We start from the raw sequence: 107,681 nt of genomic DNA on the forward strand, positions 1-107,681 counted from the left end.
GCACTGGGGTGAGCGGCGCATTTTCGTGCTGCCTAGAAGCGCAGGCAATTCACTCTTCCACTACCTCCTCGGTTGTTTTGTTTTTGTTCGCTATTTAAGTTTTTTACCAGCGCACCGTGTGCAAGGGAGGGATGCCGCAATAGTCACGAACGAGTATACCCTCGGGGACAAAGCCCCTACCCCAGTTCCCTGAGGCATGACCTACGATTAGCTGATCCCGGAACTCACGGACGGATCAACGTTCGCTTGGGGCAACGCGGTCTACTAATACCGGTTCAATGCACACTACCCGACCAGGGTCCCGAAGGGACTGGTGTCTGCAATTGTTGGTTTTACTGGTTAGACCGTTGTTTTTGGCGAGGTAGGGTATCCGTTTCCAAATTAAGCAAGGGTTTGTACTACTCGCATGTTTGTTTTTGAAGCTCCGTCGGTAGTCCTTATCAAGTGGATACGCGAGTGAAGCTCCTCCGTTTAAGATGGGCGTGTTGATGATTTCACCCGCTTGAACTTCCTTCGTCTGAGATCCTCCCATTTTTCCGGTATATACTAGATAAGATTAAGCCAAATTAACCAACCAGAGTGGGCCAGTTTTATTTTAAGGGGCGGTATTTATGCGATATTAGAATGCTTTTAGCCGATTTATTTGGATGGTTGCGCAGGCTTCTATTGTAATTTAGAATAATGAGGGATGCCAAGTCCACATCCACTTGATGTTAGACCAGACCACATGAAGAGCAACTTACTCTCACGTTTTTTGGTCCACGGACCTCTCGTTTGGGGCATAACACCCAAGCATTCAAAAATAGGGACTAACGTTTCGTCCAGGCTCAAATTATTAGCGGTTTAACTTAGATATAATTCACACGCTCGTGTTCCTGCGAATAGATAAGGGAGCGTTTTTCACGTGTTACCACTTTCGGTCAAGCTGTCTCCCATAGGACCAAATTGGCTTCGGCAGTGCTTTATATAAAAGGATTTTTGGGTTTAGGTTCAGTTGAGACCTTCAGTTTAACAGCCAATAAAGTTTACTGAAAGCAAGTTCGACTTGGTCCCTTTTCTTCTGAATATAGGTCTTCCAATTCAACTTCCTATCCAGGTGTATTCCTAGGTACCTCACTACTTTCACTTGCTTTACTGCTTTATTATTGATGCTAATTGGTCTACAATTGTCCTTCTTTAGAGTCAATGCAATTTGCTCTGTTCTACCCTTGTTGATATTCCATCTGGTGAACCAATCCATGACCTTGTTAACATGTCCTTGGAGCTCCCTTACAGCTGTTGTGGGGTTGACGTGTGAATAGAGTAATGCTGTATCGTCAGCAAAAGTTGTGCTCCTAGAATTACCTTATCTAGCAGGAGCCTTTCGGGGATCTTGGAAAGGACTGCGAGGAGACTAATTGGTCTGTTTGATACCACTTTTGTTCTTCTTGCCCTGGTTTCGATTATGAAGTCATGCCCGGGGGCTTATTTGGTGTTCACTTCTTCAAGCTTCCTGTTCAGAGAGGCGAAGGTATATTGTCTGTAGGTAGTAGTTCTAAGTTTGTGACTTTTTTTTACGTTGGAGTGAAGGCTTCGGCAAGATGCTGAAGAAAAACCTCGGCTTTGTCCTCATTCCTCATAACCCACTTACCTTTAGCGTCCTTGATAGGTGTGTCAACCAGGCTCCGCATAGGTGACCGCAGGGGCATCGCTCAGAGTTATTATTGTTGGTGAGTAGTCCGATAAGAGATCGTGGTTTTTACAACTTTGATTAGGTATGAGTTGAGGTTTTTTTGTAACTTCAAAGTCGATGATATCCGGGATTTTGTTGGGGTCAGAAGGCCAGTAGGTGGGCGAGCCCCCTTTTATGCAATGTTTTCGTGTGTCCGAATTTTTGGCGATTATGGTATTGGAGTGGCGTTGATCTTTTGGAGGGCTCTTCAACCGTAATTTTCGGTGGAGAATATAGCGCATGTTGTATATTGGATGAACTTCACCCTTAGGTGCTTTGCTAGATTCCGGGGTCAACTCCACCTTAAACATAGCCTGCAGAACCTTTGCCCTATTGACAATATTGTGGACTTAATGTTAACATAACATAAGAAACGACAAGTTCTGATATTCAAGACAATTGATTTCAATTTTGCCTTCCTTTATTCTGAGGAATATTTGGATGTCATTTCGTCCGTTTGGAATTAAATAGGACGCACACCTTTTTTATTCAAATTACCAAAACTTTTACATTATCTTTTTTTTTGCTACACAAACATACAACTAAAATACTTTTAACTTAATCTACTCGTCATCAATCATCTCTTCGTCGTCCTCCCACATCCAGCTTACATCCTTCTCGGCTTCATCAAAGTCCTTGAAAAATCAGACAAGATACCAATAGAAATTATGCCCAACCCCTATTTAAACATTACAAAACTTACATAATCCATACTAGTTGCACTCATAATAGAACAGCTCGTACAAGTCATATAAGCGACTCCTGTGTTATGTCCTGTACATTCACAAGTTTGACACTGAGCAGGAAGCGCTGTTTTTGCCACACGTCTAGCGAAGATTGTAGCGAATTTCTTGATAGGATTACGCTTTTCTGGTCGCAGTTTGTTCGCTGTGAAGACTGATCCATTTGTCTCGATGGCTAGAGGCGTACAAAATCCGAGAATTTCCTTGGGAACGCGTACCTGCTTTCTAAGTTCAACATCCCCTCTGAAGTCTTTGAAGTCCCTTTTTGAATAGGCGAAGTCACGATCCATTCCAAAGAAAATGCGGCTCAGGCGAGATTTATCGAAGGCGAACTCCTTGTCCATAAGAATATGCAAGTTGATACCTTCCTCAAGCATTAGTTGAAGTAGCGAGGAATAGTCGAACTGAAATTTTGAGAAACACGAAAAAATAGAGTCTGTTTAGGTAGTTGACCTGTGCTATGTGTTTGATGAAGGATCCTTTTGGCAGCCGTATGATATTTTCAAATCTAATTAACACAAATATTCTCCCCCTCGGACACCACCTTGTCGTGGTGGGGGAGCCTGTAGTAGTTTACTACTACACTAAGGGTGTCCAAAAATATGAATATGGAAATGATGGATTTAAAACTCTCCAAGTGGTAGGAAGTCAGAGACTTCGAATCCACCCGCGACCATGAGCAATCATGTCGCGGCCGAGGCACGGATTTTGGAGGCCTCACCACTTTCGTACTCGCCTACAGATCAATCTGTAGAAGCCATGCTTTCCAGTTCAGTGGAAAGTTTGCACTTGGTGCCTACGGCGAAGTTAGCCAGAAAGGAAAGTACGGAAACTCTCAAATTGGGAGAAACTGGAACGGTACTGCAGCCCAAATCTACCCGCAAGCGGAAGAGGAAGGTCCGGCGGAAGGGAACTTCGGCCACTAAGGAGGGGGGACTACAGGCTAAATCCTGCCTGTCAGAACCTTCTCCTTCATCCATACCGGGAAGAGCGGAAGAACGGGAAGCTGATGACGTGGACGCTACTGGTTTAACGCCGGTGTGTGGAAATGGATCCAAGCGGTCCGGACACCGTGAACCTGGAAAGGCCCTAAGCCGACGGCAGAAGAGAGCACTGCGAAGGAAGATGAAGCACCTTGGGAATGAGGACATAGACGTGGCTGTACCACTAGGCGCGGTAACGCCCAGAGAAATCGGACGCAAGGAAGCGGAATCTCCGGCGGAAGGTGGGGATAAACTGGACACCCCGATAAGATCCACACTGGACGCACCAGAGTCTTTTGTCAGCGGTAATGCGCGCAAGAAGCGTAAGACCAACACATCTGCTGTGGCCAACGCTTTATTGTGCTCCGCACCAGGGCTTATATCCACGCGCCTCGCGGGGATTAGGACCGGTGTACCCCCCGTATGGGGGCTCGCACTGGGGAAGGGACTACAAAGTGAATCCTACCTGCTTGTAACTTCTCCTACACCTTCCAAGGAACAGGCGGAAGGAAGGGAAGCCAGAGACGTGAACGGAACTGACTTGATGCCAGTTCGAGTGATCGAATCTATGCAACCCGGACACCGCAAACCAATTAAGGTGCTAAGTGGCAAACAGACGAATGCTCTGCGGGATGAGATGAGATCTTTTGTGGATGGGAACATGGGAATTGTGATACTTCCAAGTACGGCTTTTATCAGAGAAATCAATCACAAGGGGATCGAGTCTCTGGCGGTATGATGTGGGGGAAACCCCGTCATACGCGGACTGCCGCATACGCTTTTAACTGTTTTCCATAAGACAATAGACTAAGTTTATGTCGCAAAACATAAAGACTGGTCAAATCAACCTGCAGCATACCAAAGCTCCCTCCTACCTGTTGGCAGCGAGAATGACAAAGCTACAGGATTTCCCCTATATCTTTTTGGTGCAAGAACCGTGGGTTCGATTTAACAGAATCTGTGGCATTGGATCAGTAAAGGGGGCTAGGATCTTCTACGACGAAAGATCCATAAGACCGAGAGCTTGCGTCCTGATGTCAAGACGGTCAGAGGCAACTATGCTGAGACAATATTGTTCCCAGGACTTAGCTACGGTCATCATACAATTCCAGATAAATGGCGAGAGGAAAAACATCATAGTTGCCTCCGCTTATTTACCCTATGATTCTTTGTATCCTCCACCGACGCAAGAACTTAGGGATCTGGTGGCGTATGCAGAATCAAGTGGTCTCGAACTCTTAATAGGTTGCGATGCGAATGCTCAACATATTTGTTGGGGCAGTAGCAAATGCAATCCAAGAGGAGAGAAGCTATTTGGTTTCATCACTTCAGCTGGTCTTATGACTGCAAACGCAGGGTGCGCCCCTACGTTCGTGGGACTGAGAAGAAGCGAAGTAATTGACCTAACAATCTGTACCCCAAAATTGCTAGAGTTGATTACACACGGGCGAGTGCTAGACGGAGTCCCTTAGTAAGGCAGGCCTAGACCGGATACCAGTTGTTGCGCCGTTGATGATGATGATGATGATGAGTGCTAGACGAGGTCTCACTGTCACATCACCGATATCTAGAATTCAATCTGACTATTGCGGGCGAACAGTCTGCAGTACAAAGACGGAACCCTAGGAAAACGGATTGGGCAAAGTTCAATGAACTTCTTGGCAATAAAGTACAGTTCCCTAGGCGACTAAGGACTCCTTTGGTGCTGGAAGATGAATTGAAAACTCTGAACTACACACTATTAGAGTGTTATGAAGAGGCTTATCCTATTTCCCGAGGCCAAAGCGGTAAAACGGTTCCTTGGTGGAACCGAAAACTGCAAAACTCAGAAAATCACCCAAGCGACTTCTAAATCGTGTTTGCGTACGAAGACTGGTTAAATTTCAGGAACTCACAACGTGAATATAAGGGGCTCGTGAAGTGCTCGAAACGAGACTCCTTTAGAGCGTACTGTGAAGAACTGGAAGGCGAAAGGGAGACTTCAAGGCTGTGCAGAGTCCTCAAAAGGGATGAGTCGGCCAAGTTGGATTCTCTTAGAAAACCCGACGGTACTTTCACGAGCTCCAGACTGGACTCAGTACAGACCCTCCTGGAAGTACACCACCCGTGAGAACGGGTGAGAGAAGTGGTAGGGGGAGAGTTGGCGGTTCTTGCAACCCCTTCAACATGCAAGTGTTGCAAGGGGAACTGGAACACTGCGAAAGCGGTTGTTACCCATGAAAAGGTGAGAGCTGACATACTGTCCTTTGAACATTTCAAAGCACCTGGCATGGATGGCATCTATCTGGCAATGCTAAAGGAGGGTATGGAGCATTTAGAGCGACCTCTTAGAAATATTTTTCGAGGATGTCTTGCTCTGGGCTACGTGCCTTCTTCTTGGCAACAGGTTAAGGTAGTTTTCATACCGAAACCTGGGAAAGATGACTATTCTAATCCAAAGAACTTCAGACAGATCAGCTTAACTTCATTCTTGCTGAAAGGTTTGGAGAGACTGGAGGAGCGTCACATTCGTGGAAACGCACTTAGGTCACACCCACTTAGTGAAAACCAACATGCTAACCAACGTGGGAAGTCCTGTGAGTCTGCTCTTCATTCTTTGGTCACAAAGATAGAGGATGCAACTTTGAATGGTGAGTACGCGATGGGGGTGTTCAAGGACATTGAAGGGGCTTTTGACTGTGCGCCTTTTCAAAAACTTTGTGATACCGCCAGAGCGCATGGTGTTGATGATGCTTTAATTAAGTGGATCCATGCTATGCTAACGCAAAGATTGTTGTGCGCTGAGGTAGGTGTCGATCGCTACCTGACTACGGAGGCAACGAAGGGCTGCCCGCAAGGAGGTATGCTTTCGCCGCTTCTGTGGAGCATGCTGATCGACTCACTACTATGCAAACTGCAAAATTTGCCAATACACGCTCAAGCTTATGCTGATGACGTAGCTGTACTTGCTGTTGATCGGAATCTTGGAACGGTGTGTAGGAATATACAGCGTGCCGTTGATTTGATAGACAGCTGGTGCCTTAGACATGGTTTGTCAGTTAATCCAAATGAAACCACAATGGTTTTATTCACAAAAGGGAGAAAACTGGATGGACTTTGTCTCCCTGAGATGAGGGGTACTACCCTTCAACTTTCCGAAGAAGTGAAATATCTGGGGGTCACTCTAGATAAAAAACTTCTTTGGAACAAACATGTAGAGGTAAAGATGAAACGAGCTCTCACAGCTTATGGGCTGTGCAGACGGACCTTTGCCCCGACATGGGGACTCAGGCCTCATGTGGTAATGTGGATATACGTTGCCATCATTAGGCCGATGTTCGTATATGCATCCGTAGTGTGGTGGGTTAAGGTGAGACAAAAAGGTTTTCACCGTAAACTAGACGCACTGCAAATAACTGTTTGTCTGGGTATCACTGGTGCCATGAGCACGACATCCGGCGCAGCTCTGAATGCACTACTCAATTTGCAGCCTTGGATATATTTATTCAAAGCACTGCAATGAGAGCAGCTCATAGGCTAATTGGATTAGATCTATGGGAAAACAACGGAGGTGGGGGGCACAGAGCATTGGAAGAGTTACTGGGAGGACTAAATCCAGTTCTTACAATGCCTTCCGATTCTCGTGTCCCCATACATCTATTTGGTAGAAGATATGAAGTTACCCTCAAGCGAGAGGACTGGGAAGACCCAGAAGAATGCGTGGCGGCATATACGGAAGTCTTCTACACCGATGGCTCAAAAACAGAAGAGGGTTCTGGAGCCGAAGTCTACCTCTCGAATAAAAGCGAGAAGTCGGCTTTTCCTTTGGGACAATATGGAACGGTTTTTCAAGCCGAAGTTTATGCGATCCTAAGGGTGGCAAACTGGATGAGCGGTTGAAGGGCAGGCGCATCGCAATCTGCAGTGACAGTCAAGCTGCATTGAGGGCATTGGGCAGTCCTTTGATCACCTCGAAAATCGTTCAGGAATGCAGAAACCGTTTCAACTCTATGTCTAGATTCAATACGGTGGAACTACTCTGGGTACCTGGTCACTGTGGCATAGAGAGAAATGAAATCTCGGACGCTTTAGCGAAAGAGGGGTCAATCTCCCCTATGCCGGGACCGGAGCCTGCACTTGGGGTATCAGTAGCATTGGCTAAATCTGTTTTCAAAAACTGGGAACAAGTTTCCCATAACGACAGGTGGCAGAGCTTAAATGCTGCTCGACACACCAAACTTTTCCTGCCAGAACCCAACATACGTACCGCAAAGTTTATCCTGTCGAAAAGCAGGATGACTTGCAGGTGTATTGTGGGCATTCTGACAGGCCATAATTCACTAGCTGGGCAGATGTTCAGAATAGGAATTACCGAAGATGATACGTGTCCCTCCTGTAATGAGGAAGCGAAATCCACGGAGCGCCTATGGGCGCATCAGGCATCAGATCTTTGGTGCCGATGTCCTCCAATTGCGACGGGTTGCATCACATCCACTGACGGAAATCCTGCGATACATTAACGAATACGGAATATTCCGTTAGACGGGGGAGGCGAGTACAATGGGCCAACACGGCCTGAGTGCTCAGAAGCTGTAGCTTCTCCCCCACCATACACACAGATACACACACAACACAAATATTTGTGATAACCTTTTTCCAGAGTACAGAATTCAGCATACTAGAGGATGCCAGCCTCTGAACACTTAAACTCTAGTGACCCATTGTACTCGCTAAAGCATCCGAAATTTCATTTCCCTCTACACCAAAATGGCCGGCTACCCAAAGCAGCTCTACTTCTTAATTTTATTCAAGAGATAGACCCCTGTTGTGTGCACAAAACGTCAGTATAATCTAATACCCATTTTTCTGATCCCTCCCAGCTTTCTCTTCAATTCAAGAAAACTTCAGAACTTCTACCAAAAAAATGGGTTTCCGAGAATCAGAAGGCATTGCGAAAACTGGATCCAGTTCTCCCAAAAACTCGTCCAATGCTCTGTGCCCCTGACGTTCACTGTTTCTCCATTGTCTAATCTGTCAAGAATAATTCCCAGATATATCACTCACAGCTTTTCCCACACTGGTAAGCATGTTGGTTTTCATTTAGTGGCTGCGACCTTAGCGTCCTCCCGCGAGGATGACGCTCAACCCAGACATTTCAGCGAAAATAATGTTAAGCCGATTTCTTTGAAGTTCACCTTTCCCAGGCTTAGATATGAAGACTACTTTCACCTTCTGTCAAGAGGAAGGCGCATAACCCAGAGCAAGACATCCTCGAAAAATATTTCTTAGAAGTTGCTCTAAGTGCTCTATATCCTTTTTTAGTATGGCTGGGAAGATGCCAGCCATGCCAGGTGCTTTGAAGTGTTCAAATGGTGGTGTGCCAGTTTTCGCCTGTTCATCGCTCCCGCAGTGTCCCAATTCCCTTGCAGCACCTCCATGTTGAAAGGTTCTCCTCCTCCCAGTACTGAGACCTGTTCTCCTGGATGAAGTACTTCCAAGTCTGTATAGACTCAACTCTGTAGTTCGTGAAAGTACCAACCGGGTTTCTAAGCGAGTCCAACCTGGCCGACTCATCCTTATTAAGGACTCTCCACAGTCTGGAAATCTCCCTTTCAACTTCCATTTTTTCACAGTATGCTCTAAAAGAGTCTCGTTTCGAACGTTTTACGAGCGTTGTGAGTTCCGGAAGTTTTTCCTTATTGCTATTACAAGCACGATTTAGAAGTCATCAGGTTGATTTCCTGAATCTTTGCAGCTCTCGGTTCCACCAAAGGAAGCGTTCTACCACGTTGGCTTTGGGAATTGAGCCAAGTCTCTTCGAAGCACTCTAAAGTGCTCGATTCTGAGTTTCCTAATGATCTTCTACAGCCAAAGGAGTCCTTAGTCACCTAGGGAGCTCCACCTTTGTAGTCAAGAAGTTCATTGGACTTTGTCCAATCCGTTTTCCTAGGATTCCGTCTTTGTACTATAGAGTAGTCGCCTGCAATAGTCAGACTAAATTCTTAGTAACGGTGATTACTTCACCCAACACTCGTCAATTAGGTCATATACTTCACTTCATCTTGGCCGCACGAACGTTGGGGTGCACCCTATGCTCACGGTTATCAGACCAGCTAAAGTAATGAAATCAAAAAGCTTCTCTCTTCTAGGGTTTGCTGCTGCCCCAACAAATTTGCTGAACGTTCGTATGACAACCAATTAAGAGTTCAAGATCACTTGATTCTGCGTACACTACCAGATGCCTTAATTCTTTCATCAGCGGAGCACACAAAAAATCATAGCGTATGTAAGCAGAAGCAACTATGACGTTTCTCCTCTTACCATTAACCTTGTGTTATAAGTTAACCACAACAAGGTCCTGGGAACAGAATTGTCTCAGCATGGTTGCCTCTATCAATTTTGACATCAGTCTCGAGGATTTCTCATCGAATGCTACCGACAATGCTGGTGGGTCAGTTTCAAGTTGCTCAGTCGTGGTAAGTTGTGCTGCGCTACTTCGGTATGGAGCTCAGGGGAATCTCCGCTTAGCGACTCTACATTCCAGCGTCTCCATACCACCCCACGCACAACCGCTCCTGGGGTTCAGCGACAAAAGCTCACTCCTGACCCCCCAGTTTTAGGGACGCAGATCGAATTTCACGCGCCACGCACCTTTCTTCACCGAGACCTTGACATCAGGGAAAAAAGGTTTTTGCCTGGACGTTCTTGACCCTGCCGTCGACGTCAACCCTAAAGAAGTGCTTCCCTCTGTTAAATACTTTATATAGGCCCTCATATGGTGGTTGCAGGGGCTTCCGCGAAGATATCCAGGTCCTTGGGGGCGTTTGCCTTCGTTGAAGGATGACGGCATGACGGGGTGAGTTTAGTTTGGCCACGGCTCCCCGGAGCAAATGCAAAAGCCCAGTGGTGGAAAGGCCTGACCTGGTATCGAACACAGGATTGCTAGGGAGTCCCAAATTCTCCCCGTATACTAGCTCGGCGGAGCTGGCAACAAACTCACCACGATGGGCTGTACGTAAGTCAAGTACGTGTGCGATTATAATGGCTTTCGGTGTCCTACGCCAGCGTTCCAGCCTCCCATTAAACTGCGGGTGGTATGCTATCGTCCGATGACATTTGAAGCCCTGGAATTTGCCTAGGTCCGAGAACAGGGTAGACTCGAACTGTATTCCCTAGTGAGTAATGACTTCTGCTGGAACTCCAAAATGTAGGATCCATTCTTGGCAAAAGGCCTCGGCGCACGATTTTGCAGAAATGTTGGCCAGAGGTATTGCCCATATCCCATATATCCTTTCTGGATGACGGCGCCGTTAACACTGGGTGCAAGCTTTCCACTGAAGTGGAGAGCCTGTCTCCCAGAAGTTTCTTCGTGGCAGAATATGAATTTTGGAGAGGCCTCAAAAATCTTGCTTTGTACCACTTGCTTCTGGGACAGCTTACTCATCGGGCAATCTAGGATGGTGGACTTCATTGCAATGGAGTTGTCGTCTTTGCTTAAGCTGCTACCTAACCACTACCACTTCCACCTTCTAATCAACATAGCGCCGATACCCGGCCATATGCCGACGTAGTTTTCATTCGGGAGTTTGCTGGACTAAAGAATACCAAAGAACGGTGTGTTAACGAAACATTGGGACTTCCAAGTGGACGCTACTTTCCATGTGGAACACAGAGCGAATGTTGGCGTGGAATACAGGCAACTTGATGTTGGAAAATTGTCCACTTTCAATCCGTTGGATTGCATCAGTTCATTGGCACCCTCGATGGAAAAAATCCTATATAGATATATAGTGTTCAACACCCTCGATATTCTCACTAATAATGTAGGTAGAAAGAGAGCGAGTCAGATTGAGAACCTGAGGTATAGTCTCGGCAAAAAGCTTGAGCTTAAGAGGTCGCGGTTCTTCACCCATACATTGCAAGTTAAATCATACTCCATCTATTACTGGCTCTGTGTTCAAACGAGGAGGCGGCCCCAGAAAACTTCGAACCTCCCACCATTGTCACTACGGTCCCCAAGATCGTACTTCCTCATCAAATATCCGAGCAAAATATTATCGGAGTCTACCTTGGTAATCAGATTACCAGGCAAAGTCACCTTTAAGAAGGCTCCCTGAAGCTCTCCCTCCTTTGGATCGAAAGTCTACTTACACTGTACTATCAGAGTGGTCCTTATTCTGGATTGGAATATCGTAGTCAATATTCTATCTAATACTGGTTCCCCAGGTTGCTTCTTCCCGTTGCTTCTACCACACTATATGCAATTCATCAGAGGACCGTGATCTGTTGCTAGACGATATCGCAAATATTTTACCGACGGGCCAAAGATGGTCTACTCTTGGATGCCCACAGTATAGCCAAGTCCTGTGGACTTCTAGGATGTGCCCCAATTGGCCGTCTACTCAGGTCCTGATCATAGGTAGAGAGAACTGCGTAAACCAGCGGACTGGCGGCGCGGCTCCGATCGTAAAAGTCTATCAGTGGACGCACTCTGTGTTCCGTTGGTAATTATGAAGGATGCAGTGTACTCGAGCTAAGAGCTAAGTCAGACCCGCGAAAATCCATACAGGATTGCGGCAACGCAAGGTATAACCTACAATGCCATTCACCAAAAGATCGAGCCTGGTAATAAGTAGAATACAAGTATAGCGTGGCCTTCCCACGTTCTGCGTATACCTTGACAGGGCCATATTTACCGTGGATGCCTTGTCACAAGAATATTGCACGTGTCGTTTGAAACTAAGCTTCGCATCTCCCAAGTATTTGATGATCGGCTTGGGAGTGATAATGCGATTGCCGACTCTAATTCGGGCGTAATTTCCCTGCCGGCGCTTTTTGATGAGGACCGCTTCCATTTTTTCCTCTACGAGCGCCAGTCCAGCGCTCTCTAACCAAGCCTTAACAGCACTGATTGCTTTGCATCCTCTAGATGCTTTGCGACTACAACCAATGTAAGGCTTTCGCGGCCTTTGACAATCGGCAATAATTTGTTGTGAATTATCCACTTCAACATTTTCCTCATAGCGTCTAGAAGACCTATGGGTTTACAGGAGGTTGGTTTACCTGGGGGTTTACCAGCCTTAGGCAGCTGTATCAACTTCATGCGGTAGGGAGTATCCCCTTAGACATGCAGGCTTTGAATAATTCAGCGAACATGTCCGGTCGGGATTTTACGGCCTGCTTAAAGGTTCTGTTGGGTATGCCATCCAGGCTCGGAGCTTTGTTGTCACCTATTCTGCCGCAATTCTCCAAAAGCTCGTCCATGGTTACTGCAGGAATTGTGGTCACATTGAGGGGTCTTTGAAATGTGTCAATGCCCCTGTTTTGCTGGAGGAATAACCCCTGGATGATTTTCAACAATAGAGAAGGGCACGTGATCAATGAGGATGACCGGACTCTCAAACGCCGCATCACAATTCTATAGGCCCTATCGCACGGATTTACATCCGCTTCCACGCATAGCTCCTTAAAACATTCCCTCTTGCTTCGATGCTTGCGGCTTTTGTAGGCTACCTTGCAAAAATGCTCCTTTTGTCCCTGATCACTCCTACATACCGCCCTCTGAGCCGTTCGTCTGGCTTGATGGCTAGATCGAAGGCTGGCCAGTTCACTATTCCACCAGTAGTTGGGTTATCTACTGGGAAATGAGCACCTACTAGGAATGGACGCCTCACATGCCTTGGCGATGGACATGGAGAGTTCTCTCTGTGAGAACACCCGCCTTAGTAGGTTGGCCTATCCCCATTTCCAAGAACTTTCTCTCGTCCAGTGCTTTTGCAGACCATTCTGATGCCTTTCTCGGCTATAGGTATCCTGTTTTTTTGAACTACGGCTCCTTCTTCAGTTCAAAGACAATCGCCCGATGATCGCGGTTGGTGTGGTCTTGGATATCGTGCCAGGACATACTACGCATCAGTGGAAAGGTCAGGTCTACAATCGAGGAAGACCGCTTTTGTGAAAGGTGATTGCTGCACCTTCATCGGCCGAAACTAAATTCAACTAGTCAAAAGCCTCAAATAAACTTCTGCTCTTTATGCTACCCTCCCTGCTTTCCCACTTGAGAGGTGAAGTCACCGACAAACATATTTCGACTTCGTCCCCTTGCATCGAGAACAAGCTTGTTTACTATGTCTTCAAATTGAGACAATGTGAGACTGAGTGGGGCGTTGCAGTTGTACACGTGTACACCCATTATTTTCGCCCAAGGGCCGACTGACTCATGAAGCTTCGAGTACAGTGGGCCAACACGGCCTGAGTGCTCAGAAGCTCTAGCTTCTCCCCCAACATACACACACGACTTACGAAGCATTGGATAGTTTGGTGACCGTACGCCCATATCGCCGCTCCACCAGTCAAGTCTGTCTCGTGAGGAGGGAGAGAAAATCTGGCATTTGCTTTACAGCCTTCCAGTTCAAATTAGAGAAGGGGTGCAGACATTGGATACCGAATTCTTTGGTGATATGAGCGGGTTAAATTTTTCTCCACTTTTCCTACTTATAAGGTTACGGCACCAAAACGAAGCATCACAGTACTGAATGGGGTACCTAATAGCGACCACTGACACCTGCAATCAAGTGTACAAATATAAGAGAGAATGCAAAAAGGGACTAATATGTACAAGACTAACGACAAACCGTTGCTATGAAGTAATCCTTAAATTATGGTCCTGTAGAATTGGAAAGATCGACCGTCTTTTTAGGCTGTCAAGGAGCAGTGATACAGTTTCCAAAAACCTAAACACTTTAATGCCTGGTTTCAAATAAGAACCTACATCTGCCTGGACAAAATGACATAGAAGATGGACATAACAATGAGCAGGTCCTAGGTTCTAAAAAAACCATTCGGCGAATTTTGAAGTAGAGGTCAAAGTCAAGAATTGGCAACAGTAATAGGCAACCAAATTAGGGCCTGTTGGTCAGACCCTAACCAGAAATTTAGAATTGGTTTATAGATGTAAGAAAATATCTAAGATCCAAATTTGTCAATATCAATATCATGAACTTACCCTCATAAACGTCAGTTGACACTCCGAACACGGTAGAAGTATAAATATCTTAGAAACACCAGGTCTAAAAATCAGTTTAGATGCTGCACTAATGGCTTGGAAAGTGTCATTACTCAATCCTTCATTTGTTTCAATATGATCGAAGTAGTGTCTAAGGTTCTGGTAATCTGTGAAAACCTTGTTATTGTAAACGACGCTGCGTGGTTTGTCAAATGGTGCCCTTCCACCAAAAGTCAAAACTGAGTACCTGAAATAACGTCGAGTCATTACTGGGTACGGAATTATTCGGCAAATTTATTTGTCTTACCTATTGTTTGTCATGTTCATATTGACTAATTCCTTCTGGATAGCACTTGATACCGCCAGGATACTCTTTGAATGTGTTATGTTTGCATTGCAGTTTTTAGCTTCTACAATGAAGACAACATCAGCAGAACGGGGAACGTCGTGGTCTTTTAGTTCGACAAATGTTCCTTCAGCAACGTATGATCCATTGATAAGGTCACAACTGATCGAGAGAATTTAAGAGATTATATCCTTTGATTAAAATTGGCCGAGCTAAGGTTCCAGAGTAAAACTTACTGAACACATTTATCGGGGATACGTAATGGGATTTTCTTCGCAGCGCATGCTTCAATATATCCAAGAGCCGCAGTACAAGCTCCCTTCTGAGCCGGGTGATTATCCTTCAAAACTGTCGATATTGAATTATGACCCATATCTAAGCACATATCATAGAATGGTTTCGGATCTAAGTTGGAGAAGCAAGACGAAAAGTAAGGGGTTTCAAAGAACTCCGTGCACAGGGTCAGCAACTCAGTAGAATAATTCTCAGGTTTCTTATGAAGGCTCTTGCCGCAACCCTTAAAACTCCACGATTTCACAAACTCATCCTCATTTTGTGTTACTTCACCATTGGCTGCTGTCATATCGTCGAAAGGTTCATTGTTAGTGGTACCTAACAGACCTGCTGTTTGTCCGTAGTAGTAGCCGCCCAACTCGAACCAGCATAAGTCGAATTGCAGGTTGCAACTCAAAATGTAGTCTTCCCGTGATTCGATTGTTAGGACATCTGAATCACGCGAGATGAGAACTGATCCAACTTCGACAGGGAGCAGGTTTACCGTCTTCTTGTTGACAGCTAAAGTATCTCCTGAGACATCCATCTCTAAAATGTCGGTATCGGTGACGAGGACTAATTTCTTTGAGGAGATCAGATTGCTGTTTTGACGAATTATCTGTAGGAAATACAAGGAGCATGCCATAAATATATCAGAATAAGCAAAGCAAAAGGATTTGACGTACCGAAGGTTCCAGGAATAGACTGAAGTTCCTTTGGAAGAAGTCATGAGTCAACAAATAGGAACATTGATCCAACTTGCTTCTCCCGGCTAACACAGTATACTTTGAGTCCAGGGCGACAAACTGATTATCAAATGTCATATAATGACGTGACCCAATCAACAGTGAGTGTGATTTAAACGGTGGAAGCCACATACTGGGGTCAATATGAGGTCTCAAACCATAAATGTAATTCATAAGCGAGAAGTTTGATCCCGAAAAGAACGTCTGGATATCGTTCATCATTTTATATTCAGGAACTTCCTCAAACTTGGGAGTCTCATTGAAAGCATGCCAGGACATCGGTAGCTTCTGTTCAAACTCTATAAGACCCACATCAGGATCAAAAATGAACTTAGTTTTGGCTTCACGATATCGGTCGTCCGCTTGGAGAGCAGTTTGTGTATAGCTTGCAATCTTGTTTCGGATCAAGTGCCAGAGTTGATGGAGCCTCTTGTCGAGCTGGAATTCGTCAGCCAACCATTCTGCCTTCAGTTTGATTTCGTTGACTCGTTGTACAAAGAATTGTACAGTTTCCAGTTTTTCCAGGGTTTTAAGCTCCTCCCATAGTTCATTGAGGACGTCATTCAATTCTTTTCCGAATGGAACTAATTTGAAATATTTTTCTTTGACAAAGTTCCAAGCGATTACAGAGTATTTTCTGAAGTTGGTTATGGCATCGTTGGCACTCAAATCCTTGTAGAGGCGGTCCATGTCGTGGGTGAAACTGGAAACTTGGTTGAAGTAAGGGGACTCGGCCAATTCGTTGGTTCGTTCGTAGATGAAGTCTATGAGAAGTAGTTAAATCAATGTTAGTATCTGTGGCTTCCTGACCAAGATATAAATTGCCAACCAGTAGGAGACATGTAACTGCTTCCTACTAATTTGAGATACGTTAGACTTACCAAAAATTTCCTTGCTTATATTCCAAAGAGCGGTTTCAATGTAGTGCAAGAACTTGATGATATGTGGTTCTAGCTTTCTCAGCGTGGTCTTCCAGTAATTCTCCAGCACAATTGCGAACTTGTTCCACAAATTCTCCACATACTTTATCAAGGACAAATGGAGGTCCTTTACAAACTTGTCATACTTTTCCACAGCTTTCCCCATGAATCCTGACAGATGTTCCAAAGCTTCACCATGCAAGAATTTGCTGATCATTTCCAGCCCCTTCTGATAAGACGTTTTGATGGTTTCAAAAAGCCACAACAAGTTCTTCCTCAAGGCCTTCCCAGAGTCACCCATGATATGCCATAATTCGGTTATGATTTTCGGAAGCGATTCAATATGGTCACGAATTGCCAGCTCGTCTACAACCGTGAGAGTGAAATTTACAACTGTCTTTATGTAGAAATCATTAGCCTCGTATGATCGATTAACAAATTTCCGTAGCTCCTCAAGGTCCTCCTCCAAGACGGTCAGACCACTGCGAATAAAATGATTTAGTACAGACTGGAGTCATTAGCTAATGTCTCCGATGCATACCTTAAATCATCCAAGAACTCTTGCGTATACGGCTTCGCGTTATTCCATATATCATTGATAGTATCTACAGTTTCGACGTAGAGCGTTTTAATCCAGAAATCAATACCGTCTGACGCCGATTGGTAGAACGATGTAGCAATATCTCTGAATTTGTTCTGCAGAACACACAACGTTAGCCAACACAGTCCTTTAATTGAAACCTATCTCACAATCAATACCTTAATATCTGATTTCAGTTTGGGCCGCCACGAAAGCTGACTCGTAATGAGACGGGAATGATTCATACGTAAATAGTATGCAATATCGATAACTCGGATTTCATCGTAGTTCCTCCATAAATCAAAATAGGCACTCCTGGCATCGGGGACCAATCCAACCATTTGGACATTGTGTGATGCGTCCGACGTTAGGTTCAGCTCCATGCGAGTGTACTTCTTGTTCAAATCGACGTAGACGTATCCAGTAGAGTTCAGATCAGGTGAATCCCATAGGCTTAGATTCATTCCATAGAGTGGGTATGATCCGAACGGTTGGGTCCATAGACGGACTGTTTTGTATGGTGTCATTCTCTGCAAATGAAGGAGTAAAAATGTGAATATTATTTCCAAGTAAATATGGTACGACATCCAGATTAAAAGCTTTATTCCTTTCGTGTGATGTAAAAATTAAACAGAGAGAAAGGATCAGCACATAACACTACTGGAAAGCAGAAGCTAAACTCGACTAAGGACTCCGTAATATTTCGTTCTCCAATGCCTTATTCGAACCACCTGAAGGGTCAGAAAGTCGGTTTGTTTCTGAAATAGTCTGAACTATCTTAAGTGACGGGACCAAAAATAGATGGAAAGTAAATCATATGCCATAAGGGGTAGTTAAAGGGTCGTATGTCAGGCAGGCTTTGCAGACGTTTAAACACAGACAACTTGGCCACCGATGCATCTAAAACTACAAGTGTTTTAGATTTGGAGAAGGAGGTGTTCAAACGAAGCACAACTCTGCCAAGAACACCAATTACAAAGGCAAAGAATGATGGGCTAAAAGGAGATAGCTGGCAAAAAAGGGCGATTTCGACACCCATCGGATTAGATCAAGAGGTACTCCAGCAGCAGCAAATAGATCCATTCAGGAGAAGCTCATCAATTTTAAGATCGTCTCCAATACCAAAGTCGGCAAAAGAGAAAGTACAAGGGAGCTCAGCAATTGAAAAAGTGGAAGGAGTCAGTAAAAGGAGTAATCTGGCCAAGACTCACCGAGAACAGAGCCTTGACCCAGAAGAACTACCTTTTATGCAGCGTGGGACTAAAATAGTTGAGCTGTCCAAATTCATCAAGGACAAACACAACGTGCACCAAGCCATTAAGAGCATGGTGAGAGTAATCAGGGTGCTTTACAATCGGTCCCAGGAAGAAGTAAGAAAGCCTAAGGAAAAGCCGGACATCCCAGCCCCAACAGTGTCACAGGCGACCCAAGTGACACCAAAGCACAAGGTCATCGATCTTCGATCAAGTAAGCGAGTGCAAGACAAAGAGGCTAAAGCTTTGGGGAATCAATAGGTACCAAAAAGGAAAAAAGGAGTCTCGACCACTCCAGCAAATCGAACTAAAAGTTCAGAAGGGCCCAAAGTGTCCAAAGTAGGAACGTCGGCTAGCGAAGCGAAACCGAATGAAAATAATAGCGGTGGTTGGACTAATGATGCGAATTCGTCCAGCACCTCCAGCAGAGGACATCAAACGTATGCGGAGATACTGAAGAAGGTGAAATCTGACCCTGACCTAAAAGACCTAGGCGGAAATGTCAGCAAAATCCGGAGGACCCAGAAAGGGGATCCCATGTTTGAGCTGAAAAAATCCAGCGTAGGGAAAACTGATGGCTTTGGTAATCAAGTTTTAAACTCACTTGGGGAGAATGTCGCGGTTCGTTCCCAAAAACATGAGATCTATATCCAGTGCAAGGATCTCGATGAGGTAACATCCAGAGAAAAGATCTGTCCTGCCTTGAAGCAATAATTCAAGTTGGAGGAATTCAGCGAAGGATCTATCGTGAGCCTAAGAAAAGCGTATTGCGCCCACAATGCGACTGCCAGTGGAGTCAGCGCAGAAGTTGTTGGCCGTGGGGAAGGTTCGAATGGGATGGGTTGTTTGCCGGCTAAGGCAACAGATCTCTTTAAAGAGGTGTTTCAAATGCCTAATGTTTGGACACTTCGCGAAGGCATGCACTAGCGGCATCGACCGGTCCGACCGATGTCGAAGGCGTGGGGAGAAAGGGCATATTGCAAAGGAGTGCAATAGAGAATCCAAATGCATTTTGTGTGAACGAAAGGAGGGACGGGATAACCGGCATATTGCCGGAAGTGGTAAATGCCCGGAATTTAGGAGGGCATTAACTGCAGTGAAAAAATAAGGTTAATACAAATAAACCTTAATCATTGCAGGGTCGCACAAGATTTGCTTGCGCAGACCACTTACGAGTCCCCGATGGAGGTTGCTATCATTAGTGAACCGTACAGAAATCTCTACGGGGGTGTATGCGTCACAGATTCGACTGGTGGAGCGACGATATGGGCGTGCGGTCATCAAGCCATACAATATAGCATGCGTCAGGCGACTAGTGGCGGTATATTCGTATATAGCTGCTACGCTCCACCGAGCTTCACACTTGCTGAATTTGAAGAACTGTTAGACGATCTTGTTCATGACGCAATGAGACGAGGTCCAAAGGTGATAACCGGTAACTTTAAAGCGTGGGCTATCGAGTGGGGCAGCAAACAGACTAATGCAAGGGGGCGGTGCTTATTAGAAGCATTTGTCCAGTTAGATGTAGTTCTGGCCAAAGATGGCTATGTAAACACTTATCGGAAAGGGGGACTGGTTCAATTGTAGATCTGACTTTTGTCAGCCCTGCGCTGGCACGTGACATGTCCTGGCAAGTTGGCGAGGACTTCACGTACAGCGACCACCAGGCTATCACCTTTGAACTAAGGATGGAGCTACAAGGCAGGATACCCGCACCCAGGAAACCGAAATCCAAAAGAACACCAGGATGGTCTGCAAAAGCGATGGATGAACAAACATTCATGGAAGTGTAGCTAAACCTGCCTAGCAAAGCAGGCACCTCCACGGCATGTGACGCATCGATGCCTAGGAGATGTTAATTCCCCACTAGAAGACCTAATTAACTGGAATAATGAACTTGCCAGCTTTCGATCGATTTGCCACAGAGCCAGACGAACGGCTCAGAGGGCAATAGGCACATGCCTATAGGGAAGCTCGCAAGACCCTCCAGCTCGCCATTCAGTGGAGTAAGAGGTAATGTTTTAAGGAGCTCTGTTAGGAAACGGACATAAATCCATGGGGTAACGCCTATAAAATCGTGACAGAAAGATTCAGGGGCCGATCATCTCCGCAGATCACGTGCCCTATACTTTTGTTGAAAATAATCCAGGGGTTATTTTCCCAACAAGAGGCGGGTGTTGACACCATCCAGCGCCACCTGAACGTGACGCCGATTCCACCAGTCACCAGGGACGAGCTGATGGAGATCTACAGTCGAATAGGCGACAGTAAAGCCTCAGGTCTGGACGGCATACCCAATAAGGCCCTCAAACTTGCCGTCAAATGTAGGCCGGATATGTTCGTGGAGCTGTTCGAAACGTCCGAGGGTATCTTTCCTTCACAGTGGAAGAAGCACCGGCAGAAGCTGGTGGTGCTGCATAAGGCTGGCAAACGGCCAGGAGAATCGTCCTCCTATAGACCCATATGTTTTCTAGACACTGTGGGGAAAGTGTTGGAGCGGGTTATTTATAATAGACTACTCCCAGTCGTCGAGAGCCAAGAGGGGGCCTTTTAGATAAGCAGTATGGGTTCCGTAAAGCCAGATCAACCATTGATGCCATCAAAATAGTTACTGATTTGCCCGAAAATTCAATTCACGGAAGGGGTTGTACCAGCAAATATTGTGTGGTGGTCACCCTGGATATGAGCAATGCATTCAACTCGGACAATTGGAACCTAATACGAAAGTTCCCACCTACTTCGCCGCTATTATAGATAGCTATTTGCGTGAGCGAACACTCTGGTATAATACTGTTGATGGACCCAAGGAGTACGTTGTCTCCGCGAGTGTCCCACAGGGCCCACTACTGTGGAACATCATGTATAATGATGTGCTTAACCTTCCGGTTCCGGAGGAGGCCACGGTAGTGGGTTACGCCGATGATATAGCACTAGTTGTGGTCGCAAAGCATCTCGAGGATGCTGAGTTGTACTCAAGCGAAACAATCAGTGTTGTTAAGGCTTGGTTAGAGAGTGCTGGAGTGGCACTCGTGGAGGAAAAGACGGAAGCGGTCCTCATCACTAAGTGCCGCAAAAGAAATTACGCCTGCATTAGAATCGGGAATCGTATCATCAGTTTCAAGCCGGCCATCGAATACTTGGAGATGATGGTAGACGGAAAACTCAATTTTAAGCAGCACATAGAGCATACTTGCAAAAAAGCATCCACCACGCGTATGGCTCTCGCAAGGATAATGCCAAACGTAGGAGGACCGCGGCATACTTGCAGGCTGCTCATAGCCAGTTTGGGGAAACGCGCTGCAGGTTTTAGGCAATGCATTTAGACTGAGTATGGTTTACAGAAGAACAGTCTTATGGGTGTGTTCTGCCTTCAGGACCGTCTCAGATAAAGCAGCGTTCGTCATCTCGGGAATGATGCCGATTGACATCCTGGCAACGGAAACGATGAACACTTACAACACCAGGTCCATCTCTTCCTTATCGCAGGTGAAAAAAGCTGAAAGAGAGAGATCCATAAGCAGATGACAGCAGTGATGGGACCAGTCAGAAAAGGGTCGTTGGACTTACAGGTTGATCCCTTCCATCAGGGAGTGGCTGGAGAGAAAGAATGGGGAGATTAATTATAATCTCACTCAGTTTCTCACCGGCCATGGAGGATGCCATCAATACCTGTACAGGTTTAAATTGGACATCTCACCTAATTATCCAAACTGCGACGGGATCCCAGAGGACCCAACGCACGTATTCTTCCAATGTCCTAGGTTCGTGGAAGAAAGGAGGAACCTAGAGGAAACTCTAGATGAAGTGCTATTACCGGAAAATTTTGTCCGGAGAATGGTAGCTTGCCAGGAAAACTGGGATGCGATTAATTCCATGATCGCAGAAATCCAGGAGAAACTGCGAAAAGCAGAAGAAGTGAGGAAAGCGCGGTTACGAACCCCGTGGGAAGACGGAAGGAGACCTAGCTAAAGTAAGCTAACTCTGCTCCGTGATGTAATACCTAAAGTTGGTTCCACGGGGTAGGGGGGAGTCGGGGGTGGTTTTAGTGGGTAAAAATCCTACACTCTAGCGTGCCCAGGCCAGAGTCTTTTAAAGATTTCCACAACCTTGAAAAAACAAAAAAAACACCTTCCTGCCATCAGGGAACTAGCCTGGAACGGTGTAACGCATTACTTTAGGCCAACTCTCTCGCTCTCTCGGCTTAGGAAGCCATCAAGTCAGGTCATTCCTTTCACCAGCAAGAGGGGAGAGTTGGATGGAAGTTTTAAGTTCAGCGAGCCCCTTGCCATCCGGTCTCTCCGTGGATCGGGTTCAATCTTCTACCCAACAAGACCAGGCCAAACATAATGCACAACAGGACTCCATCTGTCAGTGCTCCTCAGCAACTCTCTAACAATGTTGTCGGGACAGAGCTCTTCGGTGTCTGCGTAAAGCGGCTGACGAAAGCCATCCCACTTTTTGCAAGAGAAAAAGGTGTGTTCAGTATCATCCGCCACTCTATTGCAGAAAACACAATCAAGAGATCGTGTCTTCCCAATCTTGTCCTGGTGTGACTAAAAATCTCTACGCCCACTTAGAAGTTAGGTAAAGAAGTAATCAATCTTACCTAACAACCGACTAAAACGCCGAAAGTCCAGCTGCAGATTGTCCTGGCTGGAAAGCCAAAAGAAAACTTCCTTTTGAAGGTCAGTTTTTAGTGACATTGGCAATGCCAAGAGTTCATCTAGGATACTACAACGGCCGTAAGAATTCGCTTCTGCGCTCCGCATCCGTGCTCACGTTTTTTGAAACTACTGCAGGATGCAGCGTATATATTGGTGAAGAGTAAGAGGGGGCAGGGGAGGTGCAGGAGTATGTTGTGGGCATCTGCCGGGTAGAACTTCACAAGAGAGCCTGCACACTCGGTTGTTTCAATCCTTTCATGTTTGGTTTTATTGTATTCTCTGTTCTACGCCGCCACTATACAATAAACCCTATGTTAGTATGGGACGACGCTCGATTTTGAATATCCAGAGAACCATCATCGGCCAAAGACCTCATTCCCTTACAAAGATCCTTTCGATTTCTATGTTTAGTCTCCAATTTTCCAATTGTCAAAATCGCACTCAATTACTTCAAATTGGAGGAAAGTGTCAATCTTACGGGGTATCCTGGACATGGTGACAAATAACGTCAACTCAGTTTTGGTTGGATTTATGCCTACTCCGCATCTTATAGTCCGCATTACCACAGGGAAATATCCCGAGCCCCAATTTCACGCAACCCTTATTTCTACTGATCGATGACAAACTTGGTTTCAATTTCCAATTTATCTTACGCTCCTCCTCTGATTTCACCAATCTAGTTCTCCTTAACACTTTTTAACTTCTTTGTTAGTCTGGTCCCCTTCCGCAACCGTGACTGTCACGTCTTAAAAGTGTATAACACAAATTCACCCGGACCCTCATTTTCAAAAAAATCTTGTCCTAGTGGAGAGTTCCTGTCTTCTAGCATCCATCTATCTTGAAATCCACCTCTATCCTCAATTCTTGTGGAATGATTCGAGATCGGCCTAATTGTTGAACCTGATTCCCCGCTGCAGGCTTCCAGATCTCATATTCATTTGTCGAACAGGGTCTTCACTGATAAAAACTATGGTGCTCTAAGGTGACGAGGAGGCAGACGAGGCAGCAACTCAGTCGGCTGAGTCAACACCAAAATGACCAAACGACCAATGACTGTATTCACTATGGTTTGCTAGCCAAGATGTAGTAGGCTGATGCCATGAGGCCTTGCATATCGGTTAACAGTAGCGCGCCATAAGGCTGTTGGTAAAGCCGTCAACTCCTGAGGGATATGTGAGGGTTCGAGAGAGAAAGGTGAGTTTTGACAAGTCGTAATATGTAACCTCAACACATGTGTGGTATCCAAGCATGCCACGACGACCTCCAATTCTATCGGGGCCGGCATCCCTAAAGGAATTGAACGGACGGTTGTACCGGCTTAGGAGGAATCCTTAGCGAACGCACGCCTCGGGGTTGAGCAGTTCGCATGCGGTCAACAGTGGAGCTGGACTCGAGGTGGTTGTGGTGTTAAACAAGTCAACCTACTGCAGTAACAAGCTTGGTGAGGATCTCATAACGGCGCACCCTTGGAGAAATCTTCTATCTGGCTTACCAGAAAAACGTCTCTTCGGAGGGGAAATTTGGCCATTCATGTACATGGATCATGTACATGGCGTCACGCATTACTTCTTTGACTGCTTATTTATCTAGTTCACTTTCTCCTCGATTAGGACCTCTGATAATCTGTCAGGAGGAGGAGGAAAAGATGATTTCGGCACGGAAAAGGACTTAGCAGTTATTAGGGCACCTTCGCCGATTGTCTTGCCAAGCACAACGCAGTTTTTGTTGCAACGAAAGGATGAGTAACCTTCGAGGAGCTCAGGATCTAAAATCCTGTCATCCAAACAGGTTTCTGAAATGTAGATGACGTGGTGTTGAAATGCTAAGGCAAGCAGTTCAAATACTCGTCCTTTGATCACATACATTATAAATGACATTTTACCCCAGCACTGAGCACTGCAGTACCACCGCTGTGACGGCGTATTTTTTGGGACCCTCATTCGTCCCATACCTGATATTCCTCTCTGAGAAGTAATTCTCAACCAGACTCGCAAAATGTCCGGAAACGTCGGTAACGATCAGGAGCAGACACACAGACAACTGCAGGGTTGCTTAAAAGGGACCATTCAGAGGAGTAAGAAGGACTGCTTCAAACAGCTATGTTACCGTTCCGACATAAACCCTTGCGATAGAGCCTCCATGGTAGTAATGAAAATACCCTCAGAGGACTTTTCGGCGCCTTCTGAAGGTGATTTTTGCCACTCTGTTGCCTCACCAAGAAAACAGCACAAAGCAAATGGTAGTCAAACCCAACAAGCACATAATTCCTCCAGTAACCGAAAAAAGCCTGCGGGGAATATGTGGTATGATCGGTTTAGATTGCGTCCTTAACAGATCTTGGAAGCTGGAAATGAAGAAACGGTCCGGCCTTTTCGCTGGTGTATCTATATATGACCCTTAGGGCCCTTGCATTTCGATAAAATATAGTAAAGTTGTAAAAATCATTTAAGTTTGGCCAAACATTTTCTCGAAGCTTAGTCCTCCGATAAGGATTGACAAAGACCCCTGTGACAAAAGAAAAATTTGACGATAGCATATTTGTGCAAAAAATGCAGCGTTCTCGGTGTTTCTTTGTTTTACACTTTTCGGGGCCGACAGCTTTTTTATCCCTTTTTCCAATGGTTGTCCCGCTGTTGAGGGCTGATCATAGGATTTATTTACCTCGCCTTTAAGTCCGTTCTCGGGCTCACTTGGTAGCTCAACCAGAACAAATTTACGATACAAACCTGCTCCTTTTGCGACCCTTGGTATCGGATAGAATCGGACTGCACTTTTTGGTCGCTTCCAGGGTGAATGACACTAATGTTGGTCAGCCGCCATTTTACCGGCAATGCATCTCTTTCCATAATGAGAACCAATTGGCCGGGCGTGGTTGAAGTGTCCTGGTCCATTTTAGTTCAACCTCAATGGACGGGAGATTTTTGGTGTCAAAGAGATTGGACCGACCAACTCAATGAATTTATACTCCGCGTTTATCGTGGTTTGACCAACGAAAAGTATTTGAGTTGTCTTTTCAAAAAGGCAACATATTTTCAACAAATTTTTAGCTGAGCTTGGTATGGAGTCTCCACTTAATCGGGCTAATCAAAGGAGCAGTTTGACACTTTGCATGTAAGGCATTCTCTGAACCCATTTGTCAAAAGAATCTTAGTATCTAAAGATGCTGAGAAGTTGACCCCATTTCCAATTAGTTTCTGGCACTGCTGAGATTATCCCAGAAGAAGGGGAGAATGAGAGTTTATATCACGGAATTAAGGCTTCCTTGACTTATCATTTCACAAGCAAAGACATTAGTAGTCGTATAAGGACTTTGCCTTATATAACACATTAAAAAAGATGAATAATACTCACATGGTAATGGATTATCTTCTTCTTCAGGTCCAGCATTGCAATGAACAATCCATCCTGACTGGGTAAATATCCGCGGCTATAGTGAGCATGTGACTCTGTTTTATAGAGTGCCGGTTTTGAGCCCATTGTTCCTTGGACATCCAGTTCAAACTGAGAGGCTTTATGTTTTCCTTGAATATCAATCGAATAGTTCCGACTGCCTGTAATGTGAGTCAGATCTTTGGCATTAACACCAAGCGTTAGGGTGTGATCAGGATCATAGGTGTATCTGACAGTAACATTGCTCTTGATCAAGTGAACTCCATCTCTGTAGTAGAAGGCTTCTAGGGTTGCATTCTGGAAGATACAAATGGAAGTATTTTTTTAGAAATAGGTAAGTAATGTGCTATGGATTTGGATGTCTTAAAATAGATACTTTGAGGAAACTTCCAAAAATGAAAGAGCGAGATTCCTTTGAATTCAAAAAAAGCTCGAAAGAGCGAGGTCCTTTGAACTCAAAAAAAAACTCGGCACTGGTGTAATAGTCAAGTCAACGCTTCTACATAAAATTGGTATTCCAATTTTTCAAATGATTCACTTACCCTTCTAAATGATGGATGACTTATGCTGATTAGAGCCGTTTGATTATCCTTGTCCGTACCAGTTAGAGGGTGGCTTCTCCACTGCAACCCAACATTCATTACTTTCTTGCTGTTGCTATATTCGGAGGAGAGTGGGTCTCCCCATCTGAATATTATATCCGAATCGAACATGTTATCGGTGACAAAGTAGAATCCTTCAGCAGAAAGGTTTCGTCTTGGGTAGAACAACTCAGCGCTGAAGGCATGCGATTCATTTGCGGCCTAAAATTTGAAGATTCTCCATAAATTCAAGAGATTAATGGTCCTTGGAATTCCGAAGGACTTGCTTCCGAAATATTTAAAATTTGACTTAATGAATAAAAACAGGACGTAATGTTATGAGGTTCATAAAAAGGATTAGACGCAGGAGGTTCAGGTTTCCTCTTTGAGCCAGGATAATCTTAGCAACTAAAGATGCTGGCCCAATTTATCATCAGTTTTTGACGGCATTGCTTCTGAAAGTTATCTTCGGCAAGGTTAAGGTTTCCTTTCTTTGACTTTCCTGTTTTGGCGATAGCAAATTTTGAATTAGTGATGAAGAAATAAAGGACTTACGTTTGACCGATTTTCCATCCTGATATTGTAACCAATCCAAACTTTCGGAGCAAGTTGAATTTTCGAACGCTGCCTCGTTGAACTCTCCTGGCTATCATAGTCAGAGGTCAGAGTCACTGTGCGATTTGGATGGATGGCAAGGATCTTATATTCTTGACCGCTAAAGGTGGAACGAATGTGAAGTTCACCAGTCACATTGAAATTGGTTGCGTTGTTCAATTCGAAAATTTGAATGTGTTTCATATCCTGTGAAATAGATAAGAATATTTTTCTAAGAAAGGATACCAAAGTCCTCTTAAAGGATTTAAAAGAAGTATAATTTTGCTGATAAGATATTTCGGGAACCAGTTGTTCTAGTTATCGGTGCCAGTTCTTCTAAGAAAAACTCTCTTTTAACCCTTGTCCTGTTTGGAAACGGGATCAGCTAATGAGAAGGACCGCTTCCTAAAATAAGTTATCGACAAAATGAGGAACTTTTTAGCCATTTAACTATTCCTTCTTGCGTCTTTCCATGATCCTTTACCCTTCATCTACTTACATACTCTGGAGCTTCACTTCTTGAATATTGCCGTGAATGAACATAGTGAATTCCCAGCGGCTTGAATTTATTCTCCACCGAAACATCTACAACATTTTTCTCGTATCCTACGCGTTGTTCCGACTTACAAGTGTACTTGGAATTCACCACGTTCTTATTATTGTATCTCATATTCGCATGACCAGTCATAACCGCCTGACGTTCCTTGAGACCGTACTCAATATTAGCTGAATGTCTAGATTCAAGAGGAACTTGAATGAGGATTGTCCCTTGGACATCACGATCTAGGTCCTTAGATTTGAAGTTGCTTCGATGCTCGTAGAGGGCGAAATCTTTCTTCCAAGCAGCTTTCATGTATTGTAAGGAGTCGCCACTGTAAATTTGAAGGAGGCGTTATCAAATGCTTGATTAGAAGGACCTTTCTTCGTCTACTTACCCCATAGTAGAAAAATTGAAATCCCCTCGGAGCCATGTCATGTTGAAGAATGGGAAGGTTGTGTTCATGTATCCAAACATGTTCGAAACGCTAGAGAAGCTCACATCGGTATCAACGACCTTACGTTTTGCAGGATAATGGACTTTACATCTGTAGATGAAAAACATTTTAGTATGATATCGATAAACCAATTACAGTAGGACTAAAAACTAGAAACACCTAAAGGAAGCTTTGAGCCTTGCACCTCAACAAATCCTGATAGGGGGGACAGCAATATCTAGGGCCGATTCAAAAAGTCAACTCTCTGAATGAATTTAAAAGATGTTTTCTTCATTATTTTTTGACAGTTTAGTAGACTCGCCAATTATACAGGACTTATCCAAGTTTCGCGCTGGCTACATTTCAAAAGTTAAGTGCGTTCAAACTGTTCTGAGTAGGGTTATTCTCAGTTTTGTGCATGGTAAGCTGTTAGTAGGTCTCTGAGGTTTCCAAAAAAATGGTTTACCCAGTGTTCGCAGCCAGAGCTGGGCAATCGCAGAGAAAGTGCATGAGGGTCTCCCTTCCTTCTCCGAAGCTTCAGCAATGCGAATTTTAGGGTATGCCGAGGCTAGCGGCATGGTCCCCTATGGGCCAGTGCCCCGTGCAGACCGTCGTAATCCTAAATGCATTTGCACGCGTCTGGCACAGGAGCTCTCGTGATCGGGCTATGTTATAAGCGGGCCAAATCCTGCTTGACTTGGCACAGCTCGCCATCTAAGGCCCGCGGCTGCTACGCAGTGCGAGTAGACTCAGCCCCCGACAGCCGCCAACGGAACACCGACTGTATTCGCCGAGGAACTGCCAAGAACAGAGCCTTGCCTGGCCAATCCGTCAGCCCGCTCATTCCCCTCTATGTTCCTATGCCCGGGAACCCAGAGGAGAGTCACCTTGAGCGTGCCGCCCAGACGGTTGAGCGCGTCCCTGCACTGCCCTACCAGCCTGGAAGATGTTGTCGCTGAGTACAAGGCGTTGATGGCCGCTTGGCTGTTAGTCAGAATGGCTATGTTACGCTTGGGGCTCGAATATCGCTCCAGCCATCGACACACTTCCAATATCGCCAGTACTTCCGCCAGGAATACACTGGCGAAACATGGGAGACCATACGACTTGGATACACTGTGCGTATTCGAGAAACCCCCGCGCCGACTCCACAGGCCATCTTTGATTTATCGGTAAAGAATACTGAGTCATAGTCTTGCAACACGCCGCCGGTCTTTCAGTAGCACCTGCACACGCGGTTCTTTGAATCCCAATAAGTCTTCAAAGCCTGCCACCATACAATAGAGCCGTACGTTAGGATCGGACGCACTACAGCGGTGCACATCGAGAGAACCATCCTCGGCCGGAGACCCTATTTCTTTGCAAAGGTTCTCTTGCAGTCATAGAAGGCTACACATGCCTTCTTAACCCTCAGTTCTATGTTCAATCTCCAATTTAGCTTATGATCCACGATTACACCCAGATACTTTACTAAGCTGTAACTGCCATGACTTTCAGGAGATTCCCACTTTCAATTAGCTCTATCTCAGCAAAAGGACTCGGACTCCAAGGATGGGGCAATCCAGAAGTAGCCCATAGATATTCTGAGTCGAGACGGGGGGAATGGGAGACTAGAAGCTAGTCTTTAACAAACCAGCCGTAACAGATCCGTTTTGTTACTATAGCTGTGCTAATGCCACCTGCGAGAATTGAGACGAAGAGAGGATCTGTTATTCAGGAGCTTTCTCAGTTCATGCATCACCAAAATTAACGTGTCTCGGGAGGATGTGAAGCTCCCATAAACCCAGAATTCCAAGAGATCGGTTACTCGCATTTAGATGCGGAAGATCCGCATTGATAGGGAGAACTCGCACCACTGTATACCTTCAAAACCTCGAATCCTCTTGGACGACTGAGAGGTAAACCATGGGGAGCATTCTCAGACGAACAGCTGGCCGTTCCTTTTTCTTTTAAACGGAGGAGATGAAAATCGACGATCTGACGGAAATCGACTGACAGTCTCCCCACGCAAGCAAACCATGCTAAACGAAGCCCAAATAAATTTACCCAGATTAAGACATTGACATCTTATATATATTAATGGTCTTGCAAATACCACTTGTTGAACAAGTGGTTCCCGAAATATCAGACATTTTCCGGAAGTGTATTTCTTTCAGATCAAACTGTCAACCAAGCCAATTTTCGACTTCCTCGTAATTTTTGAAGTGCTGGTTCGTAAATGCATGCCCTATAGAAGAATATAAATTGAAGTCTAAAAGAGTCAAGTCTGATAAATGGGGTGGGCGGGGTAACGTTTCCCAACCAAAAGATACCAATTGATCTTTGACGGGACAACCAAAAGATACCAATTGATCTTGTTGGCCCCTTTTCGCCATTTTTCGAACAAAGTTTGGTTGACAATTTGCAGTTGATAACGATCAGCATTTATGGTTTCGTCAGACTTTAATATTTCACGATGGTCCCATAAGACAGCATTACTTTCCTCCCAAATTGGCTGGGTTTGACTGACAGTGGACTGGACTGCTGATTGTCCGATATTGAGCCATGATTTTTTTCGTTCACTCGCCCCGATTCGATATCGGAAGCCTATTCTATTGCAGCACTGAGGCAAAATTTCTTATATGTGCTTCCTGTTCTCTAATTGTATCTCAAACAATAATGGAATACCCAGTTTCCCGATTTGCAATTTTTTCCCATCATTTGCAAACGTCCTGAAATAGTTGACCGTTTGACCTTCAATATATCTCCTTTTTGCTGTTCTGTTATATTCGCTCCTTTTCTCCAAATTCTATCGGTTGGGAAGATCCCTTGATTAGGCTTCCAGAGTCGAGAGCTGGAGAGACCCTTCTCAGACTACAGTTCGATGTCTGGTCAAGTTATCAAGACCAAACTTACTGGTGCTCAAAATGGTAAGGACGGCATGACAGAAAAAGTAGAGACAAAGTCTCAAGCTCTGGAGAACGAATTGTAAGTCACCTTGGGAGTTCCGTGTCCAACTAAATACAGCAACAAGATATTGCCACCGTGAGAGAACAAAATTTTCTCCAATCTCAGGAATCTGGCACAGGCATAAATATGAACGGTCATACAAGAACAAGAAGAGGTATAAGTCAGCAATGGCGACTGCTGTTTATCGGGCTTGCCTGCCATTTTGTGAGAACATCAAAAGTATCATCGATTCTTTGAGATTCAACAAGATTTTGGGCAAGGAACATGGGGACCTCCCCCTTGTTTCAAAAAGTAAAAGGGCTTCTGGACAAAATCTTGTGGTAAGACCTTACGGCTGCTAGTTCAGACACACTTCCTCTCAGTCAGGGAGACTGTGATTCAGAATTCCGCTTGGAGGTTATGACGGACCCGTCATTTGAGAATGTCAAATCGGCAATCGCCAATGAAAAAATCTGCTCGGCTATCAGCCTGTCCGCCCATAAATCAACGGGCTCAGATAGAAAGATAATGCCAGTCATGCTCCAAGTCAAATGTTGGTAGGCAGTAGATTGGGAAAGAGAGCTGGTAGACCTGATCATTTCCCTGACTAGCAATGTTCCTAAAGCAGATTTGAAGAGATACCAAAGGATATGTCAACTATTCTACGAACTTGAGACCGTTATAATGGGAAGTGAGGGGTCTCAAGGACAGAGAAAAAGATTCCCAGCCCAAGGTACGGTCAGCTAACTAATAATTGTAAAGCGACCCTACAACAATTTCCAAAAGATTTCTATATTCCTAAGCCAAGAACCATGGGATATTATTGAGATTTAAACTTATGGCATATTGGATACTCCCTTCCCTCTTTTTCAGCCTTTGCCCCATTTAGAAGCGGACTAGGTTCATTTTGATCGGTTGAGCTAATTTTCTTGGGAAAAGACCTGATTTGCATCGAGTTGTTTAGCTCTGAAATCACCATCTAGCGGATCAGATCAAGGCCTCGTTGTTTTAGTCGGACTTTTGGTCACTTAATTAACCTTGATATTTAGACCAACATTGGCAAGTGAGTTCAAGTAAACGCACATTATTCGTCCCCACCATTAAAGGCACTAAAAGACACCCTTCTCACAACTTTACCACGAACGATGTAACTTCATACCTGAATACGGCCCAGCTCCGATCTGTGCGAGCAGCACCAAATCCATCGATGGAAAAGAGAAATTAACCCAGATGATCACTACCATCATGAAAGAAGCTTTTGAAAAGAGCTATTCCCGCAATACACCAAACAGAACCAGGAAAAGCCATGTTTGAGCTCAGATTTGGCAAAGCAGAGATATGCTGAGATATCTCTGAGAGTTCTCTGGCCCAGGTCAACCTGGCCAAGAAGGCTCAAAAAGTCTTAAATAAAAGAATAAGACTTGCTAAACCATCAATCTAGAAACACCTTTTCGAAGAGACTACTTCCCTTCAGTCCACCTTGAAAACTTCCACGACCGGTCGGCAAAATGGCCAAAAACCGTCTGGTTCCCACGGGTAGCAGTATCTCGATCAAAAGGGGAGGCGGCCCAGCTTTCGGAAATTCAAGAATTTTCACGATACGATGCCGGGAACCCGAGATATTGAGACAAATCAGGCGCCAGACAGCCCCGCAAGATCCCAGAAAACTGAAAATTTCCACGACCCCCGGGACGACAAAGTGGCCAAAAATACAAAATCGTCGGATTCCCATGCCAATATCTCGATGGAAAGGGGAGGCGGCCCAGTTTTCGGAAATTCAAGAATTTTCACGATACGATACCAGGAACCCGAGATAGTGCGACAAATTTCGACGCCAGACAGCCCCCCAAAATCCCAGAAAACTGAAAATTTCCACGACCAAAATGGTCAAAAATGCCAAATCGTCGGATTACCAGGGCCAACATCTCGATCGAAAGGGGAGACGGCCCAGTTTTCGGAAATTCAGGAATTTTCACAATACGATGCCGCGAACCCGAGATATTGAGACAAATCTGGCGCCAGACAGCTCCCCAAGATCCCAGAAAACTGAAAATTTCTACGACCCCGAGTCGAAAAAATGGCCAAAAATGCAAAATCGTCGGATTCCCAGGGCCAATATCTCGATCGAAAGGGGAGGCGGCCCAGTTTTCGAAAATTCAAGAATTTTCACGATACGATGCCGGGAACCCGAGATATTGAGACAAATCTGGCACCAGAGAGCCCCCCGAAATCCCAGAAAACTGAAAATTTCCACGACCCCCGGGTCGACAAAATGCCCAAAAATGCAAAATCTTCGGATTTCTACGGGCAATATCTCGATTGAAAGGGAAGGCGGCCCAGTTTTCGGAAATTCTGGAATTTTCAGGATACGATGCCGATAACGCGAGATATTGCGACAAATTCCGGCGCCAGAGAGGCCCCGCGAAATCCTGGAAAATTGAAGATTTCCACGACCCCCGGGTCGACAATATGACCGAAAATTTAAAATCGTCGGATTCCCACGGGCAACATCTCGATGGAAAGGGGAGGCGGCCCAGTTTTCGGAAATTCAAGAATTTTCACGATACGATGCCAGGAACCCGAGATAGTGCTACAAATTTCGACGCCAGACAGCCCCCCAAAATGCCAGAAAACTGAAAATTTCCACGACCAAAATGGTCAAAAATGTCAAATCGTCGGATTACCAGGGCCAACATCTCGATCGAAAGGAGAGGCGACCCAGTTTTCGGAAATTCAAGAATTTTCACGATACGATGCCGGGAACCCGAGATAGTGCGACAAATTTCGACACCAGAGAGCCCCCCAAAATCCCAGAAAACTGAAAATTTTCACGACCAAAATGGTCAAAAATGCAAAATCGTCGGATTCCCAGGGCCAACATCTCGATCGAAAGGGGAGGCGGCCCAGTTTTCGGAAATTCAAGAATTTTCACGATACGATGCCGGGAACCCGAGATATTGGGACAAATCTGGCGCCAAACAGCCCCCCAAGACCCCAGCAAACTGAAAATTTCCACGACCCCTGGGACGACAAAATGGCCAAAAATGCAAAATCGTCGGATTCCCACGGTCCAAGGTCAACAAAATAACCTCATCCTTCCTTTGCCTTAGTGGTTCGTGAGACATGAACTTTCGGGTGTTATTCCTTCCTGGACTATCCTAGCCAAAATATAAAGATTATACTCGACCCTTGGCGCCAGAAACCCCCTCATTTTTAAGCCCGGTCTGGAGTGTGAAGTCGTAAGGATTTATGCAGCTAAATACCAAAATTTGTACCCATGCAAGCAAGTAATAATTTCTGTGAAGAAACCCGAGGTATTTTTATTATCCCTTAAGGAGGGGCATGACAATTCTACCAGGACTTTTAATGAGATACTGCTCCCTCCACTACTACTTGGAAAAAAAATCGTCCTGGTGCCTCAGCTATCCATAGTCAATCAATCCAAGGAAGAGGATGAGACAACCTGTATTCTGCACGGCAGTTGTGAAGCACATGCGATCTTCGACGTTCCTTCAGAAAAACGTCGGTAAGGGGGTGAAAGCGGCCTAATGGAACTGGAAGAGCTCCTGGACAGGATTTCATACTATAGGCGTACATGGAAAGTAAGACAAAATCCTCAGGAAGCAGAAACAACTGCGCTTCCCGAGAAGAACGCCACGAGTACCAAACGGATCGCCGACAGCCCATTGCAGAGTGAACTTGGTAAAAAACGAAAGGAGGAAGAGACATCTGAAGGAGACTTCACTCAGGTACTCTCCAGGGCTGAAAAGAAGAAGGCGAAGAGGATCAAAAGACAACAACACGTCGCGCCATGAGAAAAACCTCTGCCTAAAACTAAGGCGGACACGAAAGACGGAGTGCCAAAAGAAAAGGTGGAGAGACGAAGGAGGACTAGACCGCCAGCTTTGCTTATTAAGCCGACGGAAGGCAAGACTTTTGCGGAAGTCCTCAGCGAAATCCGTTACAAAATCAAACCCGAAGACAACGGAGCGGAGGTGTCTTCCATACGTAAAACGAAGGGTGGTGGAGTCTTAGTCGAACTAGGCCCGAAGACTATAAATAAAGTCACGTTTTGTGAAGCAGTCAAGGGGCTTCTGGGAGAAAAAGCTTTGGTTTCTAGCCTGGAACCCACGTGTGCTTTAGAAATCCGAGACCTTGACTGTCTCACGGAAAAGAACGAGGTAGAAGAGGCCATCAAACGCGAATGCCCGGAGGTAATCAATGTCCGGATTGGTATCACCTCCGCAAACTCCCGAGGCCAAAAACTCGCTGTGGTGGAAGTTGCCGAGCAATACGCGAGGAAGCTTCTAAAAAGCGGGAAAATAAGAATTGGTTGAGTAGTGTGTAGAATACGAATTCAGGCCGCCCCAACCAAATGTTACAGATGTTTGGATTATGGGCACACATCTGCAAACTGTCGGGGACCTGACAGAAAGGCAACATGCCGTAAATGCGGTCAGGCAGGCCATAAAGCGAACAGCTGCAATGAAAAGGAAAGCTGCGTCCTATGCAGGGACCGTGGCGGGACTGATGAGAGCATTGCGCACACTGCGGGATCGGGGCGGTGTCCAGTTTTCAGAGCAGAACTGGAAAGAGCTAGGATACGGTCAACATGATTCGCATTCTACAAATCAATATGCACCAGAGTGCAACCGCTCACGAGTTGCTAGCGCAGTTCGCTGCGGAGACCAAAGCTGATTTAGTACTCATCAGTGAGCAGTACCGAAACAAGGGCCCAGTTTCATGGCACCCAGACATATCAGGTACCCCTGCCATCTGGGTTCAGGACGGCACCCTCCTGGGGGTTCTTGCCCAAGGCCGAGGGGACGGCTTTGTCTGGATTCGGTGTTCAGGGATAACGTTTTTTAGTGTCTATCTTACGCCGAATGAGACGATACCGGACTTTCTTCGGAGGCTTGAGGCCTTGGAGGACGCTATCTTAAGCACGGATGGGCAGATCCTGGTCGGGGGTGACTTCAATGCTAGGGCACTTGAATGGGGCATGCCTCACACAGATTCCAGAGGGAAACGAATTCTGGAAATGGCGGCGAGAACAGGACTGGTAGTTCTAAACACCGGATCCACCCCAACGTTCCGGCGCCCGGGCTGCGAAGGAAGTATTCCAGACGTAACCTTCGCATCGGAATCACTGGTGTCGCTGATGGACGTGTGGCGAGTTCTGGAAGACTTTTCGGCAAGTGACCACCAATACATTGCTTTCGAAGTGGTGGACACAAACTCTCGGTGTGCGCCACCCCAGCGATCTTTCTGTGTATGGAACGTCGCGAAAGTGAACACCGGGAAGTTTGTCGAAACTCTGGGAACAGGTGGGGCCACGCTGAAGGGTACTCCTGGGGGCGGCGGCGCCGCTGCTGACACTGTCGCAAATTCAGTTATGAACCTGATAACGACGGTCTGCGGAGCCTCCATGCCCAGGAAGACATCGAGGCGCGGCAAACCTTCCATGTATTGGTGGACAGTGGAAATCGCAGAGCTCCGAAAGGAGTGTCACAGGCTCCGCCGCTTAACACAACGTCTAGACGAACGGGGGGAGTCATGTACCATAATGATGGAGTACAAATCAGCCAAAAGGAGACTCCGCAGCGCAATAAACAAGAGCAAAGCTCGCAGCTGGCAAGACCTGATCGACGAGGTGAATGGGGATCCGTGGGGACTCGGTTACAAACTTGTAACCCGAAAAATCGGGGCTCTGCGGAAACCCTGTTCACTTAAGGCCGAGCAGATGGACCGCATTGTGAGGGCACTCTTCCCTGCACACCCCGTATGGGATGGTGACGTCGGCGCGGAGAGCGCAGAGGACTGTCCACTTTTCTCTGTAAAAGAGTTGGAACAGGCAGTCCTCTCTATGAAAAATAAGAAGGCGCCAGGACCCGATGGTATTCCAGCAGAGGTGTACAAACTGGTATTCCAACACCGGCTAGACCTACTGCTCGGCGCATTCAACGCTTGCCTGAAAGAGGGCAATTTCCCTGCTCGTTGGAAACTTGCGAGGCTTGCGCTGATCCCTAAAGGGAAAGGCGATCCCGAACTGCCGTCTTCATACCGCCCACTATGTATGCTTGATACTGCTGCGAAATTGCTCGAAAAGCTCATCAGAAATAGACTCGCTGAAACGATACGCGCTGCCGGAGATTTATCTCCCCGGCAGTTTGGTTTTAGGGCAGGCAGATCGACAATTGATGCTGTCATGCAGGTCGTGGACGCCGTTCGACGAGCAGAGGCACATAGCCGCCGAACTCGACGGGTGGTGCTCCTCGTAACGCTTGACGTCAGAAACGCCTTCAATTCCGTAAGATGGAAAGACATTCTAGGCACACTGGACAATATCTTCAACGTGCCGAACTATCTCTTACGGATTTTGAGGGACTATCTGAGGAACCGCTCCCTGCTCTATGAAACACTAGAGGGTCAAAGGTGGATAGAAGTCACGTCGGGGGTAGCACAGGGATCCATCCTAGGGCCGGATCTCTGGAACGCTACCTATGACAGTCTGCTTAAACTCGACATGCCAGAAGAGTCGCGCCTGGTCGGCTATGCAGATGATGTCGCAGCGCTTGTTGCTGGACGTACTGTCGAACAGGCACAAAACAGACTCGGCATATTGATGCGACGGGTAAGCGGATGGATGACTACTCATGGTTTCAACCTTGCACTGGAAAAAACCGAAGTAGTCATCCGGACTAAGAAGAGAATTCCGACCCTGCGTCCCATATCGTTCGGCGAGTCGATAATCGAGTCAAAATCAGCGGTAAAGTACCTCGGGTTGACTCTTGATTCAAAGATGAGCTTTTCTGAGCAAATCCAAGCAGCAGCAAACAAAGCTGCGGCTGGAGTTTCAGCGTTAAGTAGGCTAATGGCAAACATTGGGGGTCCTACGTCTAGTAGGCGACGTCTCCTGATGAGCTCAACGCAGTCTGCCTTGCTCTACGGTGCAGAGGTATGGCTGGCGCTCTTAACAAGGAGGTATATCGTAGACGCCTCGCGCAAGGACAGAGACGGGGCGCTTTACGAGTGGCGTCTGCGTACCGCACAGTCTCTGAACCGGCAGTGATGGTGATCGCGGGAGTTATCCCCGTTGCCCTTCTTGCTAGGGAGCGTCAGGCCATATACAAGCGCAAGGGAGATGAGCCAAGGGAGGTGGTTGCTCGCGAAGAACGGCAACACACTCTAGACCAGTGGCAGCTTTCTTGGCAAAATGAAACTAGAGGCAGATGGACTGCGCGGCTCATCGGCAACTTAGGTGCGCAGCTGAATCGGAAGCATGGTGAGACTGACTATTTCCTTACCCAATTTTTAAGTGGGCATGGAAATTTTCAGTCTTACCTGCACAAGATTGGAAAGGCGCGTTCTCCGCATTGTGTGTTTTGCAATGGAGTTGTGGACGATGCCCACCACACTTTTTTTTCTTGTGGAAGGTGGGATGGGGTTCGTCAGCAGCTCTATTTAAACACAGAGGATCTCTCTCCAGACAACATTGTGGAAGAAATGCTGAGGACTGCTGACAGGTGGAACCGTGTTGGCCATTACGTTCGGGCCCTTCTCGTTGCTAAGAAGATAGAACTCGACCAGTGGAGGAGCCGGATGGCAGGGGGTTCGTTGAACTGACAGTTCGCTTCCTGCTCTCCGCTCCCGTTGGTGAAAGGAATTCCCTGATTTGAAGGCTCCGCAAGGCGGGAGAGTTCGGGGACTAGCCCGAAGTAATGTGACAAACGGTTCCAGGCTAGCTCTCTGAGGATGGGGAGGTGTTTAGTTGGTAGTCCGACGACGTACCGAATCGGGAGTCCAACACTGTGTGCGTAAATGCATTCACCTACCCTACCCCAAAAAAAAAAAAGCCTGTATTCTGTATGCTGCGCCTTTGCCAGCGGTTTCCGCAGATCTCAGATGACAATATTATACCTCAGGAGGGTAGTTTTAATTTCTCCCTTTGGGAGACGTCCACCAAATCCCAAAACCTATCAAGGCCAGAAACACGGAGTCATCTCCAAGTACAATCGGTCTTATATATGAGACTGCCATTCCCCCAGCTTCTGTACCCTAATCTATCAAACGAGGCAACAATGAATTCCACCCTAAATTTGAAGAAATTCAATATCTTTTCAAAATACAACTTGACTTACGTGAACATGTGGTAAATGTATTTCTGGTCGATACTTCCGCTGACAAACAAACTGTCCTCATTGCGATGGAAGGGAGTTGCAATCCGTCCGGAAAACTCTCTCCTCTTTTCGCCTTTCTTCAGCATATGGATATTTCCTTCAACCTTATTCGTTGTATCATGTTGTCCCCACTCCACATAGGCCAGTCCTTGCAAATCACTCACATGTCGGTAGTTCCCTTTAGTTGAGAATCTCCTCCTGGCTTCATCCGATTCATATTTTGCTTCAACAGTAACATCCAAAGGTTCCTTCGTCATTAGATTCCCTCTGTATCTACCTAGCAATCTATGTATGTCTCCAATCGGCTTAGGAAGCTGAGCAACTAGAGTTAAGGCCATGTCTCTTGCTGATAAGAACATCAAAGTTCCATTTAAGTCTAGCACCCACAAGGAGTCAACGTTGACATTCCCGCTTATGACCAGGTGATGAAGATTTCTATCAGGATTCAGATATTTCAATCCGGCTTGGAAAACACGCGGAGGCGTTGGTGAATCCAAATGCTCTAGCACACTATTCATGCCAAACTGCATATTTTCCAAAAGAATCCAGGACCATAGTACTGAACCGTTGCCTTGAACATCAGATAGTCTGTAATTTCCGCGAATTTCACCCACATCTTGTAGATCCAGCTTAGCTCCAAGGTTTACATGGTCAATACCGAGATGTTTCCATGGAGTTTTGATTTCAATGGACGCATACATTTGACCACTCCTTTGAGGAAGCAGTGTTGCATTCATAGTAATTTTGGGGACGCCTGGATCATTGGATTGAAGCAACATCATAAAGTCCCAATTCAAATGACTCCTCATCGAATATCCACCACCGATTTGATGTAAAAATTGTCCTTCAAGGGCTTTCAGCTGGAATGTTTTCCCATAGTTCCCTTCACTTGCACGCAGACTGTATTCAAGGGATCCGTCAGGACCACCAGTTTTGGATTTCAGCTTCAGAGTTGCGAAGACCGGAATATCAGACAGGAATACGACAAGTCCATCCACATTATATCCTGCCATGTTCTTGTAAAAATTTCCACGAAGTTTGTATTGTCCTTTGGTTGGTTGTTGTATTAAGGTTCCGCTCAAGGAAATGTTCTTGTAATCGGCGAGAGGGGTTGATACCTCGACGGTTACGAATTCCTTACGTCGTACCGCCATTGCATGGAATTCGGTCTTTTCGTTGGAGGAGTCTAAAAATGAAATGTCCAGGGAAGCCATGGGACTGGGATTTGACGTGATTAATATGGAACTTTGTGCTAGTTTGAGAGGAATGATGTTGGTTTCGATTTGTCCTTTGGCGTTTATGTAGTTTGTTTCGTCCACATACCATGTGGCAAGTGTTTGGAACTGAAAAATTGATTGAAGGATTTAGAATGAAACTGAATTTGAATGACTCCTTTTTTGTAAACAGCGATACTCACTTTGTTGTCTACCTCATTGATACGTGCATCAAATCCGAGGGTAACGCTGTTTTCCACTTCAGAAAAGTCCTTTTTGAAATAGATCCTACTAGTGTAGTTCGGAACTGTAGGTGCCCTCAAGGACATTCCCAGATAGGTATCAAGATAGTTATCGTCAGTCTGAAAAATGATTCAGGATTATAATACAATGATTTAAAATTCATAAACCTTAGTACCTCCAAGGATCCACCAAATGATAACGCGGTCTCTTCCGTCTCAGCTGTGAAATTTCCACGATAGATACTGTCCTCCAACTCAAGGAATCCGGTAAGATCCAACTTCCTTAAGAGTTGCAGTGGCGTTTTTAATTTGAAAGCAACATCATGAGTCTTCGCCTCGGTTTCGTCAGTTGTTACTGTGTAGTTGACGAAGTAGCCAGCGGTTTTCCATTCAGCTGCATGAAGAACCGAGATGTCAAGTTCAGTGAGGAACTTCCTCCTGAACTCGACATTATACTGGAAAGTTGACTTGATCTCAGGTGCTAGTTTGAACGGAGTCGAAATCCTCAGTTTGTTTTTGATTGTCAGGAGATCTGGGTAGTAAAGTCTATCTCTGAGATTGATTTCCCCTTGTGGTAGATTCAATTTCCCTACGACTAGGTAATACTCCTCGATCTCAGATATGTCAATAGACCCCGTGATTGTAGGCCAGAGTAGGGTGTCCAATTCCATAGTGCCGATGTAATTTAATAAATCTTCATAATCAATTTCATAGTCATCTTCGTACTCCTCCTCATCTTCCTCGATCTCCTTTTGAACTTCATCTTCTTCGAACTCCATCTCGATACCCTTTGTACTGAGCTCAGCAATTAGATTTGATTTCGGGCGACCAGCCAGGGCAATGCCTACCTTATACGATGACAGTTTCATATAAAGTTCCATAGTGAAGTCACGGAGTTTCACGAATTTCGCGATGGCTCCATTTTCTTCAAATCCCTTCAAAGGCGTGAAGACTTTGTATGAATATTCAAAATCTGTCAGGTTACTCTTCCTCCAAACGCCTGTAAACCCAACCGTTACATTATTTAAGCCCCCTCGCATGTCAATTGTTTCAGGCTTGGATTTCCCGATCAGAATCATTCGAGTCAGATTTTCAAAAGGAGTTGCCAAACTAAGTTTCACGTCAAAATCGGTGAAGGTTATTATATCAAGCAATATTTCGGCACCCAAAGCTCCAGCTGGGGCTCGAACTTCAGCCACTCCATGTCTCAACTTGTCATTGATTCCGAAGCGACCATTAATTGTCTTGAATTTCTCAATGGGAGTGGTGATGTTGATTTGGAGTTTATTGTCCGTAACTTTTCTCATATATCCTTCAACATCAAGTGTAAATTTACGTGCCTCAACGTCCAGGGTCGCTCCTCCTTTAATATTTCGTCCATGACTGATTGAAAATTTGGTTGCAATGGCAGCTGTTTTGTACCCATTGAAAGGACTCTTCACTTGAATACTTCCATTGATATATCGAGTAAACTCGTTTCTGTCGATTTGCCAGTCGGACTTGATGCTGTAGGACTGGACCGTCTCATTAGGGAGATGATGGCGGACATTGGCAATGGTATTGAACTTCCTCAAATCCTGTTTGTGTTTAAAGTGGGCGTTGAGGGTTGGCACATCCTGAATGGTGCTGTTCAAAGCCATCTTTACTTCGCAGCTAAACAACGGCTCCTGAATTAAGTAATCTCCTTTGAACTGTAAACCAATATTCTGCTGGTCAGCCCAGAGAAGAGACCCATTGACAAGCAGTAGATTATTCTCATAGTAAATGCCTCCATGAAGTCGATTCCTTTTCCACCCCGGGAACGGTGTCTCCACTTCCGCTAATATCCAATTATTCGTTGCTTCTCCAGGAATATATCCAGCGTCGAAGTTGAATGCAATCGCCTCGTTGGTGTTCCAACTGACTCTTCCATTTGCCTGATATTCGGGACCACCGGTGAATGCATGGAATCCTCCACTGAATGTACGTTCAGGGTATGTGATCATTACTGATGCATCGTATTTTCTCCATTCAGGATTACTGTATTCCGCCATTAGAGCTAGTCGTTGGGAAGGATCGCGGTTGGCATCCCATTTCAATTCAACGGAGGCTTCCTTTCTGTAAAGGGCAGACAGGCCTCGAAGGTCGATGTGAATGTCACGGAACCTAAAAAAGACGTCAGAAATGATATTCAGTAAGTTTATGGCAGTTAGTACAATAGACCTACTAAAGGCCTAAGCGTTGGAACTACGCCCCCCCCCCCCCCTTTGAAAAAAAAAAACAAAAGGTTTATGGCCCTGTTTTTAAAGTCCCCGATTCCTGTCTCTCAGCGCATAGTTTATAGGTCTCACTAAAATGAACTTACTTCCTCTGTCGTTATATGCAAATGAGGACAGAGAACTTATGTCAAATTTGTCCTTACCAGGAAATGTCAAAAAGAAGACAGAGAGAAAGATATAACTGCACAGAAAGATTTCATGAATCACTGATAAAGACCCTACATAAGGCTCACGGGACAAAGACTGGAGAAGGTATTACCCAACTAGTGGCGGTAGGGCGAATATAGGTAAGCCAGGTTCTTTGTTGATACCTTGATCTTGTCCATATACATATATGTATCTTCATGAAAAAATGAGAAGGATAAGTGCGGGTAAGGTAAAAAATGAGGAGCCAAAGAAAATATCGGGAAAAATTGTGGACTGCATGGTATGCAGAGCGAAGAAGGCTGTCAATAATTGACATATTGCAAGAACGGCAGATGCCTGAAATATAGGAAAGCCGTCAACACAAATCGGTAATGAAGTTGATATAGATCAATCGCCTAGCACGTGGCGAAGAAACCTTTATTGGAGGTCATGAAGAACTTTCAAACTGTCTGCGTATGGGCGAAATTGTCAGAGCCCACATCTCTAGGTACAACTTCTATTTAGTGTTTATCGCTGAATATTAGGAGATACTAAGCATTTAAAGGTGATTCCGGGGGAATGTAACCTAAAAATCAAAGGGTAGCTGCAAGTCAGGGGAAGAGTCCTCGTCATCATCGTCGATCTTCTACAGCTTATTTTGAACCTTGGTCTTCTGGCTTGTTGGAATAGGTCTTTGATAGCACAAGATTTGTTATCTTACAGTTCAGCATCGAGGGGCATTGTCATTCATTCGCTTGTGCGGTCGTTTCGTATCCTAGGTATCAATCCTGTCCGAAACTATCCATCCTGTTTCTAAACATGACGCTTGGTTTTTTGGTGGATGACGAGTTATTAGCCCATCGTTTCGAACCCCAACCAGGAAAAACAAATCAATTGCTTTAGACTCCCTGACGCAGGGGTATAGTTAGATAGGATAGGATGCAGTATAAAGTAGTTATGCCAACGAACCTGAGCCTCCACCTTCACTATTTTCCTCACTTTTCCCCGATTACGGTTTTTTCAACTGAAGGTAGTGCCAGGTATGTCGCCCCAAGCTCTCTGCCTCAGGGGTCGCCAGCAATCCTTAATGAGTCGTTTACGATACAGGGGGTCGCATCCTCAAGGTGCCCGATCAAGTCTTTCTGACCCCCAAGCTGGCATAATACCTACGTCTTAAGGTAGTAGTCTTGAAAAGAGCGAACTACAAATGACCGATACACCCATAGGGAGCCTAGCTCTACCAAGGTAGTAGTTGTGGTGTATACCAGGAGCCAGCAATGAGCTGGCTGCATTTGTATGTAGAACGGAAGTGCAACGGAGACGGCAACCCAGACACTACCATGAAGTGCTGTTGTCGCGGAAAAAGGCACAGTGAAAACTACCAAAACTGACCAGATGGCTTCGAATATAAACCGCGTAGGCCGTTGTCGGCTAGTCTTGTGAAAATCGAAGAGAAAAAGCTTATGAAGAAATGCGCGGCAGTTCTGGAGCGTATGGGGTCTGTGAGTTCCTCCAGAAAACCGTCTTCAAAGGGGTGAAAAATGGGATGATGGAGCTGGAGCAGCTCTTGGGCAGAATTTCGTATTATAGGCGGACATGGAGTGTAACAGAAGAGGCGCGAAAAACAAAAAAGAACCACGCCCCATTGAGAACACTGCAAACGCCAAACGGATCGTAGATAGCCCGTTGCAGAGTGACCCACGGAAAAACGAATGGAGGAAGGGGCATCTGAGGGAAACTTCACTCAGATACTCTCCAGGGCTCAAAGGCGAAGAGGGACAAAAGGCAACAACACGCCGCACCAGGAGAAAAACATCTGACTAACATTAAGGCAGGCACGAAAAATGGAGCACCAAAAGAAAAGGTGGGGAGATGAAGAAAGACTAGACCGCCAGCTCTGCTGACAAGACCTTTACGGAAGTCCTCAGTGGAATCCGTGACAGGATCAAGCGGAGCGGAAGTATCTTCCATTCGGAAAACGAAAGGTGGTGGGGTCCTCACCGAATAAGCCCCGATAAGAACAAATTCTGCGGGCTCAGGACGATATCCAGTCTTTAGACGCGATCAATATGAGCGGCATCCTCCAGATAAATATGCACCGGAATGTAACCGATCACGGTTTGCTACCACAGTTTGCTGGGGAGACCAAAGCTCATCTAGTGCTCATCAGCGAGCAATACCGAAAAAGGGACCCACCTTCATGTCATCCCGACATATTCATTACCGCTGTTATCTGGGTTCAGACCGACAGTGTTCTTGCTCAGGGCGGAGAGGACGCTTTTGTCTGGGTTCGCTATTTGGAGGTAACGTTTTTCATTGTCTATTTTACGCCGAATGAGACGATGCCGGACTTTCGACGCAGGTTTCATGCTGTGGAGGATGCTATCTTGGACACAGAGTAGTGATTCCTACTCGGAGCGGCTTCAATGCCAGAGCACTTGAAAGGGCATGCCTAATCTAGACTCCAGGGGGAAACGAATTCTGGAAATGACCGCGAGAATAGGACTTGTTGTCTTAAACGCCGGATTCACCCCAACGTTCCGGCGCCCAAGCTACAAGAGAAGTATTCCCAACATTACCTTCATCACTGGTGTCGCTGGTGAACGGGTGGCGAGTTCTGGAAGACTTTTCGGCAAGCGACCTGCTTTCGAAGCGGTTGACACAAATTCTCGGTTTACCAGGGGGTCGGGGGAAGCGCAGGGATCCATCCTAGGGCCGGACCTTTAGGACGCTTCCTATGATAGCCTGATTAGACTCGGAAGAGTTAAGAGTCAGATGGATTATGCGGCTCATTAGCAACTTAGGAGCGTCTCTAAATCGGAAACATGGTTAGACTGACTATTTCCTTACCCAGCTCCTAAGTGGACATGACGGTTTTCAGTTTTACCTGCATAAGATTGGAAAGGCACGATCTCCAGATTATGTAGTTTGCAATGAAGTTGTGAACGACGCTCACATTTTTTTTTGTGGAAGGTGGAATGGGATTTGCTGGCAGCTCTATTTTAATACTGGGGATCTATCTCCAAACAACGTTGTCGAGGAGATACTGAGCAACGTTGACAGATGTCAGGGGTCAAGTCGTGTTACACATTATGTTCGGGTTCTTCCCGCTGTAAAGAAAATAGAGCTTGACCGGCAGGGCAGGGTTGACAGGGCATTCCTTGTACTAACAGTTCCTTTCCTCCTGTCCCCTCACTTTTGGTGAAAGGAATTTCCTGATTTAAAGGCTCTGCCAAGGAGGAGAGCACTAGGACTAGCCCGAAGTAATGTGACGAACGGTTGCAGGTTAGTTCTTTGACAATGGGGAGGTGTTTAGTAGGTAGCCCATTGGCGTACACTCTGTGCATAAATACATTCATCTTCTCTACCCCCCTGAAATTGAAAAGGAAACTTTTCCCCACTTTTTTTATTTCACGATCCCTCTTTGATGGGCAACCAATTAGCAGAGGCAACTTATCGAACGCTGCTTCAGGACCCCCGTATCTTAAGGAAAAGTTAGATTTGTATCTACTTCGGCCGGTTTAAGCCTGAATTATTTTCGTATATAAAGAGAGTGAATGACACTTAGGAACGAATATATAAGTATATAACAAGGCGAATGACACTGAGGGCGAAAGCCCTCTTAGTAAAACTATTTGGCAAGAAGCGGAAAAATGCCTAAACGGAAATGCACTCCAAAGGCCATCATATAACAGTTCAGACTGGGGATGAATCAAGTTCAAGGGATACCTCGTCTTTAGCCTTCCTTTAACATCAATATGTCATCCTTCTTTTTCTTCAGCCTTTGTCCCGTTCACAAGCGAGGTCGGCTCGTCGTGATCGGCTTCGCCATTTGGCTCTATCGAATGCCTGATCTGGGTGCAATCTCGAGGCTTTCAAATCCCCATCTAGCGTATCAAGCCACCGTTGTTTAGGTCTGCCTTTTGGTCGTTTACCATCGACTTCGATGTTCAGACCAATCTTGGCAAGTGAATTCTCGTTTGCACGAATTGCGTGACCATACCATCGAAGATGCCTCTCTCACAACGTTTCCACGATCGGTGCAACCCCATAACGATCGCGGATATCCTCATTTCGGATGTGATCTAAACGTGTGACGCCACTAGTCCAACGTAGCATCTTCGTCTCCATTACCATAAGACGCCGTTCATTGTCTTTAATAGTCGGCCAACACTCAGAACCATAGAGAGCGACTGGACGAACGACATTGCGGTAATGTCATTCCTGTTTTGAAACTTCTGCATGTACAATCGAGCTTAATTTTCTTTTTGTGGTCCTACCTCCTAAAAGGAATAGTTGATTCCCTAGAATCTATTGGATTCCAAAATGATATGGACCTCCCTTGTAAAGGTTTAACTGATATATATATATTGGTATATACTTACTTATCTAAATGGAGTTCCGCATGAAGCATCTTCGGTTGTACTGCCTGTAATTTCGACGAAAGCCAATAGCTTTTGTCCCGGAATTGGATCTCTATGTGAGAGGTATAATGACCATTGCCCGTTCGAGAATAGTTGATTATCAATCCATACGGCAATTTATTGTATTCTGCTTTTCCATTGAATAGGATTTCCATTTCGTTCCTTCGATAAATAATATTTATCGCCGTATCATTGAAGGATGGACTCTGAATCATAAGTTTCAAATGATGGTTGGATTTAATTCGGGAACTTTTATCCTGATATGATCCTTTGATTGCGATTGAGTGATGAGAGAACCACATTCCATTAAAATCAATCTGAAAGACAGAAGAATTTTGTATCTTAGGTGGTCGTGGTGGTTTTTTTTTTACTTATAAAATGTCGGTAAATCGTTATTTAAAATTTGTTATGTAGGCTCCTTGGATACCAAATATACGTCCCGTTTGCTTAGATCCTGCCACTCAAAGGAATACAATACCCGAGCCGATTGGAACCTGGATTTTAGTATTATAATCCCCTCAATACTCTAATTGGGAGGACCAACTAGAAAGAATCGAAGTCAGTCATTGTGGCGACCAATGAGTCCTGCTCGCCAAAAATGAACCCACAGTGCCTGAGAAGAAAACAAAACTCGCGTTTGATGAAGAAACTTGGGCAGTCCCAGGAGAACCTTATCAGGGGACTTCAAGCGACCATCGTCTCTTTTGAAGCGACGATTAAACAAACTTTCAGACGACTCGACCCTAAACCGATTTCAGCAACACAACAAAAACAACAAGAAATGATGGTGCAAGCACCCTGTGCAAAGGCAGCAGAAAAGTGGCACCTCGAAAGAGTAAAAATCGGAGGAAAATAAGAGCGGGGGTGATCATCATCTCCGAATGAGGCGAAGGGTCATATGCTGACACGTCGGGAGAGTGAAGGCAGACCCTGAATCCACCAAAGTAGGAGACAATGCCAGCCGCAATAGACGGTCCCAGTAAGGAGACCTTATATTGAAGCTGAACAAATCCAGGGATGGAACTGTGGACAAATTCTCTAAACAAGTCAGTCGTTGGGAGAGGTAGCCAACATATGCTTCAGATCACTACGGTCGGCTAAGATATAGATGACATCCCCACGAAGGAGGAGGTTTGTGGATGTTGTACCATATGAGACGATCTTCAATGTATATCACTTTATGGTCTCCTTTAAGTTGTTTTTCTACCAGATCAACTGGAACCTTTGATCAGATTCATTGACAATGATCCGGCGAAACATTTTTTCTATCTCGGCGGGGAAGACGAACCTCGGCATCCTAAAGCGAATGAGCACTGCAAACAGGTCGTTCTGGATTTTGGGCTCGGCGTGGGCAGATGCATTGAACACGACACGGAGTGTGGTGGTGGTGCTTTTTGGTTTAAGCACGCAATGGTGCCGCACAAAATAATATGGTTGCTGAACAGACCTGACGTCTATCTCCTCCATGTGGCCCAGAGGCTGGTATTCGTTCTTGAACTGGACGAATTGTTGCTTAAGCTCGATGTTATGGTCAAGCTTGTCCTTCAAGGCAAAGAATCTGCTGTAGGCCATATCCCTCGAGCCACCTAGTAGCTCAGGTTGTTTGCAGAAGGGCAGTTTGGCAATGAATCGACCAGTGTCATCCCTCTTTTTTTACTTTGGCTTATTGGTGAGTAAAAGCACCCACCTCAACATATTATGACCCCAACATGATCCTGTTCCGTGCATTCTGATCACACAAAACCATCGTTTTTGTCGCTTGCTTTGTTCCTGACCCTCCTTGTATTATCTAGGGTCCCGGATGGCATCACCTTCAGCGCCAGGCGGTATCATCTTGTTCAACATGTCACTCGACGAATTAGAAGAAAAACAACGGGATGTTGGCCAGGAGATCTTCCATCAACGTGCCAACTATAGGAAGGAGTCCAGAGAGGGTAGAACGCTACGTTACTAGCGAAGCGATTAAATCTCGTCCAGAAGTTGTGGGATGACTTCGAGACAACTGACAATATGATCAGGACCAAGTATAATTCGAACACGGATCATCCATATTTCGGTATTGACTATTACCAGGAGATCCAGAAGGCTTATCTCCAACTAACGGCCGAACTGCAAACCGAAACTGACACGCTGCAGGCCTCAGATACCCGATTTGGGAAATCTGAGAATCGAGCGCAACCTACTGCATCACAGCCTAACCCATGGACAAATCAACCTTCCAGCATATGGACCAACTGGGCCACATCTATCGACAAACAGGGCTCTATTATCAGGGGGTTGAAAAGGCTCTTGGTAACAACAGATACAGCATCTTATTCAGGGACACATCTATTATACAACATAAAATCAAGGCAGTCGGATAATATTCGACACAATTGGAGGAGTCGAACAAGGCCCAAAACCTCACTATAACGCAGACAGAACTACTTAGAAGCATTCTTGGCACACAATCATCAAAAAGGAACACCATCAAGTTCAATGGTAATTACTTAAAGTGGTGCCAAATTCGACAACTTTGGAAGCAGAACGGCTCCTTCGTCCTTTTACTTCGTCTGGCGCCAATTATGCGGAAGCTTGGACGGTCATCAGCGATCGTTAAGAGAACAAGCGTTTGCTAGTCAACGCGCTTCCTACCAAGCTTATATCACACCAAAACACCAACGCAGAGAATACCACACCTATCAGGCCACTTCAAGACTGCGTACAGAAGTGTCTATTGGGACTTAAAAACCTTCAAATTGACGTGGACAACTGGAATCCCATTCTCCTCTTCTTATTAGTAAGGAAGCTAGATCGACCCTGTGGGAATAATCATTGCAAGACCCCAGAGGACTACAATCTATAGATACTTTCTTCAAATTTTTGGAAAGACAATTTCAATGGCTAGAAACACTGGGCATCAAACCAAGGACAACTGATACTACTAACAAACAGCACAGGAACCCAATCTCCATAGTTTCAACAGCAACTCCTTCATGGAAGAAGCTCATCCGATATAGAGCTACCAGAAGTTTTTCCAGCTCCCGCCTAACAAGAGCCTCAACAGATGCCTTGGCTTCGGTCAGATTTGAAAGAAATGCACCAGTCCAGACTCGTCGAAACAATGCAAGAATACGGATCGAAAGGCTATATCAGCAAGGACTTTGGAGTTGCCCCAAATTTCTTACTGTGCAAAGGAGCCAAAGGACCCTCTCTTGTAAACCGTCCACAAAAAAAGGAATGATGTGGTCATAACTAGTGAGCCATATCGAAACCAGGATGGTGACATTTAGGTCAAAGAACAAACGGGCCAGGCAACATTATGGACTCGTGGGGAACAAGCTTTCAAGGAAATAATGAAGAATGCGGGGGAAGGCTGCATCAGAACGAAAATGAAAGGAGTCTACATATATAGCTGCTATGGTCCACCAAGCGCTACACTTGCCGAGTATGAACAAACGGGGAGGGCTCTGGTTTCGGATCCAAGATGACGTTGGCCGATAATCAGATCAGGTGATTCTAATACGTGGCCCTTGAATGAAACAGACGCACAACGTATGTAAGAGGATGTGTTCTGCTCAAAATATTTGTGAAGCTACACGTGGTACTCGCAAATGTTAAGACCTCATAGCGGCCTATTGGGGACCTGATATACGTGAGTCCCACTTTAGCCAGAAGAGTTGCTTGGCAAATCAATGGGAACTATACTCACCGTTACCACCAGGCAATCTGCATGGAAATCAAAGGACGAATCGAGCTCGAAGAAAAGCTCTCGCAGAATGCCGAGTGGTTTGCCCGGCTGAACGGCGAAAACTTTTGGGGGTATACATTTTATGGGATATACCCCAGGATGGTATGGCCAGAGAAAGAATCACCCAAAAAACCCTCAGTGGAAAAAGTAAAAGTTGGTGTTACCTCACAAAGCTACGTCACCTGCAGACCCAGCATCATATCGCCAGTCCGCTACCCATTATCGAAAGCAGCAATTTCTGATCGAATTGCCAGTATGGTTTTTGACGTGGATGCAATGAACATGGTCGTGAATCTGGCAAAAGGCGCAGTGGTTTCTGGCGACTACTGGGCTGTGTTTGCATTGAATGTGAAAGGGGTGTTAGCTAGCATAAGTATTCCCGCGAACTAAGCGAGTCTGGTTGAAAATTGCCTTGCATAAAGGACCCTACGGCACGGGAGATGAAGGTCCCAATGAATATGTCGTAACAGCAGGAGTACCACAGGAATCAGTACTGGGTCCTCAGTTGTTGAATGTCATGTATACTGGGGTATTTGCTTTTTCTGCCCCCCTGGATACTGTGATTGGCGACTATGCAGATGTTCTAGCTGTAATTGTTATAGAAAAGCACCCCAAAGGTGTATGGGATGAAAACAGGCATGATCCCAGTCGACATTCTTACGAAAGAAATGAGGGTATTGCACCATGCAAAACGTATGGAGGGGCGCACAGAAATACGGCAAGTTGAAAGACGAATGATCTCTGGCAACGGAGATGGGACGAGTGCACGTAGGGTCACTGGACACCTAACCCTCCACTGGACACGTTGGCAAATTCCCAACATTAAGGGTGTGGCTTGAGACAAAACACCACCAACTGCCACATTACCCAGTTCCTCACGAGATACGGTGGTCACTACAGGCAGTATCCGCACCGGCATACCGAAGAATCCAGAGCATGTGATGCTTCAGTGTCCACGGTTCGCAATGGAGAGGAGGAATTTGCACCAAGCATTGGCTAGGAGCGTTAGCCTGCAGAATGTGTGTAGTTGCGTAGAGAGATGCTGAGGTCGAAGGGAAACTGCTTACGGCTTCCTCCGTAATTGCAAGAATACAGCATGAGTTCCTGAAGTCGAAAAGCAGAATGTAACAAAAGGGCAAGGATCTAACCATACCCCGCGAAGAATTTCCTAAATAGTAGTCTCACCTGTGTGGAGTTGCCAAATCTCCCATCAGGCGCGCGGATAAGGGAATGCTCGGCGAATGTGTCATGGCCATGCACATGCACGCATCCGGAGATGTGCGTGTATGGGCATTTTTATGCGCAGGCCGGGCAGGTGGGAAGTAAACGCCCACCCGTGGATAAAAATTGGCTATGGGACGGATACCCAGAAATGAAACCAAACATGGAGGAGCAGAAGAAGAATGAAGTTACGGTGCAGGGCTTTGGAAACCCAGTGCCGGCGGTTTTTGGGAGTGAGCAAGCGGGCTCCCGGCCGTCGATATCCAACGACCGCAGTGCCTCAGTAGTGGGAACCTTGGCTACTGTGGCATATAATGTTACAAGCGTACGGGAGGAACTTGAACTGGCTCCAGTGATGGATCCGTTCAGAAGGAGCTCGATTTTTCGCAGATCCCCTCTCACACGGGCACAAGCCCCCACGATCGCTACCCCCAGTGGGAAGCGTATAGCGGGAGTCTTCGATGAGGAAGAATCACTGACGCCGATTCACCCGAGCGATGTTTTGGGCAATGATCAGTCTGGAGCTGCCTTTACTGCCCTCGGTAAAAAGATCATGGAGCTGTGTGAGTTTATAAAGGAGCGCAGAAACATTCACCAAAATATAAGGGCCATGATAAGAGGCATCCGTTTGACGTACGGCAAGGCCCAGGATGAACGAGTAGGGAAGTCGCCGATTGGAAAAATGAACCAGGCAGCTCAAGTAACGCCGGTTCAAAACACAAAAGGGGAGAAACCGGGGAAGAGGCTGCGCGAGAAGCTGAATGACTCAACAGGCCAGCAAACCCCGAAAAGAAAAAAGTAGTCAACTCCCAAAAAGGCGGAGTTCATGAAAAGTACGTCTGAAGCTACCAGTGAAAATACTGCAGTGGCTACCTCGAGAAAAGGGATCGAACATTCAAAGGCGGATGCGGAAGCTTGGAGGAAGGTAGAACCGCGGAAAAGAAATTATCGGAGGAAGATTAGACCGGAGGTGATTTTCATTTCCAAACGAGGCGAAGGGTCATACGCCGACATTCTCCGGAAAGTGAAGGCAGACCCCGAACTCACCAATTTGGGAGACAACGTCAGCCGCATTAGACGGTCGGAGAAGGGAGATCTTATGTTGGAACTTAAGAAATCCAAGGATGTAACCGCGGACAAATTCTTAAGCCAAATCGGGAAGACTTTAGGGCAGGAAGCCGACATAAGAGCTAGCAGGCCGGAGATCACTATAATCTGCAAAGACATAGATGAAATCACGACGAAGGAGGAGGTTCGCGAAGCGTTGGAGAAACAGTACGATCTTGCCGGACTACAAGAGTCAGTGGCGAAAACGCTAAGGAAAGCCTATGGGGGAACACAAACCGCCATCATCAGCCTACCAGTGGAGAACGCACTCAAACTGTTAGCAGCAGGGAGAGTAAGAATAGGCTGGGTTATGTGTCGCCTTAGGGAACAGGTGGCGTTAAAACGGTGCTTTAGATGCCTTGGCTTTGGTCACATTGCGAAGTCATGCACTAACCCAAATGACAGGTCAAAGCAATGCAGGAGATGCGGAGTGGAAGGCCACATCAGCAAGGACTGCGGAGCTGACCCAAATTGTCTATTGTGCAAAGGAAAGAAGGGTGTGGACCATCGACACATTGCAGGCAGCAGCAGGTGCCCGGAATACAGGAGAGCCCTTAGCACAAATCGCAGATGAGGTTGATTCAAATCAACCTCAACCACTGGGAGGCGGCGCAGGATCTACTCGCGCAAACCATCCGCGAGAAAAACATCGATATGGCCATACTAAGTGAACCATACCGAAACCGCGGTGGTAGCGTTTGGGTCAAAGACTAAACGGTCCAAGCAGCGCTGTGGACTTGTGGAGAACAAGCCTTCTAGGAAATAATGGAGCACCCGGAGGAGGGCTTCATCAGAGCGAAGGTGAAGGGCATCCACATCTACAGCTGCTATGCTCCACCCAGCGCTACACTCGTCGAGTATGAGCGGATGCTTGCTGCTCTTGTTTTGGATGCAAGAGGACGCTGGCCGATCATAATAGGAGGCGATTTCAATGCGTGGGCTCTTGAATGGGGCAGCCGGATAACTAACGTCAGGGGACGTGTTCTCCTCGAAGCGGAGCTGGACGTGGTACTGGCGAATGTTCGGTCTTCGTACACTTTCCGCGGAAAGGGCCTGGGGTCTATAGTGGACCTGACATACGTGAGTGCCACTTTAGCCAGTAGAATCGCTTGGCATGTCAGTGAGGACTATACTCACAGCGACCACCAGGCAATCTGCATAGAGATCAAGGGCGGATAGAGCTCGAAAAAGAGTTTTCGCAAAATGCCGGGTGGTATGCTTGGCTGGACAGTGAAAGCGTTCGAGGGGGACACATTTTCCGCGGTGCTCAAATCCGACATATCCCTGAATGGTACGGTTGGAGTGAACGTCACCCAGATCACTCGATGGGTGACGGAAGCATACGATGCTACTATGCCCAGAAGGCGATTGCTCCCCAGTAGGCAACCCAACTACTGGTGGAACAACGAAATCGCAAGTTTGCGAGCCGCATGTTTTCGGGCAAGGAGGCTTTGCCAGAGGCTCAGGGGAAAACCCGGTGGCGACGGTCGAGAGGAGGCACACAAGCAATTGCGTGGCCGCCTAAAGGAAGCCATTCGGAGGAGCAAAAAGAACTGCTTCAAACAGCTGTGCGACCATGCCGACATAAACCCTTGGGGCGAGGCTTACAGAGTGGTGATGAAAAGGCTGCGGAAATCACCCCAGTTGACCTGTCCGCGCCTCCTGAAACAGATTGTTACCACTCTGTTCCCTCACCACGAAAATAGGGGAAGGCAAATTTTTGTCCAGCCAAATGACGGCATAATACCGCCTGTAACTGTGGAGGAGCTGCGGGAAATATGTGGTAGGTTCGGTGACAACAAGGCCCCAGGTTTGGATGGCATCCCCAACCGAGCTTTGAAACTGGCAGTGAAGACTAGGCCCGACCTTTTCGCCAACACCTTCGAGGCGTGCTTAAAAGAAGGAATATTCCCTGCCCAGTGGAAAAAGCAAAAGTTGGTGTTGCTTCCGAAGCCTGGCAAGCAACCTGGAAACCCAGCGTCGTATCGTCCTATCTGCCTGTTGGATACAATGGGGAAGATGATGGAGAGAGTCATCTACAACAGACTCCTGCCCATCGTCGAAGCCAGCAGTGGTTTGTCGGAACGCTAGTTTGGTTTCCGACGCGCCCACTCTACGATGGACGCAATTGGCATGGTGGTAAACCTGGCAAAAGATGCACTGATTTCTGGCGGCTGCTGTGCCGTGGTGGCGTTGGATGTCAAAAACGCATTCAACTCGGCCAACTGGAATAGAATTAAAGGGGCGTTGGCTGACATAGGTGTCTCCGGATACTTAGCGAATTTGGTGGAAAACTACCTCTCAGAGAGGACTCTCTGGTACGGGACGGATGAGGGCCCCAAAGAGTACATTGTCACGGCCGGGGTACTACAGGGATCGGTACTTGGTCCCCTGTTGTGGAATGTCATGTATAATGGGGTGCTTGCTCTTCCCGTCCCAGAGGGGACTACGATTGTCGGCTTTGCTGATGACCTAGCTATGGTTGTTGCAGCAAAACACCCAGAACATGTGGAGGTTTACGCAACGGAAACAGTGAGAGCGGTAAAGGCGGTCTTGATAACAAAACGCAGGAAAAATAACACTGTAAAAGTGGAGGTCGGTGGACATACGGTCGTATCAAAGCCGGCTATCAAATACCTGGGGGTAATAATTGACACCAAATTGAGTTTTAGGGAACACCTAGAGTATGCTTGCCAAAAGGCAGCCAGTGCCACCACGGCACTTGCAAAAATGTTGCCAAATATTGGTAGACCGAAACATTGCCGGAGGTTGGTGCTAGCCGGAGTGGTGGGCTCCATCCTGCTCTACTCGTCACCTGTGTGGGCAGAGGCGCTTGCAAACTCTCAGAGACGGAAGCAGGTGAACTCGGTTTACCGGCGGATGGCTTTGAGGGTTTGCAGTGCTTTTAGAACCACATCAGATGAGGCAGTATTGGTGGTGGCAGGCATGATCCCTGTTGACATTCTGGCCAAAGAAATGAGTGTCCTGTACAATGCAAGACATATGGAGGGGCATGCACAGCGTAGAAATGCGGCAAGGTCAGAGTCGCTTGATCTCTGGCAACGCAGATGGGACGAGTCTACGAAAGGTCGGTGGACGCACAGGCTCATTCCCAACATTAGGGTGTGGCTTGAGCGAAAACATGGGGAGATCAACTACCACATTACCTAGTTCCTCACGGGACACGGTGGTTGCTACAGGCAGTATCTGCACCGCTTTGGGTTGGATGATTCTCCGAACTGTCCCAGATGCGATGGCATACCGGAGGATCCAGAGCATGTGATGTTTTACTGCCCACGATTTGCGATGGAGAGAAGGAGCTTAAACCAGGTGTTGGGCAAGAGCAGGACCCCGGAGAGCTTGGTTACTGAGATGCTGGAGTCCGAGGAGAAGTGGCTTGCGGTTGGCTCCGCAATCATCGAAATGCAGGAGGAGTTGCTGAAGGAACAGAGAAGGAGGAAAGCTGCAAATAGGTGAAGGATGAGTGCCTAAGAGCAAACCTACCCCGCGAAGTGATACCTCAATGGTGGTCCCGCGGGGCTGGGGCTGGAGAGACCGGGGGTGGTTTTTAGTTGGTGTGAATTATACACGCGCCCGCTGTAGGTCCGACATTCTACGCAGCGTACTAATTTTTGTTTAGGGATTTTTAGGGACTGAGGAATCCCAATTCCGCATCCGCTTGATGTCGGACCGGACCAAATGGAGAGCAACTTACTCCTGCTCTTCATGGTCCATGGCCTCCTCTTTTTGGGTTTAACACCCAAAGTTCAAAGATAAAAAGAGGGACAAAGACGACTACGATTCCGTACCAGGGCAGAGGCAAATCACCAGACGCTGCCTCACCTCTGCCCGGGCAAATTTACGTTGGATATAATTCTCACCCTTGTCGTGTTTTGCGAATTATAAAAAATAGCGTATAACACCTGCGAGCTGCTTCGGTCACGCTGCTCCCAGGGCAGAGGTGAGGCAGCATCTGATGAGTATTTTCTGCCCTGGTGCGCAACCGTAGCCCTCTTTGCCCCTCTTATAATACTTCTAGATACTTACGTTGTAGTCATTTTCGTTTTTCTCCACCAATCTAAGCCGAGCTGTGCAGGAATCAAATGCAGGAACTGTGATATTCATTGCAGCATCCACCGCAAACAGGTTCAGTCTGGGCAAAAATAGTGAAAATGCTGCAGTCGCCTCCTTTTCGTGAGCATAACGTATTCCTATCAGGAGATTGTGCTTTGGTCCATTTTTATTGCGCTCCTCATGTCTGTGGTCAAAAAATTAAAAATATTTTTTTTAACGGATAAGGATGGTCTTATCTGGAGAATACAAACTGCCTGAAACTTACATTAACAGGACACGGAAGTCAGTATCGGATATAGGACGTTGTATCTCAAGCGAGGCTCTGGTCCCATAATTCATAATGTCGGTCATTTCATCGGAGTTTGTGCGAGCGAAGATCACCCGGAACGTGGTTGTATACTGCGGATCCAGGAGATCAGGAGCATTGTTGTAAGTCAGCTTCCCTTCTGTGTGCCCAAGCAGGGACAAAACTGTAAGATTCGAGGCAAGATTGATCAGTGGATAAGCAGTGGTCTTCAGCTTCACTCTTCCTTTGTACTCCGTTCGACTGCGCTGACTCCTGTCTGCGATTTCTCCATCAAATTCGATTGCTTCGATCTTATTATCCTGGAACTAGAAGAAATGGGCACCAAAATTATTCTGTCACCTTCAACTAAGGCAGAATATAGATCTTACCCTATAATCGACTTTCATCTTTGTTGAATAGGATACTGATGTCTTGATGATATTTCCGATTATCCTTGATTGCAGCTTCTTGGTTTCAAAGGTAACGTTGATGTCGTACTGTTCGATCCCGTTCTTGTTGATAGCCTTTATTGTTCCACTTGCTCCCGCAATGCGATCCTTTTGCACCGAAAGGAAGAACCGTGGGTTGTACATGTAGCCATTCCTTATTACAGATCTATTCATTCCCATCTATAGGAAAGATGGGGAGTTCAAATTCAATGGGGTCAATTTTAAATTAAGATGGGGGCACATTACCTCAAACACCAGATTCTTGGTTCCATTACTATCCAGAAAGATATTCAAAGTCCTATCGTCCGGGTTGTTTTTATAGAAGCCAACTACAGAGTGCGTAGTTTCGCCATTCGTGAAGGCCATGGTCAGGTTCGCTATTTCTATTGTCTTATGAACGTTGGTGATGAATTTTCGCGGAATCGCAGATCCAGGTGTCTCAAACACAAAAGTGCTATTTGAGTTGTTACCAACTTGCAGTGACCGGTATTCAAAAACAAATGTTTTCGCAGTGACATCAGCCTTGTTGACATGAAGGTTCAAGTTTATTGGACCACTAAGTACCAAACCAGGATATTCATGCGTGGAATTGCTTAGGTCAGGAAGACTGTAGTTGGCACAGAATTGGAGACCAATAGCACGGTCAATGATGGGCCATGTACAAGTTGCGTTCGAGTATCGGCGGTCAATACCTTTTTGGGGGATCTCTTCCGCATCGCGCATGACAAGAAGTTTTGACCTAGAACGAATATTACATAAAACTTAATCCTGGTAATCATTCTGGAAGATATACTGATACTAAGGTCGTTCCAGCTTATAAAGAAAGTAAAAGTTGACATTGGAGTCTCAATGCTTTAATTATCCTTGAGGATATCTTCCACCTTATTAAACTCGAAACTAAGGAGGCCCTTATGAGCTAGGTACTAATCCGAAAATTTACAAGTTGACCTTGACAAATGAGTTCAATTCGGTCAGCTATCGCTGAATTAAGGAGGGTTTCCACAAAGCACAGATTTTTCCAGTTGCAAGATTATAGCCAAATCCCGACGAATCCCCGGTCACTTCGCTGACCAGGTCTTGCCAGCAGCGATCTTTGCTTCTGTTTATTACGCTGTGAAGTCTCCTTTCGGCTTATCTGTACTCTGTCATTATGTGGATCCAGAGCGAAATCAACCTACACTTTATCGATCACGTTTGAGAGATGTTCTTTAATGCTTTCTAGGCAAAGGCCAGGAACGGGCAAACACCCCTCCAATTATGCAATCAAGGCGAGTTTCCTGCTTTAAAATCTTAACGACCATCCCCTTCTGCCACACACTGAGAAAGATCTCAGATTCCCAGGGTTTACGGATGAGTCGAAAAAAAAACAGCTCTGCAGAAACAACGGTAGCTGCAATGAACAGTTTCGTGGGAAAACCGTCAAGTCCAGCGGTCTTGTCCGGCTTGGGTGCATTAATGGCCGAGCAAATGTCGCTTCTTTCACTTCGGAGTAGCGGTCAGTATCCACATGTTAGTGTGTCCATAATAGGTGCAATTCCAATAGATGACATGCGCTGGAAAACGCTGGTGGAATGTTGTGAAGCAGCAATAAGACCCTTCGGTGCCCTTCGCTCATCGATCTGCCTCCATATCCTGGAAATCAAGCAGATCCTAGGCGCTCCTTCGGAACGCCTCATCTCGAAGCAGGTTTTCAAATAATTGCAGGTAATCGATGTGAAGCTTAATTCAACCCGAACATGGCTCTTACAAAGGTAATAGTGAACTTTGAAGATCCCTAAATATTAGGGCCAGAGGTGGCGAGGAAGCAGAAAGGGCAGCAACCCTGGAGGCTGAGTCAACATCAAGAACTTCCAAGTAATGTCATTTGTATGTATGCATTGACTTGCTGGTTATAAGGCATCAGGTGATTGCTCCAAAACCTTAGGCGATCAGAACCGAGTCTTTACGGGGCCGGGATAACCCGCCATGTTCATATGTCTCAAGAGGGGGGGGGGATGTTCTCGACATGGTTATTTCCTGTTGGCCCCATTGTGGGAGTTTCATGGGGGTAGTAATTGGTCCCATATCGCTGGCGGAACTTATGGGTTCAAGCGAGGTATTGCGCTGTTCAATTTGGATCTCGTGCCCTTTAGTTTCGATAGACGCTTTAGGTAAGCCTTCCATCCACCAGTATGAAGCTGAGCCTGTATTCTGCATAAACCGGTAACGTTGTGCCAGTCACCACTGTGATGCTCGGTTAGGCCGATACAGCGGGTATTCACGTAACCCCTTGTCTACTTTAGTTTAAAGAAAACTGTATTTACTCACCTCACACTCAAGATGTCATTTTTATCCTGCGGCAAACCAAACGTTAGGGAAACCAAATTGGAACCCCGCACCTTTAGTTTGGCCTCAACGGAAGAACTTGAATACAAATTGCTCTTGACTCGAGTACCCGAGGTCGCATAAAACAAATCAGTCTGCATTGATAGTAAAACATCCACGGAAATACTAGGCTTCAGCTTTCCCTCTACGTCAAAATTCCAATCTCCTGAAGTATGATCGTGGTTTGCCAAACTTCCGGACATTCGCAGATCAACAGATGAAGCTCCAAAAGCGTGGACAGAAAGTGGAAGACCCGAACTCATTGGAACATTGTAGGATGCGTCCAGGAAAACACCCGATTTGGTGTAGGTAATCTCCTTGCCAGAGAGCAGTTTCGCTAGGCTGTTTATTGGATTTACGTCATTGATTGCACTGACAACTTCGCCCATCCCTTCCATGGTGTAGTATTTCAGATCGTTGCCGAAAACTCGCAGATTGAATACAGCTCGTGGCTCGTTATAGTTGTATCTGGAATTATTGGCAAATATTGAATCTTCTACAGATGAATTAACAAAGGTATACAAACTTGAGTTTATATCCCAGTTCATCGATTTTGTTTTGTACGCCCTTGACTTCATTTATATTGGACCTTTCTTTTCGGTTTGACCCACTCTCTGAGTCTCGCTTCATTCGAAATTTATCTAAATTCAAAAGATCACCTGAATCGAGAAAAGAGGTCCTTCAATTTCGAGCTTATATTCTTCTATACGTGGCATACCTTTCTCTTCAACGGTGTCATCCCCAAAATACTTATTCAAAAACGTGAACTTCTTACGCAAATAATTCGAATTGAGAGGACCCTTCGGCCCAAAAATGGATGCGAAAAACTGTTCAAACCCTTGAATTCGTGTGGATAACTCAAAGAAATTCACAGATTCGCCAAATAAGTCAGCGGTAAAATTCAGCGAAACTAAACGCGGAAGATACGAATCTGTTCCAAATATCAGATTGCCATCGGTTGCAGTGCCTGAAAGAGAGAGAAGAGAGTTACCTAGAAATTCTCATTTTCTCGGAAGATGCTTACCAAAATTGTATTCGTCAAAAAATAAACTGTGCTCGAAATTTCGGGAGAATCTTCTGAAGTCCATTTTAAACTTGTCACTCAGGTCCCCATCTGTGAGGAGACCCTGCGCCTCAACACGTACCGGTGAAGCCGATTTCGCCAAATTGGTCAAGTGAGACCACACGTACGATCCTACCTGATTAACTTCCTCCGTTTCCAAAATATGCTTGATTTGACGGATTGAATGATAGTCAGGACACCGCATTGCTTGAATATAACTTAGGATACGGATTTCTGCGTTTTCCGTGAAATTTTGATATACGCTCAGGAAGAAAGGCCTTGAAATGAAAGTATTAATATATTTCTTCCAATGAAGGAGAAAGGATTAAAGTACCGATTTGACAAGCAGTCGATTTTCCTGAATGACAGCATGGTTTGAACTCGAATCTCAACAGGGATATCGGGGTCCACAACGATCTTTCGCATAAGCGCCAAAAATTCATTACTTACAATTCCGATATTCCCAATTCCTTTCAAGGTAATGATCATCCGCTCCTTGAACTTCCTTAAATTTAAGTTCTGTGTTAAGAGCTCTGTGCCCTCATTTTCCAGGAACTGGACAATCTGTTTGACTTGATCATAGTTTCCGCAATTAGAGTGGTAGCGGCAGAACGTGTGTATAACCGCTGTCGACCCTAGGATGTAGTCAGGTTCGTTTACTTTCTTTCCATATTCGATTAGTGATAAAAAGATTTCGAGAATCTCAACACTTGGTCGAGGTGTGAAAGACAGAGCAGTCAGCCAGTTGCGGGCCATGTTTTTAGGGATGGCTTCACCCACTAGTTGATCTCGCATGACGAAAATGGAAGCTGAACTTCCAATGTACGGCAAACTTTCAAGAACATGGTTTCTGGATGATAAAAAGGAAGTGATTAATGATTGTTTAATGTTTCGCTTACAAGAAAGAGGAAGTATCTCGACAGCAACCAAGATCAAGTACTTACTTTCCAAGGACACATACGCTAGCCGCTCGGGCCAAAAGCTGGTGTAAGGCCTTATACGACAACATCCGGGCGGTTTCCAGGAATTTCGTAAAATATTCAATAAACTCCCTTTGAATATTCGGGAAGCCAAGTCTACACATTTGTTTGAGGAGATCACGGGAAGCCTTGATTTCTCCATGAGTTGGTTTAGGAGTTGCGTTGTGGTCGTACAAAAGTGAAGAACGACGCTTGATGATGTCATCCTCTGCAAATAATCTCTTTTTGTTATTTTGGAAGAACCCTTCAAAGGATGGCATTTACCTGTATAGGCGAATCCAGTTTCGTCTGTTTGGATGATGTCTTCTCCAGTGAAAATCAACTTTATCAGAGATTCTGTCACAGCACCAGTATTATTGTTGGATAAAGGAACTAGTTGATGCCGTTCAAAACAGCTAACTGAGTCGTAAATATGATTATCCACGGAAAGCTACAAAAGTGAAAATGAAAAATGAATTAGTTGAGAAGGATATATTGATATAAAAAGGATATGGAGTCTTATTACTGATTGTTATCCTTACTCGTTAGAACTTAGGAAAATTTTCTTAAAAAAAGGAAATGAATATGGAAGCAATGGATTTTAACTCTCCAAGTGATAAGAAGTCAAAGCCTTCAAATCCACCAGCGATCATAAGTAATTAGGTTACGGCTGAGGGGCGAATTTTGGACAAATGTCCAAATGCGTGTCTCCCCATGGAAAAATCCGTAAAAGGCATGCTTACCAACTCAATGAAAAGCTTGCATTTAGGGCCTAAGGCGAAGAAAGCCCTAAATGAAAGTACGGCAATTTTCACCTTGTGCGAAACCTCGGCTCGTCCATGGTACCGGTCTCGTAAGCAGCAGAGGAAGGCTCGGGAGAAGAAAACTTCAGCCACTAAGGAAAAGTGACTACAGATTGAATCCTGCCTATCAGAACCGCCTCCTTTACTATTACCAGGAAGGCCGAAAAAGGGGAACCGATGACGTGGACGCTACAGGTTTAACGCCGATATGTGAAAATGGAGACAAGTGGGCACTGTGAATCCGGGAAGGCTCTAAGCCGGCGACAGAAGAAGGCGCTGCGCGAAAAGGTAAAGTACCTTGGGAATGAGGACATGGATGTAGTTACATAACTAGGCGCGGTAATGTCCAGATAAATCAGGCGCAAGGAAGCAGAATCTTCAACGGCAGTGGGGACAAACTGGAAACCCCAGTGAGATGCACCAAAGTCCTCTGTCAGTTGTAGAGCGCAGAAGGAGCGTAATACTAACATATCTGTGGTGGGCAACCCTTTACTGTACTCCGCATCAGGAACTGTATTCACGCGTTCCGAGAGAGTTAGTACCGGTGTGCCAGGAGGTGATCAAATCAGCAAGAAAAACCTCAACGAAGCTGGTCCCTCCCATAAGGATGCGAAACACGAAAGCGGTAAAGAAGAAGACATATGCCTAAGCTGGAGGCTCATATCTGACCGTTGCTGTGGGAGTTTCCTACAAGGATGACAAAATGTAAGAGGGACAATTTACCAGCCTCCGGGAGTACCCGTGAAAGAAAATACTGGAGCGTGGAACGAAGCCAAAATTTAACAACTAATGTTTTCGCGATGGGCTCCTCCATTTGAAATGCACTGATGAGGCTGCCTTAAAATGGCTTCAGGAGATCATCTAAGATTTGAGTTCTGTAGTTTGGCCCAAGTTCACTATTGTGAATACCGAGATGCACAGGACAGAACGTATGCGATGTTGAATAGCAAAGGCGCTCGAAGGAAGGCAGGGTACATCATCCAGGTACAGCAGCAGCATCCAGGTAAAGCTCATCAATGCCAGGAAGGACCAATCTACAAACGTGGACCAAGCTGACACCTTGGTATTCCAACTGGACCAAAAGAAAAAAAAAAAAGATAATCAACCAAGTCATACGCTTCTAACTGTTTTCCATTACACACTAGACAGCTTATTTCGTAAATCGTAAAGGTTGGTCAAGTTAACCTGCGGCAAGCCAAATAATAATAATAATCGTTGGCGCAACATTCCAATAGGATCAGGGCCTTGAAGTATGTTAGAGCACTTCATTCAAGGCCGTAACGATGCACTACAGGATTACAATACCCTATAGGAGCCAATGTGGTCAGCATTGCTCTCGCCCGAGATTATTACCCCGATTTGACTCAGGTACTTAGTTACAGCTGATTCGACTGGCATCCGATGTCAAATCACGATACAATTGCAATCCCAGAGGAGAGAAGCTACTTGTTTTCATCACTTCATTTGGTCTTATGACTGCCAAAGTAGAGTGCGTCACTACGTTCAGGGGACCGAGAAGAAGTGAAACAACTGACTTAACAATCTGTACTTCAAAGTTTTTAGAGTTGATTAGAGACTGGCGGGTGCTAGACGAAATCTCACTGGCAGATCAAAGGATGCCGAGAATTCAGTCTGACTATTACAAGCAAACAGTGTCTAATCTTCTTCGTTTTCTTCAGCCTTTGTCCTGAAGACGAAATCCTAGGTTTGAACAAAGCTCAATGAACTTCTAGGCAATAAGCTGCAGCTCCCTAGGCAACTAAGGACTAAGGACTCCTTTGGCACTAGAAAAATAACTGGAAACTCAACATCGCCCACTTTCAGAGTGCTATGAAGAGGTTTGTCCTATTCCAGAAGGACACTCGAGATGTTCCAAGTGCTCAGATTCTGAAGAGCAAGCGATCAAAACATCATATATGTAGACGAAACAATAGTTCAAGCTTCCTAAGACAGAGTGAATGAACCTTCGGAAAGTCTTCGCAGCGTTGCACAATCCGAAAGTCTTCCTAGTTAACTCGAAGATTCCGAAAGGTATTCAGATAGCCGTTTTCGGAATGTGTTCGGGAGCGGTAGGGATTTGGTTGTACGCCTTGATTAGATCCAAGGTCGTAAAAACGCGGCAGTTCGTAAGCGACTGCGCAAAATCACGGATGAATGGAATCTCCAAGTCCACAGTAGCCTATAGTGACACAGCAAGTCTGCGCCTAATATGGGGATGCTAATGTCCGCCAGAAAGAAACGCCACGAAAACGTTCAGCGCAGTCCGGGACTCACGTCCACCTGCCTATAGTCATAGGTGCAGATGAGAGAAGAGTTCGCATCCACTAGTGGTAGGTTTTACGGAATTAAGGTGTTCAGACGGGGTACAGGGAGAACCGACACATCAGCGTCCGTGTCGACCGGAAGGAACGTCTGCGTAAGGGGTCGAAGATTGTAAGGCGACGTGGTACTGCGCTTCGGGTAGCCGTCGTCGAAGCACCCAGCGAGCCTAGTTTTTTGTTGCGTTAAACATGCTTCCATGCGCTCAGGTTCGTTCCTCCGATGTGCCACCACAACTTCTTTCTAAGCTATGGAATTTGGATCTCTTGAGATATAGAAAGACACCTAGACCAAGACTTTGGGTGTAATTTGGAACCCAAGCAGAGACGAGTTCCAGTTCAAAATAAGGGATTTAGACAAATCAGGGAAATTAACAAAGAGGCGGTTGCTGTCTAACATAGCAACGATTTATGCTCCACTTCAATGCCTAGCGCCCATAACCGCAGGCAGATCTCCCGGCCCTGGAAAACATTAGGATTTTACGATGGACTCAATACACTAATAACTGCAAAATAGAACTACATGGATTTTGTGATGCCTCAAAATCGGCTTACGTAGCGGTCATATATACTAGAGTCGTTGCTAACGACGTCAACCCCTAAAGTACAATTCGCAAAAACGAAAGCCAACCCGTTAAAAGCAAAGATATCGCTTCCCAAACTCGAACTAAATGGAGCTCTAGGCTGGCTAACTAAAGATCCTTCTATCTTCAATGGAAACTTATGTTGCTAATAGGGTGTCAAAGATTCAGAAAATAGGCAGAAATTGGAACTAAAGTCACATCAGATCTAAGGACAATCCAGCTCATTGCGACTCCAGAGGCATCATCCCCTGGGAAATGTTAAACCGTAAACTTTGGTGGACTGGCCCAGAATGAATGGCACAAACAGTAGATGTCTCACCGATAGTAGCAAGCCCGTCAGTCACTACAAAGAACATCAACACTCTCGCCACGTCCATAGTTGAACTACAAATTTTAGAACTTCACTCCGACTTTTAAACTCCAATAGGAGTAACTGCAACCTTCTTCAGATTCTTCAAGGACAGAGGAAAACGAGCAGGCAAACCTCAGATGAAATCAATCAAGCTTTCAGCAGAATCATCTGGCTGCTCCAATAAACAGAAATCAGAGAAGAAATCGAGTTGTTGAAAAAGGGTAACCCCTCTAAAGGCAGGCTAAAACAACTCCACCCTTTTTTAGATGAAAAAGGGGTTCTGGTAGACTCCGAAATGAAGACTCTCTCGGAAGACGCGAAATCTACCATTCCCCTTCCACAGCACCATCACGTCTCATTTCTGATCATAAGAGTTGCACACAAGAAGGCAATGGATAGAGGTCTTTTACTCGTACGGAATTACCTGCCTATGATATACTGGATAATCAACGATCAAAAGATTATTCGTAGCTAGCTCCATCGATGTTTAACCTGCTGCAGACACGCAAACTCAAACAACAATACACCGATGGGAGACCTTTCTACGGTTCTAATAAACCCTGCGAATGCCTTCACATATTGCGGAGTAGACTATGCAGGTCCCGTCAAAACACGGATGTCAGAGGGCCTTGGAGCCACAGTACTAAAGGGTTATCTTGTCTTATTCGTTTCTATGGTCACAGAAGCAATTCATCTGGAGCTTGTTAGCAACATGACAACTGAAGCATTCATAGCTACTTTCAAGAGATTTACTAGCCGAAGAGGGAGAGAGGTCTACAGCGGTCATGGATCAAATTTTATTGGAGTAGACAACAGAATGGAGAAAGACCTAGCATAAGCGATTAAATCCTCCACCAATGAAATCACCAAAATATCGGTCAAGGATGGTATCTCGTGGAAGCTAGCACCTGTATCTTCTCTTCACTTTGGTGGCTTATGGGAGGCCGGAGTCAAGTCTACAAAGCAACACCAGAAGCGCGTTTTCAACAAGGCGAAAAAAGTTCCAACCTTCGAGGAGTTTTCTACCAGTCTTTGGCAGATCGAGGCCTGCCTGAATTCATGACCATTAACCCCGATTTCTAGCGACCCAGCCGAACTTGGAGCTCTAACACCTGGGCACCTTTGGATGGGCAGACAGCTTCTTGCACTTCCAGAGCCTGACAATACGTCCCGGACTATACATGAACGCTGGCAAATGTTCACAGCAGTACACTAGACATTTTGGAAAAAGTGGTTAACAGAGTATTTGCACACTCTTCAACGACGCTCCAAGTGGATGCAAGACACAGAGAACCCAAGGGTTGGTGATAGAACACGTCATGCCTTCATCAAAGTGGTCGCTATCACGTATTCAAGAAGTGCACCCCAGATTAGATTTACGAGTTCAAACCGTGACAGTAAGGTACAATGGTAATCTACTCAAATAAACTGCCATAACCAACCTTGTGTCACCTTCCGGTAGATATCCCTCCTGAAAGCAATGCAAAAACAAAAGGGTAAGTAATTTCGTACATCTTGAGAATTTTGAAGAAGCAACCTTTCATAATGAATCCCCCGCATTCGAAACCAACAAGTTCCAGAGGGCCGCAAGACATAAAACGAACAGTGGATCCACCTACGAAGAAACAATCCAAAACAAGTCGGGAAACCGGAAGCTAGACGCTTCAGGTATGAAAGGTTTTGTGTATTTCTTTTATAAAGAGATTTGAGTGTGCATTTGTCCCATTAGCATGTAGCACGTAAAATATGCATATATTATGTGAAAATAGCCACTTTCAAGTGATATTGACATTCATAGTCTCGAATTTGCAGAGAAGCGACAGCTTTGACCTGGTATTACTTTGTTAGTAATAGTGCGATTTTCACCAAATTCTATGCTATAGCCTATATTCTTGCAAAATTTTATGATTCTAGGGTGAACTTAAGGGGGGTTTTCCTGTCAATTACTAAAAATTATAGTAATGTACTATTATTAACTTTATTTGAACAGGTATCGCTATGGAGGGTATTTTGGAGCCTAGGCACCATATAGTGACAGCCCCCTGATTTTTTTCAGATTTTTCGGTTTGGTAGTTTCTGAGAATGGGTTCGTTAAAAAAATGACCACTTTCAACCCCCCGCACCCCCCACCTTTTCAACAAATATCAAAACTAAGACTGGCTCCGAAAAGTACTAATCGAGACCTTTAATTTGATACCCCACACGACTATATTGGATGAAAAAAATGTTTACACCCCCATTTTGCATGTATGGGAACCCCCCCTTAAATTCGTCGTAAAAGGATGTAACTCCCTATATGCGTGAGCGTTCACAGTTTCCACTTTTCTACCAAATTTGGTGCCAATCGCTACAACCGTTTCCGAGAAAAATGCGTGTGACGGACAGACAGACAGACAGACAGACAGACAGACAGTAATCCGATTTTAATAAGGTTTTGTTTTACAAACAAAACCTTAAAAAGAAGAATTGGTCTCTGTACCTGCACAGTGAAGCCCATTGTGTTTTACGTAGCCACCTGTCGTGAGACTTAATCCTACGGTCCTCTTCAGACACGGATTGATTTTGTGACCACAATTAGAGCCCCGCTGAGACAAGCAACAACGGTACCAGTCTATATCAAGTGCATGGCTTAGCAGTCATACTGGTGGATGCAATAATTACCTAAATCTCTACCGAACTATGGAGTACGGCACCCGTGTTGATACGCAACACCACGTCGAGGCCCGAAGATCTCTTCTCGCTTGAGCACAACCACAACCACCATGAAACTCCCACTAGGGGGCCAACCGCAAATAACCGAGCTGTCCTCACATACAACAGGAGTTCACCCGAAGTATGTGAGTCCAGGGGCTTTCCCGGTTCCCATGGTACCAGTATACCCCTGGTAAGGTTTCGTGACCAATTTGCCACTTCAGATGAGTCCCTGTGCAGACTCGGGTCTGATCGCCCTGATTAGGTCTTTGGAGCATTCGCCTACTGAATCACAGCCGGCAAACCAAAGTAATTACAGTGTATCCCGGTGCCACCACTATGGAGGTTCTTCTCAACCACTTGGTTTTGGTTTGGCCGATAGGGTTGCCGCCCCATCTTCCTCGCCGCCACCTCTGAGCACCTCTGTACCTGGACAAGAAATCTGCTGAACATATCAATAATGTTGTTCTCGCTTTTAAGTATGGGGGCAGCAAATGCCAATTTCAAAATTCTTGGACCAGCCGGTGGTTTCTACGTTGAAAAAGTGGGATATGCTCAGCTCGTTAGAGGATCCAATCTCCCCCATGGTGGGACAGAAACCAGCTATTTGAGTACCAGTAGCATTGGCTAGGGTTGTCTTCATAAACTGGGAACAAGCCTCCCATAATGACAAATGGCTGAGCCTTAATGGTGCTAGACACATCAAACTTTGCCTGTCAGAGCCTACCATGCATACTGCCAAGTTTATCCTGTTGAAAAACAGGGAGACATACACAGGATATTGTGGGCATTCGGACAGGCCATAATTCACTAGCTGGACATATATTCAGAATAGGAATTGCAGTGTCAATCCTGTAATGAGAAAACGGAATCCACGGAGCATTTTCTATGTGAATGCCGCGCCTATGGACGTATCAAACGTCAGATCTTTGGTGCTGATGTGCTCCAGTTCTATCGGGAAGCATCACACCCACTAACGCAAATCCTGCGATAGATAAACGAATCCGGGATATTCGGTTGGACAGGAAAGTCGAATGCAATGGACCACTGAAAGCAGGGTTAAAAAAAGTCTTATCGTATCTTAAACGTAACTCACTTCAGATAATAATCAAAATACTTACATTACAATAGCTCACTGAATTCAAAATAGGCCAAACAGCCTTATTATCGCGGAAATTATAATGGCTCGTCTGTAGAATTGACTTTGTCTGATACCGGCTATTACACGACGATATATCCTTTCTCTTCTGTATTTCGACCTTAGTCCCATTCGCTCCTTGCAACGCATAAACTACATTACATTTTCCAGATACATCAGTTTCAGTAGTGCTTCGATCAACATCGAACCTTATCATGGAATTCTGCAGGGCTGACAATAAGCCCTTCTTGAAATTGAGCACCCAATTCGGTTCATCCTCTGCCGGGCAAACTTCGCTGATTTCGCCATCGTGAAATGAGAAACGAAGCTCATATCGAGATATATCTGATGCTATATCACTGCTATTCGGATGTAAGTCTGGGTCGATATCTGCATCTGGTTCTATGTATTCACTGTAGTCGTAGTCTTCGGTTTCACTCTCTTCAACAACAGGCGGAGGTTTATTACGGAGTTCCACGGTATTGAGGGCTAATAGGCCCTCGCATTCTCGTTTAAAAGATAACTCTATCTTTGCTGTTAAGTACAAGTCGGAGGTATTTTCGCCACTTCCAACGAAGTCTGATTTGATATGCATAACATAGTCATATTTGTAGAGCGAATCCTTGTTATACGCGAATTTGGCAGCTTCGATTTCGCACTGGGGTGGGCCACATATCCGTGGATCCTGCAATGGATCTGAAAATATATTTAGCTTCAATTACTACATGATGGGATAGGAATGCAAACTTCTAGTTGCAAGGGTCGTTGTATATAATTTTGTAGCATTATCTGGAACCTATTTTCGCAGTCAGTGGCTTGTTACGTCACATCAAACAAGGTCGACTGAGAACACATTCATGATTCTGGACATTGAACTTAAAAAATGTGGGCAAATAACCAAGGCTACTTTCTTATATAATAAAGCCCCGCTCCTCCTCCAATCTAGATTAACTTTAATTCATAATACAATATATGACGTTTACCCGGTTCGCGACAGAATTCCGGGTCAAAAAGGCTATCAAAATTATTCTCAGAAATATACATGTGCGCAACGTGACACTCTTTCCCCGAATACAAATGCCTAAAATAGAATTTTGAAGTTTTCGTCTAAAAGATTCACTTACTTCGTCTTGCACTGATAACGCCATGTGAGGTTATTATTATTAAAATTAGCACTGGAATGAGTCGATGAATCAGCTCCATTGTCATTTTTACTTGCGACTGTCTTCGGTATATTATCACAAATTATTACTTCAATCGGTTACTCGCTTCTGGAAGACGTCATCTCCTTAATCTAGAAAGATACAAAAGGAACAATTATAAGATCATCAGAAAAACAAGGCGGAATACCAGAAGCTGGACGCTTGGGGTACAAAGGTTTTGTGTTCATCTTATATGAGAGACTTTCTAGTCACGTTTTTCCGCTTTTACACAACCAAAAGTCCAAAGTATTCCTTGATATGCCTTCAAACTCCAGCCCCCCTGTTCATACGTCTTAGAGTGCAATAAGATCACATGAAATGCAAAATTTTTACTTCCTATAACTTTGTTAATAATAGTTCGATTGCCATCAAACTTTTCAGAATTATGTCTAATATTAACACTTATAGTGATGCCAAATGTACTTGTAGAAATAACTTGAAGTCCACCAATTCGATATCCCTAAAGGCTGTCTGGCGTCCTAACCTACGCCATCGCTCCATCTCAGGGAAGGTTTGCCTTTTCTTCTTTTTCTACCATAGATATTGCCCTTATAGATTATCCGGGCTGGATCATCCTCATCCACACGGATTAAGTGACCCGCCCACCGTAACTTATTGAGCCGGATTTTATACACAACCGGACGGTCATGGTATCGCTCATAAATTTCGTCGTTATGTAGACTACGGTATCGTCCATCCTCATGAAGGGGACCAAAAATTCTTCAGAGAATTCTTCTCTCCAAGGCGGCCAAGAGTTCGCAACTCTTCTTGTTAAGAACCCAAGCCTCCGAGAAATACATGTGGACTGGCAAGATGATTGTCTTGTGCAGTAAGAGCTTTGACCCTGTGATAAGACGTTTCGAGCGGAACAGTTTTTGTAAGCTGAATGGACATTACCATATGCTGTTGGTGCTCAGAGGTGGCGGCGAGGAAGATGGGGCGGCAACCCTATCGGCCAAACCAAAACCAAGTGGTCGAGGAGAACCTCCATAGTGGTGGCACCGGGAGACATTGTAATCACTTTGGTTTGCCGGCCGTGATTCAGTAGGCGAATGCTCCAAAGACCTAATCAGGGCGATCAGACCCGAGTCTGCACGGGGACTCATCTGAAGTGGCAAATTGGTCACGAAACCTTACCAGGGGTATACTAGTACCATGGGAACCGGGAAACCCCCGGGACTCACATACTTCGGGTGAACTCCTGTTGTATGTGAGGACAGCTCGGTTATTTGCGGTTGGCGTCCCTAGTGGGAGTTTCATGGTGGTTGTGGTTGTGCTCAAGCGAGAAGAGACCTTCGGGCCTCGACGTGGTGTTGCGTATCAACACGGATGCCGTACTCCATAGTTCGGTAGAGATTTAGGTAATTCTTGCATCCACCAGTATGAATGCTAAGCCATGCACTTGGTATAGACTGGTACCGTTGTTGCTTGTCCGTGTCTGAAGAGGACCGTAGGATTAAGTCTCACGACAGGTGCCTACGTAAAACATTATGGGCTTCACCATATTCTGTTGGAAAAAATGTTACTTCCATCCTTTCGCATATGTGGGAAGCCCCTCTTAAGCCCAATGCAAAATGATGAAACTCGGGGCTCACAGACCACATATTCTCACCAAATCTCGCCCACCGGTGGACAAAAATGGCTATCGGAAGATTACCGAGGATAATAAACGAATATAAACGAAAAGAAGGCGTGGAAGAAGGAACTCAACTACCTGTGGCTTTTCGGAGTGGGCAACCAGGCTACCGGTCGTTGATATCCCAGTGCCTTGGTGGTGAAGAGCTTGGCCACCGTGGCATCTAATACTATAAGCAACTTAGACAAGGTGATGTTTAAACCGAGCACATCGCTCCCTAGGACATCCATAACAAGAGCGCAGAAGAATGTGCCCAACGGGATCCGAGCGTCCGAGGATCAAGAGCCGAATCCATTTCGGAAAATCTTAACGGTTATGACATCTCCTCCAATATCAAAGACGGAAAAGAGACCTAGACAAAATGTGAAAAAAGGTACGGAAGCTGGAGCAGAAGTCCGACCTAGAAGAGTCGTCCTTCATTTTGTTTAGAACGAAAATTCTTGAATGGTCAAAATTTATCAAAGATAAACACTAGAAACAATCGAGCATCTGGTAAGAGCTATCACGGTTCTGTATAACTAATGGCGGGAAGATGCGAAAAAATGGAGAGAGAACCCTAAAAGAACACTTTCAATGGTAATGCAATCAACGCAGGTGACACCCAACCATTCACTCGCAGATGGACAGAGAAAGAGAGGGTTGGGGAAAAGATAAACATTCAGTAAATCAGCAGGTTCGCAAAAAACCAAAAGGCGTAGGAAGGGCCTAAAAGTTGGTAAGTGGAAATATGGTAGCTAAGCACTAGCGCCACCAAGACAACCGATGTCCGATCAAAAAGTACAGGACTGTTGGACCGAGGTTTGGCCAAGAAAGTTTAAAAAGAAGAAAAAGAGAATGCGGATCCCTTCAGAGGCGATCACCATCTCAAGCACGGGTAATATGTCCTACGCAAACATACTAAGAAGAGTGAAAGCTGACCCTGACCTCAAAGACTTAAGGGGAAATGTAATCATCATCCGTAGGAACCAAAAGGGAGATCTCATGTTGGAACTCAAAAGGTCCGAAGAGACCAAAGGCGAAGACTTCCGCAGTCAAGTAAAAAATTTACTGGGGGAAAGTGACTGCATGTGAGCTCAAAACCATGAGATCGCTATACAGTGCAAGGACCTAGATGAGGTCACTTCAAAGGCGGAAATCGACACTACTTAGCGGAGCTGTTCAAACTGCACGACTCGCAAGAGGCATCCATTGTAAGCCCTATAAGGACGTATGGCTGTTGTGGATTTGCCTGGTGTGGAGCTTTTTTTAGTGTCCACCGATAATTTTCTAGGTGTGTGCGACTATCCGACCTAACAAGATAGTGAAGAATATCTTATACATGATACTCAGCATCTGCATATTTGGTCCACTGAGTGGAAACTCCAGATAATGCCTCGTTGCTAGTCATCAGGCCGTGATTCGTTGTGTCAAAATTTAATCATATGTTGTCAAACCACTTGGTATATTCCCTCCAGTATTTAAGCAATTTGACACTAACTTTACACAATGCATCTCAAAGTAAGTGCTTGTAGCTCCCTGTGTAGAGTTGCCAAACCTCTCATCAGGCGCATCCCTCCGTGCGGATAAGGGAACGCTCGGCAGAAGTGTCATCGCATCCGGGGACGTGCCTATATGGGCATGCTTATTCGCAGACTGAATAGTTGGGAATAAAAACGCCTGCCCGTGGATAATAATTGGCTATGGGAAGAATACTCAAAAATAAAACCAAACATGGATGAGAAGAATAGAGGGAAAGTTACGGTGCAGGGCTTCGGAAACCTAGTACAAGCAATTTTTGGTAGTTGACAAGCGGGCTTCCGGCCGTCGGTATCAAACGAGCGCAGTGCCGCAGTAATGGGAAGCTTGGCTAAATGGTACAAGCGCGATGGATTGTGTACAATTGGCTCCGTTTGACGGACGTCCAACAAAAAAATAAGCCAGGCAACACAAGTGACACCACAAAAAACTCGAGAGAGGAGTAACCGGGGAAGATGCATCGTGAACAGTTGAATGAGTCAACTGGCCAGCAATCTCTTAAGAGAAAAGTGAATCTCATGCAGTCCCAAATCTGGGGAGAGAGTGTGAACCCCCTAGAGAAGATGTGAAGCCTGGAGAAAGGTGGCTCCTCGGAGAAAGAGGGATAGGAGGAGGATATGACCGGAGGTTATCATCACCTCCAAGCGTGACGAAGGATCATACGCTGACATTCTTAAAAGAATGAAGGCAGACAAAGGCACAAACCGCCATCATCGGCAGTAGGGAGAGTAAAAATAGGCAGGGCTATTTGTCGCCTTAAAGAACAGGTATCGCTGAAGCAGTGCTTTAGATGCTCTGACTTTGGTCATACCGCGAAGGTATGTTCCAGCACCGATGACAGGTCGAAGCTATGCCGGAAATGCGGTGCGGAGGGCCATATCAACAAGCACTGTGGAGCAGGCCCAAATTGCTAACTTGGGAAAGGGAAGGAAGGGATCGACCATTGGCACATTGCAGGCAGCAGCAGATGCTACGAACACAGAGCAGCCCTTAACACAAGTCGCCGATGAAGTTGATATAAATCAAGCTCAACCAAGGCGGCGCAGGATCTTCTCTCGCAAACTATCAGTGAGAAAAATATCGATGTGGGCATAATTAGTGAGCCATAGCGAAACCACGGTGGTTGCATTTGGGTCAAAGACCAAACGGACCAAAAGGCACTATGGACTTGTGGAGAACAAGCCTTAGAGGAAATAATGGAACATCCGGAGGGGGGTCCCATCAGAACGAACGTAAAAGGCGTTCACGTCTACAATTGCTATGCTCCACCCAGCGCTACACTTGCCAAGTATGAGAAGATGCTTGCCACTTTGGTTTTGAGTGCGAGTGGATGTTCGCCGATCATAATGGTATGCGATTTTAATGCATGAATGAGGCACCCGGACAACTAATGTGAGGGGACGTGCTCTCCACGAAGCAATCGCGGAGCTAGATATGGTACTGGCGAATATTGGGGCCTCGTACACTTTCCAGGGAAGGGGTTTGTAGCCTATAATTGACCTGACATTCGTGAGTGGCTTCAGCCAGTAGAGTCGCTTGGCATGTCAGCGAGGACTATACTCACAGCAACCAACAGGCAACCCGCATAAATTCTAGGGCGGATCGAACTGGAAAAAGAGTTCTCGGAGAATGTCGGGTGGTAGCTGAAAGCTTTTGAGGGGGCCACGTTTTCCGCGGCGCTCGAACTCATCATATCCCTGAACGGTACGACTAGAGAAAAAGCCACTCAAATTACCTGATGGGTGACGAAAGCACGCAACGCTACTATACCCAGAAAGCTATTGTTCCCCAGTAGGTAACCCAAATACTGATAGAATAACGAAATCGCAAGTTTGTGAGCTTCATGTTTCCGGGCAAGGAGGCTTTCCAGAGGCTCAGCAGATAGCCCGGTGGAGATGGTTGAGAGAAGGCACAGAGTCCGCAATGATTTGTCGGAACGCCAGTTTGGTTTCCGACATGCCCACTCTACGGTGGACGCAAGTAGCATGGTAGTAAACCTGGCAAAAGACGCACTGATTTTTTGCGGCTGCTGTGCCATGTTGATGCTGGATATCAAAAACGCAATCACGTCGGCCAACTGGAACAGAATTAAAGGGGTATTTTGAGAATTTGGTGGAAAACTAACTCTTTGAGAGGACTCTCTGGTACGGGACGGATGAGGGCCCCAAAGAATACATTGTCACAGCCGGAGTACCACATGTATAATAGGGTGATTGCTTTCCTCGTCCCATAGGAGACTATGATTGGCGGCTTTGCTAATGACCTAGCGGTGGTTTTTACAGCAAAACACCCAGAAGATGTGAAGGTCTACGCACCGGAAACAGTAAGAGCGGTAAAGTCTTGCCTAAAAAGAGCCGGGTTTACCTTGATGGACGCGGAAATGGAAGCGGCCTTAACAATGAACGTCAGGAAAAATAGCACTGTGAAAGTGGAAGGCGGTGTATATATAACGTCGTATCAAAGCCAACTGCGGGTGGTAAATGACACCAGATTGAGCTTTAGGGAACACCTAGAATATGCATGCCGAAAGGTAGCCAGTGCTATCGCGACACTTACAAAAATGTTGCCGAATATTGGTAGACCGAAACACTGTCGGAAGTTGCTTCTAATCGGGGTGGTGCATTCTATCCTGCTTAAATCGTCTCTTCTGTGGGCTAAGACGCTTGCAAACTCTCAGAGATGGAAGCAGGTGAACTCTATTTACCGGCCTTTGAGAGTTTGCAGTGCTTTTAGAACCCCATCAGATTAGGCAGTGATGGTGGTGACAGGCATGATCCCTGTCGACATAATAGCGAAAGAAATTAGTGTGCTGTACCATGCAAGATGTATGGAGGGGCACACAGAGCGTAGAATTGCGGCAAGATCAAAGTCGCATGATCTCTAGGAACGCAGATGACACGAGTCTACGAAGACTTGGTGGACGCACAGGCTCACTCCCAACATTAAAATGTGGCTTAGACGGAAAAATGTGGCGACCAATTACAACAATAGCCAGTTCCTCACGGGACACGCTCGTTGCTACAGGCAGTATCTGGATCGCTTAGGGTTGAAAGAGTCTCCGAATTATCCTGAGTACGGTGGCATACCGGAGGATCCGGAACATGTGATGTTTCACTACCCAAGATTTGCAATGGAGAGGAGAAGCCTAAACCAAGCGTTGGGCAGGAACGTGAACCCGCAGAACTTAGTTGCGGAGATGCTGAAGTGCGAAGATAACTGACCTACGGTTTGCTCCGCAATCGTGAAAATACAGGAGGAGTTGCTGAAGAAGCAAAGAAGGAGGAAAGCCAAAAGGAGAGGTAGGACGAGTGCATAGTGTAATCTACCGCAATTTCATCCGTCCTGTCGCTCTCTATGGTTCTGAGGGTTGGTCAACTATAAAAAACAATGAACGCTGTCTTGCGGTAATGGAGACGAAGATGTTGCGTTGGACTAGTGGCATGACACGTTTTGACCACATCTGAAATAAGGATATCCGCGATAGATGCATCGATCGTAGACAGGTGTCTTCGATGGTATGGTCACGTAGTTCGGGCTACCGAGAATTCACTTGCCAAGATTGATCTGAACATTGAAGTCGATGGTAAACGACCAAAAGGGCGGACGAAACAACGGTGGTTTGATACGCTTGATGGGGATTTAAAAGCCTCGCAGTTGCAGAACTAAATGGCGAAAACAATCACGACGAACTTACCCCGCTATGATTAGTTTTGAAAATACACAAAAAGAAAACTTCCTGACAATGGTAGCGGGGGTCTTCAAAATGTTAGCTTTCTCCGACTTGAGCGGGAATTCTAATGACATAAACTGGACATTCTGGGCCTAAGCGAAGCAATAAGTAATCTTCTCCCTCTTGCGACAATATGCTTTTGTACTTTGGAAAGTCGGGTGATAGCAGACGCGAATCTGATATCGAGTTGTCTCTAACGGCAACTGCAACGTGCGCTCTTGACTTGGGAGTAGGACGCTGATATCGCCGTCCCGATTAAAGAGTACGATAATTTTACACTTCTATACGCCAATGGAGAGTTCCGATACAGTGGAGAAGGATGCTTTCTACATGCGATTCAAGGGAGGTTTCCTAAAGATGAAATTGTGATCGTGATGGGTGATCTGAATACCAAAGTGGGCCCTAACATTACCTTACTCGGACATATGATGGGAAAACATGGTCTTGGCGACCGTAACGATAAAGGTGGGAGGTTCGTGGATTTCTGCACCACCTTGTCATTGGTAGCACATTTTTTGAGCACAGAGCCTACCATAAGGTCGGTTAGGTTTCGACATCATACGGGTTGTCAGAGCGACCACTTCACCATTAGTGGGAGAGCTATCTTGTTGATCGGACGACAGACATACTACATATATACATATCGATGAATATTGGGCCGCCATCAACCATGTCCTGAAAGAGTGTACTTCTTCATTTTGCTTTGTCCGGTGGATTTCCTCCCACCGATCCTATTGCGTCATGAACTTTGTCCAAATGGTTCTGTATTTGGACATAGAGGCAAGTACAGTTGGACTGAAGGTAAAAACCAACGAAACCAAGATTCTCAGTCTGATGAGTCATCGCACTCTCCTTGTCTGCATTAATAGGCATAGCATCAAAGGCGTAGAGACTCCAAGGGACCATGGCGCAGAAGAGTAGAGGAGGAGTGCGGACGCCTCCGGAAATCGCTTCAACCATGCCTGCACATCATCATCCACGGTTTGCTGAAATGAGTTTTAGCGTTCTCCAAGACTTTGCAAGAGACTTATATTCTTCTCCTACTTTTTAGCGTCATTTTTCCCTAAACGACCCACTCATCGTCCATTTTGGGATATTGGGTTCCACTGCAATGAGCAACCGGCTGTGGAGCTTAATGTGTGACCTATACACTGCCACTTCCGCCTTCTGATTAACTCCCCTATGGGGTCGAGCGGCATCATTTCGATACCACCGCTGGCAGAAACAACGCCTCTTTGATATGTATACAAATTGATCAGGACCTTCGATGTTCTGCTCATTTATGCATGGTCTATTGAAGCCCTCCAAGAATAAATAATATTGGTGACAAGAAGAAACCCTGGCCTAAAGAATTCCAGATGCATATCTGGTATCCCTGTTGACTCCGTTAAAAGTCTTTTCGAAAGCAAAGAAAAGCAAGTGAAGCGGAGATCTGAACTCCGTATGCTGCTCCAAAATGATCCACAGGGTGTCGATATAATTAGTGTGTTTAAACGATTTGGCCAAGTTTTCTCCAGCAGCGGCATCTTTGGAGCCAGCCCAATGAAAACAAATCTGTGTGTGCATTTAACCTCTTCCGTCGTTACATCACATGCTATGCAAATGGCCTATTTGGATATAGCGAGATTCTTTTCCGTCATTGCATCAGCATGTTACCTACCAAATGGTGTATTTGGCCTCGACATGGCTCTCTTCCGTGTCATGTCATGTCAAATCGAGATCCAGGAGATCATTGAAGCCCAGCAGAAGCGGGTATTACAAATTGAAGAGGTTCGGGAGACACTGTGCAAATTGCGGCAGGAGAAGCAAAATAAGGAACGCTTTGAAACCGCGTGGAGTGAGGTCCGGCAGATTTATTCAGAGTTCATTGCAGAACATAAACGGCTCCTATTGCTGAATCCATCGGTAGATTTAGTATACTTCCGAGAGAATAAACTGGGACCCATGCAATCAGTTTATTTGAAAGCAAAGGAGTTCGATGGCAAACAGGCAAACAGAGGCCGACCCGTTACCTTTGGGGCCAGTTAGGGAACAAGTCCCTAAATTCCCGCAAGCGACTCAAAATTATATAGATCCCGGTGAGGGAAGTTCGAATAGGGGGACCGTCCCAAGACACGTTGAAACAGAGTTATTAGAACGAGACTTGGGCCTAGACGTCAACGACAGACTCCAAGGTAAAGCAGCAGCTAGGGACCTGCCCAGGAGTTCAAGCAGGTGTGAAGTTGCGTTCGGAGGGGCGTGGGGGGCCTATGATACAGATAGACGAAATTACCCAACGTGGAGAGACGAACCGCGTACATCTAATCTTGGGCCCTTGCCCACCCAAATACGACCGGACTATTTACTAGACCCTAGTCAGCTCCGCCCAGAATATTTGCGGACTCCTGGGCCAAACCGCTCAGAATCCTTCTTGGATCCCGGCCTGACCCGGCCAAACCATTTTTCCCCTTGGAACTCAGGATATCGTTTTCAACCCGCCCCACCAATCCCAGATATTCCAATATTCAGTGGGGATATCAGTCAATACAAGCTATTCAAAAGCCTTTTTAACTCCGTATACGATGGTTCTGAAAGAGGTTTTGCGGAGCGCTTAATGATGCTTCAGAGCAAGTTGAGAAACGTGTAATCGATCATTTAGGGATATACGGAGAGAATTACTAACAAGCATGGGTTCTTCTTGACCGAAGATACAGTAATCGAGGGCCTTAATAGAAAAGGAAATTCAGGCGTTAGTTGACTTATCTCAGATAAACCAAAGGGAGACTAGATCGCTGGGAAGAGCATTGGATACCATGCGTTCCGCAGTTCAGAACCTACGGAAAGCAGGATTCAATGCAGATGAAGGTATTCCATTCATTCCATTCGTCCTGACGAAGAAAATGGATATGACAACTCGGAGGGAGTTCGACTTAACGTTACGAGATCCAAAAATGCCCGTTACGGTAAATGACATCGACCAATTCCTAGAAAATAGATATGTGCTCATGTCCTCCGGGTGGGGTGGTCTAAGTGGGATATCCAAGGCGGAGGATCTTGGGAATAAGAGAAATATCCAGAAGGAGATAACCTTGCCCTCCAGTCGGATGGTGAAAAGAGAAACTGAACTAAATGCTTCTTATGTATAGGGAAGCACATCACAACCCAGTGTCCTCACTTCATTGAAAGTACCGACAAGGAGAAACTGCTCCGCCGTTATCATGTTTGTATTTACTGCGTCTCCCACAAATATATGAGGGAGGAAGCGTGCGATAAACGCTAGAATCTCCAATGCGAAATATGCAAAGGGCAACTGCCATGCATCCGTGCAAAGGGGATAATCCGTCTTCTGCTGTTCATCATGCCGAAAATTCGACAGCATTGTCATGGTCCGGAACCACTCTTCTAACAGCTGTCTTTAAGCTAGAGGCAAGAGAAGGATATGCCATTTCAGTTCGGTATTTGATCGATCAAGGCAGTCAGAGCAGCTATATAACCCAAGATCTAGTACAGAAACTTCGGTTAAAAAAGGGGATCCAGAGCGGATACCAGCCTGATCTCTGTCGATCTAGTTTTCAAGATGTTCCTTGATGCGTTCTAAGATTGTTTAAGTTATTTTCTTTGCGACAGCATGGTGTTTGCCAATACCCATCTAATCGTCGAATACATGGTTCATCAAACGATTGTCTCATCTTCCCACATTTTATAGTGGGAACAATAAAACGCAAATCGACTATATTCTCATAAGACGCCAACATTTTACCACTGTCACTGATTGCAAAGTCGTTCCCTATGAGACCATTGCACCTCAACATCGGCCGTTGATTGACGTCCTGCGAATTAAGCCACCGATAAAACAGCGTGAGGAACGCACTGGCCCGCCGCGCATTAAATGGTGACGATTTGGTGGGAAGAAAGAAGAAACGGTCTCACTCATACGATTGCCAACCATTACGAATGTGGAAGAATTATGGAACCAAATGAAAGACACGATCCACAAAGCGGCCTCTGCAACCCTCGGGGTCACCAAGCCAGGTAAGCGGTACATCAACCGAGATACTTGGCTTTGGAATGATGATGTTGAAATGAAGGTCCGTGAAAAGAAACGCTTCTACCACAAATTTGTCGACGATAAAACGCCTGCTTATTGGCAAATTTATAAGAATACCAACAGGGGGGCGAAGAAAGCGGTCGCTGTCACCCGAGCTAACCATTTCAAAAATCTTTACGATAAACTGGACACTCGGGATGGCGAGAGAGATCTGTATCGACTTGCTAAAACCCGTGATGAACGCACACAGGATATCGAACACTTCTGTTGTGTTAATGACAAGAACGGTACTTTGCTTACCAACCGTCGAGCCGCAACGGATAGATGGCGAGAATACTTCGAGCAGATTTCAACTGAAGAATTTGCTCATCCTCCACTTCCACAATCATTGCCGACATTTGGACCAGTTCCACCAGTAGCAGTGAAGTCGAGGAGGCAATAAAACAAATGAAATCGGGGAAAGCAACAGGACCTGACGACATCGCATCTGAGCTCTGGAAAGCGAAGAGCTGGGACCCAACACTGTGGCTCAGTGAATTCTTTAACCGGGTTATTCAGGGAGGAAGAACACCATCTGACTGGCAAGAAAGTACCACTGTTCCAATATGGAAAAAGAAAGGTAGCCCAGCAGAATGTTCAAATTACCGTCCGATCCGGTTACTTTTCCATACCATGAAGATTTTTGAACGCATTCTTGACAACCGTATTCGCGAAATCGTTGAAATAACCGTGAATCAAGCCGGATTTGTCAAGAACTGCGGAACTACTGACGCAATACACGCTGCGCGGTTACTCATGGAGAAACACCGTGAGAAGCATCGCCCTCTTTACATTGCCTTTCTGGATCTAGAGAAAGCGTTTGACCGTGTACCACACGAACTCATCTGGTATGCTTTACGACAACACTTCGTGCCAGAAGAACTCGTGCGCTGGGTTCAATTGCTCTACCACGATCCGAAAAGTAAAGTTCGAAGTATGGCGGGTGTATCAAAACCGCGTCGTGTCTCTGTTGGTGTTCATCAAGGAAGCGCCCTCTCACCACTCCTCTTTGTCCTTGTTATGGACACCGTCACACGGGATATCCAACGTCCAGCGCCCTACACACTGCTTTATGCAGATGATGTTTTCCTAGCATCTGATAGCAAAAATGATCTCGAGCAACTTGTTCAAAAATGGAATGATCGCCTCATGCAACACGGTCTCAGATTGAATCTAAACAAAACTGAATTTTTGACGACCGATCCCCATGAAACAGGCACAATCTCTGTCAGCGGCAATGATCTGCCCAGAACTGAGCGATTTAAATACCTCGGGTCAACGCTATCAGCCAATGGAGAACTGCGTTATGAAATTGCTTTACGTATTAACGCAACCTGGATGAAGTGGCGTTCCACAACTGGTGTCCTTTGTGATCGATGTATCAACGAAAGTCTCAAATCTAAAATCTACCGCAATGCCATCCGTCCAGTCGCTCTCTATGGTTCTGAGTGTTGGCCGACCATAAAAGACAATGAACGGCGTCTTGCGGTAATGGAGACGAAGATACTACGTTGGACTAGTGGCGTCACACGTTTAGATCATATCCGAAATGAGGATATCCGCGATCGTTATGGGGTTGCACCGATCGTGGAAAAATTGCGAGAGAGGCGTCTTCGATGGTATGGTCACGCAATTCGTGCAAACGAGAATTCACTTGCCAAGATTGGTCTGAACATCGAAGTCGATGGTAAACGACCAAAAGGCAGACCTAAGCAACGGTGGCTTGATACGCTGGATGGGGATTTGAAAGCCTCGAGATTGCACCCAGATCAGGCATTCGATAGAGCCAAATGGCGAAGCCGATCACGAAGAGCCGACCCCGCTTGTGAATGGGACAAAGGCTGAAGAAAAAGAAGAAGACCCATCTAATCGTCGCAAACAAGACGGTTAACGATCATCCGGTTCTAATACTCTCTGGTAATGGTCTTGGTTTTTCGGAACGCCCTAAAATTTGAATAAATTAACCCTTTTCTTGTGCATCAATAGTTACGCCGTCATTTATTTAATTCAACATTCTAATTTTCCGGTACCATAAAAGCTTGAAACTCCCTCTGGATTCAACATACACCTGTCTTGATACCTCCACTTTTATTCAAAATTTCAGACATATATCATCCTTTTGTGGAAATACTTTATTACGTCCCTCCCATAAAATCTGCTTTTGAAGTTATGATTACTTTTATTATTTCCACATATCGAGAGAACATCCTTTCATATTACTTACACTCCCATTATCCCGAAGATAAGAGCATTTCGAAGTATTCCCTGAAAATTTAAATAAATCGATACCATTTCAAGATATAAATCAACCCCATCGTAAACAGGGATGACGATGCTGAAATAATGATACAACGAGGTAGTACGTTAGACCGAGTGTTGCCTGTCAGACAATGTCCTGGGAGAGGACGAATATCTTTGCGACAAACTATGGAAGTTGAAAATGCAATGAGTATACCGAAAAGATAATATTTCGATATGAAACTGGATCCAACATAAGGAAACGTAATTCAAATGCGCATCTATTTGAAAGTCGTTATCTTTCTAGTATTCCTGGAACGAAAAGATAGTCACCTAATACCACATCATCTCAATACCACACTCGGTAACACTATCCGGTGTTATACGTGTGTAGATACTTTATATCCATACTGCGGACTCCGATTCACTCAAAGATAATATGAATGGTAAGAGTATTACGTACCCGGAATATTGTCAAGCTTGCATAAAATTTAAACGAACCCAATTATGATTGCCCGAATCACAGGTGAATGAATTCAAAAATAGATACGACACAATGCAGTTGCCGTGCACGTGACTTTTATCACCGCGATAGTTGCTTATCTCACTAGAATCCTGTAGTCCTGCAGTCCGTAGTTGAGTATGTATCCGTTAAATGGAATATCACTTTCAGATAGTTCTCCTTTCCGATTCAGATAAAAGATTAATCATTGCTAGGGAGCAAGATTCGATTGACGTAGAACTTTTGCTATTTCTATTTTTGAACACTATTTTCAATATTCCACAGTTGATCGATGGATTCAGAACCGATTGAGCACAAAAACAACGACTTGAACCCTGTCGTAATCACTCTGCACTTTAAACTGTTGAACCTTCGTCGGCTACAGACCACTGATAATGGATGTGCGCATTTCAATCATCCAAAACTTTAATGATGACACACAAATTTTGATTTCCTTAAGAAGCGATTCGTTATCACTTTAGAATGGAATCGGATGACGTGACATCACATTACCATTCAACTCTTAGAACCGAATTCGGTTGAATAAGGAGGGACTATCTGGAACCACAAAGGTAGATACTCCACCGCTATTACGCACTATTGTGCAACCAAGCACCACTTAAAGTCCACTTTACCCTCTTACGAGACAGTCTCTTAACACTAAGTCATTACCACTATTGTACCAAAGGTTGATTTACCGTGTTCCCAATGAATCCACCAAGTAGATCCTTTCTAACCGACTGGAGATGACTAACTGTAGTAGCTCAAGCGTTCTACACTGGCTGCAAACCAGCAAGCAAAACGAAATTTGAGCTCAACAGAATATAGATAGAGATTCGAATGGCTCCGAGGAGAAATGATAATGATGATTTCTTATCAAGTATTCAAAGGTTAAAGACCAAATTCATGAACAGAAATTTGTACTCCGTATCAGCGTCAGGAACACTCTTGTAAAGTGGGAACAGGCGAAATATCACCATTGAATTATCTCTACGTTGGTTTGGGTATACTACGAGTATCTATAAATTGACTTCCCTTTTTCCTCGTGTTTAAAGATTCAAATGAAGAATGTGGAGCAATCGCTTGTCGGTTGAGGGTTGGTATCTCCAACTTAATGGAAGGACACTTTAATATGCACATTTTCGAAAAGGACCTAATTTGTTGCCCCTTTAAATTGGATAGGTGTTGTCTGGAATGAGAAGATGAAGCTGGCGGTATTGTGTTATCTTTGTTGATGGTTCAAAGTAAGGAAGTGAAATTTTTATGAGATTCCTTAATTTCTCCCAACTTTCTTTAGGACTCATGCTCGTGGTAAGTAGGTAGGTATCAGTGGCAGCTCCGAGAAGCCCACTTAGTTCTGTGGTGCGTCGTTTTGATACCACAAACTCCTAAGGCCGTGATTGTTGTTATGAGAGCAGGTAGGCAAAGTCCAGCCGGCTCGGATCTACAGAACCAGAAAGCAGCTCTCCCAGCCCGCAGCCAGAAATCTCTCTGAAGTCCCCACAGAATGGTTTACCCAGGGCCCGTAACCTGACTCTAACTAGAGCTGAACAATCGCAAGGACAGTGCATGATAGTTATCCCCCCGCCCCCCCCCCCTCTTCTCCGCAGCTTTGGCAATGCGAATTGTAGTGTATGCCAAGCCTGGCGGCATGGTCCCCTATGGGCCAGTGCCCCATGGAGATCGCCGTAATCTTGAAAGCATTTGCATGCGTCTGGCACAGGAGCTCTTGTGATTGGCCTTTGTTATAAGCGGGCCAAAATTGCGGCAAAAATTGAAAAGGCGATGTCCGAAAAAGAATACGCCTTAGGCGCATTCATGAACATCGAAGGTGCCTTCAATTATGCCTCATTTGCGGCAATTTGTGATGCGGCAAGACAGCATGGAATCGAACCGCTGCTAATCAGTTAGATCCTTCACAAGCTAGAGTGGAGAAAAATCCACATATCGGTCGGTCAGAAGTCTATTGAAGCAGGATATCTCAGGGGCTGCCCACAGGGAGGGGTTCTCTCTCCACTGTTATGGTTCTTGGTGATGGATACCCCGCTGTGGCTCCTGGAGGACAAAAAAGTCTTCGCGCAAGCATTTGCGGACGACCTAGCCGTAATAATTACCGGCAAGTTTGCGGACACAGTATGTGACCGCTTGAATGCAACTCTGCATGTAATCCACAGCTGGTGCCTCCCCAATGGACTCACGGTGAACGCTAGGAAGACTGGTCTAGTTATGTTCACTAGGAACGTCAGGTGGGACAGCTATACGCTACCCACCTTAGCAGGGGCGGAAATCCAGCTGGCACAATCAGTCAAGTACTTAGGAGTACATTTCGACTCCAAGTTAACGTGGAAGCATCATATCCAGGAACAATATCAGAAATCCTGCAGATTGCTCTGGTCCTGTAGGAATGCGATAGGTAAAACCTGGGGACTTTCACCTAAACGGATATATTGGATGTATACATCCATAATAAAACCCATTTTGATGTATGCATGCATCGTCTGGTGGCCAAGACTGAACTTTGCTAACAGCAGGAAGCTGCTAACGCAGATTCAGAGACTTGGTCGCTTAAGTATTACTGGAGCAATGAATACTACGCCGACTGCGGCACTTGAAGCTATTCTAAATTTACCCCCCATTCACTTGGAGGTGAAACGGAAAGTGGCCAACGAAGCATATAGGCTCGATACAATTGGGGCGTGGAAAGGCAGCCAATCCAACGGGCATGCGTCTATCTGGAAATTCCTTGAAAAACATCCGGTAGCCCTGATGCCGACCGATCATATGGTTTCCAGATTCGTCTTTGAAACGACATACACTGTCGTAATCACCGAAAGAGAAGAATGGTCGACAAGTGGCCATGAGTCTTCTCAGATTACAGACCTAATAATCTTCACCGATGGTTCAGTCACGGAGGATGGATCGGGTGCCGGTGTGTTCTCGGAGAATCCGATTATAGAACTGGCCCGACCCCTCGGCAAAATGACGACCATATTCCAAGCGGAAATATATGCCATTTCATTAGCAGCAGAAGAATATCTGCAACAAAAATGGAGGGGTCGCACCATTCGAATCTGTTCCGACAGTCGGGCGGCATTATCAGCACTAAATCGCAACAACATATCAAGCCAGTTGGTGTGGAGTTGTCATCAGGTGCTGCTGAAACTTGGCCGACTGAACGAAACATTCCTGATGTGGGTGCCGGGGCACTCTAACATCGCCGGTAATGAGGAGGCTGACAGACTAGCTCGCCGAGGGTCTGGATCCACAATGGTGGGGCCAGAACCAGCTCTTTGAATCCGACCATCTACTGTCAAGTCTACTTTGAAGGGTAAAATTGCAAGGATTCACGCAACCGAGTGGAGAAATTTGGACTCTTGCCGGCAAACGAAAATCCTTGTGAAGGAGCCTAGGCCCACTAGAGCGGCATTTTTGTTGTCCCTTAAGAAGTGGAACATGAAAACCGTAGTAGGGCTTTTGACGGGACATTGCCCCTTAAATTACCATATGGAAAAAAATGGGGTAGTGGTTTCGGCTGTGTGCAGCCAATGTGAGGAGGAGGAGGAGCCAGCCCTGCATTTTTTATGCAGCTGCCCGGCATCCTCAGATCTCAGACGAAGACACCTTGACAAGGTTTTCTTCAATGAAGAATCTGCACACTCTCTGCCTCTTGAGAATGTTCTCAGACTCGCTAAAGCCTGCGAACACCGTAGGCGAGAAGCCATTGAATAGGCAACTTACGGGGATAGTACAATGGGCTTAATAATAGCCTGAGAGCTCGGAGCTGCGGCTCCCCCAGTTAACTAAACTAACTAAAGCGGGCCAAATCCTCCTCGCCATCTAAGGCTCGCAAGCTGCTAAGTAGTGCGAGTAGACTCCGCCCTTGACAGCCGCCAGCGAGACACCGACTGTACCCGCCGAAGGGCTGCCAAGAGCAGGCCAATCCGTCAGCCCACTCATTCCCATCTATGTTTCTATGACTGGAAACCCAGAGGAGGGGGGCCTTGAGCGTGCCACCCAGACTGTTCAGCGCATTTCTGCACTGCAGAGCCAGCTTGGAGGATGTCGTCACTGATTATGAAAGTGTCACTCTATGTGCTACTCCCTAAAATCCTCACCCACTGGTTTCTCCTACTCTCTTAACGGACATTCCTTATCCTGCTTAAATTCCACTCAAGACCTCGGAGTCACTTTCGACAATAAGCTCCGCTTTGACACCCATTGCCTCGATGTCATCAATCGAGCAGCAAAATTGTCAGGCTTTATACTTCGCTCCTCCTCTGATTTTGACTCCATCCAGCCCTCGAGTATTGCTCCGTGATCTGGTCACCCTCCTGTAACTGTGATTGTCTTGCCCTTGAAAATGCCGTCCTGCGTCTTATAACACACGTAGTGCAGACATTTTCAACGTGCCCTTCGCAGAGCTCGAAGTCTACTTTCATTTTGCGATTCCTAGGCTTTGCCGAAATTATAAAGCAAAACAGCTTGGTCCTTTTAACTTCCCTACTTTAAGTAGTTTTAAAAGTAGGATAAGCTTTTTGCTTTCTCCTCCTCCTGAGGACAATAATTAATTGGAATTTACTCTGTTTGTTGTCCGTTAAATTAAATAAATTAAATAAATAAATAAATATAAGTCCTTAATGGCCGCTTGACTGTCGGTCAGAATGGCTATGTTACGCTTGGGGTTCCAGCCCAGGATAGACTTCCAGTATCACCAGTACTTTCACTGGGAATACACTGGCGAAACCTAGGAGACCATACGACTTGGACACACTGGGTGTATTCGAGAAAACCACCCCGCACCGACTCCACAGACCATCTTTGATCCATCGACCTTGCAACACGCCGCCGGTCTTCCAGTTTGCCCTGGTTGGAATGTCCACAGCAAAGTTTCTCATGAAGTTCAGCTTGCATGTGGCATACTCCGTGGACAATGCTCAGATTTCCGGAGGTATTTCGTCTAGGATGGTACTGTGACCGTAGGACTTCGCTGGCCAGCATCCAGACTCACGTAGTCTGACGGCACTGCACACTACAACGTATTTAATGTGGAAGTCTAGGGGGAGGATATGCAGGAGTGCATTGAGAGCATCTGCCAGGCAGGACTGCAGAACCCCAGTAGCGCGGTTCTTCGAATCCTATAAGCTTCATCGTATTGTATTTTTTGCTTAAAACCTGCCACCATAAAATAGAGCCGTGCGTTAGGTTTAGACACACCACAGTTTTGTTCATCCAGAGTGGTTCTCTCTCCTTGGCCGGAGACCACATTTCTTTGAAAAGGTTCTCTTGCAGGCATAGAAGTCTATACAGGCCTTCTTAACCCTCAGTTCTATGCTTAAACTCCAATTTAGCTTGGGATCCAGGATTACACCCAGATACTTTACATTAGAGGAAAGAACCAATCTTTGTTCATTCACCCGTGGTAGGTGAAATTCAGGTATCCTTGTCTAGGTGGTGAATAGCGTCCGTTCCGTTTTGGTTGGGTTTTTGCTGAGTACGCATCTTGCGGCCCACAGGCACACCTTTCGCCACGCTCCTTCCACAATGTCGCTCATAATGGACGAAAACATCCCTAATGCTAATATCACCAAGTCGTCGCCATATGCCACTACCTCCACCCCGTTGCTGTCCAATATTCGTAAAATTTTTGTTCATCGCTATTAACCAGAGCACCGGCGAAATAGCGTTGAATGTCCAAGACGCACTCCAAGGTCTTCAATAGGAAGGAGGTGAGGCTGATTAATCGGACAAATAGCCGCGCCTGCTCGCTTTCGATATGAAAACCACTCGTGCGCGTCTCCAGGGCTGTGCTCCGTATCATAAAGAGATGCAACTCCAGCAAATCTCAACAAGATACGGCACAATCCTTTTCTACTACTTCTGCAGCATGACTTGCATTTTACTGTCTGGGCCCGGAGATTTATTTGCGAAGAGGCTGTTTATAGCCCAGCCGATCTTATCCTCGGTAATTACCTCTTTAATAGTCTGGCACAGCTGGGGTGGCCGCAAACTCTCCAAACAAGGCTCTGGCTCATAATCCTCCTCACTGACGGGAAACGTCTGAACAAGCAATTCCAAGGTTTCACCAGAAGATTCCGACCAGGAACCTTCCGACTTTTTAAGAAAGGGTGAGTTCTTATGTTCCTCGGACAGAATCTTGCTGAGCCTCGCAGATTCGGTTGTGCTTTCGATGTTCTGACAATAGTCCAACCAAGACCGCCTGTTGACTCCAGTTCGTCTGTCGTGCCAATCTTACCAATTTGGGCACCGGAGAGTTTGTTCTTAATTACTTGACCAAACTTTCTCCAGCCGATCCTCCTGGGGTCACTGAAGGGTTGGAGACCCCTGCGGCGAGATCTAGACTGAAAAGTATTCAATTATGATCTAAGAAAATCTCTGGTCAGACACTCTCCAGTTCTTCCACCCGAAGAATCCCATTGTCGGTTATTAGGGTGATGCTCTAAGCCTGTCCTGATCAGCGCCTCCTGTGCTGTGGAATAAATTAAAATATTTGCTTTGGAGCCTCCGACCCAAGGTTCCTGTATTAGTGCAATATCGATGTCTTCCTCTAGGAAAAAAACAAGCAGATTAGCCGAAGCGCACTTCGATTGCTGCACATTTATCTGCGTTCCCCTGAGCATGATCTGCTTGTGTGGGGGGTTCATCAGTCCCCATCGAACCGTCGATTCTCATCTCCTCCAACAGCTTGTTGACGGCGTCAATTGGATGCAGGGCGTCGTCAGGTTTTGCAGAGGGGAGCACTATCACCTTTGCATTCCTGACTCCGAACCGCACTTTCCAGTACCTCCAGGCACTATCCGTTTCTAGGGAGCAGAAAAGGTTGTTTGGTGGTGTTTGTCCTTGTTAACTATCCAGTCATTCATGCGTCTCCTGGGTTTTGAAGGCGCAGGGATTGGATAATCTTGTCTATATCCATGCAGATCTTCGGCACTCAGATGCTAACGACCGATCTCCTGAGAATCTCGTCGTTTAAGCGTTGCCCCTTCCCAGGTGTCGCTGATCTTAGCAGATCGAGAAAGTCCCTGGAGAATTGGTTCTCGCCAACTATAATGTGGAACCCACGGACCACTTGGGAGGAATCGAAGCAGGAGATGGATCCAGTGTGTTCGCCTTTGGTGTCCAGAATATGCTCAATGACCATCTCAGACAGCCTGGCGTTAATGCAGATCCAAACCTCCGACGTTAGTTTGCAGCTAGTAAGTTGCTCCTGGCCACGTCGCTAAAGGGTTTCACAGTTCATACCTCGCCGACTGGCTGTTGCTGCTTATTTTTCTCCGAGTTCTTGCCCACTCTGCATCTTTGTGTTTTTGTTCAACCTAATCTTAACATAGCCAGATATTTAGGGAGGTCCTTTTCATCCCGCTCGTCGACAGTACCGCCCTACTTATTGTTAGCAATCTTGCTGAGAATATGCATAACCTTCTGGTACTGGCTCTTGAGCAGGACTCCGGTAGACCTTCACTTCTTAGGCGATTTCCGGTGACCAACGTTCTTATCGGTTTTTACTTTTGAGGGATAGAATAGGGATAGGAGTACTATGTCTGGTACTCGCTACACCCAGCTTGAAGGCAGTTGACTCCAGGTTGGAAACCACTAGTCCGTCTTCTGCATCGTAATGGGGTAATGGTGGTTAGTTTTCAACACAGTAGTGCTACGGCTGGCACCGATTGCACAGCTCTCGACGACTACTGTCGCCTGGCTAGATGACAGCAACTCGTTCTCCGATGAGTGCCTGACATCACCACCTCTTCTTCTCTCGACAGTTTATTTTGTTTTTTGTTAATTGAGTCCATGTCTTGGATCCAGGAGTAGTCCGGGAAAAATGTCCACCCTGGCTATCCACCACCAGGATAAGGGTCTTATTTGAAACCGAAGGTACCTAAGGTATTCAGAATTCACATACTAAAGACCAAGCTCCCCATTGGCCACGCAGTTCTCGGCGTATGCTGCTCCATCTTGGCTTGGGATCCTATTAGCACCTTCTAAAGTGCAGGGAGGATGTTCCCCAGGGTGTTGCTTCGACTTATCCCCCCGCCAGATTTACTTGCCCCTCACACATGACCAACAGACAAGCAGACCCTCATCAGTTGGATGAGCCTACTCTCAGCCCGACCCTACACACTCTTGGCCTTTCCGAAGACGGGGACAGTATAAAGTTGTATCGCGTTTCAACTGATCCGGGTACATTAAGCGAGTTTAAGGACACGACATTCGACGATTCTATGTACTCGAGTGCAAGTTAGCACGACAACCTGGAATTGGATTACATACATGAGGTTATACACATTTCTCAACCGCACTACGACCTACCCCACTATTGCGTCGTTAAACCTGACAGTACCTCAACAAAAGTCAGAGTCATCTTCGATGCGTTGGCCAAAACCAACTCCAGTGACGCACTCAACGACATAGTGTTGATGAGTGCTAGAATTCAGAAAGAAGTCGTCGATATCCTACTACGATTCAGCAGCCTAAATATGTAATCATGGCAGATATTGAAAAAAAAAAACACCGTCGGATTGAACTCCGCTTAAGAGGCACAAAGTTCCAACTGGTGTTTTGGAGGCGCAGTCTCGCAGAACCGATAAGCTAGTACCACTTAAGCAGAGGCACATATGGTACACGGTCGCCACCATATCTTGCAAACAAGTGTTTGGAAACCCTGGTCAGAAAGGGGCAAGCCAGTCATGCTTACGTAACACAAGCGATATTACAAACTCAACATGTCTGACACTCTGACGTATTATTAGGTGCTTTACCAAATTGTCTTATTTCGGAACTTCCATACATTTGTGCCCAACAGAATATGTGCCATTCACGAACTTTCGGACTCCCAAATCGCAACATGGCTTGTTGGAAACTTCGAGGAAACGGACCAAAGTAACTGACGCTAGTGATACTGGCGACCTTGCTGATTTGCATCCTACTACCTTGCTTAACCTACACTCTTCACTACTGTTCCGCACCAAGTGCTCCATGGGCGACTCACCTGTCGGCCATTTTGGGAGAGTCGGTTCCAATCATTGGAGTAAGCAGCAATGTATTATAATTGCCTCTCCTCCTTAATGTCTGACCTACCCATTTCCACTTCCGTCTTCTGATCGCATCATCTACGGGTAACTGGCCTGTGCCTGTTAAATGCACTCCCTATTCACACTATCGAAAGCTTTCTCAAAACCGATAAAGGGCAGGTAAAGCAAAGATCTTAAGCTTCACGTACTTTCCAAAATGATCCATGCAGGGGGATCTGGATCACAAACCAATCTGCTCGCTGTCGATGAAGTTGTCGAGGTGTTCCTTGATACATCCCAGAATTACTTTAGTTATTATCTATGTGACGGCGGGGATCACGAAAATACTCCTCCAATTGTCACACTCAAAACAGTGCCCTTCTTTGGAATCGAAACGACCATCCTCTCGAATTCCCAGGATTGCCGCACAAGTAGAAGTAGCAGATCTGCAGAAACTGTAGGTATAGCAATGACCGTCAAGGCCAGTGTATTTACTCAGTTTGAATTCCTTTTCTGTTTGAAGGCGCAGTCCGTATCCGTATTATACGGTGACTAGTGCTTACCAGCACTCACAGCAGTCAATAGAGCCTTAACTCATCGATTCGCTTTCACGATTCCGTAGTCAACCAGATCATATGCTGCTTCTTTGGGACCTGACCGACATGCGGCATAGCACCAGAGGCAACCCCCCCCCTCCCATTTTCAACAGCTGGATCAGCGAAATCAACTCCCCCACCCTAAGAGAAGCGACAATAAGCAAGCGAACACTAGCGACCATCAGATGGTGATCCTTTTTGAGGCCGATATCAGCATCTCTTTTGCTACGCGTGTTCAGAAGACAACTGCTAAATCTACTGGTGACCGCAAAATGGTCAATCTGATTACCCGTATGGTGACAGATCTTAATGTAAGCTCCGTGCTCGAGCACATGCCAATGACGAGTCAGTGGAAGCTACAGAAATCCTCAAACCACCAACCATTATCGTTACGGTCGCCAAAACCGTATTTCCCCACCACAGGTGTTGTCAGAAACCAGCTTGGCATTAAGATCACCCATTACGTTCACAACATCGACTTTAGGAAGCTTCTCCTGGACGACGTGTACTTGCTCATAGAAAGCATGCTTCCTTGGAAATGTCCGTTGGTGCAGAGTACTGTAGAATTGTGACGCTCCTTAACTTGGATGGGTATCAGGTTAAGAGAGTGCCCCTTGCGGTAGCCGTGAGTAAGATTCCGACACCGGATTGGATAGCTTAGCTTTTCAGAATACCAAGGTAAGATGACGACACCAAGGCTACACCTCCTTAAGATTTGAATCAAAAGAAACCTCGAATGAGTCGGCGATCGAGAATCTTCCCTACCTCGGGTCTGAGATAGAAGAATTCAACCCTATTACTGTCTCTATTTCTGTACTACTTAAAGGATCTCTCAAGAAATTTGATAAATACAAAAAAACAATTTCAATAACGTTTTCAAGTCAGTCCTTTAATTTTCCCATGGAATGATATGCAATATAATTACAGATTATATTTTTTGAGAACATCCCTGTTAACAACCCCCAAATAGCTCGTATACTTGTCAGATTTTCCAGTTAATGCGATAAATTGTTCAGCTACTTCCACAGCTACGCGAACTTGAGCCTCCGAGGTACTGGCACCTGTAGAAAAAAAGATTCACGCACTCCGTTTTAAGATATTATTCGTAGTACTACAAGATACTTACCTAAGTGAGGTGTTGCAACTACTTTGGGATGTTGAATTAGTTTCTTCGTTACTTCTGACTTCGGTGGCTCTTCTGGGAAGACATCCAAGGCAGCTCCGCCGCATTTACCACTCTCCAAAGCCTCAAGTAAGGCAGCCTCATCTATGATACCTCCTCTGGCAACATTTATAACTTTAACTCCTTGCTTGCACTTGGCTAGGGTTGCGCTTGATATTAAATCTAAACAGATTTATGGAAATTGATAATACATTTTTCAGACTTTTATTTTAGGGAGTTTACTTCTAGTTTCCGGAATCAGAGGAGTATGGACTGTTATATAATCTGCTTGAGGCCAAATCTGGTCTAACTCCAGTTTAGAAATATTAGCAGCTTTAGCTTCTTCAGCGGTTGTAATGGGATCATATCCAATGACCTAAATATTGGGAATAAATAAAGTTGTCAAAAAGACGATTTCAAAATATATCGGAGGATCTCGAAATGACTGACTTGTTTAACATTAGACCAATGTTTACCTTCATTCCAAAAGCATTCATTCGGATTCCAACCTCTCGACCAATTCGGCCTAATCCAATCACGGCCAAAGTTTTACCATACAATTCAGTTCCACTGTACAATTTTCGATCCCAACGTCCTTCTTTCATGCTTTGACCAGCTGGAACAATTGGACGAGCTAAGGTTCCAATAAGCAAACATGTTAGCTCGCAAGCAGCAATGGAGTTTCCTCCAGGAGTGCTGAAAAATTCAACATATATTATAATCACCATTTCCAGGGGAAGATTATAGCCTGGGCCTTTAAGCAAATTAGACGATCAAGGACTTACTTTAATACGATTATATTTTCTGCTGTTGCAGCAGAAATATCAATATTGTCAACCCCGGCACCAGCTCGTCCTACAGCTTTGAGACTCCCAGATCCTGCTTTGATCACATCTGCCGTTATTTTCGTATCAGATCGGACAATCGCCGCATCGAAATCCTGAAATTATAAAGACAAAATTCACATATAAAGATAGTACGATCAATTATGAAAGAATTTGTTTTAAGGAATGTTCCGCGGGGTATAAAAAGGTCGGAAGTCCGCCCACGAAGTCATCAGTTCGCTCCGAGTTCTCCGGAAGAGTTATCATCTGAAGAAGAATGAAACACGATCCCTTCGGAACTGAAGGATGTAAATGTGACCTTCCTCGAAAAAATCGAAGCACTAAAACAGAAGAACCCCGCCATGGCTCAGCAACTGGATTGCCAGCAGGGCAGCATCAATCAATTGGAGGAGCGCTTGGTATCTCTCGAAAGGAAAATGCAAGTATCAACGTCGGGGCAACAGCAGCAGTAATAATAACGCCAGGAACAACTTCAACGTCAATATCAGCAACAACAGGACCGCAAGGAGAAGGAGGAGAGATGTGCCTTGAAGTACTGATCGAAGAAGAGGAAGTTGACGAATTCAACTTCGTGCAGCGGAAGAAGAGAAGGACACAAAAAATAAGGTCAGTGTTAGTCGTGTAAGTGCCACTCCCCCAAACTCACAGGCAAGGTGCCTGTCCCCAACTACCAGCCCAAAAAAGAAAAAAATCCACCCATCACTGGGTACAAAATTAATGTACCTCAGTTCCTCCGAATTCTAAAAGAAAAGGGGTTGAAAGCAACCCTAAAGAATACGAGGACCGATAGGATCCTTATCTTTGCAGAGCATCGAAGATCATGTGGCGATCTTCAAGCTTATTAAAGAAAATGGCACAACTAGCGCCCCACCAGCCTTATGGACTCAGTCCTTAGTAATCCACGATCTCCACAGAGAGACAGACCTGGCTGACATAATGCCTGAACTCAATGAAGAATATTCGCACTTGGAGGTCAAAAGTGTGACCAACCTGGATCTCGTCGACCAGATCCTGCCAGCAACGAGCTTTTTCTCTTGTTTATTTATTGATCTGTATTCTGTCATCATGGTAGATGCCTCCTCCCGGTCGTTTAGACGTTGTGTTAAGCGACGGAGTCTATGACAATCTTTCCGGAGTTCTGCAATTTCCAACGTCCACCAATACGTAGAAGATTTGCCACGTCTCGATGTTTTCCTGGGTATGGGGGCTCCGCAGGCCATCGTTAGCAGGTTCATAACTGAATTTACGACAGTATCAGCTGCAGCGTCACCACTCCCAGGAATACCCTCCAGCGCGGCCCCATCTGCTCCAACAGTTTCGATAAATCTCCCGATGTTCACCTTCGCAACGTTCCATGCACAGAAAGAACGCCGGGATGACCCACCACTTCGAAGGCAATGTATGGATTGATGATCGGTTGCCAAGAAATCTTTCAGAACTCGCTACCCGTTCACCAGGGACACCAGTGGTTCCGACGCGGATGTTACGTCTGGAATGCTTCCTTTGCAGTCTGGGCGTCGAAACGTTGGGGTGGATCCGGTGTTTAAAACTACCAGTCCTGTTTTCGCCACCATTTCAAGAGATCGTTTCCCTCTGGAGTCTGAGTGAGTCATGCCCCATTCAAGTGCCGTGGCACTGAAGTCAAACCGACCAGGATCCGCCCCTTTGTGCCCAAGATAGTGTCTTCCAAAGCATCAAGCCTGCGTCGAAAATCTGGCATCGTCTCATTCGGCATAAGATAGACATTGAAAAACGTAATCCCTAAACATCGAATCAAGACAAAGCCGTCCCCTCGCCCTTGGGCAAGAACCCTAAGGAGGGTGCCGCCCCGAAACCAGATTGTAGAAGTACCTGATATCTCTGGGTGCCATGAAACTGGGTCCTTGTTTCGGTACTGCTCACTGATGAGCACTAAATCAGCTTTGCTCTCCGCAGCGATCTGCGCTAGCAACTCGTGGGCGGTTGCACTCCGGTGCATATTAATTTGTAGGATGCGAATCATGTTGACTGCGCCCTAGCTCTGAAGACTGGACACCGCTCCGAGTTCGCAGTGTGAGCAATGTTCTCATTAAACGCGCCACTATCGCTACATTGGACGCATCTTTCCTTTTCGCTGCAGGTGTTCGCTTTATGGCTTGCCTGACCGCATTTGCGGTATGTTGTTCTTCTGTGAGGTCCCCGACAGGTTGCAAACATGTGTCCATAATCCAAGCATTTACAACATTTGGTTGAAATGGTCCGGATTCGTATCCTACCAATTCTGATTTTCCGGCTGTTTAGAAGGTTCCTCGCATATTACTCCGCCAATTCCACTAAAGCGAGTTTTTGGCCTCGATAGTTTCCAGAGATGATACCAATCCGGACATAGATTACCTCCGGACATTCGCGTTCGATGGCCTCTTCTACCTCGTTCTTTTCTGTGAGGCAGTCAAGGTCTCGAATTTCCAAAGACCGCGTGGGTTCCAGGAGCCCCTTGACTGCTTCAAAGAATGTAACTTTATTTGTTGTCCTCCAGTGTGGTTCGACTAGGACTCCACCACCCTTCATTTTACGAATGGAAGAGACTTCTGCTTCGCTATCTTCGGGTTTGATCTTGTAACGGATTTCGCTGAGGACTTCCGCATAAGTCTTGCCTTCCGCCAGTTTAATAAGGCGAGCTAGCGGTTTAGTCCTCCTTTGTCTTCCCACCTTTTTTTTGTGCACCGGCCTTCGTGTCCGCCTTAATTGCAAGCAGAGCTTTTTCTGATGATGCGGAGTGTTGTTGCCTCTTATCCCTCTTCGCCTTCTTCTTTTGAGCTCTGGAGAGTACTTAAGTGAAGTCTTCTTCAGATCCCCCTTCCTCCTTTCGTTTTTTCCCCAGTTCGCTCTCCAACGGGCTGTCTGCGATCCGTTTGGCACTCGCAGTGCTTTTATCGGAAGGCGCAGTTGTTTCTACTTCCCGCGAATTTTCTTTTACTTTCCATAATAATGATAATCGTTGGCGCAACAATCCATATTGGATCAGGGCCTTGAAATGTGTTAGACCACTTCATTCAAGGCCGTAATGGTACACTACAGCACACTGCAGGAGGCAATGTGGTCAGCATTGAGCTCGCCCAAGATTATTACCCTGATTTTAACTCAGGTACTCATTCACAGCCGAGTCGACTGGTATCCGATGTCAAACCACGATACAAATTCCACTGCCACCAGTGAGATTTCAACCGCGACCTTCCGTACGACAGCCTCCATGTCCGCCTATAATATGAAATTCTGTCCAGGAACTACTCCAGCTCCTTTGGCCCACTTTTCACCCCTTTGCTCACGCTGAGGCAAGCGACGTTCCTTATATTCGTGCTCACCATTTAAGTTTTTTACCGGCGCATCGGCTGCAGTAGTCAGGAACGGGTATACCCTCGGGGACAAAGCCACTACCCCAGTTCCCTGAGCCCTGGCCTACGATTAGCTGATCCCGTAACTCACGGCCGGATCAGGACTCGCACGGGGCAACGCCGTCTATCAATACCGGTTCAACGCACACTACTCGCCCAGCTAAGGTAGCCCAACTGACACCTTGACGAGTTGTAGACAGGACTCCTAGTTTGTCCCGGCGTGTATCGGTCATTATCAGTTCGGTCTTCGCCGAAAAATTTCTCGAGGCTACTACCTAGAATACAGGTATTATGCCAACTAGGGAGTCAGAACTACTTGCTTGGGCACCTCGGGGACGCCACTCCCGGTATCGTAAGCGACCCGTTAAGGATCGTTCTCGACCCCTCAAGCATTATCGCTACGATCACCAAGACGGTACTTCCCCATCACATGTCCGAGCAAGGTGTTGCCAAAGCCCACCTTGGCGTTCAGATCACCCATCACGATCACAATATTCTGCTTAATAAGAATCCCCTGAACTACATGTAATGGCTCGTAGAAAGCATCCTTCTCCACTAAATCAGCGTTTCGTCCCCACGTACTCGAGGAGGACGATCAGACCCGAGTCAGCAAGGGACTCATCTGAAGTGGCTCTGCCACGAAGCCTCACGGCAGGTTATCTGATACCATGGGAACCGGAATGGCCCTCTGAGGGCATATGCTCCGGGAGAAATCCTGGAGGATATGCTCTCGGCCCGGTTATTTGCGGTTGGCCCCCTAGTGGGAGTTTCATGGTGGTTGTAGCTATGCCTACATCGCGGGCAGAGCTCCTCGGAGCTCAAGCGTGGAGTTGCGCTGTACAACTCGGGTGCCGTACTCCTTAGTTGCGGCAGAGGTGTTAGAAAGGCCTCGCATCCACTGGTATGAATGCTGAGCCTGCACTCAGTATAAACCAGGACCGCTATGCTTGCATGGCGGGGCTCTGATTGTGATCCCAAAATCAATCCGTGTCCGAAGAGGACCGTGGGATTATGCCTTAATTATGCCTTAAAACCCCCAGGACTTTCCACTAAATCAGGAGTCTCCGTTGGTACGTAGCATTGTACAATTGCGAGGCTCCTTAGAGATGATCCGGAATCTTGTAGCCAACCGGCTCCCAGGTCAAGAGATCGTACCTTGCGGTAGCCGTCAGAAACAACCCGGCAAGAAATTCGCATCTGCTACCACTTGGCTTTGCAGGCTTTTCAAGCACATTGCCATTATTCTGGCAACAGGGAGAGGAATGGTCCCCACAGTTCCACCATCTTCCTTCGCTTAGGCCCAGAATGTCCAGCTTATATCGTTGGAGAAAACGAGCATTCTCAGGACCCTCGCAACCGTTGTCGAGAAGTGTGCACCCATTCCAGAAACCAATTATAGTTCGTTTTCGATAGCCAAAGGGCTTCGGAGGGAGGTCAGCCCCTATTCCAGGCGCTGTTAACGCTTCGGTAGCAATAAATAGAAAATGAAGGGTAGCCTTTGCACCTTCATAAGTTCAGATAATAAGTTCATAAGTCGAGTGTAACTATCTTCTTCGACAGTTATTACTATTTTTATAATACCCCAAACAAATTGAAATTCTTTCTTTATGCACACCCATATTGATAGATAGATTTTTGCATATGCATATTCCAGCCATTACCAGCCGCCCATTCCAGTGTTCTCAAACCGTATGCAAATATTGATAAAGGCGAATAAGGGAAGTGGATAATGAATACAATTACACTTTCTAGCTCTCATCAAGTGTGGGCACAAGTTGCAGAATGAATGCATAATTTAAATGCAATCAAATTAGGTCGGGAATGCACGCCACCGACTCAAAGTGGAGTATACCAGCTCCTGGAACGCAGATACGTATCTTCCAACAAACCAAAAAGATACTTCATATTGGTCTTTCCTTCTGCATATATGCATATATAAATGGCTGCATAATTATAAGTGCACACACGAAAGTTACTTGAAGATATGCACATTCGCTAACGACGCAACATGGAACTATTTATTTTATTATCATATTTCGTCTTCATGAAGGTAATATCGATTAAGGTCGACTGTCCAGTCAACCGTAGACAAGGCAGGAACAAAATGATAGATTTCACATAAAAAAGAAATAATGGCGCCCAATAGCGGATTACTTACTTTAACTTCCTTGCAGAGTTCATCTTTGGGCAACTTCAACTTATACGTGACCTGAAAACACCAAAAACCATATAAAATCCCATTCATTTCTTAGAAACAGAAAATCTAACTTCAATTCCGTGACTTTTAAGAAGATCAACGCAAGCAGCATCCACTGCATCACAAATTAGCACTTTCTTTATATCAACCGGCATTTTGATCAGATAGAACTTTTCTGGAGCAAAGATACAAATTCACAGTTTCTCAGTCAACTGAAGACTGATCTGGCCGGTCCGGTTGGCTGGGAATGGAGTTCGGGAAAGGTTCGATGAAAAACAAGTTGCGAAGCAATCACTAAACTGGTGATCTCCCAACACTATCAGCATAATAAGTTGGGACCGCGTGCGTAAATCGCTGTGCTTATCGGAGGGGCTAGCGTCTGGGTTGCGAGCTTTCCACTTGTACATGCATTTGGATACAGTCCACTTAGTCTGCTGGAATCAATAAATACTAACTGGAAAAGTTGGGAGCTCTGAATTTGTCCAGACCCCTGCCTTTGTGTAAAATGATCGACTTTCACCGACTGAATCCTTCCATTGTTCCCAAACGTGTAATCCGATCCTATTTCCTTCAACATCATCACACAATCATAAAAGATACAGGCATATCTGCTCATAAGGCATACAAAAGATTGATCACTTGATATCAAGACGAAAATGTTCAAATTCCGACTGGACATCTAAGATGACTTGAAAATCCCAATCAATCCGGTTTCATTCACTATCAAAATGAACATGGAACAGGCTGAGCAGTTAGCCGATGACCCGTTTAAGGTTTATCAGTTGCTTACTATCCGTTGTTTGTTGGAGCGAAAATGATCGAAAACAGCAAAACAGCTCACTGGACAGCAACAACTTCCCAATCGACAACATGTTTTGGAGCTCTGAGAAGCACACTTAACCCATAAGCAGTAGTGAAATAAACAAGTTGATTGTGACTATGTAATTTTCATCGGCTTTGCGTCAGACCACGGGAGCAAAAGTCTGCAAATACGTAATTTGCCACTTTCTTCCTATGTGAACTCTTATTTGAAATTGGAATACAAAAAATGTTAGGTCTTAGATGCAATGACTATCATGCCACCTTAAGAAGGGCAACCTTCCTGATAGCTATCTTTCAGATAGCTCAAGTAACATTCCTTTAAGATGGAGATCTTGCAATATTACTCTGAAAACCCAAGCCTGCCCAAACCGCAAGCTTTTTGTATTGCTAATTTTTTTTTATGAGTGGAGTTGGAAATCACCCACTGATCCTTCCCCCCCCCCCCCCCCCCTTTACTTCTCAGCCCATATCCCCACGGGACTACTGTGAAGTATTACGCGCTTTCCGGGCTCGTTCCAGTTCGTGCAGTTATTGTTGCCTTGTGGGGTCCAGTAACTATGTTGAGGGCTTCGTTTAACAGGGACATGGACAATGGAACATAATATGCTCCGGGTCCTCGCATGTAGCGGCGCATTCGGGACAATCTGGGGAGTCATCCAATCCAACGCAATGTAAGTACTTCCTGTATCCACCGTCTCCCCTACGGAACTGCGTTGGGTCGTAATTCATTTTTCTATGCTTCCGCTCGACCCGTCTCTCAATACACGGGATCAGTGTATGGGTCCAGTGGCCTTTCTCGGAATTCTCTCACCGTTGCTGCCATCTCCTGTACAGTTCCTTCTTAGCGGCTTTCTGGAAGCGCACAGTCACTTTGGCGGATTCGCCTTCCTTCTACGGTAAAGACAGGGTTCCTCATTCGCTAGAAGATTCAAGGGAATCATCCCCGCGATGACATACACTGCCTCCTCGGATACTGTCCTATAAGCACTGCGCACCCTGAACGCGATTTGCTGGTATGCCGAACTCACCCTTCCCTGGTTCACTGTGTTATCCAGTGCACACGCCCAGACAGGGGCCATATCTCTCAATCTGTGTTGAATTCGCCTGCAATGCCTTCCTACATCAGGGTTGCTTCCACTGGCTCTACACCCCTGATCCAGCGGCCCCCATGCGACGAGTTACGGTCCACCGAGCCTCCGATCCTGTCTCACTCCAGCGCGCCTACGACGGGACATTATTCGCAGCCTTCTCAGCAAGTCTCGAATCGAAACACATCCGCCCCACTTTTTGACATCATTCCTGTCACCAACGAAGCTCCGCTTCCCGCTACTGCCATATATCCTGGCACTTCATCCATCCATACCAGTGGCTCCAAGCTAAAGGTGGCGTCCCCACATAAACAGCTCTTCATCTCCAGGCTAGCGTTCACAACTTCTACGGACGATGTTCTAGAGTATATAAGGAGCAAAGTTGGTTTACTTTCTCCTCTGTCCTGAATTAAACTCACAAAAGACAACAACACCGACCGGATCATTGCATCTTTCAAGCTTACTTATCCACACGAAGTTGATGTCCTCGGCAACCCTTCTTTCTGGCCTGAAGGTGTATTCATCAAGCTATATAAGCGCCCCAATTCGCGTGTAAATTTCAGGGCAACCCGCCTGCCTCGCCGAGCTATATAACTGGATCCATGTTCACTATCCGTCTATTTTATCAGAACGTCAGGGGTTTAAGAACCAAGCTGGGGGCCTTCAATTTATCCGCGCTGGCTCAGCAACACCATGCCATCTGTATCTCGGAAACCTGGCTAGACGATGCTATATTAAACTCCGAACTCGCCGAAGGGTACTCAACTTTCCGCTGTGACAGGGACCGGGATGCTTCTCGTAAGTCCACCGGCGGTGGGGTCCTAATTGCTATAAAGGATACACTCCCCGCCGAACTCGTCTTCCCTCCCACTTTCTTCCTTTATGTACACTTGCTCTGCCCTGAATTTCAATACCACCAAAAACTCCTTGCGCTCTCGATCTCTTCCTTCCCAACCTCCACGAGCGCCACCTCTCTTTATTTCCTTGCACATCCCCGTATGTCAAAACCGACGCTCACCACCCCGCGGTTGAATTTGAAGCAGAGCTCCCTGGTTCGAAACCCAAAACCAAGCGTAAACTCATTAAGTTCAACTTCTGCAAAGCCAATTTTGACGGTCTGAACTCAGGTTTAGCGTCTTTCAACTGGGTACGTATATTAAGCAATTCATCGCGTGATCAAGCTCTTAACACCTCCTATTATACAATATCCTCTCTGATCTCCTCTCTTGTTATGTCCCTTCTTCCTCTCCCTGCCTACATTCGTACCCAACTTGGTTCACAACGGAAGTTCATATTAACATTCGCTTGAAAAATAACTGCGGAAGGTTTCGTGAAGCATAGATCAACGGCTTCAAATCTTCTGGTCTTTACCAATTTTGTTGCTAAATTCTTGAATTCACGACAGGAGGTACATGCTATTATACTAATTTCTCCAAAGCCTTTGACACCGTGGACCATCACATTCTCCTCTCTAAACTTTCGTCGCTAGATTTCCCTCTCTCAGTCATCTCCTGGCTTTCCTCCTATCTTTCATACCGTTCCTGAAAAGTTTCTTTTCATGCTCACTCATCTGGTTCCTTCTCTCCTTCCTCTGGTGTTCCCCAAGGCTCCACACTTGGCCCCCTACTCTTCCTGTGTTTTATCAATGACCTCGCCTCCATCCTCACCTGTCCGTATTTGCTTTACGCAGACGACCTTAAATTGTTTGCCTCTGTTTCGTCTCCGTTGGACTGTGCTCTCTTACAGTCCAACCTTGATAATTTAGAACGACTGTCACAACATATTCCCTTCGCCCGTCGTCTGCTTCGTACCGAGTAATTCTCGAATGGTAACTCTCGATTATCCAAGCTAAGTAAGCTGGGATATCCAGTTTAGCCACGGTGCCCTTAATTCAACCTCAGGTGGCTGAGTTAAAAGCATTGACATCCAGCGTCACTTACCGGCGGCCAGTGCCTCCCGAGCCGTTGCTATTGCATCGACAAATGGACCGTACTCTGCAAAACCCATAATGCCGCGCCGGTAGACACCCGCTAGCTCGACAAAGCAGCCTATTGTATATTACCCCCTCCAACATCTTCGCCATACTGTCTAAAAGGCGATGTGAAGAGGGTCTTTGGGGCTTTGGTAGCTCAATCAGACTCTGCATTTTCCACTGGACAGGAAACACTCCTTCAACCATGGACGATTCAAATGTGCTTATGAACCATGCCGGCTTGATTTTAGCAGCCATTGGTGCACAGTTGGTTGGGGTCCACTTTTTCCTGTTGCGGGAAAAGGATTATTTTAAAAAACAACCACGGACACGTCACTTGATGTGATTTTAATCCACGAATCTTGTTCATTAAAACCTTGTACGCAGTGCCCCACGGGTTGGAACTTGCCTTAAGGCTTGTAGCAATTGCGCTGACATTCCCATATAGCCTTCTTAA

The 107,681-nt window shown here is 45.8% G+C and overlaps 2 protein-coding genes across 3 annotated transcripts; both read right to left on the bottom strand.

Annotated features, from left to right (window-relative positions):
- Window positions 1–2,095: 2,095 nt before the first annotated feature.
- On the bottom strand, window positions 2,096–86,956 carry LOC119650304. Of its 2 annotated transcripts, none has more exons than XM_038052960.1 (32): window positions 86,841–86,956; window positions 72,378–72,547; window positions 71,237–71,949; window positions 63,653–63,818; window positions 63,353–63,596; window positions 62,743–63,258; window positions 62,370–62,686; window positions 62,064–62,312; window positions 61,872–62,004; window positions 61,289–61,813; window positions 59,228–59,720; window positions 58,922–59,161; window positions 58,512–58,858; window positions 58,220–58,430; window positions 48,076–48,431; window positions 41,483–43,451; window positions 41,268–41,426; window positions 39,812–41,193; window positions 28,704–28,853; window positions 28,268–28,640; window positions 27,730–27,975; window positions 27,136–27,396; window positions 26,555–26,890; window positions 17,466–17,816; window positions 17,248–17,402; window positions 16,668–17,188; window positions 15,727–16,550; window positions 15,004–15,659; window positions 14,729–14,929; window positions 14,422–14,668; window positions 2,415–2,858; window positions 2,096–2,346 (listed from the first exon to the last, which is right to left on the bottom strand). In XM_038052960.1, the coding sequence occupies exons 2-32, from the start codon at window positions 72,460–72,462 to the stop codon at window positions 2,275–2,277; spliced, it is 12,942 nt and encodes a 4,313-aa protein (XP_037908888.1). In that variant the 5' UTR covers window positions 72,463–72,547; window positions 86,841–86,956; the 3' UTR covers window positions 2,096–2,274. The 2 variants fall into 2 exon arrangements, with proteins under 2 accessions (XP_037908888.1, XP_037908878.1); XM_038052950.1 differs by lacking the exon at window positions 86,841–86,956 and adding an exon at window positions 86,104–86,396 and having other exon boundaries at window positions 2,222–2,346.
- Window positions 86,957–96,635: 9,679 nt separating this feature from the next.
- On the bottom strand, window positions 96,636–103,661 carry LOC119646458 (D-3-phosphoglycerate dehydrogenase). Its single transcript, XM_038046908.1, has 7 exons — window positions 103,414–103,661; window positions 103,304–103,354; window positions 97,715–97,869; window positions 97,406–97,625; window positions 97,173–97,305; window positions 96,894–97,112; window positions 96,636–96,828 (listed from the first exon to the last, which is right to left on the bottom strand). The coding sequence occupies exons 1-7, from the start codon at window positions 103,495–103,497 to the stop codon at window positions 96,689–96,691; spliced, it is 1,002 nt and encodes a 333-aa protein (XP_037902836.1). The 5' UTR covers window positions 103,498–103,661; the 3' UTR covers window positions 96,636–96,688.
- Window positions 103,662–107,681: the final 4,020 nt, after the last annotated feature.

The sequence above is a fragment of the Hermetia illucens genome, chromosome 1 (genome assembly GCF_905115235.1).
Source record: "Hermetia illucens chromosome 1, iHerIll2.2.curated.20191125, whole genome shotgun sequence".
Classification (NCBI taxonomy): domain Eukaryota; kingdom Metazoa; phylum Arthropoda; class Insecta; order Diptera; family Stratiomyidae; genus Hermetia; species Hermetia illucens.

Bases quoted from the DNA above. Each gene is read 5' to 3' on its own strand.
- LOC119650304 (XM_038052960.1), bottom strand. From the start codon at position 72,462: ATGACAATGGAGCTGATTCATCGACTCATTCCAGTGCTAATTTTAATA. The intron at 43,452-48,075 runs GTAAGTATATAC...CGTCTTTTTTAG, and splicing joins GCGGAACTCCATTTAGATAA to GTTCCGTGACATTCACATCG. The intron at 28,854-39,811 runs GTAAGTCAAGTT...TTTCATCTACAG, and splicing joins TACATTTACCACATGTTCAC to ATGTAAAGTCCATTATCCTG.
- LOC119646458 (XM_038046908.1), bottom strand. From the start codon at position 103,497: ATGCCGGTTGATATAAAGAAAGTGCTAATTTGTGATGCAGTGGATGCT. The intron at 97,626-97,714 runs GTAAGTCCTTGA...TGAATTTTTCAG, and splicing joins GAAAATATAATCGTATTAAA to CACTCCTGGAGGAAACTCCA. The intron at 96,829-96,893 runs GTAAGTATCTTG...TTTTTTCTACAG, and splicing joins AGTTGCAACACCTCACTTAG to GTGCCAGTACCTCGGAGGCT.